The following is a 144,179-nucleotide window of genomic DNA, read 5'->3' as shown; positions in this document are numbered from 1 at the left end:
ATATTCTTAACTTCAAATAGAATCCAAATATAGATACAATCTTAATCGTTAAACAATGAACAGCATGGCTATCTCTATAAATTTGGTTTTGAAGAAAAAGGAACATTTTAAAGAATATTTGTAATCATAAAAATCTTAATTTGCACATCACTTATACTTAATTTAGAGGTACCATAAATTGCTTCCGATTACCAGAAAAGCACGAGATTCCAGCACAAGTTTAAAAAAGGCACTAAAACACAAAACAATGTATTCATATTCAGGTTGTATAGGATACAAGAACAGTGCTAAAATAAATAAGATGAGGCATTGTGAAAGCAGGGTAGAAAAAGGTACATACACTTGCCTTTCCATTCATTCCTTTAGCTAATATTTATTAAGGGCACCGTTTTTGTAAGTCGCTGTGGGACATGAGAGAGAAACTTAAACTGTAAAGGATGATATCATCCGTGTTTTAAAACATCAACTTGTGTGTGAGACTAAAAGAAGAGATATTTGTTTGGTGCAAAATTTATATTTGGGGTGGTGCATTTCCTAATTTAACTTGTATGGTCTGTTTAGTTAACACCATAGGTACATGGAATCTTGAATAGGGCATGAGATTTTGTTGGTTTGTACAGGTTAGTGTGTTGCCCCGATAAATCCCAGAGAGATTTGGACAGTGAGAAAAGAAGTGTTTGCAAAGTCCCCTGGGGGAATGGTGAAAAAGGGGACAATATTCAACTTTCCCATTTGGAGAATTTCTGATATTCTAGCAAGCAGTGGGGACAACCAAATGAATAGGCCAAGCCCTTGATCTTGGGGGTTGCCCCTATGAAACTTATTCCTGCAAAAGATAGGCAAAGTCTACTTAAAATTAGGCCTAAGAGTCACCCCCAGAGAACCTTTTTTGTTGCTCACATGTGGCCTCCCTCTCTAAGCTGACATGGCAAGTGAACTCACTGTCCTGCCCCCTCTACATGGGACATGACTCTCAGGGATATAGGAAACATGGGATAGAATCCCAGGATGAGTCAGGACCCCACATCAAGGATTGAGAAAGGCTTCTTGACCAAAAGGGAGAAGAGAGAAATGAGACAAAATAAAGTGTCAGTGACTGAGAGATTTCAAACAGAATTGAGAGGTTATTCTGGAGGTTATTCTTGTGCATTTATATAGATATTCCTTTTTAATTTATGGTGCATTGGAGTGGCTAGAGGGAAGTACCTGAAACTGTAGAGCTGTGTTCCAATAGTCTTGTTTCTTGAATATGATTATATAATGATATAGTTTTCACAATGTGACTGTGTGATTGTGAAAACCTTGTGTCTGATGCTCCTTTTAACCAGAGTATGGACAGGTGAGTAAAAAAACATGTATACAAAATAAATAAATAATAGGGGAAACAGATGAAAATAAATTGGGTAGATGGAAACACTAGTGGTCAATGAGAGGGAGGGGGTATGGTATGTATGAGTTTTTCTTTTTTACTTCTTTTTTTGGAGTGATGTAAATGTTCAAAAAAATGATCATTGTGATGAATACACAGCTATATGATGATATTGTGAGCCATAGATTGTACACCGTGTATGGAACGCTTGTATGTTAAGAATGTTCGTGTGTTTGTATGCTATTTTATTAATAAAAATATTTTTTAAAAAAAAGAGAGAGAGAGAAAACCTTAAACCCTACCAAGGAGACTGAGCTTTAAGGGAGATGAGGCATCTCAAGAAGGCATGGCATTTCCCCTTCTAGTCACCAGAACACAAGGCAGACCAAGGGTTTCAGAGAAGGAAAGATCAGGTGAATGGGAGTTTAAAGAAGGAAGTGAGATGACATCTGAGCTTGATTTTCCTTCTCTTCACTTTTGGCATCCACAGGAATCCAGATCTGTGAGGAGCTCAAGATAATTTTGACTTAGGCCAAAGAGTCTTAAATTCTGAGAAAAACAATGACCAAAGGAATCAGATATGGGGCACCTTTTCCTGTTTCTTCCAATAACTATCTGGGTGATCTTAGAGAAGTTACTTCCATTCTTCTCCAGGTCTCAGTTTTATTATCTATAAATTAGGAGAGGGGAGGGCAACAGCTTTTTTTTCCAGTTCTGACAATCTAACACTTCAGTATCTAACAGTGCTATGACACTAGGCTTTTTCATATAAAGAGGTACATTCCTAACCCCTAATTAGGAAGGCACACTCTTGAATGTGTTCCAATTTTTATTTTGTCATGTTTTTGTCCAGTGTCTGCCCTACTCCATAACACCCCCAGATGGCTGGATCACAAGTTCTCATAGCCCAGGACAGAGCCAAGGCACAGGTCCACATTTAGAAGAAGCCCATGCCCCAGGCCCTGGGAGCACAATATTGTCCCCATTGAGTACCAGTAGCCCCCAAACTGCAAGTGATAGAATCCTTCATGCATTTGGGAGTCAGACTCACTTCACAGAGATATGCTCTGCTGGTGAAGCATTCTTAAGACCAGAACAAATTTTTTAGACCAAATAAAATAGGTGGAAACATGATCTTTGGCATTTCTAGAATTGGACTACAAGCAAATTGGTTGAAGGTAATCTGGTAGCAGAGCAAATAGCTTGAGCTATCTATCATAAAAAAGCAGCTTACGCATGTGTTCTGCTGGGAGACTTTAAGATGGGGCATCAGTCTCTATGGCTCCCATGTTAATAGCCACCATGCTTGAGGCTATGAAATCCCAGTCACTAGGCCAACATGTAACATGCATTGTCTGATCTAATCCTCACATCAGGCTCATGATGGCGCTATGACTGCTCCATTCCCCTATGAAGAAGCAGGCTCAGGCAGGAGATGTGCTTGCCCAAGTTCATATGGTGAAGGAAAACATTGGGATATGAATACACCTCTAACCCCAGACCCCCTACACTATCCAGACTCCTGTCCCTGTCTATTCATACCGACTCTTTGAAGGAAGTTCAGACTCATCCAATAGAGTAAACCCAGACGTAGCTGGATGAAAACTAGACAATGTCATCATCCATCTGAATGTTTCCAAATACAGGATTGTTTGTGCCATTTTTGACATTGACCTTGGTCATGTTGAAGAAGTATGTTAAGATCTATTTTATGCATGTTGGACATGGACGAATGGGTACACTCAGTAATGTTTAGTGAAGAAATACTACAAGCCAGGGATGGTGCTAGGACCTGGAAATACAGACATGCAAATGATGTAAAACAGTGAGGCCACTGCTGCGCTTAGAGATATACGAAAATTTTAGAATGACCCACAAGACAAGAGTGCTTAATTTTTCTTGAGTTGACTGCTGACATCTTCCCAGAAAAGGCCTTATTTGAAATGAACCTCAAAGGTTGGGTAGGAAACTGCCAGTAGAGGGAGAGGAGAGGGAAAGACCTGAAATGTAGTTAAGGTAAAACCTTAGGACATAAAGGTGAGTATGAGTGAGCCAGAGTTTGCTTCCCCTTCTTAGGAGTCTCCAAAGCCACTGCCCCTCAGCTTGCTTTAGGAAATGCTCTAGCTCTCTTCAGTAAGCAAGACTGACACCCAGTCCACTCCTTGGCAATGCGATTTTAATTAGCAATACAGAGGTGAGACACCTGTGGCCTTTCTGGGCTTTAAAACAAATAAAGCATGAATAATAACAGCTTTTCTATCATCCTGCTGAAAGTCAAAGAATACTCAGTCCCAAGAACATGCAGACACTCATAATTTATTCTTTGGGAGATGAGAAAGAAGGGGTCAGTGAGCATTTAGCATCCGAACAGGAACGATAGCAGAGTCACTGAAAATTTGGAGCCTGCTCCAGTTATAGCTCCTCCAGAAAACAAAGGAGGATAAAGAAACTGTATTAATTAGGGTTCTTGAGAGAAACAGAATCAACAGGAAATATCCATAAATATAAAATTTATAAAGAGTCTCACATAACCATGGGAACATAGAGTCCAAAATTCACAGGGCAGGCTGTGAAACTGACAACTCTGATGGAGGGTCTGGACGAACTCCACAGGAGAGGCACACAGGCCAAAGCAGGAAGAGAAGACTGTCTCTTCTGAATCCTCCTTAAAAGCCTTTCATTGATTAGATCAAATATCATTCATTGCAGAAGACACCTCCCTTGGCTGATTACAAATGGAATCAGCTGTAGATGCAGCTGACATGATCATGATTTAATTCTATGAAGTATCCTCATAGCAACAGACAGGCCAGCACTTTCCCAACCAGACAAACAGGTACCGCCACATGACCAAGTTGACACATGAACCTGGCTATAACAGAAACTTAGACATGAACTGATAGAGAGTTGAAAAAGTCATTATTGGGGCCAAAGAATACAATTTGATCCCCTTTCACAGCCCAGATATACTGGCCTTTATATGACGCCTCATAGAAGGTGGCTTTGAAAATCTGAAATTTCACTTAAAGATAATAAATTATGGCTTTTAAAAGAATGTATGGAGGGTGCATGGGTGGTTCAGCAGTAGAATGCTCGCCTTCCGTGTAGGCAACCCAGGTTTCATGCTCAGACCATGGACCCCACAAAAAAGGAACATATGGAAAGAAAACTAAAATTACACCTCAAATTCAAAAGAACTGTCATGAGTTATAGTGTGGATCGTTAATTTTTTGCAAGTCTAACAAGCTAACAGAGCCTTCTCCACATTTCCCCTTTCTCTTCTTACATCTCTTTGTTTTCTGTGCTTATTCCAAATCATGTCCCCAAATTATTTACAAATTTTCCAAGTACTTTCCAGCTCTAGCCATCAAGTCACACCTGGGCCTTTTTTCAAGTTTTACTTACACCCTAAAATCCTTCCCTGTGTAAGAAAAAAGTATTGTTTAGTCTTGGTCAATAGAACCAGAAAACTTGAAAACTTGACATTCAACAGATTTTTAATTATGTTTTCTTTTACCTCACCTCTCAGATTGCCCAGTGCACCATTACCTCAATTATCATGCTTTTCTTGTTTTTTTAAATGAAATTTTACTGAGATATATTATATATTAACATACCATATGTTTTAGTTTTTTAAGCCTGCTGGAATGCAGTATAGCAGAAATGAAACGGCTTTTGAAAAGGAAATTTATTAAGTTGCGAGTTTACAGTTCTAAGGCTATAAAAATGTCCAAACTAAGGCATCCAGATAAAGATACCTTGGTTCAAGAAAGGCCAATGGGTCTGGAACACCTCTGTCAGCTGGGAAGGCACATGGCTGGCATCTGCTGGGGTCTCTGACTTCTCATTTCAAGCAGCTTCACCAGGGGTGTTTTCTTTCTTCATCTCCAAAGGTCTCTGACTGTGTGGGCTCTGATGTACTAAAGCTGTTTCAAAAATAGTTCTCTCTTAAAGGACTCCAAAATGCAGCCACACCTTGAATGGGTAGAGACACATCTCCATGGAAACTACCTAATCAAAAGTTACCACCCACAATTGGGTGGGTCATATCTCCATGGAAATAATCAAAAAGATCCCACCAAGCAATACTGAATAAGAATGAAAGAGGGCGGGCCACAGTGGCTCAGCAGGTAAGAGTGCTTGAGGACCCAGGTTCGATTCCCGGTGCCTGCCCACATAAAAAAAAAAAAAAGAATGAAAGAACATGGCTTTTCTGGGGTACACAAAAATTTCAAAATAGCACACCATATAATCATCCAAAGTGTACAATCAGTGTGTCACTGTGTCATCATTTAGCTGTGCATTCATCATCACAATAGATTTTGAACATTTTCATTATTCCAAAAAATAAAAAATAAAAAGTAAAAAAGAATACCCAAATCATCCCAACCCCCCCATACCCTCTATTACTTATTTATTGTTTTTTTTCTTTTTCTTACTCATCTGTCCATATACTGGGTAAAGGGAATGTCAGTCACAAGGTTTTCACAAATCACGTATAAGGTCACCCTATATAAGCTATATAGTTATACAATCATTTTCAAAAATCAAGGCTATTGGATAAAGTTCAACAATTTCAGGTATTTACCTCTAGCTACTCCAATACACCAAAAAACTGAAAAGGGATATCTACGTACTGTGTAAGAATAACCTCCAGAATGACCTCTCAACTCTATTTGAAATCTCTCAGCCACTGAAACTTTATTTTGTTTCATTTCTTTTCCCCCTTTTGTCAAGAAGGCATTCTCACTCCCATGATGCAAGGGCCAGGCTCATCCCCAGGAGTCATGCCCCATGTTGCCACAGAAATACAAACTCCTGGGAGTCATGTCCCACACGGGGGGGAAAGAAAGTGAGTTCAGCTTCAGAGTTGCTTAGAGAGAGAGGCCATGTCTGAGCAACAAAGGAAGTGCTCTTGAGGTGACTCTTAGCCATAATCATAAGTAGGCTTAGCTTCTCCTTTGCAGGAATAAGTTTCATAGGGGTGAGCCCCAAGATTGAGGTATTGGCCCATCAAATTGGCAGCCCCCAATACTTGTGAGACTATCAGGTCCTCCCCAGATGAGGAAGCTTAATATTTCCACTTTTTTCCCCAGTCTCTCAAGGGAATTTTGCAAATACTTTTTTATCTTCTGCCCAGATTACTCTGTGATGTATCAAGGCATCACACCAATTTGTACAAACCTACAAGATCTCACTACCTATTCAAGGGTCCTTGTAATTATGGTGTTCAAATGAGCTGACCATGCAAGTTAAACTAGACAGTGTGCTACCGAAAATACAAGTTTTGCACCAAATAAGCATCTCTCCCTCTGATCTCAGCAGAAGTTTAAGCTTTAAAATACAGTCAATATAATCCTTTACCCTTTAGTCTGATTTACCTTAGTCCTACCTAAATCAGCTTCATTAATATCTCTAATTGAAGTCTGATCACTTCTTCAGTGTTTTTAACATTGCTGTATGGATAATGCTGACTTTCATAGCTTCAGAACTCTACTTCTGAGTCTCAGGTGTCACAGATTCCCCAAGTTCCATGGAACAAGTAAATTATAAACAAAGAGCTCAGCATCTCAAAATTTAGAAATAGCAGTTACAAGTCTGGAACAGATGTGATTGCTGTAAGAGTTTATAGTCTAGGAACCTTTACTATAGGTCTTCACCTGATAACCTATGCTCTTGAAATCAATTCTCAGAGTTTGCACATTTAAGTTAGTCTATGTTAGTGAAGCATTATAATATTTGTCTTTGTGTTTCTGGCATACCTTACAACTTCATTCCTTCTTGCAGCCACTCAATAGTTCATTGTATGTATACACCACAGTTCACGATTCCATTCCTCAATGTACCTTTAGGCCACCTCCATTCAATGCAGAGCCCAAACACTGCTGCCACAAACACCAATGTGCAAATGTCCATTGGCATTCATTTTCTTCCATAAACTCCAGTGTTTCACAACACTTTTGTTCCAGAAATATTGTTATCTAAGTTTTCAAAATTAAATTAGAACTGTTTCAGTTTTTAAACTGCCAGAATGCAATATACCAGAAAAGGGCTGAGTTTTACAATGGGGATTTATTAGTTTACAAATTTACAATTCTAAGGCCATGAAAAATGTCCCAATTAAGGTATCAACAGGTGGATACCTTCTCTGAAGAAAGACTCCTGTGTTCCTCTGTCACAGGGGGAAGGCCCATGACTGGTTTCTGTCAATCCTTCTCTCTCTGATTTCGTTGCTTTCAGGTTCTGCCTAATTACATTTCTGTGGGTCCTAGCTTGTGTCTCCCAGGGCTTTTCTCTCCAAACTCTCTGGGCATTTCTCTCTGTCTGTGAGCTTGCTCTGCTTTTTCTTTATTGTCTTTTATTCTCACAAAGGATTCCAGTAAAGGTTTTAGACCCATCTTGAATTGGGTGGCTCACATGTCAATTGAAACAACCTAATCAAAAGATCCCATGCACAATAGGTCTTCCCCCATGGAATGGAGTAAAAGAACATGGCCTTTTCTGGGGTACATAACAGCTTCAAATCAGCACACTAATTTATAGATGGGGATTTTTCTACTTAAGCAAAGCCCTTGTTGAAATATTTAATAAGGTAAACAAAAGGTTCTATAAATATTTCAATGCTCACAAATCAACTTATAATTCATATTTTTCAATGTACAAAAATATCAGGATACTATATTTCTCTACATGCTTTAAGCCTTACATGGACACTTCATAGAAACCTATTGATGATGATTAACATTTATGTTAGAAAAAGCTTCATTCCATCACCATCATAGCTCCTGTAGAAACATGGAAAAATATCAGATTCTAAGATTTTCTGAAAACTGGGAAGTAAGTACAAGTAGAGATCTAGAATTCTGAGTTCCTTATTCACTGAAATGAATTGGTTATAGAATGATTTTTTAAGGCACTTTTAAAAATTAAGTCAGTTAAAATTATACCTGCCTTGGAGGGAATTTTATAAGTTTGCTCATTTTCAAATGAAGTTCAGTTTCTTTCCCAACATATGCTCACTAAAGAAGTCTACAGAAAAAAAAAGGTGAGCTCTTTCTCCCCCGGACCGCCGCGCGGCGCACGCGCCCCGCAGCAGCCGAGCCGCCCGACCTCCCTACCCCCTCTCTTTCTCCCCCGGACCGCCGCGCGGCGCACGCGCCCCGCAGCAGCCGAGCCGCCCGACCTCCCTACCCCCTCTCTTTCTCCCCCGGACCGCCGCGCGGCGCACGCGCCCCGCAGCAGCCGAGCCGCCCGACCTCCCTACCCCCTCTCTTTCTCTCCCGGACCGCCGCGCGGCGCACGCGCCCCGCAGCAGCCAAGCCGCCCGACCTCCCTACCCCCTCTCTTTCTCCCCCGGACCGCCGCGCGGCGCACGCGCCCCGCAGCAGCCGAGCCGCCCGACCTCCCTACCCCCTCTCTTTCTCCCCCGGACCGCCGCGCGGCGCACGCGCCCCGCAGCAGCCGAGCCGCCCGACCTCCCTACCCCCTCTCTTTCTCCCCCGGACCGCCGCGCGGCGCACGCGCCCCGCAGCAGCCGAGCCGCCCGACCTCCCTACCCCCTCTCTTTCTCCCCCGGACCGCCGCGCGGCGCACGCGCCCCGCAGCAGCCGAGCCGCCCGACCTCCCTACCCCCTCTCTTTCTCCCCCGGACCGCCGCGCGGCGCACGCGCCCCGCAGCAGCCGAGCCGCCCGACCTCCCTACCCCCTCTCTTTCTCCCCCGGACCCCCTCCTCCCCCTCCTGCTCCGGCTGCTCTCCAACCAACACGGTGCCCTCTTTCCCCGCCTTCACCGTGCTCCTCCGCCACCAGCCTCGACAGCCTTGCCGCCCTCACCTTTCCTCCTCCAGAACAACTACTGGGGGAGTGGAGATAATACAGAGCAGCTCCCGGAGCCACGAGGGAGATCAAAGGGACAGCGTACCCCATCCTGGAACGGCTGACTATCTGGGAGAACCAGCTCCGGTGAGATCACCAAGGGGCACGGGCTTTCCTGGGTGGGACAGCAAGCGACCGGAGTCCCTCCCTTCCACCTTCCCAGGCCAGCTGGTAGAATTGGACAGGCGGTCCCCTTAGGCCGCGGCGGCTGGTGCCCCCACCACACGAGGCCCCCCGGAACAACTGAGATAGTTGGGTCGGAAATCCCCAGACTGCGGAGAACAGTGACCGGGGGATCCCTTCCAAACACGTGACTCCCCCGTCGGCTGGGAGCAGTGCACTCTCCCGGGCTGCGACAGCTGGCGCCCTCCCGCCACGCTTGGTGCCCCGGGCCGACTAGCTAATTTGGCCGGACGCTCTCCTGTGCTGCGACAGCCGGCGACCCTCCCCGCGTTTGGAACCCCGGGCCGGCTGGCATTCTTCCAAGACGCTTCGGTTGCCGAACCTCCCCTACGGCGAGAGTTTTCCAGAGTTGAGGGACCCACAGCAACTTTCGCTGGTGGAACCCACAGACAGGCGTGTGCCACGTGCGCCACCTACTGGGCAGGATAGGAAGAACAGAACCCAGAGACTGCGCAGAAAAATCTTTCAACCTGTGGGGTCGAATACCCGGGGAAATCTGACTAAATGCCCAGACGCCAGCAGAAGATAACGGATCACGCTCAGAAAATTGAACATATGGCCCAGTCAAACGAAGAAACCAATAGTTCAAATGAGATACAGGAGCTGAAACAACTAATGCTGAATATACGAACAGAAATGGAAAACCTCTTCAAAAACGAAATCGATAAATTGAGGGAGGACATGAAGAAGACATGGGCTGAACATAAAGAAGAAATAGAAAAACTGAAAAAACAAATCACAGAACTTATGGAAGTGAAAGATAAAGTAGAAAAGATGGAAAAAACAATGGATACCTACAATGACAGATTTAAAGAAACAGAAGATAGAATTAGTGATTTGGAGGATGAAACATCTGAACTCCAAAAAGAAACAGAAACTATCCGGAAAAGAATGGAAAAATTTGAACAAGGTATCAGGGAACTCAAGGACAATGTGAACCGTACAAATATACGTGTAGTGGGTATCCCAGAAGGAGAAGAGAAGGGAAAAGGAGGAGAAAAACTAATGGAAGAAATTATCACTGAAAATTTCCCAACTCTTATGAAAGACCTAAAATTACAGATCCAAGAAGTGCAGCGCACCCCAAAGAGATTAGACACAAATAGGCGTTCCCCAAGACACTTACTAGTTAGAATGTCAGAGGTCAAAGAGAAAGAGAGGATCTTGAAGGCAGCGAGAGAAAAACAATCCGTCACATACAAGGGAAACCCAATAAGACTATGTGTAGATTTCTCAGCAGAAACCATGGAAGCTAGAAGACAGTGGGATGATATATTTAAGTTACTAAAAGAGAAAAACTGCCAGCCAAGACTCCTATATCCAGCAAAATTGTCCTTCAAAAATGAGGGAGAATTTAAAACATTCTCAGACAAAAAGTCACTAAGAGAATTTGTGACCAAGAGACCAGCTTTGCAAGAAATACTAAAGGAAGCACTAGAGTCAGATACAAAAAGACAGAAGAGAGAGACATGGAGAAAAGTGTAGAAAGAAGGAAAGACAGATATGATATATATAATACAAAAGGCAAAATGGTAGAGGAAAATATTATCCAAACAGTAATAACTCTAAATGTCAATGGACTGAATTCCCCAATTAAAAGACATAGACTGGCAGAATGGATTAAAAAACAGGATCCTTCTATATGCTGTCTACAGGAAACACATCTTAGACCCAAAGATAAATATAGGTTGAAAGTGAAAGGTTGGGAAAAGATATTTCATGCAAACAACAACCAGAAAAGAGCAGGAGTGGCTATACTAATATCCAACAAATTAGACTTCAAATGTAAAACAGTAAAAAGAGACAAAGAAGGACACTATATACTAATAAAAGGAACAATTAAACAAGAAGACATAACAATCATAAATATTTACGCACCGAACCAGAATGCCCCAAAATACGTGAGGAATACACTGCAAACACTGAAAAGGGAAATAGACACATATACCATAATAGTTGGAGACTTCAATTCACCACTCTCATCAATGGACAGAACATCTACACAGAGGATCAATAAAGAAATAGAGAACCTGAATATTACTATAAATGAACTTGACTTAACAGACATTTATAGGACATTACATCCCACAACAGCAGGATACACCTTTTTTTCAAGTGCTCATGGATCATTCTCAAAGATAGACCATATGCTGGGTCACAAAGCAAGTCTTAACAAATTTAAAAAGATTGAAATTATACACAACACTTTCTCGGATCATAAAGGAATGAAGTTGGAAATCAATAATAGGCGGAGTGCCAGAAAATTCATAAATACATGGAGGCTCAACAACACACTCTTAAACAACAAGTGGGTCAAAGAAGGAATTGCAAGAGAAATTAGTAAATACCTAGAGGCAAATGAAAATGAAGACACAACATATCAAAACTTATGGGACGCAGCAAAGGCAGTGCTAAGAGGGAAATTTATTGCCCTAAATGCCTTTATCAGAAAAGAAGAAAAGGCAAAAATGCAGGAATTAACTGTCCACTTGGAAGAACTGGAGAAAGAACAGCAAACTAATCCCAAAGCAAGCAAAAGGAAAGAAATAACAAAGATTAGAGCAGAAATAAATGAAATTGAAAACATGAAAACAATAGAGAAAATCAATAAGACCAGAAGTTGGTTCTATGAGAAAATCAACAAGATTGATGGGCCCTTAGCAAGATTGACAAAAAGAAGAAGAGAGAGGATGCAAATAAATAAGATTAGAAATGAAAGAGGAGACATAACTACTGACCTCACAGAAATAAAGGAGGTAATAACAGGATACTATGAACAACTTTACGCTAATAAATACAACAATTTAGAAGAAATGGACAGGTTCCTGGAAAGACAGGAACAACCAACTTTGACTCAAGAAGAAATAGACGACCTCAACAAACCAATCACAAGTAAAGAGATTGAATTAGTTATTCAAAACCTCCCTAAAAAGAAAAGTCCAGGACCAGACGGCTTCACATGTGAATTCTATCAAACATTCCAGAAAGAATTAGTACCTACTCTCCTCAAACTCTTCAACATAATCGAAGTGGAGGGAAAACTACCTAATTCATTCTATGAAGCCAACATCACCCTCATACCAAAACCAGGCAAAGATATTACAAAAAAAGAAAACTACAGACCAATCTCTCTAATGAATACAGATGCAAAAATCCTCAATAAAATTCTAGCAAATCGTATCCAACAACACATTAAAAGAATTATACATCATGACCAAGTAGGATTCATCCCAGGTATGCAAGGATGGTTCAACATAAGAAAATCAATTAATGTAATACACCATATCAACAAATCAAAGCAGAAAAATCACATGATCATCTCAATTGATGCAGAGAAGGCATTTGACAAGATTCAACATCCTTTCCTGCTGAAAACACTTCAAAAGATAGGAATACAAGGGAACTTCCTTAAAATGATAGAGGGAATATATGAAAAACCCACAGCTAATATCATCCTCAATGGGGAAAAATTGAAAACTTTCCCCCTAAGATCAGGAACAAGACAAGGATGTCCACTATCACCACTATTATTCAACATTGTGTTGGAAGTTCTAGCCAGAGCAATTAGGCAAGAAAAAGAAATACAAGGCATCAAAATTGGAAAGGAAGAAGTTAAACTATCACTGTTTGCAGACGATATGATACTATATGTAGAAAACCCAGAAAAATCCACAACAAAATTACTAGAGCTAATAAATGAGTACAGCAAAGTAGCAGGTTACAAGATCAACATTCAAAAATCTGTAGCTTTTCTATACACTAGTAATGAACAAGCTGAGGTAGAAATCAAGAAACGAATCCCATTTACAATCGCAACTAAAAGAATAAAATACCTAGGAATAAATTTAACCAAAGAGACAAAAAACCTATATAAAGAAAACTACAAAAAACTGTTAAAAGAAATCACAGAAGACCTAAATAGATGGAAGGGCGTACCGTGTTCATGGATTGGAAGACTAAATATAGTTAAGATGTCAATCCTACCTAAATTGATTTACAGATTCAATGCAATACCAATCAAAATCCCAACGACATATTTTTCAGAAATAGAAAAACCAATAAGCAAATTTATCTGGAAGGGCAGGGTACCCCGAATTGCTAAAAACATCTTGAGGAAAAAAAACGAAGCTGGAGGTCTCGCGCTGCCTGACTTTAAGGCATATTATGAAGCCACAGTGGTCAAAACAGCATGGTATTGGCATAAAGATAGATATGTCGACCAATGGAATCGAATAGAGTGCTCAGATATAGACCCTCTCATCTATGGACATTTGATCTTTGATAAGGCAGTCAAGCCAACTCACCTGGGACAGAACAGTCTCTTCAATAAATGGTGCCTAGAGAACTGGATATCCATATGCAAAAGAATGAAAGAAGACCCATCTCTCACACCCTATACAAAAGTTAACTCAAAATGGATCAAAGATCTAAACATTAGGTCTAAGACCATAAAACAGTTAGAGGAAAATGTTGGGAGATATCTTATGGATCTTACAACTGGAGGTGGTTTTATGGACCTTAAACCTAAAGCAAGAACACTGAAGAAGGAAATAAATAAATGGGAGCTTCTCAAAATTAAACACTTTTGTGCATCAGAGAACTTCATCAAGAAAGTAGAAAGACAGCCTACACAATGGGAGACAATATTTGGAAATGACATATCAGATAAGGGTCTAGTATCCAGAATTTATAAAGAGATTATTCAACTCAACAACAAAAAGACAGCCAACCCAATTACAAAATGGGAAAAAGACTTAAACAGACACCTACCAGAAGAAGAAATACGGATGGCCAAGAGGCACATGAAGAGATGCTCAATGTCCCTGGCCATTAGAGAAATGCAAATCAAAACCACAATGAGATATCATCTCACACCCACCAGAATGGCCATTATCAACAAAACAGAAAATGACAAGTGCTGGAGAGGATGCGGAGAAAGAGGCACACTTATTCACTGTTGGTGGGAATGTCAAAGGGTGCAACCACTGTGGAAGGCAGTTTGGCGGTTCCTCAAAAAGCTGAATATAGAATTGCCATACGACCCAGCAATACCATTGCTAGGCATCTACTCAAAGGACTTAAGGGCAAAGACACAAACGGACATTTGCACACCAATGTTTATAGCAGCGTTATTTACAATTGCAAAGAGATGGAAACAGCCAAAATCTCCATCAACAGAAGAGTGGCTAAACAAACTGTGGTATATACATACGATGGAATATTATGCAGCTTTAAGACAAGATAAACTTGTGAACCATGTAATAACATGGATGGACCTAGAGAATATTATGCTGAGTGAATCCAGCCAAAAACTAAAAGACAAATACTGTATGGTCCCACTGTTGTGAACGGACATTCGAGAATAAACTTGAAATATGTCATTGGTAACAGAGTTCAGCAGGAGTTAGAAACAGGGTAAGACAATGGGTAATTGAAGCTGAAGGGATACAGATTGTGCAACAGGACTAGATACAAAAACTCAAAAATGGACAGCACAATAATACCTAATTGTAAAGTAATCATGTTAAAATACTGAATGAAGCTGCATCTGAGCTATAGGGTTTTTTTTTGTTTTTGTTTGCTTGTTGGTTTGTTTGTTGTTGTTGTTTTTTACTATTACTACTACTTTTATTTCTTTTCTTTATATTAACATTTTATAGCTTTTTCTGTTGTGTTGCTAGTTCCTCTAAACTGATGCAAATGTACTAAGAAACAATGATCATGCATCTATGTGATGATGTTAAGAATTACTGAGTGCATATGTAGAATGATATGATTTCTAAATGTTGTGTTAATTTCTTTTTTTTCTTTCCATTAATAAAAAAAAAAAAAAAAAAAAAAAAAAAAAAAAAGGTGACACACTGATGAACTCAAATGAACTTGGACTAACTGAAAAGGTTTGTGCAGTGGTGAAAATACAGTATATGTAGCAATTGTTACTTTAAGAAAAAACTTTAAGAAGGAATCAGAAATTCTCTCTGTATAATATCATAGAGAGAAAAAACTGGGCTAAATTAAGAATTACAGAAATTTATCTATTTTGCTATTGTTTTTGGTTTTGGGAATTTTAGCTCATATCCATTTCTCCTTTTCCCAGCCTTTTGGGGCCCAGTGACTTGTGTCTCTTCCTAGAGTCCCCCAGAAATAGCCATCTTGGCAACACATTTGCAGTATCAAAATGTCTGGTGACACAAAATTACTTTGCCCTCCTTGTTTGGGTAGATTTGGGTTCCCCAGAAAGATATGTTGAAGTGCTGCAGGATGTGACCTTATTTGGAAATGGGGTCATTGCTGATGTAATTAGCCAAGTTAAAATGAGGTCATAGTGGAAGAGGGAGGCCCCTTAACCAACATGACTGACGTCTTCATAAGAAGGGAAAGGAGACAAAGCGAGAGAAGACAGCCATGTGACAAAAGAGGCAGAGACTGAGTTATGCCACAATCCAAGGAATGACAAGGATTGTCAGCCACCACCAGAAGCCAGGAGAGAGGCTTGGAACAGATTCTTCCCTTCAGATTTCAGAGGGAACAGAGCCCTATCGACACCTTGGTTTTGGACTTCTGGCTTCCTGAACTGGGAGAGAATGTATTTCTGCTGTGTAGAGCCATCTAGTCTGTAGTACTTGGCATGGCAGCACCAGGGCATGAGACCCTCCCGTTCCCACTTCTTTCTGGATCTTCTGAAACCACTCTCTCTAGGGCAGCCTTACTCCAGGTGTGGTCCTTGGACCAGTGGCAATGGCAGCTTGTTTGAAATGTAAATTCTCCAACCTATACCCAATGAATCTGAAACTCTGGGGCTGGGGCCAAGTTGTGTTTTAATGAGCTTTTCTTGTGGTCTTTTGAACATTAAAGTCTAGGAACCACAGATTTAAAGAAATGATCAGAGAAAGACCTCAAGCATTAGATGATATAACTTGGACCAGGTCTGAGACCCATTTCAATGAAGAAATTCTGAACTGAAGTATTTTCACTCACAAAATGTGAAACATTTTTTTAAGTATAAGATGCAAAATGAAAACTGGAAATGGTATAAAATATTATTTGACTGATTTCCCTGAACTTTGAGCATGAGGATTCAAAATTAACAACTCAAGTTTTTTGGAAACAAACAGTATGTCTCACTTAATTCTTTGGATCTCCAGAATGAGGCTAATTGGAGCCCATAAATTGGAAGAAATTATGTGTGAGTTAATTAATGGTCTGAGAAAAGGGGGCACAAGATGGATGTATTCTGCTGATTTCTAAAAAGATATTTAATTAAAATCAATTTCTTGACCCCGCTATAAACAAGTAGGATCAATCAATGCTTCAGGGAGTCATGGCAATGTGTGAAAAAAAGAAAAGTAGGCCACAGTCAGCATGATTTCAGAGAGAGTCAGTATTTACCAAAAGACTGTTTGTCACCTTCAGGAATGTTAAGAGCTAGAAAGGAAAAATCAAACATCAGTTTCAGCCAAGAATAGATTTTCATCTATGGGGAAAAGCGGGACACCCAGCCCCTACTCATCCAGAGTTAAGTAAATTATTCTCTTACATTAAACTGCTGTCAGCCTGGTCATAACCCAAACATTTTCTGTGCCTTTTCAACAATTTACATGAACCATGATGTAAGTCTTTGGAACAGATGGGTAGGCGGCTTTGTTGACATGGCAACAGCTCAGTGAAGTCCTAATTAGACACCAGAGGTGGAGATGGAAGGAGGAAGAGGAAAGAGAGAAAGGAGTCAATTCACCTCCCAGTCTATGGGGAGTCTTGACCAATGTCCAAACCACCTTCAAGATATGTCAGAGAAGGAGGCCCCACCCTGACCCTCCAAACCTGGCAGCCAAGGTGTGCACACAGGAGGAGAAGCTTAGCTGTTGCTTGCCAGTGCTTTTCTCTTTTTTAGCCATTTCCTCACCGAGCTTCTGAGACATGCAGATTCCAGCTCCATTGACTCACTTGGAACACAAAGTTCAACATGCCAGGATGCATAGAACCCATGACCAGAAAATATAAAGTGCATTTTTCCTAATCTAATGAGCATTGAGAAACAGTGAGTCTTCCTTTCTTTTTCTTTTTCTCTTTTTTCACATACTAGAGATTTTCACTTGATTTAGGTCCTGGGCAATCAGCCCAGGCGATGCTTTGGAATATGAACCCGTTAGAAAACTGCAACTTTCCAAATGGAACCTTCACTTTAGCAGGTGAAGGTATCTGCAAATGATACATACTGAGGTTTTATAACATAGTGTAGAGAGATATATAACATCTATCAGATGATGCATGTTTAAGTGCAAGTTAATTTTTGGAAACCTTTAGGATGGAGATGATGTGGAAATAAAGAAAGGCAGAAGAAGCATTTGATCATTTATCATACCATCAGTACAGCAGCTCAGTAAGTATATGTGATTGTGTGCTTGGAGGGAAGGGGATGTTAAGCTCTGCTCATTCCCATGTCTTAGACTCATAGTTCAGGTTAGAAAGTTCACCTAACCATCCAACCACAATCTTTCCAAAGGTAGAGGCTTTTGTCCCCAGAAAAGCTATTGTCAAGGTAATTTGATTGGTAGAACAGAAGCTATCCATATCTCACTGAGCCTGTGGCAGACTTTTGCTCCCTTTTAATAGATGCAAACATTTACTATCATTGATTTCTTGTCTTTTAATTTGACATTTAAAATAGCTCCTTGTCTCTGAGGCGTTGAAGACATGCATGCACTTCCTTTCCACTCTAAGTTAACATTATGCCTTCTTTCTGAGATCATGACTCTTAATCTTCTTTAAACACTTTCCTCAAAGTGAACAGCCATCCTTACTTAGCCTTTCTGCCTGAAGTCTATTTCTGATAATGATCCCAGGTTGCAGTGTGTTTGAACTTCGATCCTCTGCGGTGTCTGTCTTAGTGAAGCTTGCCGTCCTTGCGGCCAGGAACTTCCATCTTATTCATTCTGCAAAGTGACTTACGAACTTACAGCCTTCAACAAATAACATGCCACAGCAGTGATGGCCACTTTTCCTTCCCTCCCTTGAGACTGTGGTCATCTATATTTTATGGATCTCTCTTTTAACTAGGTACATTAATTTTGCAGTAAGCATGCTAAGTCTGCCATATTGTATGATTTGCCAACTGCCTTTTCTACTAAGATGCTAAAGGGACCCGATTTATAGCATCCTTAAGTAAGGACTGTGATTTGTTGTTGTTGTGTAAGAGCAGCCTCTGTCTGGTCTGTGCCAAGCGTAGATTCCTTTCAGCTTGAGTCTTATCATTCACTGGTCTGCTAGATAAAACTCAACCCAGATGAGTCCCTGAACAATAGGCTTCCTAGAGAAGGCCTTCTGGGGGCAGCATAGGCTGAGTCCACCCACATGAACACTTTTACCTCAACCAGGATTTGGCCCTGGACAGATACCATGTGTTTTAGTTTGCTAGCTGCTGTAATGCAATATACCAGAATCAGAATGGCTTTTAAAAAGGGGGATTTAATAAGTTGCTAGTTTACAGTTTTAAGGCCGAGAAAATGTCCCAATTAAAGCAAGTCTATAGAAATGTCCGATCTAAGGCATCCAGGGAAAGATAACTTGGTTCAAGAAGGCCAATGAAGTTCAGGGCTTCTTTCTCAAGTGGAAGGCACATGGCCAACACAGTTGTAGTTTCTCTCTTGGCTGGAAGGGCACACAGCGAACACGGCATCATCTGCTAACTTTCTTTCCTGGCTTCCTGTTTCATGAAGCTCCTTGGGAGGCGTTTTCCTTCTTCATCTCCAAAGGTCGCCGGCTTGTGAGTGTTCTGCTTCTCATGGCTACGTCATTCCTCTCTGCTCTCTCTGAATCTCCCATTCTCCAAAATGTTTCCTCTTTTATAAGACTCCAGTAAACCAATCAAGAGCCACCCAAATGGGTGGAGACATGTTGTCACCTAATCCAGTTTAACAACCACTCTTGACTAAATCACATCATCCAGGGAGATGATCTGATTACAGTTTCAAACATACAGTATTGAATAGGGATTATTCTACCTTTATGAAATGGGATTTTGATTAAAACATGGCTTTTCCAGGGGGCATGCTTCCTTTCAAACCAGCACACCATGGTAGATGGTCAGTGGTGGACAGAGAAGGCAGGGATCACATGGGACCCAGCAAAATGCCTTGGACCCAGAGTTTAATCCTCAGATATGGATGAATTGGTGTCATGTTTGAGGCCAGGTCCCTTCTGGCATTGGTTCACTTTTCCAGATTCTGAGCACTGAGTCATGGTGCATTCACATAAACCAAACTGACCATTGCCATTAAGATCTCAGACACCTTCTAGCCTCCTATATTCTGGAACAGCTAGAAGGAAAAATCTGAGAGGATAATATGGTAGCCCATGACAAACTCTGGAATCTGTCCTGTAACTACTTGAAGAGTGCTTTGAAAATTATTGCTTTTTTCTTTGCTTTGTATATATGTTATACTAGACAAAAAAAAAAGTTAAAAGAAAAAAAAAATCTCAGGTACCAAAGAAACGGTCCCTCTTCACTAGCCAGGAAGCCTCAGGACATATTTTGCTGCTCTTGAGACTCCACTGGCCATCCACTGTGCAAGGAGATTAGCACCAACCTCAGAGGGGGTTGTGAAGCTTTCCTAAGACAATATACATACGATGCACAGCCCAGTGCTTGGCACAAGTGCTCTCAACGTATATCAGTTATCTGCATTTTGTTGTAATTATCATTATTGCTTCTGAACTAGATTCTCCTTTTGCTGCAAGTCTTCAAAGGTGCACTTGAACTGGGTCAATCTTGAATGTCTGTAATCCTGCAAAGGATAAACAGTTGGGCACAGGCCATGAAACTCACAGATAGTTCTGGGATCTCAAATGTTACTTTCTCTTTAATGCCTTCTTCTGTGACAACAGGCTGTGTCACACCCTGTTGATCTAGGTTTTCCAGCCGCTAGAGACCACTTTTCAAAAACAACCAAGTAATGATCATTTGGCTTCCCTCTCATAATGCTACAAAAAGCCCCTTCCTTAGTGTCCCTGAGAATTTTCTGGAGATGTATCCATCCTAGATTGCTGTCCACACCTGGCTGCCTCTTGACAGTTTGCCATTCTACCCCAGTTCTGTTCCATCTTCCCTCATCATCAGCATAGTCCTCAGTCACAGAAAACACAGATTTTGCCAAAATTGAAGGATCACATAATAGAATTCAATTCGGAGGGTACAAATCAGATATCAACAGCCCCATAATGGGCCAAATACTTTCACTGGGTGTCCTCATTGGTCCCTTTCCCTAAGATTCCAGACAGCTGCCAACTTGCTGAGGTCCACTCTTAATTCACATGCAAGTCCCCACTGCTATGCCCCTGAAGCCAAATCTATTTGCACAATAAAATCTCTGCAGAGTCGCCCCTCCCTCCAAGGGTCAGTTGCCCCATCCTTAGGGAGAAGGTATCTCATTGCCCATTCCAGATTCAGACTTTACATAGCTGGATACATCAGAAAGTAAAAGCAAAAAATGTATCATACATCACAGCACATACAAAAATTAACATCAAATGAATCACAGACCTAAATATAAGCACCAAAACTATAAAATTCCTAGAAGAAAACATAGGGAACATCTTTAGGGCCTTATGGAAAGCAATGGCTTCTTAGACTTTACATCTAAAGCACAAGCAACAAAAGAAAAATTAGATAAATGGGACTTCATCAAAATTCAAAACTTTTTAATCAAAGGGCCCATCATGAGGGTAAAAAGAACCTACAGAATAGGAAAATATACTTGGAAACCACGTATAGGATAAGGATTTACTATCCTGAAAGAAATCCTACAACTCAACAACAAACAAACAAAGTAATTTAAAAATGAGCAAAAAACTTGAATAGGAATTTCTCCAAAGAAGATATAAAAGTGACCAAAAAAGCACATGAAAGGATATTCAACATCATTAGCCATTAGGGGAATGTAAATCAAAGCCACAATAAGATACCATTTCACACTCACTAGAATGATTGTAAAATGGAAAATGACAAGTATTAGAGAGGATGCAAACAAATAGGAGCACTCTTTCATTGATGATGGGAATGTAAAATTGTGCAGCCATTTTAGAAGAGAGTCTGGCAGTTTCACAGAAAATCAAACATAGCATTACCATATGACCTGTCAGTTCCACTTCTAGGTATACACTCAAAATAACTGAAAACAAGTATTTGAACAGATATTTACACAATACCAAAAGATGGATGCAACCCAAGTCTTCATCAATAGCTGAATGCATAAACAAAATGTGGTATGTCCACACAATGGAATATTATGAAGCTGTAGAAGGGAATGAAGTTCTGATAAATGGATGACCTTGAAGACATCAAGTTGAGTGAAATAAGCCAGACACAAAGGACAAATACAGTTTGATCTCACTGATAGGAAATAATTAGAATAAATAAAGTCATAGAGTCAAAAACTAGAATACAAGTTACTAGGGGCTAGGGTGGGGTGGGAATGAAGAATTAATGCTTAATTAGTACAGAGTTTCTGTTAGGGTAATGGGGAAGTTTTAATAATGGATGGTGACAGTAGCACAACATTGTGAGTATAATTAACACCTCTGAATCATATATTTGAATGTGGTTAAGAGGGGAAATTTTAAGTTGTATATTTATGTTACTAAAATAAAAATTAAAAAACACAACAACATAGGACTGTATACACAAAACAGTGACTCCTATTGTAAACTTTGGACTGTAGTTAGTAGTATAATTATAAGGATATTCTTTCTTCAATTTTGAAAAAAGTTACCACACTAATGCGAAGAGTTAACAATAAGGAAATCAATGGAGTGATTTATAGGGGAGATTGGTATTTTCTGCATGATTTTTTTCTCTAATAAAAAATAAAAACATTAATAAGTAACAAAATAAGCAATTTCCCCCAAAGCGGGGAGCCCTGAGCCCCAAAGACAATTCAAGTCACCATCTCTGGCAACACAAGGAGCATGGAAGCTTTGAATATTTTTTCTTTAAAGGCTTCAAGCATCTCAATTCCAATACGTAGTTAAATTACCCCCAGTAACGGGGTTGGTTCTTAACTTCCAACTGTGTTGCCAAAAGAGTTCACCAAAAGGTCCACTAAAACAAAGGAGATATCTCTTCCAAAGAGTGATTTGTTTCCAATATAGAATAAAAAAACCTTTGAGGTTTTGAAAATAGCCTTTTTCCTTGTCCCAACTGTACATGGGAACTATTATTGCCTTTAATCTATTATGATGTTCTCCTTCCTTCCTATGCCAGGATATCATCACATTTCATAATCCACAATTCCTACATCACTGGCCCATGGATCTCATCAACCAAAACTGTGTGGAATTTTCACTTTTTAAAATCTTATAAACCACATATTCCTTCCCCAGGAAATTAAATTGGCCCACCTGAAAGGTATCTGCTCCTTCTTCCATCCCAGAGACTAAGAATCACTTTACTAGACTTTGAGCTCCCTGCAGATAGGGGCCCTTCTCCACTCTTGTGGGTCCCATATTTAATCAGTCCCCAAGAGCAGGCTCTACTCCTAAGTGTCGTTCATGCCTGTAATCTTTCCATTCTCAATGTTCCCATCTTAGTCAAGTCCAGCATCACAGCTCAGCTGCTCACTGCAACAGTTACTCGGAGGTCTCCCTGAGCCCCCATCCTACCCAACCCCCACCACCATTCACGGTCCACTACTCTAAGCAGAGCAAGCTTTGTAGAAAGCAAATCCGATCACATCACTCCTCAGCTTAAATGCTGCGGCGGTTTCCCATGACTCTTAGGCCAAATTTCCCAGTAGCTTATACTTACTTTGCCAGGCTGCTATGATGAATACCACACAATGGGTTGACATTTACTGTCTCACAGTTTTGAGGCTAGATGAAGTACAAAATCAAGATACCAGCAAGGCTTGCTTTCTCCCAGAGTCTATAGCATTCTGGTGTTGGCGTCCAGCAATCCTTGCAGTTTCTCAGTTTATAGTTCTGCTTCCTGTTACATGACAAGTTCTCTCCTTTCTGACTTCTTTGACTTTGGGGTTCTTGTTATTAACTTTAGTTTGGTTGGCCATACTTTAACAAAAAATAACATTTTAAAGTCCCATTTACAATAGGTTCATATCCACAGGGTCGCAGATTAAGATTAACAACATGTGTTTGTTGGGGTACATAATTCAACCCACCACAGCTTACATGACCCTGTGTGGTCTGGCTGCTGCCTAGACCTCCTGTGCACCCACTCCTTGCCCCCTTCACACTCTAAGCTTAGTCATGTTGGGCCTCTCTCATGTCCCATCTTCTGAATATGCTAGTCCCAATGCCTGACCTGTGGCAACTCTTCAACACCTATGTGATAAATGAAGGAGTGAATGAATGGATGAATCATTCTATTACTGGGCAACTCACTGCCTATCAGAGGGCATACCTGACACATGATTAGCTCTTCAGTAAATGTTTGAAGTAGAGGAGGAGGAGAGATGAAATGAAGGAGGGAGGCAGGGGAAGGGAAAAGAAGATTAGGTAAGGCAGATAGCATGTTGGTTGAGGAGAGGTCACAGGCAGAGATCAACAAAAAAATCAGGAGGGCTGGGAGGGTGAAGCCCATAGGCTAGGGAAAGGGAAAAGCCAAAGAAACCATGGAAGTCACAGAAAGGGGTCTGGAGACCTTGGCCAGTCCCACTGGGTTGGGTTCTAAACACAGGCTCAGTACTTCTAATCCCGTTGGTCTAGGCTGGTCAGGAGTACTCTTGACCCCTCTGGTCAGTGGTTGGAGCCCACTTAACCATGCACTGTCCAGCCAGCAGAAGGGCTCTCCTAGAGGAGGTCATGGCCAGTAGCTGGATCTGGTAAAATCCCTTGTCACACTTATGAGCATGACTTTAACTCAGAACCACATCTCAGGTCTTACCAGCTGGACTCTATGGACATTCTGACCAGTTTGACCTCAGGAAGCGACAGGAAAATATCCAGGCAGAGAAACCAAAATCCAAATGGATATCTCAAGTCTAGCATTTCATACCAGCCATAAGAAAATTAAAAAGTCATGTTATTATTTTACAGAAAATCAGCATGCCACCTCCATGAGCAGCTATAAATTTTTGTCTTCCTCCTAGAAAATGGCTTTTAGAGATTCAGTCTGCATAAATGTGCACTTCATATGGAACTCATGGCCTACAAGGGGAGGCACCTACAAGGAGAGGCAGAAATGTAACAAAATAAATGCCATGTGTAATGACACCCCAGAGCCTAGCTAAGAGCAGATGCTTGAGAGATCATTGCTGCAAGTGAATAATGAGTAAATGAATGAATAGAAGGTACAAATAAGACAGAATGCAAGATCCTGTGGGGCACAAAGAAAGGGGATGGTCCATCCTGTAAAGGGAACTTGAATTGAATCATAGAAGACAAATAGGATGCACTTGATCATTATCATTTTGGGAATTTGGTGGAAGAGTTTCTAATTATTAAAGGGCTTATTGGAAAAAAATATCGGATGTTATGAAGAGGACAAAGTGTAAAACAACAATCACCAACAATTTACTATGACAAGTGAAATCTAAATAGATGGGGAGGAAGTGGCTGACTGAGCAGAGATGGGAAAGGAGCCAATACGGCAGTGACCTAATGGGCTGGTAGGCAAAGGGAGGAGAGGACAGGACCGTTTTTCCTAAAACATATGAGAAAACCAGTTGGCCATACCATGGAACCTCAAGTCAAAGAAATGTCAAGATTGAAAAATATTCAAGGAATTGATGCTGGGTCTTCAGGGAGAAATGTGGGGCAAAAGAGGAACTTAAGATTGGTGCTACTCCACCGTAGTCCTCAGAGGCTTGGGAGTTTGTGTTTGGCTCAGAGTGACTACACTATTGCCCGGGCTGTGGTCAAAGCCCCTGCCAATCCAACAAACCCATCTAGAAAGACATGAAATTCCTGCCATTTCCAGAAAGAAAAGAACCTCATCATACTCTTAGCCAGTCAAATCCAAGCACCCTTTTGGCATTTGGGGCTGGGCATGTATATCAGCAGAATGATGGCCCTCAAAGATGTGCACATACTAATCCCTAGAAGCTGTGACTATGCTACCTTATGTGGCAAAAAATGGATTTTGTAGATGTGAATAAAACGGGGATCTTGAGTTGGGGAGGTTATTCTAGATCATCTGGGGGCAGGGAGTAGACTGTCATTAAAAGGAATGGAATCATCCATTTCGATTCACTTATATGGAAAACAGTGAGGCAGGAGTGCCAGAAAAGGAGGCATGACAAGTGAAGTCAGGGAGAGACTTGAAGGTGCTAGGCTGCTGGCTTTCAAGATAGAGGACGTGTCCATGAGTCAAGGAGTGTAGGCAGCCTCTAGTAGCTGGAAAAGACAAGGAAATGGATTTTTCCCTAGAGCCTCCAGAAGGAAGGCAGCCCCGCCAACACTTGAACTTAACCCAGTGAGGCCCAAGTTGGATTTCTGACCTCTAGAACTGTAAGTCAATAAATTTGTGTTGTTTTAAGCTGGTAAATTTGTAGTAATTTGTTACAGCACCAATAGGAAACTAATATAGCATGTCTCCATTTTCTAAGACGGCTTCCATATTATAGAACATGCTGCATCCCTGGCTCCTGCACCCCAAGGGCTGGCAGTGCTCCAGTCACGTGACAATCAGGAAGCCCCACCCCCACCCCCGGCTTCCAAATGCTCTCTGCAGGGAGGGTCCAGCCCCTTTAAGTACAGGTGCTTTCAGAGGTTGATTCAAACATTTCTTTCCTGCCCCCACACTTCAGGCTTCCATCTCCCCTGCCATTTCCTCTCAGTTGGTGCCAGATTCATCATATTACAAGATTCCTAAAATATGCCAGGGGTAATGGGTGGGGGGGGGCACTGGAGAGCAAAGGTGGAGGCAGTGGGATGTGGAAAGAGGAAACAAAGAGGAACATTCATCCATTTCGATTCATTTGTACACATTCACCTCTGTGCCTATGTTGCATTCAGCAAAATGCAAACATGCCGCTTGAAGGAGGGTTTGCACCAGCTAGGGGAGGGACAGCTAAAAGGGGAGCAGCTTTAAGCCCATAGTTAATGGAGAAGGCGGTTAAGCCTCTTGATGGATAGCATGCAATCCCCGTCCGCTCTCCTCCAACGAGCATGGCTGCCTAACAGTCCCAGAATCCAGAAGGCAAAAGTATTGTCCTTCTGGGCATGGAGAAACCAGGAAACAGCAGAGCATGCTGAATTCGCACTTGTGTGGTCTGCTGAACAGAATGACACTTTGTCAGATTTCAGTTCCGTTTTCTCTCCAATCCGTGCACGGGAGACAAGCACGGCTTCAGGTGGATGGCTGATCTCCCCTGAATAAAGCCTGTCATTTGGACGCCCCTCATTTGAGAATGCTTCAGACACCAGAATAGGGATGCAAAGGGGTCCAGGCGGCTGAGCTGTATCTTACGCTTCCATGAAAAGGGCTTCACTGATCACACCATTATTTCCCATTAGCCTAAGAACGGTGCCCATTTTTCCCTGAGAGAGGATTTATCTAGACAGGTGGCTCTTTCCAAGGGCCCATTATATAGGAACAGGAAGATTTTTTTTTTCTATCTTCAGCTAACACTCACTGCACACTTTGAATTATTCATTTTTTAAATTATGTCACCAGCAAAACCAAGCCATCTCTGTTAAGGGACGTTTACCCACAGAAAGCTTTAGAAAGTAGAATATGGATTAGGGTCATTCACTAATTATTCGGTCCCTAAAATCCAAGCATTACCACAGTTAATGCTACAGAAAAGCAAAATCAGATTTAATATGTACAGTCACTAATATATATTTAAAAGCTTATGGGTCAAATTTTGTTATTAAATATTTTTTCTTGGCTTCAAGAGAATTTTCAGCTATGTTATATTTTTAATCTTCTCCTTTACGGAGAATGCCAACACCAATAACAGGTGGAAAGAAATTTTTAAATATCAGAAAACACTTATTCTCATGTTACCAGAGCCATTGCAAAGTTTTCACTAGGATCTTGAAGTCACTCTTGCTGGGAGTCTCAGCCATCTGACCGTTATGCTTTTCCCCACAGTGCATGTGCACTCATATGCACACTTACACACACAGAAGCACATACACACACATGCTCACATACATGCACACTCACAAAACACACATACACTTATATGCACACACACAAAAACACATGCACATGCATAAACTCACATGCACTTATATACTCACACACATGCACACTCACAAACACACGCACTTTCATGCATACACACTCACAAACACACACACATACTCACATGCATGCACACTCACAAACACACTTACATACATACTGATGCACATGCCCCCTCACAAAAACACGCACACTTACATAGTCACACACATGTACTCGCACAAACACAAATGCATTTAAATACACACATGCATACACAAACACATGCACTAACATTCACACATCTCACACAAACACACATGCACTTACATACTCACTCATGCACATTCAACAAACACATGCACTTATATACTCACATACATGTACACTCACACAAATACATATGCACTAACATACACATGTGCATACACACATACATATGCATACATGTACCTTGTTGAATTTATTTGAACCTTTTCCTTTTCTGTCTTTACCTTGGATTACAATCACAAGTTAAGGAAAATATCCAAAAGAGAAAAAGTATCCTAATCCACTTCTTCCCATGTTGCAAAGATCTGGACTTGGGTAAAAGACTATCTTTGTAAAAATGAGAGAATGAATGATGCTGAGGCATAGAAAATACCTCAAGATTATGCCAGCTCCACAACTCACTAGCTGTGTGACCTCAGGCAAATTACTTAGTCTCTCTGTGCCTCAGTGTTATGTTCTACATCCTTGCCAATACTCGATATGGTCAGTAATTTTAAAATTTTGGACATTCTGAAAGGTGTATAGTGGCATCTCAGTGTAGTTTTAACTTGCATTTCCCAAACTAATAATAATTTGGGCATCTTTGCATAGGCTTACTTGCCATCCACATATTTTCTTTGGTGAAATGTTCAAATCTTTTGCCAATTTTTACTGGGTTGATTGTTTATTTGTTATTGAATTTTGTGCTTTTAAAATATGAATCCTTTGTCAGACATTGATTTGAAGATATTTTCTTTGTCAGTGGCTTTTCACTCTCTTAACACTGCCTAGCATATTCTGTGTTGCCCTTAATATGTATTGTTGAATTCAAATTGCTGAAGTTTTGTTGGAATTTTTTGTTTTTAACCTCATGAGAGATATGAGGTTTTCTAGTTTTCTTTCTTGTAATAACTGTTAGGTATAGAATCAGAGAAATTCCAGATTCATAAAATGAGTGGGAAATTAATCTGACCTCTTCAGTTTTCTGGAAGTGTTTGTGTGGAAGTGATATTAAAAGGTGATTTTCATACTATTAGTTTTTAAATACAAGTAAAACCTATTAAATATTATTTTTACCTATTACATTTGCAGAGCTTTAAACTATTGATTATATTTGTTACAGGGGCACATGTACATCTACCAATAATGCTGTGTATATTGGTGCAATTTACTGGATGTATAATCTATTAAATTTGACATAATCCACTAAAAGTTTAAAAGTCTGCACCCTTCCATTCAACTTTTCTACTAGGACTTTTAAGAGTCATATTTAAAAACTGCCAATATATAAGACTGCAGCATTGCCCAAAGTCAAAAATTCAAAATAGTACAAATGATTATATTTGGGAGTTTTTAAAATTATGGGTTTATCCATTAAGGAAATATTTTCTAGTCAACAAAATAGACAAATATGTATGTTTGGTAGTTAGGTTCAGGTGTCAACTTGGCCAGGTGAAGGTGCCTAATTCTATTGCTGTGGGCATGAGCCAGAGGCATGTGAACCTCCTCTGTTGCTGGAGGCATGCCTGCTGAAATGAATGATGTTTGATTTACTTGGCTGGAAACTTAAATGAGAGAGCTCAATGTAGCACAGCCAAAGCAGCTCAGCATACCTCATCTCAGCACTCACAGCTCAGCCCAGGCCCTTGGAAATGCAGAAAGGAATTACCCGGGGAAAGTTGTAGGAACCCAGAGGCCTGGAAAGAAGGCCCGCAGAGATCACCCATGCCTTCCCATGTTAGAAAGAACCTCAGTTGAAAGTTAGCTGCCTTTCCTCTGAAGAACTATACACTTTTAACTAAATAAATCCCCTTTTATTAAAAGCCAATCCATCTCTGGTGTGTTGCATTCCGGCAGCTAGCAAACTAGAACAGTATGCATCAAAGTGGAAAGATGTATTAGTGCAGACTCTTTTGAGTATAAGTGGCAACCCCACCCCCACCCCCACACAACTCTAACCAAATTAGGGGAAAAAGTGGAAAGTTATTGGCTCCTAGAATCCAAGGAAGGGAAGCACGACTGAAGACTCAAACAGTAAGAATGGAACATCCAAATTCAGAAACTAGGACGCTGCCAGGACTCTCTCATTCTCTCCATCTCACCTTCTGTCTCTGCTTCTCTCTGAATGTTGACTTTATATGGACTTCTGCCCTTCCAAGAGCACCGAAATCAAATACCCCAAAAATCATCTTCACAGAGAAATTCATTCTCTTTCTCAATTTCAGCCTGAAAAATCCCAGGGAAAGGCATTAATTTTCTCAATTTGAACCAATCATCTATTTCCAGGGAGAGGTTCTGGGAAACTTCAGGAGTCTCATAGTGATAAGGATGTGTTATAAGTGTCTGCAGAAGGGGGAGTTTCTTGGAGAAGGGAGGGGGTCTCAGCTGACAAGCTATGTATATATCCTACGACAGTCATCCAAGAAATCATCACTTAAAAATATTGGTTATAAAACAAGATAGTCTGATTATCTCACTTAAAACATATCACATCCCTACCATAGAGATAGGGGAAAAACATGGAGTGCTCTGAACAAACTATATACAAAGACAATCTCTGAACTGTGCAAATGTGCAGAGCTGCCACTTTCCCTGTTATGCATTTCTCTAGCCTTTGCAAGGTAACAAAAATACGTGTGCTTCAAAATAAAGAAAATTACATGAAAATCAAAAATCTTTTCTCCCTCCACGTTCTGAGTATGAATATTTACAATGAAAATCTTCTGAAAATGTTCCATTTTTAATATTCCAGTCTGAAGAAAGCACGTGGAAATATTTTCTTTAAATTTCTCTGGCGTCCACTACTCTTAAATTTATAATTTTGACAACTCAAAGCACAGCCCTCCTTGGTACAAAATATTTAATAGCATAGCTGTTTGCCAAACAGCTCCTGACGAATTCAAACCAAAAGGTTCCTCCCTATTGCTCCAAAAGTCTCTGCATCACTTTCTGGTTGAGAGGGAATGAAATAGCCCACCCCACCCACCACCCCACACCCACCCACCCAGCCAGGACATTTCCAGCTGGACCCATGTGCAGCACGCTGACCATTCGTCTTAAGTTCCTAGCCCTTGGCCACTCTACCAAGACCACTAGAGAGAGCCAGCCCAATGCCAGGTGCCGGAGGGCACTGAGTAAAGAGCTGGGGGCCCAGCCTCCCTCCTGCACCTGCAGGTTTGTCTTTCTCTGCCCCTCTCTTTTTCCTTGTTTGGGAGGAAACGCAAATTCTCTGATTGCTGGGGTTGAGCTAAAGACTCAGTCCTGCCTAGCTCTGCCCCTTTGCTTTTCCCTGGCATCTGCCATGCAGCAGTAGAGGCTCTGCCGGTGCAGGGGGAGCTGCAGCTTTCCAGCTCAGCCTGGACCAGATGGTGAAGTCTGCCTGATTCTAGACCTCAGAACCAGAAGTCCAATCAATATTCCTGGGCACCTAAGTCACTTTTCCCAACTGCTCTCAGATTTGATAAGGTGACATTTCGCTCTTCATCTGCCTGATTTCTCTATTTCGGTTGACTCGACTTCAAGTGGGTAACTTTGTGCCCAGAAATCCCACTTCTAGGAATTTACCCTAAAAATCCACCCATGTAGACGTGCCCCAGACCGACCCAGCGGAGGCTGGAAGCCTGGTCCTGCGGCCCAGGCCCAGCCTTGACCCGTTCGGCCAGAATCCCTTTCCCTTCTGGGAGCTTCCCCCAGGGAGGCTTGACCAAGCACCTTCCGTTTTATCGAGACTTTCCACACTTTAGACCTGACACCTGCCGCGCGGAGTAGATGTTTACCTTGTTTAGGCAGGAAACCGGGGCTGCAGCCTATTAGGAGCCCTGCAGGGCCCTCATCTCCGGGGGTGCGTCTGCCCTTTGCAGAGGCCTTCAGTGCTCTCGGTATCCTCGGGTCACTTCTGAAGGGGTTGTCGGGAGTGTTTCCAGGGCTGCAGGAGTCCTGGCCTATGCGTGTGTATACGGCAGGCAGTGCCCTGAGCACCACGGGAATTAGCCCACTTGGTCCCCAAAACCACCCTGTGAAGTCGATGGTATTAGCACCCCGTTTTTACAGATGGGAGAGTGAGCCACAGAGAAATTAAACAGTTTGCCCCAAGGCAGGTTGAAGTCAGCAGTGAAGCCAGCATTTGAACCTGGTGGGTTCCTGAGCAGGAGTTAACTGGATTAGAGCCCAGAGCTTCCATGCAAGATTAATTGTAGTGAAGCATATAGAAAGAAAGAAAGTAGGAAGCTAAGTTTTAATGTCCTATATATAATTAGGATGGTGACAGAGGGAAATCACAAGGAGTGAATTTGAGACATTTCAGATGTAGATTGGGCAAGACCTGTATGGATGAAAAGGGAGCCAAAGAAGTAGGGTTGAAAGTGGGAGATAGAGGCTTAATTTTAGATATATTGAGTTTTACTAGTTCGTGGCATATCTTGTCAGAAGGGTCCAGCAAGAAATTTAATTCTGGAAATAATGCTTGAGAAAGATTGGGGCTAAAGGCACAGGTTTAGATTCTTCCACCCAGAAAATGTAGTTGAAACTTAAGGAATGGGTTTTAAGAGAGCAGACTAGAGAGTAAAGGAAAGGAAGAATGGAGGAGAAATTCAATGGAAAAGAACCATGATCTTGTGTTTTCATTGAAGAGACACTTTGAACAAAAAAATGATGGTCAGCAGTGCCCCATGTATAGTCCAATTGTTTTGGGGAAACCTCTGTGGGTTAAGAGCCAGTGAAGTGGGAGACACTGAAAATGAAAAGGATTGTGAAGAAATGGATTAAGGTCAAGGCGTCTGTGAATGGGAACAAAAACACAGAGAGAAAAATTTGAGACTAATGGGAAGAAAGAAAGACAAGAAAATACAAAGAACACAGATTTCTGGAGTGGATGACTTTAACTTCAGATTGATGGAAAAGCAAGTAGCAATTGGACAGGAGAAAAACGGCATTGAAACAGATTTCCAGCAACAAGTACTTTGGTGGGTTGCTGAAAGTGTTTGAACATGACAGTGTTTAGCTGAGCTGTAAAATGACATTTGCCGTGTACCTACTACCAAAGGCAGAAACTGGAAAACGCCCCACACTCTATTGGCTGGCTGGATAAGCCTCAATGGCAATTGGAAAACTTCATTTTAAAAGGACAGTTTCCTTAGTGAGATGCTGAAGAACAGATAGACCTTGGAAATTAAGGCTTGATTTTCTGAAAACAGGCTTAACTTGCACAGAACAAAATTGTATATTGAAATCCAGCTACCAGCAAGCCATCTCAGAACATGGTCTTGTCATCATTGCTTCAGATACCAGTTCTTGAGGCTGCAATGTCAAAGGAGAAGAGGTGAGCTGGGACTTTGGCTCTGATGCTGGGTTTTATGTGATGCCACTGAAGATCCTGGGAAAACTAGCCACAGAATGCCCTCATATAATGGAGGAGCTTCCCAAACTCATAAATGCCTGTTTCCCAGTGGACCCCCAAAGGATATCTATTTCTGGCCTTTCCATGGGAGGTCATGGAGCTCTCTGATTTGTGCTTTGAAGAATCTGGGAAAATACAAATCCGTGTCAGCATTTGCTCCAATTTGCAACCCAGTGCTCTGTCCCTGGGGGGAAAAAAAGCCTTTAGTGGATATTTGGAGTCCAATCAAAGTAAATGGAAGGCTTATGATACTACTCATCTTGTGAAGACATATCCATGGTCTCAGCTAGACATACTAATTGATCAAGAAAAAGATGACCAGTTCCTTTCAGATGTACAGTTGCTTCCTGAAAACTTCATAGCTGCCTGTACAGAAAAGAAAACTCCTGTTGTTTTTAGATTGCAAAAGAGTTACGATGACAGCTACTATTCATTGCAACCTTTATTATTGATCACATCGTATATCATGCAAAATATCTAATATGTGAAAAACTTCAGAAAGCAGAATTTCTTCAGAATCACGTAAATTGTAATAAAAAGAATTGCAGAAAAAAATCCACCCATGTAAGAAACAACATATGCATAATTTATTCATTGATGTGTTCTTTGAAAGGCAAAATATTGGAAACAACCCAAATGCCTATCCATAGAAGAAACTTATGGTAATGGCATAATATGCAGCTGTCAAAAAAATGTAATATGAAGGAGCTCCCAGGATGTATTGTTAAATGAAAAAAAAAAATCAAGTTTCAAAATAATGTGTTTCACAGTAAGAATGTATTTTTGGTGTAAGAATGAGGGAAAAAATTATGCACACATATGTATATATTTACTCCATTTTGCATAAACATAAGATGGATAAGCCAGAATCTAATAGAAAGTTAACCATGAGGAGGTTAGGAATTGAGGTAAAAAGAATAAAGATGGCAGGGAGACCTCTCTAAATACACCTTTTATATAGTTCAATTTTTGAACCATGCAGCTGTTTTTCATTATCAAAATCAATGCTAAATCAACAGAATGGAAAACAAAGAAATCCAAAAATTGAATACAAGCAGAAACAAATTAATATAACTGTGTATCAAGTTGATAATAAAGCTACACAGAAAAAAATAAAGAATGAATTCAAGTGTTTTTTTTTTTTAGCACAATCTTCTGACTGCACACCCATCATGGAATATATTCTAAGAGCAAAAAGAACTGTGAGAAAAAAAATCTTGAACTTGACTCAGAAGGTTTGTTATTCATAGTTATTAATGTAGCAATTCTGAAACTATTTTGAAAACATTTAAGGATAGAGTAGCGTAGTAAATATATTTTGGGGGGAGAACGAGAGTGGTAAAAAAGAAGGTAAGAAAGTAAGGAAGAACCTCTGATCTGTTTGAATTAGGGCATCAATATGCATTCCTGGGTCTCCAGCCCTGCTCCCTAAAAAGCCTGAAGACATTCTGGTAGCAGTAGCACACTTAATACCCAGATCATGCACTAAGTATCATTTTCCAATCAAAAGGAACCTGGGCTCCTTGGAGAAATAATTGATTCCAGGTCTGAGGCAAGAAAAATATGGACCTTGACCCTCCTATAGGACCAGAAAGCAAGGAAGTGCTCAAAGAATGAAGATGTTTGGAGTGTCATGTACCCCAGAAAAAACCATGTTCTTTTAATCCATCCCTGTGGGTGGGTGCAGACCTGTTGTAGCTAGGACCTTTTGATTAAGTTATTTCAGTTGAGAAGTGACCCACCCCATTCAAGGTGGATATTAAACCCCTTGCCGGAGTCCTTCATAAGATGATAAAAGTCAGAAGACAGGAAGCCACAGAAAGAGGAGCCAGAAGCTGAAGCAACAGAACCCAGGAGAGAAGAACCAGCAGACGCCAACCATGTGTTTTTCCATGTGACAGGGGTGTCCCAGATGCCAGCAGCCTATTTTCAGAGTCCAAGTACTGTCCTGCTGATGCCTGAAGCTGGACATGTTCATGGTCTAAGAACTGTAAATGGTAAGCTAATAAATCTCCATTGTTAAAAAAAAAAACAACTGTCCATTTCTGGTATATTGCCTTCTGGCAGCTTTATAACCAAAACAAGTCAACTTGAAAGGGTTCAACTGATCAAATTTGCAGTAAATCAAGCAGCAAAAAAGAATAATACTCCTTAAATTAAAAATAAACCCATTAATCCATTATTTAAAAATGTGTAAGGGAGCTCCACTTTATGGAGAAATGTCAGCTAATAAATGTAGAAGGAAGGATAGAATCAGAAAATCACTATTTTGCTACCATAGATGTAATAACTGATTTAGGCAAGGTTCATCAATGGATGCTAAAATTATTGGGTGAAAGTTTATTGAGGGCAGAATATTCACAGTCTCAAAGCCTCACCCCACAGATTATTAATTACACAGGGAAAACTGTATTTCTACAGTGGAGTTATCTGATGAACCACATCAGAACTCAGGGATCAAATTTTGCTTTACCTATAATGGGAAAAACTGACATGTGCCTTCTGGGGTTATGCAATAGACAATGCACCCCACCTGTGTGATATTTTTGAGAAAACTATCTAAAAACTTCATCTAATCCCGAGGAAACATGTGAACACATCCTGTGGAGCCTTCCACAAGATATCTTGCCAGAACTCTCCACGTATCAATACCATGGGAATCAGGGGAACCATTCTAGCATAAAGAAAACTATGGTGATGTAGTAAATAAATGCAATATGTGAAAAAATATCAGCTCTAAGGGACATTATTGAGATAACTAGGGAAATGAACATTAGATTATATTGTATTCATTTTTAATATCTTAGATGTGCTCATAGCATTATTCTCATACAGGAAAGTGTTCTAATTCTTAGGAAATACAGGTTGAAATATTTTTCAAAGTCAGCAGGGAAAAGGGATACTACTTGATTGTTTTCCTGAAACTCAACAGAGTGGTTCTCACCTGAATGAATATTGCCAATTTATGTGGAACTAGCTGAAAACTAGTGCCAACTTCTAGTCTGTTTAAATGTTCTTGTCAATATCCCCAATTAGTGTCATATCTCCTTCTAGTTATTTGATTTCTGTCTTATCTCCTCTTCTCTCAGGGGGCAGGGATCATGTTTTCTCTTTTGTAGCCCATGGTTTTAGCACCACACCCAAATAGCTAGAAAACACTCAAATTCTCACTGAAAGAACAGGTGGTTAGGAGAATTAGTATATTTTCTTAAGTTATTTTCAAGTTCTAATTATGCCACCTGGACAGGCAGATGAGACCATCATGAGTTCCCCTCTTTCACGAGGGCTAAGAGCAATGCTTAATTTATCCATTCAGAAATATTTACGAAACACCAGTTGTGCACCAAGTACCATGCTAGGGTCCTGGAGAAAGAATGGCAGACAAGACAGAATTCCTACTGTCATAGGGCTCAGTGCAATGAGAGAGATAAATAGACATTACGAAACAGAATGATCTGTGCCACAATAAGAATAGATACACATGCTAGGAGGCACCTGACTCGTATCTGAATGAGACTGCTTCAATTCTGAAGGATTTGTACTTACAATGGCCCATGAGTAATCAGTACCTTAGACCTGAAATACTGAGGCTCTGTATGGGTATACCGCTTCCTGTGGCTAGGCCACATCTGGCTAGATCTAAGACTTTACAAACAAGTGACGTGAAGCTTTGCTTAGTTTCCAGAACATCCAGATCCTTCTCATTCCTGACTTGCAAAGGAGTTTCAGTCAAGCATCTTCAGCACAGATGGGGAGTCCTTCAGTTTCCCCAAAGATGCCGCCTGTGATGGCTGTGATGAAAGGGCCCTCAGAGCACAGAACATGCACTGCCTATCATTGCTTCGCCTCTGTCAAAATAATTGCACAGTGCACAGGCTTGTAATTAAGAACTGGGCACTGCCGTGGAAAACATGTTTTTGGAAAGCACCTGCATTGGCAAGGCAAAGAGGAGCTGACCCAATTATTTCCTCCATCTCTAATTCTGGATGGGATATTAAGAATAACTGAAAAGAACACACTGGCAAGAAATTGAGATAATTCTGCTGGGGGTGAAAAAAAAAAGCTGCCCACAGAGCTCTACTGGGCAAAACTCTGAAGCATCATCTAATTATACTTTTACACACCCCTTTCCTCCCCCATGAAAAGCACCAGGGGTGAAAACATGTCATCCAGTGCCTTTCACCCACCAATAATTTCTCCCTCACAGCCTGTTTGAAATTTTTGAAGTTCCGACCTAAGCCCTTTGAAGGATAATGATGGAATGGGCACTCGCCAGACCTGCAGGATGGGATTCAGTGCACAATGACTGGAGCAGATGGCTCGGACGGGAGCCACCAATCCAACAGGACAACCCGAGATTAAACAGCTCCTTTTCAGTCTTCGCCAGTTTTGTAGCCCAGTCCCTCTTGGCTTCTCCAGAAACACCAAGCTGCTTGTGACTATGTGTTCTAGTTTGCTAGCTGCCAGAATGCAACACACCAGAGACGAATTGGCTTTTAATAAAAGGGGATTTATTTCGTTAGTTCTTCAGAGGAAAGGCAGCTAACTTTCATCTGAGGTTCTTACTTACATGGGAAGGCACAGGATGGTCTCTGCTGGCCTTCTTTCCAGGTCTCTGGGTTCCAACAACTTTCTTCAGGGTGATTTCTTTCTGTATCTCCAAGGGCCTGGGCTGAGCTTCGAATGCTGAGATGAGGCATGCTGAGCTGCTTGGGCTGTGCTATGTTGCGCTTTCTCGTTTAAGCACCAGCCAATTAAGTCAAATATCATTCATTGCAGCAGGCACACCTCCTAGCCAACTGCAGATGTAATCAGCAACAGATGAGGTTCAGGTACCATTTGCTCATGGCCACAACAACAGAACTAGGTGCCTTCACCTGGCCAAGTTGACAACTGAACCTAACTAACACACTGTGTAAGATCCATGAGGGTGCTTTTCAAGTAATTGTAGTCCATGTATTGGTCAGGATTCTGCAGAGATGCAGAACAAATAGGATACATTATATATATGATATTAATTATGAGGAATTGTTTCAGGTGACCATGGGAACTTGGCAAGTTCAAATTCTATAGGATAGGCTGCTAAAGGTGACACTGAAGTCCTTAGTCTGTACTCCCCAGGGAAAAGTGGCTGGGTGGAAATTCCAGCAAGAGCCAGTATGGAAGCTGCGGCAGAATTTATTACCACTGAGGCCCTCAGTTCTGGCTTTTCAGCCTCCACCTGATTAGTTGAGGAGATTACTCAAATCGCTGAAGGCAATGGCCTTTGTTCTTTGGAGGTGCAATCAACTGATTGAAGATGCAAATCCCACCTACTAAGTACCTTCACCATAACAAGTACCCCAGTGTATGATCAAACAATGGTACACTGTAACCTAGCCAAGTTAACCTCTGAAATTAACCATCACAGGCTTGAATGTTATAACTGGAGGGGGCCAAGTTAACTACTTTAATTGTTCCCAATCCCAAACCCCATAGTGCAAAAGAACCATTCTATAGCTTTTTTTTTTTGCATAGGCAGGCACCAAATCCAGGTCTCCAGCATGGCAGGCGAGAATTCTGCCACTGAGCCACCATCGCACCCCCAACTCTATAGCTTTTTATAACTGCCTTTTTTAAAAATATAATTCATATTTTTTCACAGGAAAAAAATGATGTTTTTATAGCAGAGGAATCTGGTGAACTACAACAAAATTAAGTGGTCAAATTTAACATTATCTATAATGGGACAAAATGTAATCATGAGATGCAGTGGGGAGGACACAACACACAACTCAACCATTGAAAGTGTACAATTCGACGACTTTTATGTATTCACAGAGTTGTGCATCCAACATCACGATCAACTTTAGAACATCTTTATTATCCCAAAAAGTAACCCATTAGCCATCATCCTCCAATCCCACTATTATGCCCAGCCCTAGGAAACCACCAATCTAATTTCTGTCTCTATAGATTTCCCCATTCTGGAAATTTCATATACATGGAATCAACAATGCCTGGCCTTTTGTGACTAGCCCCTTTCAATTAGCATAATTTTTCAAGGTTCATCCACATTGAAGCATGTATCTGTTCTTTAGTCCTTTTTATGCCTGAATAATATTCCATTGTATGAATAAACCACCTCCTGTTTATCTATCCATCAGCTGGATGTTAAGGCTATTGTGGCTATTATGAAAAATGATGCTATAAACATTTATGAACAAGCTTTTGAATGAATCAAGGTAGATGCTTAGGAGTGGACTTGTTGGGCCATATAGTACATTGATGTGTGCACATGTCATTTCCGATCCTTCTAAGAATTCTGCTAAACAGCAACTATTATTCCCATTTCACTGACGAGCAAACTGAAGCTGGAGTAGGCCTTGCCTATGAGATCCAGCTAGTAAGTGGCTGAACCCAAATCTTTCAGTTCCAGTGCTAGTATTCTTTCCACTGGGCCCAGGAGCCCAAGTGTGACTCTTTTTTTTTTTTTTGCCAATGTGCAAGTTTTGTGAGGTCATGTGTTTCTATTTCTCAGGGGTAAATACCTAGGAGTTGAAGTGCTGGGTCATATGGTGACTCTATGTTCACTCTAAAGCTTTTTAAACTATCCTTATGAGATATTTCAAACATACTTACGTGCAGTATATTAAAGCAGCTGTGGGCTCAGCACTGATAATTTGTGTGTGGCCATTTTTCCATATTTTCTTCAATTTTTTTTTTACATGAAAACGATTGTAGATACAATTCAAGTATGCCTTACATCACTCCTTGGTCTCATCCACTACTTTTCTCTTCAAAGACCACCATCCTCTTAAACACAGTAGGTTTCTTTCTCATATATGTTTTTACATTCTTAGAATATATATATCTATGTGTTCATGAACAATATATTGTGTTGTTTTCTGTGTTCTTTAAATATACATAGATGATATCATACTGTACGTATTCTATAACTGGTGCTTTTCACTCAGCAGTTTATTCTAGGTTTATCCATGTTGATAGATGAAGATAACATTGCATTCCTTTTCATTGCAGTGGTCGTTATGTTTTAGATGCATCTCTTTTAAGCTGCATCACTTATATTTAATTTTTAATGTCTTTGTCTTTTAGTAGAGAATTTTAGTCTATTTACATTTATGTGATTACTAATATAATTATTTCTACCATCTTATTTTTTGTTTTCTAGTTACCATGCTTTTTCTTTGCTACTTTTCTCTTCTTCTGTTTTACATTGCTTCAGTTGAGTTCTTCATTTTTTTTCCCATATACTGCTTTAGAAGTCATACTTTCTATTTTTATTCTTCTAGCAACTACTTTTAAATTTCCAATGTGCATGCTTCTAGTGTAATATATGTAAAGTTAATTAGTATCTGAATCATGCTCATAAATAATGTTAAAAAATAAGAATGTTCTAATTCCAAATTCCCAAGCCCCTTCTTCCATGACATATTTGTTAGTGTCAGTTTCGCCTTGTCTTGAAATCCCCACAAATTTGTCTTTTCTAAGCCAATCCATATTTAGATTTATGAAAATGACTTATTTCCCCCATCAAATGATTCTTGCATCTCCCTCCTTCTGTGCTTTGCTTCTCTTTCAGAGACTCCTTGGGCAGGGTCTATAAGTAACAAACTCAGTCTTTGCATGACTTTAGGGTGAAGAAGGGACAAATGCAGGCCTAGCAGGAGATTTGGGGAGCGGATGGGTCGGGGAAGGTGGGCATGCTGGCATGTATCCCAGTCCTTATATGGTATCTAAGAAAAAATAAAAGCTCAGTAAATGTTTGCAAAAGAATTAATAATCCATAAACAAACACAAAATTGACCTTGAGTACAAGGCCATGCAAGGCTGAGTTATTATCTTGGCTAGAGAAAAAAAAAATCAATGCTCAAAAATGAATAATACAAAAACATATTCATATACTCACTCAATAAATATTCATAAAGCCTCTGCTTTAGACAAGGCAGAAGGTTATCAGAATCTAGTCAATGGGGCTACAGAAATATTTTTCTGAAATCCGGTAATTTTTTCATTTTATTTCACTTTTATTTCCTCAGTTAAATTAAAATAAAATGAAATTTAATAGTTTTGTTAAATACTACAATCTCATTTTTTCTCAAACCATTTTTGTCCATCTGTCTTTCTTTTTGTGCAGAAGGAAAGTGATATGGAAACAAATCTGTTAAGCATTTATGAAAGTTGATTATTTCTGGGTGGTGAGATTTTTTTCTTAGTGATTTGCTAACTTTGATCTGAGCCTTTCTGTACTGTCTGAATTTTTAAATACACTTTGTTTGTATAATTTGTACAAACCCAATAAAAACATTATTTTTTTAAATGACTGAAGAAAAAAAGGACCTATTTTGATCAATTCTAATATAGCCATATAAATTTAAATCTCTGATCAAAATTAAGGAAGAAATTTTAATCCAGACAGGTTAAATGACCAATGCAAAATCCCAGAGTTAAACAGAATAGCTGAGATAGTCCAGTAAAGAATTTTACCCATTCCCAGACAGCAGAGATCTAAAAATCTGATACTGAAAGGCAGAACCTATGTGCCCTTCTCCTCCTCCTGGTAGTCTTCAATCCTCAATTAGAAAGGGGAGCACTTTCACAGGAATCCACTCACCCCTTAGCATTGCCCCATTCCAACACTATTTCTATTTAGGGAACATGATTCAGCACCTGCTAAATCTGAACCCACAACAATTAGTCATATCCTATATTTCAAAGGAGCACTACCACCCAAGTATGGGGATGAGGGTCAACCTCTGGCGAGTTTTCTATTGCATGTCTCTGCTTTACCAAAGAATTATTCTTCTTTGAAGAAGAGAAAGGGAGGAAGGAGCAAGGAACCCAATATAACAGGCCTCACACTTTCTCCCATGAATCCTGTCATGCTCCAAATAAAATACAATTCCCACATACAGAGCATTTCCTTCCACTTCTACTGTTGTCTCTCAAAAACAGGTGTCCTTGTCCTGTGACATCAGCAATGGAATGAGATTTATTCATTTATTCCTCAAACACCTGTTGAGGCTGAAATATTCTAGAAACTTTGTTGAGCATGGGGAAATCAAAGATAAAGGAGACATTGTCTCTCCTCTCAAAAAAGCTTATAGTCATGACAGGTTTCTACCATTAAAAATTCACTAGGCATCATTTAATACTGCACTATGGATTAAAGACTAGAAATTTCCAGAAAGCAATGGTATTGCAACTATCATCTTAAAGGTAATTTATGTGAGAAAAAAAAAAGACTCTAGATAGGAGGTTGAGCTAAGTAAAGGAGAAGCAGCTTGGTGTGAGGAAGCTTACAGAAAGAACTACAAAATTTTATCACTGATAGAAATCCAAGAAACCATTCTGAGACTATCTTCTCCAGCAAGTGCATTAGTCACTGGGCAGGAGGGGGGGGGGGGGTGTGCTCTGGGTTGAGATAGACTTTTTGGATCATTATTTAGGGTATGTGGAGAATGCATGTTCCAGTAGAAACTGTTCTTCATTGGTCTCTCTTTCTTATAGATTTAAGGGGACTCAAAGAACCACTCTGCTTCTGCCATAAGGTGAAATAATAATTGGCCTCAGTCTGCTGGTGATAAGACACTAGCTCACTGGAGTTCAAGAGGTATATCTCTGGTACTTATTCCTACCCATGTAGGAATAATTGTCAACTTCCCTAAAAGAGATAAAAGAAAAATCAATACAAAATAGATCATGAAGAACCTTTCAGACCAAATGTGTCTACCCAGGCCTAAATCACATGGCAGGAAATGGGGATGGCTAGGCACTCAGAATTCAGCCTTTTCTATACTGCATTGAGATTTTTGACGACTTATCTGTAAGGACCCATCAATACAAGTTGTGTGTCTCCTCGCTCTAAAAATTTCTCCAGCATGCTTTAGAAATCAACCAAAGTGTCTTGATATAGGAAAAGAAATCAATACCCATATGGCACTAGAGAGCTATAACAAGTTTTAAAGTTTGAGCTCCACAAAACTATTCTTTAGAACCTTCATGCAAAATTGATTCATTTATTTAAAATTGTTTTAAGCTGTTCTTTCTCATTATCCTCATTTTATTGGAAGAATTAGAACTTACTACCATGGTTAGAATAACCTGCTTTCTACAAATACTCCTTGGGGATTTGAGAGATAACCATTCTAACAATCCCATTAATATTTATTTATGGTAATTTTTTAAAGTGAAAATTCAATACAGTAAGAAAATATCCTTTACTATGTCAAAACTATAATCCCTAATGGTTTCATATACAAAAAAGAATCAAGTTCTCTTGATGAAAACTAGAACATAATGTAATTTCCCTTTCAGATGCAGTAAGTATCACAATAAGTAATCATTGTTCCATGTTCCTATTCCAACTCCTCCTTAAAAAAAATAAAATAATAATAAATCTCCCAGTTGAAACTACAATATTCCACTGACTTGGTTATATGGAGGTTATATGGAGGATCTTGATTATATGGAGGTTAACTAGGTTTTCCGACCAGACTTGTCAAGGGTCCACCTTGGTGTAGGGTCCCATACATCAGGAACTCTCCAAAGCTTTAAGAATCACAGAACACTGCTGGCTTTCCCGTGAACAGAGGTCAAGAAAGTAACTCCAGAAAGTACATGCTAAACACCAACAGGGTCATCTGTCCTTGTGGTTAACAATCCAGTCTCTTTTCCTTCTGAATCTCTGCTCTATAGCAGGTTCAATTGTCCTTCTCTCTGGGGCTCTGGCATTCTCAGTAAAGAGGAAGATTTTCAGACTTTTCTTGAATGACATAGTGAGAAAGCCCAATTCCATTACCCCACCCTCCCTCCAAAGACTCAAAGGAAATAGGAGAGCTTCAGGCCAATTTCTTAAAAGCACATTTAAGGGTCTGATTTTGACAATACTCAAGTGGAGAAGAAGGCATCTGATGTCATCCAAAATGGACCTTTAGAACTCCTCTTCCCAGTAGCAAGCCCAATGTCAGGAAAAAAGAGGACTAAGTCAGTTAGTACAAGAAAAGGAAAATGATATTTTTAAAGCACTTAGAGGAAAACATTAGGAACTCTGAACAGGTATCTAATTCCTCTGTAGGAAAAAATGACTTAAAGCTACTCATTCGTTCATTCGCTCATTCACCAAACACTTCTTAATTATCTACTTGATACCAGTCCATGTGCTGAGGTCCCAAAGACATGAGACAGGGAGCCATCAGAGAGCTCACAGTTGGAGCAGAGCTAGACTTGTAAAAAAGTTACAGTACAACATGATGTGTGTCCAAGAGTAGACAGCAGCAGCCCAAATGAGGCATGATTGTTGCAACCCAGGAAGGATGAAAATTGTGAGTTGGGATTTGAAAAAAGCTTACTAGGTAAAGAAGTGAGGGCATGGGATTTCCATGGAATGGAAGAAACAGGGCCTGCAAAGGCACCAGGGCCTGGGACAAGTAGCTCAGCAGGGAGAGTGTGTGTGTAGGGGTTAGGAAGGCAGGTTCTGGAGTCCACCTGCCACGATCCACCTCGGTGCAGCTGCCCATTTATCACCCGTGAGAACTTTGCACAAATTGCCTAACCTAGTGGTTTGCAACTTTACATGTACATCAGCATCATCCCAAAGGCTTAAAAAATAAAAGCCAATGTTTGAGTCCCACTCCAAACCAATTATATCAGAGTCACCAGGTGTGGGTATCATACATCAATATTTTTAAAAGTATCCCAAATGATTTGTGGTAGGAATCCCAGCACTCACGGTAAAGTGCTTTTAATAAAAGAACCTAGGTCTGTGTGTTGTCATAAGATTAAGTGAAATAAATGCACAATGCCTCTCAGATAGGGAATGTTAATAAAGATGATGGAGATGAGACTGGAAAACAGGCCAGAGCCAGATCATCATCACAGCTCAATCCTGGAGTGCCCTTGCTGTACACCAGATGTGGCACTGATCTAAGACCTTTAGGCGGTCTGGCTTGTAACCATCTCCTTATTACTCCCAGATGATGAAAGGCCATTGTTTCAGTTTGCTAAAGCTGCCAGAATGCAATATACTAGAAATAAGTGGGCTTTCATAATGGGGATTTATTAGCTTACAAATTTACAGTTCTAAGACCATGAAAATGTCCAAAATCATTAACAGGATGATGCCTTCTCTGAAGAAAGACTGCTGGCATCCCGGACATCTCCGTCACATGGGAAGGCACATGGCTGCCATCTGCTAGTCCTTCTCTCCCGGGTTTCCTTGCTTTCAGCTTCTGGCTTCAGTGGTTTCCTCTATCAGCTGCTGTGGGCATGTCCTTGTCTCTTAGCTTCTCTGAACTCTCTGGGCTCTTTATGTGTGTCCATTATCCTCTTATAAAGGAATCCAGTAAGGGGATTAAAACCCACGCAGGGGCAACTCCTCAATTGAAATCACTTAATGAAAAGGTTCCACCCACAATAGTTCTGCACCCACAGGAGTGGACTAAGAAAACATGGTCTTTTCTGGGGTACACAACAGCTTCGGACCACCACAGGCCTTGGTGTGAGTATTAAGGCTTTAATACTGGGGAGATGTTGGTGAGCCTCATCATAGGGAGTGGTTATCATCAGGGTTGTGTTTTATAGAGTCGTTCTGATTTTAGTGTGGACACGAGATTGGAATCAGAAGAGCCTGGAGGCAGGGAGATGGTTTTTTTAAAATTTATTTATTTATTAATTTTAAAAAATTAAGAACAAACAAACAAAAACTTTAACATATCATTCTATTCTACATATATAATCAGTAACTCTCAATATCATCACATAGTTGCATATTCATCATTTCTTAGAACATTTGCATCAATTCAGAAAAAGAAATAAAATGATAACAGAGAAAAAAAAAGATTATACATACCATACCCCTTACCCCTCGCTTTCATTGATCACTAGCATTTCAAACTAAATTTATTTTAACATTTGTTCCCCCTATTACTTATTTTTATTCCATATGTTCTCCTTGTCTGTTGACAAGGTAGATAAAAGAAGCATCAGACACAAGGTTTTCACAATCATACAGTCACATTTTGAAAGCTGTATCATTATTCAATCATCCTCAAGAAACATGGCTACTGGAACACAGCTCTACATTTTCAGGCAGTTCCCTCCAGCCTCTCCATTACATCTTGAATAACAAGGTGATATCTATTTAATGCATAAGAGTAACCTCCAGGATAACCTCTTGACTCTGTTTGGAATCTCTCAGCCATTGACACTTTGTCTCATTTTACTCTTCCCCCTTTTGGTCAAGAAGGTTTTCTCAATCCCTTGATGCTGAGTCTCAGCCCATTCTAGGGTTTTTCTCAATCCTTTGATGCTGAGTCTCAGCTCATTCCAGGATTTCTGTCCTACATTCCCAGGAAGGTCCACACCCCTGGGAGTCATGTTCCACATAGACAGGGGGAGGGTGGTGAGTTTGTTTGTTGTGCTGGCTGGAGAGAGAGGCCACATCTGAGCAACAAAAGAGGGTCTGTTGGGGGTGACTCTTTGGCCTAAATTTTAAGTAGACTTGACCCATCCTTTGCAGGGTTAAGTTTCATATGAACAAACCCCAAGACTGGAGGCTCAGCCTATAGCTTTGGTTGTCCACACTGCTTGTGAGAATATCAAGAGCAGGGAAATGTTTTTAATTCAAGGCCTAGATGATGCTATAGGAGGAGAAAACCAGCTCTTGGGAACCCAGTCTGAGATGTACACACACACTCACACACAATGGGCAGGGAGTTTTTCACATGCTACTTCCAAGATTTCGTGAGGACGTAAATGTGTTCTGATAGACAAACATGTTTCATTTTTGCTTCAATCACTTCTTACTGCTTGTGCAATTTCAGGCCTTGACATTAATATCATTTGAAACACTTTTAACCATATCGCTAGGAAAAGTCTGATTGTCATACTTGCATCATCTTTCAAGAATTTCATCTATTCAAAGAAGTTAAAGAAAAAAGATTAGAAGCACTCATTCTACCAACATTGGTTGAGGACATTTGATTTAAATCATTTTCTCTATAGCAAAGTTTCTTTAATTGATCATTTGGATTTAAAATGTATTTTTCCATTGGTATATTATAATGATATTACTAGAATAGAGACTATGCTAAGCCTTAGTGCTCAAGAAAAAGGTTAAATTTAACTTTATTTCTGGTGGTGGGGTAATGGGGCTAGCAGTGGTTGAGAAGTCCCTCTGTTCCAAGTAACTTTGGTTTTGCTACTTTCATTTACCTTGATCCTGACAATGGCCCTCTGAGATACTGCTTGTATTAGTTAGGGTTCTCTGGAGAAACAGAATCAACAGGGAACACTCGCAAATATAAAATTTATAAAAGTGTGTCACGTGACCTTGGGAACGCAGAGCCCAAAATCCACAGGGCAGGCTATGAAGCCGACGATTCCGATGGAGGGTCTGGATGAACTCCACAGGAGAGGCTCACCAGCCGAAACAGGAAGGGCCTGTCTCTTCTGAATCTTCCTTTAAAGGCTTCCAGTGATCAGGTTAAGCATCACTCATTGCAGAAGACACTCCCCTTTGGCTGATTACAAATGGAATCAGCTGTGGATGTAGCTGACATGCTCATGATTTAATTCTATGAAATGTCCTCATTGCAACAGACAGGCCAGCACTTGCCTGACCAGACAAACAGGCACCACCGCCTGGCCACGTTGACACATGAACCTGACCATGACTGCTATTCCGACCGCAGGATAGTCGGGAATGGGAAGAAAGACCTGAAGACAGGGCTGTTTCCTGCACAAGCTCAGACGCCCTAAAGTCAGGGCGACCCCAGAGGCAGGGCCTCCCCACCACCTTCACAACTTCTCCATCTGTCCCATGACACCTTCTAGGGGCACAGGGCCATTTTTCCAAGTTTTTTGGTTGAGTTGGTTGGATTTATTTTTCAAAGAACTCTTCTCCAAATATTTCTGTTTCTTTGGAGCTTTTAAAAGTACTCTACCTGGGTGTTTACCTCTGGCATTAATGTTCATGAAATAAGAATGACTCTCTAGTACCGACTCCACTGTTCTTCTCAGGAAAACTTATTCTCCAAGGGAAGTATCTTCGCTCCCATTTTACAGATGAGGCCTGAGAGGTTTACCCTTTAGAGAGGTCCTGCTTACAGGAAGAATAAACTACTCAAGTACCAGTCACTGGTATGAATCTCTAATACCTCAAAATTATTACTCTAACTCCAGAAAATAAAAGTGGCAATTCAATTTTTTCCATCCATTAAAGTTGGTCTCCTATTTATTAGATAAAATAGCTAATCTCCTTGTAGGGAAAGTGGCTTCCTAGTTTAAGTTGTTTTTTTGTATTTTGGAATACTATTATTTGAAACATATGATGTTTGGACAAATATTGGCAATTTCACAGGGTTCAATCCAACACATTGTTATGCTAGCATAATACCACTTAGAATTTTCAGTAATTTGCTCTCCCTCTTTGCTGCATGCGACAGGTACTGTGGGGTATGATAAGCTGGATATTAGTAACAGCTGCAAAGGCCCTGGTGGGGGGGAGGATGGCAGAAAGTATATGAGAGAGGCAGGAAAGCCTCAGTTTACCTAGTTTCGGTCTCATTAGTCATTAGACTCCCCAAGGAGGAGGACAAAGGGCAAATTGTCTCCTTCCTTGGCTCTTACCAACTCTGACCAGCCTCTGTTGCCCGCTGATGTGGCCTCTCACTCCTCATACTTCTCACTGCCTGCTCCACTGCTTCCCACACCCTGGGGTGGCAATTTTTCTTCCTCACATGAGGTACCCAGGTACACAATGTATGGGAAATAAAAAGCTCCCAATGGAACTATTAATAACATCCCCACCACATGGGTGGCAGACAAATGTTTAAAAATATATAAGAGGAATAATAATTCTGAAATAGAACTTTCATCCCTACACCAAGCTATTTTCCAACCAGTAAGACCAAGATTTTTAACCCCCAAGGCACAGTGCTGGTGGGGAATGACCAAGCAAGGAAAGCTATATGAACATGTTCAGTAAATACAAATGGTTAAATAGCTGCTGTGTCCATGACAACAGAACAGAAAACTTTTGAGCCTTGTTTTCCAAACAATACTCTATAGTCAGGACAAAAAAAAAGAATCTAGATTTGCATCAATAGAAATACATTGTAGTACACCAAGCCACCCTGTGGAATTCTGTAGAGCTTTTGGAAGGATTTAATTCACCAATACATAAAGATCACCAAGGCACAGTGCTAATATAAAAAGAAAATAAGACCACATATGTGTGTACATGTGTATACGTATATATAAGCACATAAAGCCTTAGACACTTTAACTTTACTTTACATTTTAACTTTTACTTTAACAGTAGATACTTGGGAGCAACTCCTTGGGAGAGGAGAAATTACAGATCAAAATAGATAAAAGACATAGGAATTTATTGAAATATGTGGACCTTAATGGACCTCGATTTGAACAAAGTTTAAGCATATTATGAAACATTGGGTAATCTGGGACTTTGCTGGTAAGGAAACATTGTTACTTTGAAGAGATATGATTATAGCACTGAGGTTTTGTTTAAAAAAAAAAAAAACATCATTTTAGTTCATCCTCCAGAGCAACTACTAAATAACCAGAAACAGTACAGAACAGCTCCCGGAGCCACGACAGAGACCAGACACACAGCGTACCCCAGTCTGGACTGGCTGGACCGGCTGTAAGTCTCCGGAACAGTGAGCTCCCCGAGTCACGCGCAGCTCCCCAAGCCATGGCGGCCGGCGGCTGGCACCCCTCCCTCACAGGCGGCTTCCCGGGCCGGCTGCGAGTCTCCAGAAAAGTGAGTTCCCCAAGCCATGGTGGCCGGCAGCCAGCACCCCTCCCCCACAGGTGGCTTCCCGGAGGGAAAGGAAAGAGTCTCCAACAGTAGCAGGGACTGAGTCCAACCAAACACCAATAGTGGCATTAATAAACAAATTCTGACTACTAAAAATAGGCCCCCAGCTCAGGCGAAACAGATCAAGGCCGAAGTTGCCTATTGGGCTAACTGAAAAAGAGGAAAGGGGACGAAACGGAGCCTTCTGAGGCTGTTTCTACAGAAGCTTGGTTGCCTCTGGTCTCAGCGCCGGGATTACACAGGCTGCAACTGCCACAAATGCAGAAACAGGCTGCTTTCAGGGCTGTCTCCCACCTGAACCTTCCCCACGGAAGGGGTGAAATGCAACTCAGGTGGAATCCCTCTCTCAAGGAATTCAGATCCCAGGGCTTTGCAATTTGAAGCCATTAAAACCAGCCTACAACCTTTCCTCTGTCTCCACCACACCCCCAGCAGGGAGAGCCTTCCAAAGTTAAAGGAGCCACAACGTCTTTTGCTGGTGGGACCCGCAGACAGACAAGCACCACATACTGGGTAGGATAAGAAAAACAGAGCCCAGAGACCTCACAGGAAAGTCTTTCAACCTGTTGGGTCTCACACTCAGGGAAAACTGACGCAGGTGATCCCTTCCCCCGAAAAGGAGGCCAGCTTAGTCCGGGAAAACCCAGCTGGAGTCTGTAATACCTAGGTAGACACTCCTTAGGGTAGGGAGGGAAAAGGCACCTTACAAGCAGGACAAGAAACAAAAAAAATAAGAACTGAAAATTTACCCTCTGTTAAACAAAACTTAAGCTAGAGGCCCAGAAAAAGCTGAACTGAAGGTCAATGAACAAATAGACAACAAACTCATCTAGCAAGAACACCCTAGGTAAGATAAGTGAAAGAAATCTCCAGAATGAACTAATTAAGGTAATTAAATGTCCAGACACCAGCAAAAAATAACAAATCACACCAGGAAAATTGAAGATATGGCCCAGTCAAAGGAACAAACCAATAGTTCAAATGAGATACAGGAGCTAAGAGAGCTAATTCTGAATATACGCACAGAAATGGAAAACCTCTTCAAAAACCAAATCAATAAATTGAGGGAGTACATGAAGAAGGCAAGGAATGAACAAAAAGAAGAAATGGAAAGTCTGAAAAAACAAATCACAGAACTTATGGGAATGAAAGATACAGTAGAAGAGATGAAAAAAACAATGGAAATCTACAATGGTAGATTTCCAGAGACAGAGGTTAGAATTAGTGAACTGGAGAATGGAATATCTGAAATCCAAAAAGAAACAGAAACTATAGGGAAAAGAATGGAAAAATTTGAGCAGGGGCTCAGGGAATTGAATGATAATATGAAGCGCACAAATATGTGTGTTGTGGGTGTCCCAGAAGGAGAAGAGAAGGGAAAAGGAGGAGAAAAACTAATGGAAGAAATTATCACTGAAAATTTCCCAACTCTTATGAAAGACCTAAAATTACAGATCCAAGAAGTGCAGCACACCCCAAAGAGAATAGATCCAAATAGGCGTTCTCCAAGACACTTACTAGTTAGAATGTCAGAGGTCAAAGAGAAAGACAGGATCTTGAAAGCAGCAAGAGAAAAACAATCCATCACATACAAGGGAAACCCAATAAGACTATGTGTAGATTTCTCAGCAGAAACCATGCAGACAAGAAGAGAGTGGGATGATATATTTAAATTACTAAAAGAGAAAAACTGCCAACCAAGAATTCTATATCCAGCAAAATTGTCCTTCAAAAATGAGGGAGAAATTAAAACATTTTCAGACAAAAAGTCACTGAGAGAATTCTTGACCAAGAGACAAGCTCTGCAAGAAATACTAAAGGAAGCACTAGAGACAGATACGAAAAGACAGAAGAGAGGTGTGGAGAAGAGTGTAGAGAGAAGGAAAATTAGATATGATATATAAAATACAAAAGGCAAAATGGTAGAGGAAAGTATTACCCAAACAGTAATAACACTAAATGTTAATGGACTGAATTCCCCAATCAAAAGACATAGACTGGCAGAATGGATTAAAAAACAGGATTCTCCTATATGCTGTCTACAGGAAACACATCTTAGACCCAAAGATAAACATAGGTTGAAAGTGAAAGGTTGGGAAAAGATATTTCATGCAAATAACAACGAGAAAAGAGCAGGAGTACCTATACCAATATCCAACAAATTAGACTTCAAATGTAAAACAGTTAAAAGAGACAAAGAAGGATACTATCTACCAATAAAAGGAACAATTAAACAAGAAGACATAACAATCATAAATATTTATGCACCGAACCAGAATACCCCAAAATACATGAGGAATACACTGCAAATACTGAAAAGGGAAATAGACACATCTACCATAATAGTTGGAGACTTCAATTCGCCACTCTCATCAATGGACAGAACATCTATACAGAGGATCAATAAAGAAACAGAGAATTTGAATATTACAATAAATGAGCTAGACTTAACAGACATTTATAGGACATTACATCCCACAACAGCAGGATACACCTTTTTCTCAAGTGCTCATGGATCATTCTCAAAGATAGACCATATGCTGGGTCACAAAGCAAGCCTCAACAAATTTAAAAAGATTGAAATCATACACAACACTTTCTCAGATCATAAAGGAATGAAGTTGGAAATCAATAATAGGCAGAGTGCCAGAAAATTCACAAATACGTGGAGGCTCAACAACACACTCTTAAACAACCAGTGGGTCAAGGAAGAAATTACAAGAGAAATTAGTAAATATCTCGAGGCGAATGAAAACGAAAACACAACATATCAAAACCTATGGGACACAGCAAAGGCAGTGCTAGAGGGAAATTTACTGCCCTAAATGCTATATCAAAAAGGAAGAAAGGGCAAAAATTCGGGAATTAACTATCCACTTGGAAGAACTTGAGAAAGAACAGCAAACTAACCCCAAAGCAAGCAAAAGGAAAGAAATAACAAAGATTAGAGCAGAAATAAATGAAATTGAGAACATGAAAACAATAGAGAAAATCAATAAGACCAGAAGTTGGTTCTATGAGAAAATCAATAAGATTGAAGGGCCCTTAGCAAGATTGACAAAAAGAAGAAGAGCGAGGACGCAAATAAGTAAGATCAGAAATGGAAGAGGAGACATAATCACTGACCTCACAGAAATAAAGGAGGTAATAACAGGATACTATGAACAACTTTATGCTAATAAATACAACAATGTAGATGAAATGGACAAGTTCCTAGAAAGGCATGAACAACCAACTTTGACTCAAGAAGAAATAGATGACCTCTACAAACCAATCACAAGTAAAGAAATTGAATTAATCATTCAAAAGCTTCCCAAAAAGAAAAGTCCAGGACCAGACGGCTTCACATTGAATTCTACCAAACATTCCAGAAAGAATTAGTACCAACCCTGCTCAAACTCTTCAAAGGAATTGAAGTGGAGGGAAAGCTACCTAATTCATTCTATGAAGCCAACATCACCCTCATACCAAAACCAGGCAAAGATATTACAAAAAAAGAAAACTACAGACCAATCTCTCTAATGAATATAGATGCAAAATACCTCAATAAAATTCTAGCAAATCGAATCCAGCAACACATTAAAAGAATTATACATCATGACCAAGTAGGATTCATCCCAGGTATGCAAGGATGGTTCAACATAAGAAAATCAATTAATGTAATACACCATATCAACAAATCAAAGCAGAAAAATCACATGATCATCTCAATTGATGCAGAGAAGGCATTTGACAAGATTCAACATCCTTTCCTGTTGAAAACACTTCAAAGGATAGGAATACAAGGGAACTTCCTTAAAATGATAGAGGGAATATATGAAAAACCCACAGCTAATATCATCCTCAATGGGGAAAAATTGAAAACTTTCCCCCTAAGATCAGGAACAAGACAAGGATGTCCACTATCACCACTGTTATTCAACATTGTGTTGGAAGTTCTAGACAGAGCAATTAGACAAGAAAAAGAAATACAAGGCATCAAAATTGGAAAGGAAGAAGTAAAACTCTCACTGTTTGCAGATGATATGATACTATACGTCAAAAACCCTGAAAAATCCACAGCAAAACTACTAGAGCTAATAAATGAGTACAGCAAAGTAGCAGGTTGCAAGATCAACATTCAAAAATCTGTAGTGTTTCTATACACTAGCAATGAACAACCTGAGGGGGAAATCAAGAAACGAATCCCATTTACAATTGCAACTAAAAGAATAAAATACTTAGGAATAAATTTAACTAAAGAGACAAAAGACCTATACAAAGAAAACTACAAGAAACTATTAAAAGAAATCACAGAAGACCTAAATAGATGGAAGGGCATACCATGTTCATGGATTGGAAGACTAAATATAGTTAAGATGTCAGTTCTACCTAAATTGATTTACAGATTCAACGCAATACCAATCAAAATCCCAACAACTTACTTTTCAGAAATAGAAAAACCAATAAGCAAATTTATCTGGAAGGGCAGGGTCCCCCGAATTGCTAAAAGTATCTTGAGGAAAAAAAACGAAGCTGGAGGTCTCACGCTGCCGGACTTTAGGCATATTATGAAGCCACAGTGGTCAAAACAGCATGGTACTGGCATAAAGATAGATATATTCACCAATGGAATCGAATAGAGTGCTCAGATATAGACCCTCTCATCTATGGACATTTGATCTTTGATAAGGCAGTCAAGCCAACTCACCTGGGACAGAACAGTCTCTTCAATAAATGGTGCCTAGAGAACTGGATATCCATATGCAAAAGAATGAAAGAAGACCCATATCTCACACCCTATACAAAAGTTAACTCAAAATGGATCTAAGATCTAAACATTAGGTCTAAGATCATAAAACAGTTAGAGGAAAATGTAGGGAGATATCTTATGAATCTTACAATTGAAGGTGGTTTTATGGACCTTAAACCTAAAGCAAGAGCACTGAAGAAATAAATAAATAAATGGGAGCTCCTCAAAATTAAACACTTTTGTCCATCAAAGAACTTCATCAAGAAAGTAGAAAGACAGTCTACACAATGAGAGACAATATTTGGAAACGACATATCAGATAAAGGTCTAGTATCCAGAATTTATAAAGAGATTGTTCAATTCAACAACAAAAAGAGAGCCAATCCAATTACAAAATGGGAAAAAGACTTGAACAGACACCTCTCAGAAGAGGAAATACAAATGGCCAAAAGGCACATGAAGAGATGCTCAATGTCCCTGGCCATTAGAGAAATGCAAATCAAAACCACAATGAGATATCATCTCACACCCACCAGAATGGCCATTATCAACAAAACAGAAAATGACAAGTGCTGGAGAGGATGCGGAGAAAGAGGCACATTTATCCACTGTTGGTGGGAATGTCAAATGGTGCAACCACTGTGGAAGGCAGTTTGGCAGTTCCTCAAAAAGCTGAATATAGAATTGCCACACGACCCAGCAATACCATTGCTAGGTATCTACTCAAAGGACTTAAGGGCAAAGACACAAACGGACATTTGCACACCAATGTTTATAGCAGCATTATTTACAATTGCAAAGAGATGGAAACAGCCAAAATATCCATCAACAGACGAGTGGTTAAACAAACTGTGGTATATACATACGATGGAATATTATGCAGCTCTAAGACAGAATAAACTTATGAAGTATGTAATAACATGGATGGACCTAGAGAACATTATGCTGAGTGAAACTAGCCAAAAACTAAAGGACAAATAGTGTATGGTCTCACTGATATGAACTGACATTAGTGAATAAACTTGGAATATGTCATTGGTAACAGAGACCATCAGGAGATAGAAATAGGGTAAGATAATGGGTAATTGGAGCTGAAGGGATACAGACTGTGCAACAGGACTGAATACAAAAACTCAGAAATGGACAGCACAATACTACCTAATTGCAATGTAATTATGTTAAAACATTGAATGAAGCTGCATGTGAGAATGATAGAGGGAGGAGGGCTGGGGACATAAATGTAATCAGAAAGAAAGATAGATGTTAAAGATCGATATGGTATAATCTAGGAATGCCTAGAGTGTATAATAATAGTGAAATGTACAATGTACGAATTTTAAAAATGTTTTTGTATGACGAAGAACAAAGGATTGTCATTATTGCAGGGTGCTGAAAATCGATGATATCTAATACTTTAAAATGTCACATTATGTGTGAGACTAAAGCAAAAAATGTTTATTTGTTACAAAATTTAGATTTTGACTAGAGCATTTCCTAATATAACTCATGTAGATAGTTTGATTGAATGTCATAAGTACTTGGAATCTCAGGTAGCACATGAGTTTTTGTTGGTTTGTCCAGAGTGATCCCCCGATGAATCCCAGAATGATTTGATCAGTGACTGGAAAAGTATTTGCAAGCCCCCTTCGGGGAATGGTGAGAGTGGGGAGAAATTCAGCCTCCCCAGGTTGAATTCTTGATATTCTCACAAGCAGGGTGGATAACCAAAGCTGTAGGCTGAGCCCCCAGTCTTGGGGTTTGTTCATGTGAAACTTAAACCCACAAAAGATAGGTCAAGTCTACTTAAAATTTAGGCCTAACAGTCACCCCCAAGAGAGCCTCTTTTGTTGCTCAGATGTGGCCTCTCTCTCCAGCCAACATGATGAGCAGTCTCACCACCCTCCTCCTCTCTGCATGGGACATGACTCCCAGGGATGTGGACCTTCCTGGCAACGTGGGACAAAGATCCTGGAATGAGCTGTGACTCAGCATCAAAGTACTAAGAAAAACCCTAGAATGAGCTGAGAATTAACATCAAGAGACTGAGAGAACCTTCTCAACCAAAAGGGGGAAGAGTAAAATGAGGCAAAGTGTCAATGGCTGAGAGATTCCAAACAGAGTTGAGAGGTTATCCTGGAGGTTATTCTTATTTATTAAGTAGATATCACCTTGTTGTTCAAGATGTAGTGGAGAGGCTGGAGGGAATTGCCTGAAAATGTAGTGCTATGTTCCAGTAGCCATGTTTCCTGATGATGATTGAACAATGATATAGCTTTCACAGTGAGACTCTGTGAATGTGAAAACCTTGTGTCTGATGCTCCTTTTAGCTACTATATCAACAGAAGAGTAGAACATATGGGATAAAAATAAATAACGGGGAACAGATGTTAAAATAAATTCAGTTTGAAATAGTGGTAGGTGAAGGCGAGGGGTAAGGGATATGGTAGGTATAGTTTTTTTTTTCTCTCTCTATTATCGTTTTATTTCTTTTTCTGTTGTCTTTTTATTTCTTTTTTTAAATCGATGCAAATGTACTAAGAAATGATGAATATGCAACTCTGTGTTGATATTAAGAATTACTGATTGTATATGTAGAATGGAATGATTTCTAAATGTTTTGTTAGTTAATTTTTTTAATTAATAAAAAAAAACTTATCTTGTAGAGATGGTTGAACATTTATAGATGAAATGATACCTGCTTGTAAATAATCCAGGGGCAGGTATAGAGGAAACGAGATAAAGCAATCATCACTGATGCTGAAAGATGCCACACACTAGGACTTGGTACACTAAATTCTCTCCTTTTGTATATATTTGAAACTTTCTATAATAAAAAGTTTTTTAGAAAGTTAAAAAATATATACCTGTTTTTGCCACCTTCCAATTCGTGTGATGTGAGGTAAGCCATTAAATCTTGGCCTCCTTTTCTAAGAAATGAGGATAAAGTGGCCTGGGCCAGAATAAACTCTCAAGAAGCTTCTGGCCCCACCGCTCCATTGGATCTGACTGTCCCAAGGAGTGGCAGCTATTTTTTCACTGCTGGCCCTTTCTCTTCGGATGTGCAGAGGACCTCAAAGCCAGCATGTCTCAACTGAATCCACCAATTCAGTTGAATGAACCAATCAATGAGTGAAAAGGATCCTTGTCATCATGCTGGTCTGTGCCTTAGTGGTCCATACCACTCATAACTGAACTTTTCCCTCATAGCTGAACTTCTCATGGCAACTGACTGGAAAGCTCTTATCTTTCTGACCTCAGTCCCTCCAAGTTTAGACTTTAAGTGCAAAGTCTTCATGCATTGTACTTTCTGTAACTTTGGCATGCCCACTTCAATTAGCAGCCACAGGATCTCTACCACTACTGATATTACTACTGCTAATGGAAGCTTTTCTCCTCACAGTCAGCTTCTTCTCATGGTCAGCTTCTCTTCGTGATCAGCTTCTTCTCACAGTCAGCTTCTCCCTGCCTGAGAAGCATTCTAATGTGAGAAATGAACTCCCAGACTATAACCAACCCCAACAGCAAAAAATTCATGTACTTCATAATGCCTCTAGTGTTATTTGATTAATTGCATCCAAGGGTGGAGTGATCTATTCTTTTACTCTTAACTATTTTATGCCCATTTCCATAAGATCCTAACTAGGGGTGTGATGACCATGCCAGAGACTTTCCTCAGGGAAAGTTAACCATTCAGGTGTCATATTTTGACACTCCCCAACACCCTCTCCAAATCAACAACAGTGACAATATCTCAAGAGGCTGTTCTCTATATATACAATATCTTTCATCTTCGCCATTTGCACAATTTCATGAGAGTCTTGCTGAGCACAGGGCCTCAAACATCTCCTAGTGGATTTCATAATAGCAATAATTCTTCCACCACTGTTCATTAATGGGCACTTTTCTATGTCCTCAGAAACAAATAATGGACTTCTCTTGCATACAGTTTTGAAAATATGTTTCAAATCCATTGGTTCCTTGATCAGTGAATGTATTTATCTAGACAGATAAAAATAGATGCTATAATTTTGCTAAACAATTAACTTATCAAGGAACGGTTGGGCTATATCTTTCCATATTGATCTTGTGGTCCCTTTCGGTGGTATTAATAAAATAGCTCATACTTTACATTTACTCAGCACTCACCTTTTCCTAGGTAAGATTTTTTATAGCTAAGTAAGGCATCAGAATTAGTCCATCACACCTAAAAAAGGACACTAGAAATCTAGTTCATCACTTCTATTTTGCATTGAGAAAAGTGGAGCACAGAGAGCTTGAAACTCTTCCCCAAAGAAATGCTGGAATCACACCTTAAGATTCCGAGTTTAGGGCTCTTTGCCCCACACAATGTGCATCTGATGCCCTTCACCCTGCTTAAAACAAGTTATTCCTTAGTGTTTAAGGCTTAGTGTTTAGTGTTTAAGGCTCCTATCCAGGAGCCTGATGATGGCTTTTAGAATATGTTAAGCTCTCGGACAATTTTGAAAAGCCCATAGCAAAACTCTATTTACATCCTGGGAATAGCTCACAGTCCCACAGGATCTATTCACTACAAAACTCCATTCATGCACTAAGTCCCAGATCAAACTTCAGTTCTAGTTTGCTTCTTGTGTCATGACCCAAATTACTTTGGTCTTAGTTGGGAATTGACTGGCTGCAAGGAAAAAAACATCTCAAACTTGCTTAGGAAAAGAGACACGTGATTACAGGGGACATCCAAGGACAGCAAGAAACAGACAGCCAAGCCACGTAAGAACCCAAACCATTAAATAAGGATCAAGGCTGCTGGCTCTCACAAGGCCACCTGAACTTCAAGTTCTGCCTTTCTCTCTCCCTCCCTCTCTTTCTCTCTCCCTGCCCCCACTCCCTCCATCTACTCCATTCACCCGCTTCTCCCCACAGATTCACATTCTCTACAGGGCTCTTATTGCCTGCCCCACCCCCACCCCAGCCTCCTAACTTCCTGTGATGCCCACCTCAGCTCCCCCTCTCTTGGAAGATCCATGCCCAATACCACCTCACCATTTCTCCATGACTTTTATTCAAATCCTCAAGAGCCTTTCCTCAACCCGCCAACATTGCTTCCTCTTAGGTCAGGTGCACCTTTGGTCCAATCAACAATGGTTACTGAGTGGTGTCCTAAGACAAGCCCAGCTGCCTAGGTCTACCCTTCCACTTGGCCATGGAGGCCATACCCATACCCCCTTGCACTCACCAGTCCAATGGTGTCCAACTGCCAGCACCTGAAGCTCTCCCCTCATAGGACAGCCCAGATGTTCTGGGAGTTGATGCTCCCCTGCCCCCACCAAAAGCCTTCAACCATTGACTGCTGGGATTGGTAAACCACCCAGCACTACTGTGTTGGGATACAGATGTGGGGTGTTCTTCACACTCTCCCAGAATCCCCATGGCATTCACCTGCTTAAGACCACAGTCTTTATCAGATGCCTGCCAGCTTTCTTCCTTCCCTCACAGGGATGCCACTGCCACCTTCCAAAATAAACTACTTGGACTTGCATCAGTATCAGAACATCTGTTTAGGGGGAAACCCAAACTGAAGAGGCAGGGCATATTCTCTTAGAAAGAGGAAGTGGCAGATTAGTAAACCTGGCATCTCTAGGACTCAATTATTACAGCGTTTTGTTTTACCTTGTATTACCTTTAGTTGCTTACACATCTGTCTCTCCAAATCGAATGTAAGGTCCTGAAGGGAAGGCATCGTTTCCTCTTCATCTAGACTTCTAGACTCCTGGGTTCCCAACACTGGGCTTTATATACAGAAGTCCCTCAGTTGTTTGATGAAAAGGAAATTGGGCTGAATCTGCCAGATGAGACCTTCCCCAAGAGCCATTCCCTTAACTGGGTTATACCATCATAAGTTTCTCCTGTGACTATGTTGCCTCTTCTAAACACTGATGACATACATTAGTTTTATTTGCAGGTAACATCTAGACACCATTTTGCAGTATGAGATATTGCAGAAAACTTCAACCTGTTAAATCTTGCAAACTTTTAATAGAAAACAAGCCTAAAGCATAATTCCACTTTAATTACATCAAGGAAAGTGTGACTTTTGCCTGATTCCTGCAATCTCCTCAGTGGCCTGGTTATTAAACAGGATCCACTGAAATATTTGCACTCATTGTCATAAACTCCATTAAATTTGTAATTATCTTGTCACTTCCCAGGTGAAAATACCATAAAACAAATTTTCCAAAAGGTGCAGAGGGCAGGTGAAGGCTTTCTTTCACTCATGTGCTGTTGAGCAATGGAACTGATATGATAATTAAATGTGTGTGCAGAAAACTGGATGGTGGCTGTAAAGGAAAATAGACTGATGATTGAAATGAAAAGTCCAGATGGGCTTACATCATAGTTTTAACTCTTCCTAAAACAAAAAATCTACATGCTGAATGAATTACTAAATTAAAATAAGCCTACCCTGAGTTCAAGTTCATCTTCATGTTGGCACATGTAAAGATTTTGGGAGAGCAGCATAAAAGGGGGAAACCCTCTGGTGTGCATACCTTGGATAATTTCAAGAAATTAGACTTATGGGCTGTTTTAATTTAGTATAGACAGAATGGTAGGCAATCTTCTATATGTAGCAGTTAAGAGCACGGATCACACAACCTGGGTTTGAATCCTGGCTCTTTCCTTTGCAGCCTAATCATTCACATCTGTAAAATGGACATTCAAAAATAGCCCCCAATTCATTGTTGTGCTAGGGATGTTATGTGGACCGAACAAGACAATGCACAGGAATCCCCTGGCACAGGGTGAATGTTCAAATCATTAGCAGAAGGGATGGAGAGCTCTGTGCAATAAGAAAAGAGGAGGAGAGAATCCAATTAGTTCTTCAAGTTTATTTTTCATCTTCAATTGCTTTCCATTTAAAGTGGCCTAGGAGTCACATTAATGCCCCTGGGAACTTTAGGCACAAGCATCAACTAAAGTTGATCACAGTCCTACCCTGTGGCAGCATGAACACTCCTAGACATATCCCTAACAGAAATGTGGCTGTATCCACCAAAAGACCTGCTAGAATGTCTACAGCAGCTCTTTTTCCATTATGCCAAATATTCAAAGAGTAGAATGGCTAGTACCTAGCTATCAATAATAGAATGGTAAAATGACTGCTGCTGGCTTTCCATTAGTGGTAGAATAGGTAAATAAATTGTGGTATATTCACCATTTTAATTTGCTAAAGCTGATGAAATGCAACATACCAGAAATGAATTGGCTTTGACAATGGGGATTTAATAACTTACAAGTTTACAGTTCTGAAGGTGTGAAAATGACAAGTCAAGGTATCAACAGATGATATCTGGATTCCGTCAGATGGCAAAGCACATGGCATCTGCTGGTGTCTCTCTTCTTTTCCAGGTTTCATTGATTCCAGCTTCTGGCTTCAGTGGGTTTCCTCTCTGCTATCTCTCTGTTAGCTTCCATGTTTTCTGTCTATTTCATGCTTTTCAAAAGGGCTCCAGTATGAGGATTAAGACCCATCTGGAGCACGCCTCAACTGAAATAACCTAATTAAAAGGATCCACCCTCAATAGGTCTACATACTCAGGAATGGAAGGAATGGATTAGCCTTAAGAACATGAACTTTTCTGTCTATGCATCTTCAAACCATCATATTCACCAATAGATTTCTTTACACACTTAATAATGAACAAACTACAGCTACACATACATGGATAAAATGCACAGACACAATCCTGAACAAGAGAAGTCAAGCACCAAAAAGTGCATGGTGTATGATTTCATTTATATAAAGTACAGAAACAGCTGTGCTGGTTTGAAACTGTTATGTAACACAGAAAAGCCACCCTCTTTTAATCCAATCTTGTGGGTGCAAACTTATTATGGGTAAGATCTTTTGATTAGGTTGTTTCCAAGAAGATGTGACCCACCTAATTGTGGATGGGATTGTTCTTGATTGGGTTGTTTCCATGGAGATGTGACCTCCCCCCCCATTCAAGGTGAGTCTTATTCCTTTTACTGCAATCTTCTATGAAGAGAATAAAAGGCAGAAAGCATAAAGAGAGCTCAGAGCCGACACAGAGAGCAGAGAAATGAAACCAAGATACAGATGTTTGGAGACGCTAAGCTAAAAGATGAAACCTAGAGTCTGCTCCCAGAGAAGCTAAATGAGGATGCACAGACACTCAGAGAGAAAGCCCCTGGAAGTGGGGGCTGAGAGAGCTGTTTGAAACCAGAAGCCAGGAGAGAAGGTGTTCTAGCTTGCTAGCTGCCAGAATGCAATATACCAGAAATGGAATGGCTTTTAAAAAGGGGAATTTAATGAGTTTCTAGTTTACAGTTCTAAGGTTGAGAAAATGTCCCAATTAAAACAAGGCTATAGAAATGTCCAATCAAAGGCATCCAGGGAAAGATACCTTGGTTCAGGAAGGCCGATGAAGTTCAGGGTTTCTCTCTCAAGTGAGAAGGCACATGGTGAAAACAGTTAGGGCTTCTCCCTCAGCTGGAAGGGCACATGGTGAACACAGCATCATCTACTAGCTTTCTCTCCTGGCTTCCAGTTTCATGAAGCTCCCCGGGAGGCATTTTCCTTCTTCATCTCCAAAGATGGTGGACTCTCTGCTTCATGATGCTGCAGCATTCTCTGCTCTCTCTGAATCTCCTCCATTCTCCAAAATGTTTCCTCTTTTATAGGACTCCAGGAAACTAATTAAGATCCACCCAAATGGGTGGAGACATGCCTTCACTTAATCCAGCTTAACAGCCCCTCTTGATTGAGTCACATCTCCAAGGAGATGATCTAATTATAGTCTCAAACATACCATACTGAATAGGGATTAGAAGAAGTGGCTGCCTTTACAAAATGAGATTAGGATTAAAACATGGCTTTTCTAGGGTACATACATCCTTCAAACCAGCACAGAAGGACAGCAGACTTTGCCATGTGCCTTCTCATGTAACAGAGAAACCCCAGACCCCAACAGCCTTTCTTCAGAGTCAAGGTATCTTTCTCTGGATGCCTTAATTCAGACTTTTCATGGCCTTGGAACTGTAGACTTGTAACTTAATAAATCTCCTTTGTAAAAAACAATCTATTTTAGGTATATTGCATTATGACAACTTTAGCAAACCAAAACGCAGACAAACCTGTTCTTACATACAGTGTTAGAAGTCAGGAGAGTGATCACCCTTGGGGTTGTTGACTCCTGGATGGGAAGGAAAGGGGGATCCAGGGTATTGGCAGTGTTCTCTTTCTTGAGCGGGGTACTCAAGGTAGAGTGAGTTCAACTAAGGAAAATTTGAGTTGCACATTTAGAATTTGTGAATTTACCCATATGCCTGTTATACTTCACTAAAAAGCCTATCAAATAAATGAGTTGGGCCCATAAGTATAAATTCAATGCCCCTTGGGCTCAAGACTTCTAACAATGCCTTCTCAAGACTTGGCTGACACTTGTACAGATTCAGTAATGCTGAGGTGACATGGGGTGGCATGGAAGCTAGAGACCCAGTGAATCTAGAAGGTTGTCAACCTGCCACTCACAGCTGGTCCTCACTGTTCCTGCCTCTGCAACTGACCTTCCAATCTATCCCAGATGAACCAACAGAATACATGTCCAGCAACATCAAGGACATTGGCATCTAGTCCCAGACCAGGGGCACTTAGAAGCTGCCTCTTAGCCAATATCCAAGACATCTCCCTCCTCACCCCCAACCACCACCCCCATCCCCACCTCCACTATGTGGGCCATCAGAACCAGATCCCAAATCACTGCTTGAAGGAACACAGTGACTCCTAAAGACAGGCATATGGTACATGAGCCATTCTATTGAAAGAGGAAAGGCAGTTGCATAGAAAGAGACAACAGTGCAGTCGTCAGTTCAAAAGACCTAAATTTGGGATGTGTATTAGTCAGGGTTCTATAGGGAAACAGAACCAACAGGAGATATCTGTAAATATTGTGAGATTTAAAAAAATTTGTCTCACACAACTGTGAAGATGCATGAATCCAAATTCCATAGCTCAGGCTGCAAGTTGGGAACTCCCACGAAGATTTTTTTTTTTTTTATTAATTAAAAAAAGAATTAACAAAACAATTAGAAATCATTCCAATCTACATGTACAATCAGTAATTCTTAATAACATCACATAGTTGCATATTCATCATTTCTTAGTACATTTGCATCGATTTAGAAAAAGAAATAAAAAGACAACAGAATAAGAATTAAAACAATAATAGAAAGAAAAAAAAACAAAAAAAACAAAAACAAAAAACCTATACCTCACATGCAGCTTCATTCAGTGTTTTAACATAATTGCATTACAATTGGGTAGTATTGTGCTGTCCATTTCTGAGTTTTTATATCAAGTCCCGTTGTACAGTCTGTATCCCTTCATCTCCAATTATCCCTTCTCTTTTTTTTTTTTTTTAATTAACGGAAAAAAAGAAATTAACCCAACATTTAGAGATCATACCATTCTACACATGCAATCATTAATTCTAACATCATCACATAGATGCATGATCATCATTTCTTAGTACATTTGCATTGGTTTAGAAGAACTAGCAACATAACCGAAAAAGATATAGAATGTTAATATAGAGAAAAAAATAAAAGTAATAATAGTAAAATCAAAACAAAACAAAACAAAACTAAACAAAAACCTATAGCTCAGATGCAGCTTCATTCAGTGTTTTAACATGATTACTTTACAATTAGGTATTATTGTGCTGTCCATTTTTGAGTTTTTGTATGTAGTCCTGTTGCACAGTCTGTATCCCTTCAGCTTCAATTACCCATTGTCTTACCCTGCTTCTAACTCCTGCTGAACTCTGTTACCAATGACATATTTCAAGTTTATTCTCGAATGTCCGTTCACATCAGTGGGACCATACAGTATTTGTCCTTTAGTTTTTGGCTGGATTCACTCAGCATAATATTCTCTAGGTCCATCCATGTTATTACATGGTTCATAAGTTTATCTTGTCTTAAAGCTGCATAATATTCCATCGTATGTATATACCACAGTTTGTTTAGCCACTCTTCTGTTGATGGAGATTTTGGCTGTTTCCATCTCTTTGCAATTGTAAATAATGCTGCTATAAACATTGGTGTGCAAATGTCCGTTTGTGTCTTTGCCCTTAAGTCCTTTGAGTAGATACCTAGCAATGGTATTGCTGGGTCGTATGGCAATTCTATATTCAGCTTTTTGAGGAACCGCCAAACTGCCTTCCACAGTGGTTGCACCCTTTGACATTCCCATCAACAGTGGATAAGTGTGCCTCTTTCTCCGCATCCTCTCCAGCACTTGTCATTTTCTGTTTTGTTGATAATGGCCATTCTGGTGGGTGTGAGATGATATCTCATTGTGGTTTTGATTTGCATTTCTCTAATGGCCAGGGACATTGAGCATCTCTTCATGTGCCTCTTGGCCATCCGTATTTCCTCTTCTGAGAGGTGTCTGTTCAAGTCTTTTTCCCATTTTGTAATTGGGTTGGCTGTCTTTTTGTTGTTGAGATGAACAATCTCTTTATAAATTCTGGATACTAGACCTTTATCTGATATATCATTTCCAAATATTGTCTCCCATTGTGAAGGCTGTCTTTCTACTTTCTTGATGAAGTGCTTTGATGCACAAAAGTGTTTAATTTTGAGGAGTTCCCATTTATTTATTTCCTTCTTCAGTGTTCTTGCTTTAGGTTTAAGGTCCATAAAACCGCCTCCAGTTGTAAGATCCATAAGATATCTCCCAACATTTTCCTCTAACTGTTTTATGGTCTTAGACCTAATGTTTAGATCTTTGATCCATTTTGAGTTAACTTTTGTATAGGGTGTGAGAGATGGGTCTTCTTTCATTCTTTTGCATATGGATATCCAGTTCTCTAGGCACCATTTATTGAAGAGACTGCTCTGTCCCAGGTGAGTTGGCTTGACTGCCTTATCAAAGATCAAATGTCCATAGATGAGAGGGTCTATATCTGAGCACTCTATTCGATTCCATTGGTCGATATATCTATCTTTATGCCAATACCATGCTGTTTTGACCACAGTGGCTTCATAATATGCCTTAAAGTCAGGCAGCGCGAGACCTCCAGCTTCGTTTTTTTTTCCTCAAGATGTTTTTAGCAATTCGGGGCACCCTGCCCTTCCAGATAAATTTGCTTATTGGTTTTTCTATTTCTGAAAAATAAGTTGTTGGGATTTTGATTGGTATTGCATTGAATCTGTAAATCAATTTAGGTAGGATTGACATCTTAACTATATTTAGTCTTCCAATCCATGAACACGGTATGCCCTTCCATCTATTTAGGTCTTCTGTGATTTCTTTTAGCAGTTTTTTGTAGTTTTCTTTATATAGGTTTTTTGTCTCTTTAGTTAAATTTATTCCTAGGTATTTTATTGTTTTAGTTGCAATTGTAAATGGGATTCGTTTCTTGATTTCCCCCTCAGCTTGTTCATTACTAGTGTATAGAAATGCTACAGATTTTTGAATGTTGATCTTGTAACCTGCTACTTTGCTGTACTCATTTATTAGCTCTAGTAGTTTTGTTGTGGATTTTTCTGGGTTTTCGACGTATAGTATCATAACCTCTGCAAACAGTGATAGTTTTACTTCTTCCTTTCCAATTTTGATGCCTTGTATTTCTTTTTCTTGTCTAATTGCTCTGGCTAGAACCTCCAACACAATGTTGAATAATAGTGGTGATAGTGGACATCCTTGTCTTGTTCCTGATCTTAGGGGGAAAGTTTTCAATTTTTCCCCATTGAGGATGATATTAGCTGTGGGTTTTTCATATATTCCCTCTATCATTTTAAGGAAGTTCCCTTGTATTCCTATCTTTTGAAGTGTTTTCAACAGGAAAGGATGTTGAATCTTGTCGAATGCCTTCTCTGCATCAATTGAGATGATCATGTGATTTTTCTGCTTTGATTTGTTGATATGGTGTATTACATTAATTGATTTTCTTATGTTGAACCATCCTTGCATACCTGGGATGAATCCTACTTGGTCATGATGTATAATTCTTTTAATGTGTTGTTGGATACGATTTGCTAGAATTTTATTGAGGATTTTTGCATCTGTATTCATTAGAGAGATTGGTCTGTAGTTTTCTTTTTTTGTAATATCTTTGCCTGGTTTTGGTATGAGGGTGATGTTGGCTTCATAGAATGAATTAGGTAGTTTTCCCTCCACTTCGATTTTTTTGAAGAGTTTGAAGAGAATTGGTACTAATTCTTTCTGGAACGTTTGGTAGAATTCACATGTGAAGCCATCTGGTCCTGGACTTTTCTTTTTAGGAAGCTTTTGAATGACTAATTCAATTTCTTTACTTGTGATTGGTTTGTTGAGGTCATCTATGTCTTCTTGAGTCAAAGTTGGTTGTTCATGTCTTTCCTGGAACCCGTCCATTTCCTCTAAATTGTTGTATTTATTAGCGTAAAGTTGTTCATAGTATCCTGTTATTGCCTCCTTTATTTCTGTGAGGTCAGTAGTTATGTCTCCTCTTCCATTTCTGATCTTATTTATTTGCATCCTCTCTCTTCTTCTTTTTGTCAATCTTGCTAAGGGCCCATCAATCTTATTGATTTTCTCATAGAACCAACACTGGCCTTATTGATTTTCTCTATTGTTTTCATGTTTTCAATTTCATTTATTTGTGCTCTAATCTTTGTTATTTCTTTCCTTTTGCTTGCTTTGGGGTTAGCTTGCTGTTCTTTCTCCAGTTCTTCCAAATGGATAGTTAATTCCTGAATTTTTGCCTTTTCTTCTTTTCTGATATAGGCATTTAGAGCAATAAATTTCCCTCTTAGCACTGCCTTTGCTGCGTCCCATAAGTTTTGATATGTTGTGTTTTCATTTTCATTCGCCTCGAGGTATTTGCTAATTTCTCTTGCAATTTCTTCTTTGACCCAGTCGTTGTTTAGGAGTGTGTTGTTGAGCCTCCACGTATTTGTGAATTTTCTGGCACTCTGCCTATTATTGATTTCCAACATCATTCCTTTATGGTCCGAGAAAGTGTTGTGTAAGATTTCAATCTTTTTAAATTTGTTGAGACTTGCTTTGTGACCCAGCATATGGTCTATCTTTGAGAATGATCCATGAGCACTTGAGAAAAAGGTGTATCCTGCTGTTGTGGGATGTAATGTCCTATAAATGTCTATTAAGTCTAGTTCATTTATAGTAATATTCAGATTCTCTATTTCTTTGTTGATCCTCTGTCTAGATGTTCTGTCCCTTGATGAGAGTGGTGAGTTGAAGTCTCCAACTATTATGGTATATGAGTCTATTTCCCTTTTCAGTGTTTGCAGTGTATTCCTCACGTATTTTGGGGCATTCTGATTCGGTGCGTAAATATTTATGATTGTTATGTCTTCTTGTTTAATTGTTCCTTTTATTAGTATATAGTGTCCTTCTTTGTCTCTTTTAACTGTTTTACATTTGAAGTCTACTTTGTTGGATATTAGTATAGCCACTCCTGCTCTTTTCTGGTTGTTATTTGCATGAAATATCTTTTCCCAACCTTTCACTTTCAACCTATGTTTATCTTTGGGTCTAAGATGTGTTTCCTGTAGACAGCATATCAAAGGATCCTGTTTTTTAATCCATTCTGCCAATCTATGTCTTTTGATTGGGGAATTCAGTCCATTGACATTTAGTGTTATTACTGTTTGGATAATATTTTCCTCTAACATTTTGCCTTTTGTATTATATATATCATATCTGATTTTCCTTCTTTCTACACTCTTTTCCATATCTCTCTCTTCTGTCTTTTTGTATCTGACTCTAGTGCTCCCTTTAGTATTTCTTGCAGAGCTGGTCTCTTGGTCACAAATTCTTTCAGTGACTTTTTGTCTGAGAATGTTTTAATTTCTCCCTCATTTTTGAAGGATAATTTTGCTGGATATAGGAGTCTTGGTTGGCAGTTTTTCTCTTTTAGTATTTTAAATATATCATCCCACTGTCTTCTAGCTTCCATGGTTTCTGCTGAGAAATCTACACAAAGTCTTATTGGGTTTCCCTTGTATGTAATGGATTGTTTTTCTCTTGCTGCTTTCAAGATCTTCTCTTTCTCTTTGACCTCTGACATTCTAACTAGTAAGTGTCTTGGAGAACGCCTATTTGGGTCTAATCTCTTTGGGGTGCGCTGCACTTCTTGGATCTGTAATTTTAGGTCTTTCATAAGAGTTGGGAAATTTTCAGTGATAATTTCTTCCATTAGTTTTTCTCCTCCTTTTCCCTTCTCTTCTCCTTCTGGGACACCCACAACACGTATATTTGTGCGGTTCATATTGTCCTTGAGTTCCCTGATACCCTGTTCAAATTTTTCCATTCTTTTCCCTATAGTTTCTGTTTCTTTTTGGAATTCAGATGTTCCATCCTCCAAATCACTAATTCTATCTTCTGTCTCTTTAAATCTATCATTGTAGCTATCCATTATTTTTTCTATGTTTGCTACTTTATCCTTCACTTCCATAAGTTCTGCGATTTGTTTTTTCAGTTTTTCTATTTCTTCTTTATGTTCAGCCCATGTCCTCTTCATGTCCTCCCTCAATTTATCGATTTCATTTTTGAAGAGGTTTTCCATTTCTGTTCGTATATTCAGCATTAGTTGTCTCAGCTCTTGGGTCTCATTTGAGCTATTGGTTTGTTCCTTTGACTGAGCCATATTCTCAATCTTTTGAGCGTGGACAGTTATCTTCTGCTGCTGGCGTCTGGGCATTTATTCAGATTTCTCTTGGTGTTGGACCCAGCAAGGTTGTAATATTTTTCTGTGAAATCTCTGGGTTCTGTTTTTCTTATCCTGCCCAGTAGGTGGCGCTCGTGGCACACGTTTGTCTGCGGGTCCCACCAGTAAAAGGTGCTGTGGGACCTTAAACTTTGGAAAACTCTCGCCGTCCTGGGGGTTCGCTAGCCGAAGTGGCTTGAGCCGGCCCGGGGTCCGAACGCAGGGAGGTCCCACGAAGATTTTTGATGAGGATGAAACTTCTCTCTTCTGCCTGCTGAAGTCATCACTTCTCCTTTTAAAACCTTCAACTGATTGGATTAAACATCTCTTATTGCTGAAGGCAATCTTCTCAGGTGATTGTAGATGTAATCACCTACAGATACAATCAACTTACTAATGCTTCAAGTCCAGGAAATGTCTTCACAGTAACAGGCCAGTGCTTGCTTGACGGAACAATTCGGTACCATAATCCGGCTAAATTGACACATGTGCCTAAACATTGCAAGATCTTCTAGAAAAACAACAAAATACACACACATATATCCATATAGTCTTATATATAGTTATATTTAGTTTTTACATATGTAGTTACATCTAATTTTTTGTGTCGTTATATATTGTTTTATGTATAGTTCTATATATGTAGTTATATATTGTTTTACATGTATAATTTTTGCATATACATACAGTTTTCTCTTTGAAAATGCTTGTGCTTCAGGAAAACAGTCTTAAAATTCTTCAGTGATGCTAGAAAATTCATGTTTGACAGTAGGCAAATTTTAGTACAGAAACACTTCTTAATATATGTAATACTTTTGTATCAGAGTCGTTTCTTCAGTAATTATATTTATTTGAGTGGTCACACAGACTTCGATGAGAAACATGTTGCTGAATGGCTGTCATTTTCCTCCTCCAAAATCCACAATAGCCACACAATTCTCCCAGGAGAGAGTGGAAATCTCAGTGTCTTCAAGTTGCCAGCATTGGGCCAGCACTCTGAGTGGATGAGAGGAGCTCACTGATGGACAAAAGTATCTTCAAATCATAGGACTTGGGGAGTGGAATGAACCTCAGAGGTATCTGCTCCCACCTCTGCTCCCCTGCTCAGAGTCCAGCCCATACCCCTAGACTCTGCCTTGTCTGGCCACGATAAAAAGGCCATGGAACCCAGGCCCTGCCACCCTTTGGCTCCAGCCAGGCTTCTGGAGGTCACACTCAGGAGCCATCAGCCCTCAGTAATTCCAGTCCTGGACCCCATCCTGCTGCCTTGTGGCTTCTTTTTCCACTCTAACATTCTGCAGTCCCATCTTTCTTTCCTTCATCATCCTGTTTACTATCCTCTGAGCAGGACCCAGTTTCTCCCATCTTCTGAGGATGCTGAATGCAGAAACAAGCATGAATTCAAGTCTAGCCAGAGAAGAGCAGAACTATCACCTCCATTCTTCTCATAGTATTCTTCTATTTATGCAACTTGTGTATGATTTGGTGCTAATAACGCCAAAGACATGTCCATGTCCCAGCCCAGGAACCTGCAAGTGTTAACTTATTTGGAAAAGAGGACTTTGCAGATGTAGATTTGAGGGCCTGGATTTACCCCAGGATTTATCTGTTTAGAAAGAATGACAAAGAATACTTTTAATTGGGAGGCATTCCCAGCCAGAAAGAACCCTGGAGTCTTCCCTTCCAGGGTACAGTATGTTGCTCAAGAAGCTAGATTTTGGAATTGCTTCTTTTTTTTAAAAAAAATATTTTTATTGAGAAATATCCACACATGTACAGTCCAATCATAATACACAATCAATGGCTCACAATATCATCACATGTGTATTCTTCACCACGATCTTTTAGAACATTTGTATCACTCCAGAAAAAGAAATAAAAAGAAAAAAATAAGAATGCATACTTCCCATACCCCTTATCCCTCCCTCCCTCTCATTGACCCACAGTATCTCAATCTACCCAATTTTTACCCTTTATCTTCCCCTATATTTATTTATTTTTATCTTTTTTTTTTAACTCATCTATCCACACCCTGAATAAAGGGAGCATCAGACACAAGGTTTTCACAATCACACAGTCACATTGTAAAAAACGATATAGCTATACAGGTATCTTCAAGAATCAGGGCTACTGGAACACAATTCAACAGCGTCAGGTACTTCCCTCCAGCCACTCCAATAAACCATAAACTAAAAATGGATATCTATATAATGCATAAGCCACTGAGACTTTATTCTGTCTTGGAATTGCTTCTGATCTTTATTTAAAAAGGATGATGTTCATATTTACAAATGGTAACTTTCTAGATGTAAAACTCATTTAAGTAGATGGACTATTTGATGTAAATATAAAACCCTCTAGGTGCAGTTTCCAAAGTATCTCACAATCCTGCTGCCACAAATCCCAAATACTTTGATAACCTTCATTTTAACTTCTCACTTTAAATATGTTCTCTGAAATTAGCAAATCCTCCTTTTTTGTTGTTGTTAAAATCTGTACCTACACTAATGACTCTCAAATTTTACCATTTAGAGCCCAGCTGTTCGGTGACTCAAATTGAAATGATTCTCTAATAAATCTAATGTTGGCTGTCTTCCTGATTTGCATGGAGAGAAAATGAAAATACATACAATTTTCCCAATTTTATATTTTCTTTTGTATATTCTTACTAAACCTTTCAGGAAGGGCAATTGCTTGAAGGATAACAGAAAAAAAATATTGGATTATTAATAAACAAATCCTGGGGAAAAGAGACTTTACTTCAATCTAATGGTCAAAATCTATGGGGTAATCTGAGAATCTACAAAGGTTCCACGTACTAAGATTACTTTCCAGAAACCTACAACTTTCAGATTGATTTCCGGTCCAGATAAGTCCTGTAACCAAGAGGGGCCAGCCTCTCCAGAACATCAACTACTTCCACCCCTCTATCCCATATTATGGACAGTCCCTACCAACATGATAAAGTTAGAATGGGCATAGCCCAAACACCCCTAAAGATTGGAAGAAAGATCAAAGGAGATGGTGGAGTTATAAAAGGGAAGATAGGATTTAATCAATGGGTATGACTGCTGGATCATCATATTGATATTTCTTTTAGTCTCCAGTGTCTTAGAGCAGCTGAAGGAAAAACCTAAAATTGTGGAATTGTAACCAATACCAAGCTCTGAAATCTATTCTACAACCAATTGTTGTGGTGTGCTTTGAAATTTATTGCTTTTTTGTTTTCACATTAAAACAAAATCTATATCTTGAAGAGTCTTTTACAACTTCATGTTATATAGATGACAAACGTTATCACTATTCTCCTTAAAATTGAGCAGTCAATTCCTATGGCCCAAATGATGAACCTATTATTATAAGTGATAGAATTAACCATGAGACTTGTTAAATGTATGATATTGGAGCTATCAGTCAGAAAATACATCATAAAATTTTCAGACAGTATAGCAAAAACAAAATGTTTTATTTGTATTCTAAAGAAAATGTAATTTTGCTGTTAATTCTGTATTTTTAACGGAAAAATTCGTATAACATGGCCTCTGAAATTTCTTATAAAAGCATTTGCAAATTAAATCCTTAATTTAATAAAATATTTTAGCCACAAAACAAACGAAAATCCATGGGCTATAGAACAAAATTTAATTTAACCTAATATTTATGGCACATCAAAAATGAGGGAGGCACTTTAGAAGAAAAACAGTTTATGTTGTCAAGGGTCTGCACTTTTTTACTGACTAGTTAATAAAACTTGTTGGGAAAATAGTATAGCTGTGTAAAAAAAAATCAGTAGACTCCCAGGGATGAGCCTGGCCCTGACACTGTGGGAATAACAATGCCATCCTGACCAAAAGGGGAAAAAGAAGTGTAACTAATAAAGTATCAGTGGCTGAGAGAGTTCAAATAGAGTCAAGAGGCTACTCTGGAGGTCACTCTTATGCAAGCTTCAGTTAGACATTACTACTTATCATAGCTGGCCAAATCCCAACCAAAACCATTCCTGCCAATCTTAAAGACAACCTAAGGCATAATATAAAATCCTACAAAGTTCATGCACTAGGGTAACTTTCCAGAAAACTACAACCTCCAGATTGGGTCCCTGGACCAGGTAAGTCCTGAAATGCAGAGGGGCCAGCCTCTCCAGAACATCAGCTAGTTCCATCCCCCTCTCATATTATGAGAAGCCCTTTCCATGGCCCAAATACCCCTAAAAGAGATCAAAGGTGATGGTGGAGTTGTAAAGAGAAGGTAGGGTTTAATAAATGAGTATGATGGCTGAGTCATTTTACTGATATTTCTTTTAGTCTTCAGTATCTTAGAGCAGCTACAAGTAAAAACGTAAAATTGTGGAACTGAAACCCATACACAACTCTGAAATCTATTCTACAACCAATGGTTGCACTGTGCTTTGAAATTTATTGCTTTTTTGTATATATGTTATTTTTCACACACACAAAAAAGTCGATTGTGGTGATAAAAAAAAATATTTATTCCTCCTAGCCTCCAAAGTTCTGGAGCAGCTAGAAGGAAAAATCTGAGATGATAATGTGGTAGTACACGAAAAATTCTGGAATCTGCCCTGTAATTACTTGTTGAAGAGTGCTTTGAAAACTATTGCTTTTTTCTTTCTTAGCTTTGTATATGTTATATTATACAATAAAAAAGGTTTTAAAAAAGTTATTAAGAATTAGCATTTTATTTGATCTCCCCACTGCCATGAGATTGGGGAATTGCCAAACATAGAAACATTTTTTCAAGTACATAGAATAAAAAATATTTAATTTCCTTTTGAAAAAGTATCAACGGAAAGCAACATATTGGATGAACAATCTTTCTGCTCTAGGTTGGTCTAGAGCGGTGGGCTGTGCTGGAATATGTCAGAATGGACAGGAATAGGCAGCTAGAAAGAGAAGTGGGGGGTGGGGGAGGACTTTCTAGCCAGTTTGGAGAAGGAGAAGAAGTAACAAGAAAAGAAAAAGAAAGCACAATATGTTTGTGGGAGAACAGAAAGCAGGCCTTTTATCTTCAAGGAGAGAACTTAAGTACACAATAATTAGATACACAAGTTAAAGCCAGAGAACAAAGGGCCTTGGATGCCAGGCTGAAAAGTTGGATGGTTTCCTTTAGGCAGCCAGGAGACGATGAGGTAACTGAGCAAGGGAAAGGCATGACTTAGAAAGATTAATGCCACTTTATTGTGCAGAATGCTCAGGTGAGGGGGGTGTAGGCATTAGGAGGGTAGGTTGATCTCTGCAAGAGATCAAGCACCAGCAGGTTGTCAATGGAGAGGAAGGAGAGAGGGAAAAGACACTGGAAAAAAGAATGCCTGGGTTGAAGCCTAACTTCTTGGAGGGAAAAGAGAAAGAAAGCAGAGAAGAAACTATAATTTCAGGCACAAATGACTGTTATCAGTAATCAAACACAATGAAAATTCAAAAGATGGCAAATATGACAATTGTAGATTTTAGAATCTGGAGCATAAGTAAAAATAAATTAAAACATCCAGCAATAAAGCAGTGGCATTTATTTGGAGCTCACCATGAGCCAAAGATTATCCTAAGCCCTCCATGCATATTGGCTCATGTTGGCATCAAGGAAACTCCATGAGACAGGTATATTGACCCCATTCTACAGATGGGAGATCTGAGGCCAATGTCACAGAGGAAGTGAGCGGTAATGTCAGGACTTGAACCCAGACTATAGCTCTGCATTCCATTTTCAGGGACATAAGAGGTGGGTGGTAACATGGGACTGAGGCCTAAGGGAATAATTAGAACTTGAGACAGAAATTTGAGAGTAATTCAGGTGGAGAGCTATAGCAGCCTGGGAGGGAAAGAGACCTCGTGAGCAGAAAGCTGAGGGCCAAGTCTTTGCTGACTCTTTTTGTTTGTTTTTTCTTTATTTGTCTTGCTTACTCTTTATTTTGGTTTCAATTGCAGACGTGAATTTAATAAAAGCAGCCAGCAGTATCCTGTGATAGATTACTGGAACTCAGAAACAGTGATTTTCTAAGGAAATAAAGATATTGGCTCTCTAGTTTCCTCTCATTCCATGTTCTTGTCATTTTTCCCTTCCCTTTCTGAATTCCCAAGAACCCATTTTACAACGAGCAAAGACCAACCAGAAGGATTTCTGTATCAGTGTGAATCCAACCAGGAGAATGGAACCACCCAATATGTTGAATAGTAAAGTGTTAATATAAGGAAGTATTAACTATAACAGGGAAAGGAGTTATGTGGGACCAACTAATAAGTGAAAAGAACTTTAAGCAGATATAAGGAGAAGCCAGTTTTTCTAGGACTGAGATAGACCCTTCCCCACCCTACCCCAGGGCTGAGATCTGACCTTGTTGGAAAGGGCACAGCTATGGCTCATTGGATGGCAAAGATGGCACTGATGGACCTTGCTGGAACTCCACCATCTAAGGGATCTGAGGAAAGCTGTGTATAGGGAGAGGTCTCTCTGGAGACATTCTGGACTCTGGTGAAGCTGTAAGCCAAGCAGAAGCAGAAGGACTGTGCTACAAAACCGCCCAAGGAGAGTGCCCCTGGGTGCTGATGGATGCAATGTACCACAGACTGAGCCCTGCAGAACCTGTGGGCCCTGCAGGAGCTGGGCGAGTGCTACAGAAGGCAGGAGCCTGCTGAGCCAGCACATCAGATCTGGGAGGTAAAATCCTTTGTCTTGCAGTGCCTCTCCAGCACCCTCTACTGACAAAGCTTCAGTGTCAGGCTGACTCAAGAAAAACACTTAAAGGGCCCAGATCCATTTTCACAGAGCAGACAAAAAGGTCCCATTTGGACCTGAGAGCCTATAAATCAATAACCATAAAATTTCCTGTTCAAGTAAGCAAATTTAGTCTGATGGCACTTTGAAAAACTATTCCATTTCAGTTGTTTCTAGTTGTTGGTTTTGTTGTTGGCAGGGGAGGGGATTTGCTGTTGCTGTGAAGGGAAAATCAGAAAAAACCCTGGAGCATCTCATTTTCTTCCAAACCTAAAGCCAAGCATAAGCAGCTGCCTGCCACGATGCTCTGAGCCCAGACCCTTTCAGACCAGACAGTACTGCATGGAAGGAGCCAGTTTGCCACCGGCACTCAATCTGCCCCTTAAGAATAAGTGTTCAAGTACTAAAATAGCTGATTTTCCAACCAGACCCACAATAATGTTCCCAGAGAAACATGTTGTAGTGTGTGTGTGTGTGTAGTGTGGAGAGGAGGTCTGTGGGGTGGGGGGATGGTATGTAGGCAGGAATGGGGCAATGCTGTGTGGTGAATACAGTCGAGGTGGGTGGGGGAGGCTCATGGGGATGGGGGAGGGGTATGTTAATAAAGAAGCTAAAACAGACCAGTGGTCACTCTTATTGGTGGAGGGAGAAGGGAAGTTTTAGCCAGTATATTCTGAGTTTGGGAAGAGTTCACTTTCTGGCCCATGTGATTTTGCTCCAATTTAAAGTCAAAGAATAGTTACCTCATTATTACTTTCAAGTGAGATGACTCCTTGATTTCGTATACTTTTAACTGATGCTCTGCCATTTTCAAAATGATTAAAATGTTGCCACATATATAAAGGGCATAACTCTTGAAAAGGAAAAAAAAAGTTATTTTTAGGAGTTGTGGTTGTCTCTTTAAAAAATCCCAAGAAGATACCTGGAAAACTACAGAAATAATATAAAAATTTTGGATATGACCAAATGTAAATGACACAAAATTTAATAGCTGTCTTATATAAGATATTAAATATTAATTCACCAACGTAAGAAAAAAAATGTGGAAGACCCCCCAAAAATCTGTAAAATGTTCGATTAGGAGGGATCAAGCTGGAGAAGTAAAATAGCCAAGCAAAATTTTCCTCACCAAATTCCTTATAAGTATAGAAATGATATTTTTCAAAGAATACGATGATAAAAGCATTGAAACAAGGAAGTTATCCACTGGAGAACCAGAAAGTGATGAATTCCTGAAACGGAGAAAGCAGGTGGGACCAAATTGACCAAGAGGCCTGAGAAAGGGAGCATATCCCAGAGAGAGACCAGGTGGACCTCCTGGGTAGGAGCAGATGCAGGGGAGGCCAGCTGCACAGGGCACAGGCTCAAGGGTCAGGAGATACACAGAGCTACCTCTGGGAAGAGAAGAAGTGAATTGGGGCCTCCCCAAACAGGCTGGTACACGGCAGTTGCAATGTTGGGTTTCAGGCTGGAAGCTGAGAATGCACTGGAGAATGGGAATTTCCTGGCTTAGTTTGGCTCCTGGGTACAGAAGCAGGGTCTCAGAGTAGAACTGGAATTAACACAGGATCAATGCAAAAGGCACTGAAAGTGCAAAGAGCAAAGGCAACTCTTCCAAGGAGGCACCAACACTCTTCACTCCAGAGGGGCCATGGTGGGGCCCCTTGCCTGCTACTCCTTCATAGCCTGGTACCCCAAAGTACAGCACTACAACATCAATGAGCTGACCTCACCAAAGTACACAGAATCCACAATCAATCCCTCCCACTCAGAGAGAGGCCTGGTGGGGAAAGAGAACAAGAAAACTGCAAAGAGAAAGCTCCGTCAGTCAGGAACCGACTCCAACAGGGACCTCCAGCAGTTTATGGAAAACCAACAGGTTGAGAGCAAAGGACCAAGAGAAGCAGAACAGCAAACAGATAATTCGAGGACAGGATGGTGCTTTAAAAGAGATTCTAATGTACATCACCAGAAAGATTGGAGAAGCTATTGCATTTATAAAATGAGACAAGGAGACTATGGGAAAGAAGCAGGAAGGGAATAAGAAACTCAAACAGATCAGAAATCATATGAGTGGGTTAAAGTCCTATGTGAAAAGACTGTCCAGTTTTGAAAAACAGAACAAAATGCAACAATAGACTGTTTATAAGAAACAAATTTTTAAATGACTCCCTCCACCCCACACACACATCTGGCAGAAACTAACAAAAACCAGGCATGGAAATATTAATATTATACAAAATAAAATTCAAAGCAGAAGTCAAAGAATGATATTTTGCATGGCTAAAGATAACATACATCCAAAATGTAATTATCAAGAATCTTCATGTCACTGGGGAAAATATTGCCAGTTGTCTACTCAATATCTATTCCCCCTGTCTACTTTAGTAATAAAATTCCAATTTTACTCAAGGAAGCCTATGTTCCCAGTGACTTAAATCCATTTCCTGATCTCTATGTGACCAGAGATGGTCATGTTCTAGACAATGACATTTAAGTGGAAGACACTAGGTGAAATTAGTATGCATCACTCTGTCCCTTACTCTTTCCTTTCTTTTTGCCTAAGAATTAGATGCAATGGGTGGAGCTCTGACAACCATCTTGTGTTCACGAGGATGAGGATCGCGTCCAGAAGCTGACAGAGTAGAAAGTAGAATGGGCCTATGTCCCTGGTGCCTTCGTGGAACTACTTTATCACTCTTGGGCCAGTTGGCTTCAGTCTTCCTTTATGTAAAAGAAAAATAAACTCTGATCCTACGTAAGACCCTACATTTTAGGTCTCTGTAATCTGGACGGAAATGAAGTTTCTAACTCATAACACACATAACTACTTAACTTTGGAATATGTCAAGCAAAATCCGTTCAAATAAAAGGTGAAACTAACAAATCAAAACTCATGCTGGGATTAATACATCTCTAAAATCAATGGATCTTATCTCAGTTACAAGGCAGAGATCATCAGACTGGATAAAAACACAAGACCCAACATCAAGCTGCTAGGGATGGAATTTAAATAAAACAACAGATAGAAAGTAGCAAGATGGAAAAAAGATACACCATGCAAATGCTAAGTATAAGAAACCTGGCACGGCTTTATCAATATCGGTTAAAGTAGACTATAAATCAAGGAGTATTACAGAGAAAATGAGAATCACTTCATAATGATAAAGTGGTCAATTCATCAAGAAGACATAACAATTTTAAATGTGACACACCTAATAACAGAGCTTCAAAATACATGCCGCAAAAGAAATGAAAGGGAAAAATAGACAAATCTACAATCACGGTTGGGGATTTTGCCATTCCTTTCAGTAATTGATAGAATACGTGGGCAGAAAATCAGAATGGCTCTAGAAGACCAGAGCAGCACTAGCAGACAACTGGCATTTATACAACATGCCACCGACAACTGTGGAATACCTACTCTTTTCACCTCTACATGAAACAGTCATCAAGAGAGTTTTATCCCAGGCAAAATCACTGATGAAGGAAGCAAAATTAAAAGCTGATTTGAGGACATTATGTAATAAACAAGTTTGATGTCTCAGATATACATCGAACATATCCCAACAAACAGAGATAAAACAGTTTTTCCAAACCATATGAAACAGTACCAAAACCTGACGGTGGTAGGCGCCCTCCAAGATGGCCCAGGGATCCCCACATACCAGTAACCACACCCTCATGCAATCCCCTCCCATTGAGTATGGGCTGGACTTAGCGATTCCCCTCCCATGAAGAGAATAAGGTGGAAGTGATGGTGTGCGACTCTGAGACCAAGTCATGCCGGGCTGCCTCTTGTCTCACCCCTTCTAGGGGAAGCCAGCTGGAAGCTCAAGCCTCCTACCGACAGCCATGGAGTGGGTCGAGCCATCCTGAAAGCAAATCCTCCAGCACGCAAGTTTCAGTTTCCTGGAGCCCTGCTAATAGCTGTTGAAACCTCATGTGAAATCCTGAGCCAGAACCATCTGGCCCTGCTGCTTCCAGACTCCTGACCCTTAAAAATTATGTGGAATTATAAATGTTTGCATATTATGCTACTAAGATTGGGGGTTGTTTGTTATACAAAAATAGTAACCAATACATAGACTGTTCAAATAAAATTCAATAATTTTTTTCAAATTGAAATTTATAGATCTATGTTGCCTGACTACAAAGTAATACAATTAGAAATTAATGACAAAAGAATAACAAAAATAAATCTATTTTCTTAGAATTCTTAAAACTTTTAAATAACTCTTGGCTGAAGAGGCAATCATAATTGAAATCACAAACTATTTAGAAATAAATAGAAATGAACAGAGTATATGTTAAAATCTAGAGGGTGTAGACAAGTACACCAAGGGAATTTTCTAGCTTAAATGTATTGATTAGAAACTAGGAAAGGTTGAGAGTAAGTGAACTAAGCACTCATCTCAAGAAGATAGAAAAATAAGATAAGCAAAATAAATCTCAAAAAGTAAAATGAAAGAATTGATAATAAAGATAAAAATATAATTAATAAAATATTGTGAATAATAAAACCAAAAGGTTATTCTTTGGGAAGACCAATAAAAGAGACCTTTTGACATTTCTATTTGCTAATTAGGCAAAAAGAGAGAAAGAAGATGCAAATAAACACATTAAAATTCATAAAGAGGTTCAAATTATTTTTTAAAATACTGTGTATAATTATTAGTTTAGTTTCCTAGCTGCTGAAACAAATGACTTATACTGTGTTGGCTAAACAGCAGGAGTTTATTGGTTCATGGCTTCAGAGCCCAGAAGGCTTGTTTCTTCCCCAACTGGTATCTTCTGTGTCCAATTTCCTTTGCTCATAAGGACTTCAGCCATATAGGATGAAGATGCACCCCTATTTGGTTTGGGCACACCCCAACTTCTATCATCTTCAGAGACCCTATTTACAAATGGGGTCACACCTACAGGACCAGGGGTTGGGACCTGAACAAGTCCTTTTGGGGGGGCACAATTCAATCCTCAATAGTTATATACCAGATATTTAGAATTGAATTGAAATGATAATTTTTTGATACTGTCCAAAAGAAATTTCTTCAAGGATAGAAATGTTCTGTATTTGCACAGAATGCAAATACAAATGTGGCAGTCACCAGCCACAGGTGTCATTGAGCAATTAAATTGTGCAACTGAATTTCTAATTTGATTAAATCTTATTTAAATTGAAATAACTTCATGTGGCTAGTGGCAATTGTAATATTCCACACAGTTCTAGAAAAAAATAACAAAATTTGAGTTAAGAATAGGTGGAAAATTTGGTTAGTCCAAAATCTATGAAAGAATTTGAAAGAGTCGATAATGATATACTCTAAAAAACAGTCCAGCCTTAGATGTTTATTAATAGGTCAATTCTACTAAAACTTCATAAACGATATCTATGTTATACAAACTTCCAGAGTATAGAAATAGATTTCTTAAAAAAAAAACTTTGAAATTAGCTCTGATGCAAAATTCAAACAGGAAAGCATGTGCACACATACAAACACACAGGAGACATACATATGCTACAGTAATAAACAATCCCAACATTCAGTGATTTATACCAGGAGTTGCAAACAAAAAAAAAATCTGGCCCACCATCTGTTTTAATTTGGCCCACAAGCTGGAAAATTAGTTTTCACCTTTTTAAATGGCTGGAAAAACTGTCCTCAACCACTATTTTTGAACACTGAATGACTTTGGAAATTAGCTTTTGCTATAGACTTGATAATGTTTCTTAATGAACTCAAAATTCCAAGGCAAAACCACTTATGAGAAAACTATATTGCAGTAAAATCACTTTGATGACAACAAATGTTAATTGAATCATAAGTAATGTCAAGCTGCTTTATACATTTCCTTGCTGCCAAAAGTTAAAACAAGAAGTGAGATCTCTATTCCCACACAAATTTTCAGTTGATATATTTTCCAAGCTCCAACTATATTTCCAGCAGCGTTTTTCAGACCTCTGTGTGATTGCAAAGGAAATTTCCATATTTCAAAATCCATTTAGCTGTGCAATTGAGGGGTTTCCACCTAACCTCAATTGTAAGTGATTAGTCTGTAATGTTATGATGTGCTAGAAAGCAAATATCAAGAGAAGGATCTAACAGAATTCTAAAAATGAATTCTCTCAATTAAAATTACTCACTCATGAACAGATATTAGTATTTGGCAGTAGCCATCTGTGAGAAAAGACATTTTAAAAGATGAAATCTCATTACAGATCCGCATTAGCAAGTAAACATTTGCAATCCTTTGATGATAAGAAAAACTAACTTTGAACTCCAATTAAGCAGAAGGTTATCCCCCCCAAAATAATTCCATTCTTCTCATTAGTAGACCGATATTAGAAAAATATATACTCAATTTGTTTTTAATTTCATCAGTGAAATACTTGCAGAAATTTGTTTTCTCTCATTATATAAGTATCTACATAATAGCTTTGACTTTGCCTCTTGGCCCACAAAGTCTAAAATATTTACTATCTTGTCCTTTACAGAAACAGTTTCCCAATCCCTCATTTGAACAATTATGGTTTATTTCTCACTTATGCAACATGTCCATTTCTGGTTGGCAGGTGGCTTTACTCATCTTAGTTGCTCAACACCTCAGGTTGACCTTGAATGTTGCTGGTCACTAAGTCAAAGGGGAAAAAAATAGCCCAGGACATCTTATAGTGGCAATAAAATAGTTGGCCCCAAAGTGCGATTCATTGGTCAGGGGTCCAAGAAATGCAATCCCAACATGTGCGCAGAAGCCAGAGAGCTGTGCTGATAAGATATGCTCACGTCTAAATGCTCAGAACTTGGGGGTGTTTCCTTATGCAGACAAAGAGTCTTCACAGGTATAATTAAGTTAAAAATCCCAAGATGAAGTCATTCCAAATTGTCCAAGTGGCCCCTGAATTCAATGACAAGTGTCCTTATAAGGGACACATAGAGGGGGCAGAGATGGGAGCTGTGCAGCTACGAGCCAAGGAATGCTGGACACCACCAGAAGGTTGTGAGAGCAGCTTTCACAACCCCTTGAGTTTGACTTCTGGCCTCCAGAACTGTAAGAGAATACATTTGTGTTGTTTAAGCCACGTAGTTTTTGCTCATTTGCTAAGTCCACTGTCAGCCTTGCTACTCATTATATACTGGGGGCCCTGGAGGAGGAGAAAAAAGAAGTAGAAGAAAAAGAGGAACAAATATTAGGAAAAGAGATAAAAGATATCCTTATTTCAAGATAATATGGCCATCCACTTAGAAAGTCTAACGGAATCGAGTCATAAGAACTAATCGGAATTTTGAGAAGCTAAAGAGACTTCATGAGGTGACCATTTGCTAGGCTGACAACTCCACTAGAAAGCTCATTTGAAAATATCATGAGAAAGGATTCTATTTCCAAGAGCAACCCAAACTGTCAGATACCTAGGAATAAATTCATCAGGAAATGTATAAGAAAGAAATGAAGACATTTTTCACTGGAGAAGAGAAACAGAGTGAATTATAATGATCCCGAGTGAGAAGATTTAATACTGTTAAGATTTTAGTTCTTCAAAAATTTATTTAGGGCAGTGCAACGGTGGCTCAGTGGCAGAGTTCTTGCCTGCCATGCTGGAGACCCGGGTTTGATTTCCAGTGCCTGTCCATGCAAAAAAATAAATAAATAAAAATAAATTATTTATAAATTAAATTCAATGTCAATAAAAATCCCAAGATTTTTTTTTATTAATTATATCATGCTAATACTAAGGTTCGTGTAGAACTTGCCCAAGAATTTCCAAGAAAAATAGTTTCAAAAGCAATAAGGGACAATTTCCATATCAATTGGGCTTATAAAGTTTTTTTATTAGTTATTGTATTTTTAGAGTAATTCTAACTTTAAAATCATATTAAAATATCTTTTCCCCACCTTGCCTGTGCCTGCCCCTGGCCAGTAGTTCTCCACGCCCCCAGTATCCAGCCAGACTCCCAGTGTGCACCGATGGAGCAGATGTAGGCAAAGCAGTGGTGGCCAGGCTTGGACTGGGGCTACTGCTTCTGGTGCTGCTCTTACAACACAGATTTATCCAAATCAAACAACCGCCATAACACTTTCAAGAAACTTCTCCCAGAATACCTTAGCTGCCCCCAGTCCAGCTAATGCCACCACCCCAGGAAGGAGCAGTGTCCTACAGTCTACAGCCAGCCTCCTCATGGTTTGACTCTCCCTTTTACATCTCTACTGTTTAAAAAGACTCACATCAAAAACATCTATATTTCCCTGTCATCTGAACCCAATCCAAATGGCACCTAAAGTCCACTGCGGAAGAACATTGAATCCACTGTTTCCATTCTTTATTGATGCAGAAAATGAAGAGAATCCCAAATTTGACTGGTTTGAAGAGCATGTGAAGGGTTTGACTGGATGATGAATGCCAACATTAAATCTGCTGGCGCTTCATGTAGAAGATGAAAAGAGACAACATCCAAAATGAAGAGATTATTTCCTCAAATGTGACTTAAGAAATATGAACACTTAAAACTCTACCTTGAAAAGCAAATAGGTTTTCTCCTATCTAAAGAGAAACAACGGGGTGTGGAATGGAGATTCAGTTTTCATTTGGCACAGTAAATATATAGGGCCATGAAATAATTAGGTCATATAAAACCTCCATGATCTATTTATATGTACCTTAGAAGGAACCTCCAGATGTTACTGTATATTCTCCATGTATTGTTTCACCAATACTAATTTAATGCTGATAAACTAAATAAAAGTTTTATATTGTTAAGCTATCACTGTTCTCTTGGGAACTCAACTCTTATCTCTGAGGCTTTAGATTTGATGTTGTATTGACCTTTTAAAGTAGTAATTGACATATACCAGGCAATGACGTATTGGAATCTACCCCCCAATGCAAACATAACAAATGAATCTTGCTTATCCACTTATAAAATCAAATGGTAGGCATTTCCTACCACATTCCCATCCAACACCAGCACCAGATCCATTTAGCTAAACTGATTCCAAAATGTGCAAATGCACTGACCACAACCAATTTCAAAATATTTCTGCATATGTCAAATACTTTTTACAATTTAATAAACGATCTGTTTTGAAAGTAAAATTGACAGGTCTTGAAATTTAAAAGATGATTGTGAAGGAGCCAAAAATAATATAAATCCAGTATTTGGGAGGTGAAGACTGAAACCTGTCCTGCATTAAATTCACAAAAACTTTTATATTCTTTCTGTAAATACTTGTTTTAACTTTAAATCAGAATAACCACATTTGGAACAGTTTCTGTACCAGTTAACATTTTTAGATAGTTAGAACTTCATCCTAGGCCTAAAGCTGGCTTGTTCTGGAAAGCAAATCTTTTAAAATGGCCTCAATGCACAGAAACCTTTTTAAAAACAAATACCCCATGGAGTTTTTATTCTCATGGTCACACGTCAATACTTAGATGTCCCTGTATGTAATATGGCCACAGTAGTCTTATGGAGAGTCATTTTCTTTCCATTTTTTTTTCTTTAGAAATTCACAGGGCAACAGCCAGATCCAACAGATCTCAAGCTATTGTGTGTGCGAAGGAACATTCCCTTTTGCTTCAAATTTGAATGCTATACATCTTGTTTTAGATTGTATATTGTGTTTGTGTATTTATGCTTTGATTCATCATAACTTCTCATGTTATGGAATTGATTTTCATTGAATACAAATCGTAAATAAAAAATGGCTAGAAGAGCCAAAAAAAGTACCTTTTAAATTAGAATAATGATTTATATAAAATAATTTTATTACAATGATGAACAATTGGACTGAAAATAATAAGATGGTTAACTAAAACAGGTGTTATAACATCTACCAAAATTTAAAGACATGTTCATAAGGTAGAGCAAAAAAAAAAAAAAGCACGATAAATTTTTAAACATCAGTGGTAGTAACAGCAGAAATAGTAACAAATGTTAACATTGTTAAGCCCTCACTATGCCTCACAGTCTGTTCCAACTTGCATCAACTTCTTTAACTGTCACAATTCCATTAAAGAAGTAAGTACTCCTTTAATGCCCATTTTAAAGACAAAAAACTGATGCACTAAATATTTGGTTGGATTTTTCTATTCTAGAGAAATACTCTGAGTAGCTAGGTGGTACTGGCACTGTAACTGCAGAGCTTTTATATGCTCTGAGGTCAGTTAATAAAGGTTTTCAAGCTGAAGTTGTAATGTTGTCACCTCACCCACCCATCAATTTTGATTCAAGGAAATCCACCACCTTCTCCAAAGCTTGGAAGCAGAGAAACCAACGGAGAAGGGCTAGCGGTCCTGCCCTAGAGGGTGATGAGGCCCCTTGCCTCCTGACCTAGGGAATAACAGGTGGAAATTCCACTGCTCAGCTTCAGCTCACCTGGACAGCTCTTAGGAATGGACAACCCTGTGTGAGAGGGGAATGAGGGACTAGAAAAGAAATCACAAGGCTAAAGCAGATGCTTGGACTTCCTGAGTGGGTCGACAAACATAGCTGTCTGAATCCTTACCTCCTAGAACTAACATATGATTCCATAACCAGATTGACCCAAGCTGGGCAAAGCTGTAAAATAGTCTCCTCCCCTTCTCCCCTGCCCCATCTCCAACCACAGCCTACGCTAACACACCACCAACTCACAGCTCAGCTCTGACCTGCCCAAATCACTCAAGAAGGAAGCATGGAATTTTGAAACACTTCAACGCTTAAAAAAATTTTGCAGGGGGCGAATAAAAAAAGAATGGCCCTGAAGCAGACAATACATAATGCCAGGAATTATTAACAGTAGCATTTCAGGCCCGACAGGAACGCATGAGAAGGAGGCCTGGCCGGCCACCAGCCCTCCAGCAGCTGGGTTGTTGGAGATACAGCTGGTCCTGACGCTGAACAGCTCAATTAGCAGGCAGTTCTGTCTTTTCACCCCTGAAAAGGTAACCTGATTATCCTCCAAGTATAATATGTTTGACAATTTAAAATTCTCCCCAAACCCCTATGGAATAATTAAAGAGTTATAAGAATAGAAATGTGAACATTTCCTGATGGATGGCGGCGTGCCAGCCCTATAAAACACAACTGCAGGAAAGACGTGGCTGCCTAATAAACAGATGGAGTTGATGAAAACTTCAGACATTTAAGAGTTTCCAGTTACCTAGGTCAAAGGCTGGCACCCTCTTCGGTCTTCTTGGGCAGCAATTTGAAGCTCAGATGAGCGTTCCCTTAAAGCACAGGGTGCCCTCCGGCTCCTATGCATCCATGGCATGGCCAGGTGGACATGACCTTTGAGACATCCCAGACTCAAGTACAGATCTAGGAGATGAACTTAACTAGCGCTACAAAGCAGCTTTAATTTAGAAAGTGAAAATGGCACTTGGTGTTAAAGCCTAAGACCCTCTAGCAGGAGAGCATTAATGAGGCTGGTGAAGAGACGGATTAGAATAATGATTAAGTGAAGCCGCTGGTTCCAAAGCAACAGACTTTGCTCAGTGCTGGAGGAAGGGTTTAATGCTAATCCGGGGAGGCAAGGACAGGGATCCCACATTCTTTAAACTGGACTGGCCATGCTGACTTAACAGACAATTCCACTTTTATTGTCTCCACTTGCTGTCTATGCACCTACCATATGCCAAGTAGTTTGCAGAAAATTGAACCTGCAGAGGTGAACAACCAGAGGTGGTCCCTGCCCTCTGAGTCTTACAATTGAGAGCAAGAATAAACATTTTCCTGCAAAAGGCCAGAGAGCAAATAATTTGGCTTTGTGGGCCATATGGTCACAACTGCTCAACTCTGCCATAGTGGCCAGCAAGTGATATAGACAATATGTAAATGAAAGGGCATGGGTGTGTTTCAATAAAACTTTATTTACAGAAACAGGTGGTGGGCTGGATTTGGCCCACAGGTGGTAGTTTACTGATCTCAGGTCTAGGATATTAAACACACACAGGGCAAATAGCATGCTCCAATAATTGTAACCACTTTGTGCCAAGTGGTGTTCTAATATTTATTCATTTAATCCTCACAACAACCCTCTGAGTTGTTTTATGATGCCCATTTTACAGATGAGAAAACTGAGGCACAGAAACATTAACAGCTCAGCCCAGGACACACAGGTAGGTAGTAGGATGAGCTAGGTGTGAACCCTGCAGCTCCAGAGCCTACACACGTGACACTGTGATGCCCCAGACCCCCTTGTACCCACTGCCTCTCAAATAAGTACAGAAGAACAAGTTGGAATTAACACTTAGAAGAGAAAGAATAAAATGACATGAAAGAAAATAACAGGTAGGCCTAACTTCCATGGGGTAATTGGGGAATGGTTAAGCCTGCCGATCAGAAGGGGCCACGCAGGAAAGTAGTAGAGGAAGAACATTCTATACCTTATTCATTTTCTATTACTGACATTCAAATTACCTCAAACTTAATGGCTCAAGACAACACCCGTTCATCATCTCACAGCTCTGGAAGTCATAGTCTGCGTACACCCTTCTGGTTTCTCTGTTCCAGTCTTACAAGGCCAAAATCAAGGTGTCAGTAGGACGGCGCTTACCTGAGGCCTCTGGGGAGAACCACTTCCAAAGCTCACTCAAGATGAATTTAGTTCCTTGTGGTTGCAGGGGTGAGGTTCCTGTTTTCTTTCCAGGAGGCTCCCTCAGCTCCTTATGTCACCTACTTCTCTCATCACCTTGCCCATCCTCAAACCTGCAACTGGTGCATTCGGCTTTTCTCACATTTCCAATCTCTTTGACATTCTTACCGGCTGCATCTCTTCTGCCTCCAGAAGGAGAGAGTTCTCTGCTTTTAAGGATTTCATATGATTAGATAGGGCCCACCTGGATAATCCAGGCTCCTCTCCCTAGCTTAAGGTCTGTAACATTAATTACATTTGCAATTACGTTTTCGATCCCATTTTAATCGGTTCTGGGAATTAGGGTGTGGCCATCTTTGGGGAGCCTTTTTGCTTACCTCACAGGCAGAGGGACGAGCATATGCCAAGGCCTTCACAAAGAAACTGAAATAAGGCCAGTATGGTCAGAGGGAAGCGAGCACAGGAGAGCAAGGAGAGAGCTCGGCAGGGCCAGGCTAAGCGGTGGGGAATGGCTGAGGCTGCGAGGCTATGCAGCACATGAAAAGAAGTTGATATTTCGTTCTAAGAGCTATGGGAAGTGATGAAAGACTTACAAACAGAGATGAAATAGGATCAGATACATATTTTTTAAAACGATTAGCTGCTGGATAGAAAATGAAATAGGGGCAAGAACAAAAGTGGGGAAATTAATTAGGGAGCTATTGCAGCGGTCTAGAGACAAAACGGTTGTGACCTGTGATAATGATGGCAGTGGAGCTAGAGGGAAGGAGAAAGATCTGAGATACGTTTTATAGGAAACGTGATGTTATATTGGATGCAGGGAGTGAAGAAGAGAGAGATGTTAAGACGAGGAAGGAAAGATATTTGGAAGAACAGGTTTGGGTTGAAGATCATGAGTTCTACCTCGGACATGCATTATTGAGTTGGCTATTGGATATCACAGAGGCTCTGTCGAGTAGGGAGAAATATGATTTTAGAGGCAAGACATGTCACAGGGTTTTTGAGTGGGTTGAAAAACCCACTCAAAAGGGTTTTTCAGTATACTTGAGAAATTCTTATCACTGGCCTCACGTCCTGGGGTTAAGGTTTGGAGTCGCCAGGAGGGGAATGTTAAAGGGCCTACAATGTATGGCACACTCACACAATAGTACAGCTCAGCTGACTGCATTGGCAGGCCCTCTCAGGAGGATGTCAGCCTGCAGGAGGGAATGGAACACAGGATGAGATGTTCCTGATGACAAGAGATAAGCCCAGGACAGGCCTTGGAGGTGGGCCTGGGCGGGAGGCATCTCAGGAGGAAATGTGGATTAGGACCTGCATGGAACCAAACCACCTTCCATTCAGCCCAAAACTCTGACTTCAAAAATAAGACAATAATCAAAGAGAGGCTTCGGAGATTTCCATGAGATGATTCTCACCCAGAGAAGGGGACCGGAATATCCATTTCCACTACCTGCCAGAAAGAAAAGTGCACAGACTACCCTGAGGATGCCTCAGGGCAGAACAAAGAAACTCAGCATGATGGAAAGTATGCAATCCAAAGAGCAGAGAGAAAAACAATGAAGAAATATGAATAGAGCCCCGAGGAAACATAGGGCACTGTTAAGTGTACCAACATACACACAAGGGGAGTACAGAAGGAGAGGGGAGCCAGAAAGTAGCAGAAAAAGTATTAGAAGATATAACAGCTGAGAACTTCCCAGATTCGAGGGAAATTCATAATTTACTCATCCAAGAAGCTAAACTAACTCTTCTATCATAGCAATAAAAACGACAGATAATAAAAAATGTTGGTGAGGCTGGGGATAAATTGGAACTCTCATACAGGGCTGATGCAGCCACTTTAGAAAACAGTTTGGCAGTTCTCAGAAGATTAAACACAGAGTTACCATATGACCCAGCAATTTTAGGAATGTACCCAAGAGAAATGAAAACATATGTCCACACAGAAACTTGTACACAATTGTTCATAGCAGCATAATTCATAATAGTCATAAACTATAAACAACCCAAATGTTTATCAGTCGATAAATGGATAAATAAAATGTGCTACTGCTACACAATGGAATATCATTTAGCAATAAAAAGAGGTGAAGTGCTGATGCATGCTACAACATAAATGAATCTAGAAAACATCCATCTAAGTGAAAGAAGCCACTCAAAGTGGCATACATGTTGTGTGATTTCATTTATATGAAATGTCAGAATAGGTAATTCCATAGAAAGAAGAGGTAGTTTAGTGGTTGCCTATGGCTAGGGAATTGGGCAAAATGGACAGTGACTGCTGATGATTATGGGATTTCTTTTTGAGGCCAGGAAAATGTTTAAAAATTGATTGTGATAATGGTTGCAAAACTGCAAATATACTAAAAAACATTGAATCATATACTTTAAATGGGTAGATTGTATAGTCTTTGAATTATATCTCAATAAAACTGTCATTTTTTTTTGAAGAACAGTAAGAGGATTACTATGAGGATTCAATTAGTTAAAATAGTAAAGCACTGACAACAGTGTCTGGTGCATAATAACCCCTACAGAAGTGTCATTATTTTTATGAATTCAGCCAGCATTTTATGTAACAACAGCCCCCACTGATGGAGCTCATACCAAGTGCTGGAACTATGTTGAATGATAAACATGCAAGTTTTCATTTAGCCCTTCTAACAATCTGGGAGGTAGATAATATTATCTTCATTCTATGGATAAGTCAAAATCCAGAGCTGTTTAGTAATTTGTGCAAAGCCACACTGCGAGATAAGTGGCAATCACTGGCGGTGACCTTGAGATCTGATGTTGTTTTCCCTGTGTTTTTACAGATGCTATAACAGCACAATTTGTACTCAAAGATGGTATTCTTAATGTTTTAAATTTGTAGAAATCTTGTTTGTGCATAAGTTAACTCAAACACAGAATTTCTGTTCTAGTTTCAAACTGAGCCCTTAAATGATTTTTTACATGCCATAATGCATGTAGTTCCCTTAATGGCTTCTTAGAAAATGTGGGTTTTTCTTAGAAAATGTGGACTGCCAGTGAGGGACCCAGAGGCTCTGATAGGGTAGTGATCAGGAGTGGGGTCCAGAGAATTGAGACCCAGTGTTAGAAAGAATGAAGCACTCCACAGTTTGGTTCAAATTAGGTCATGTATGCCAAAGCACTTTGCAAACTGTAAAGTATGCCGAGTATCATCATTGTTTAACAGGCCTAACAAAATAAGGTACTAGTTAAGAGCCCAAATTCTAGGGTGAGATAGCTGGGTTCAAGGCGCAAAGCTACCACTTCTTGACTCTGGTGGGTACCTAAATTCTCTGAGACTTGGTTACCTCACCTGGGAAATCTCTCATGTATTTCCCTGAGGAAATGCCGGTAAAGAGCCAACACTTTTCCTGGCACCCAGCCAATGACAGCCAGTGACAGTTGTGGCTTAAATATAAAATAGCAGTAATATCTAGCCAGGTCGCCACAGAAGCAGGATTTGCCAGAACCCCTCCACCCAAAAAATGTTTCTGAAAGTAGAAAATTGACACCAATTCATTAATTTGTCGGAAGTATATATGTAAACAAGAAAAGTTACGCCACTAAAAATATTTGATCATTGACCTGTTAGGTGTTCCTGGTACACCTCCATATTCCCAAGAAAGATTTCACTTGGTGAAGTTAGTTCTAGGGTGCATACCGTGATGTATATTGTAGAGGTTTTGATTGACATTAGAAAGACTTTCAACAGTTTTTCAAAGGCACTAAAAGATTCTCCTTTTGTCCTTCAGCGTCTCTTTAGTAGACATCATGTGAACATTATTTAGCTGGAGCCATGGAGCCTCTGGCAGAAACACTGGGTTCCCTGTGTTGGCGCCTGTTTGGCCACTTTGTTCTTAGATGAAAAGGTGACTCAATCTCCACCAAAGAAATAGATTGACAGTTTTGGCCAATTGAAGAGGAAAGCAACATGGCTTTGTTGCATTAATACTCTTTTATAAGTAAGTTGCCCAGGGGACTTTCTTTGATTGCAGCCTTCAAAATGGGTTTAATGTCTAAGCGTTGACCTTACTAGGTGTCTCGTAGTTAATAAATCATTTCCAAACAATCCTGTATTTACTGAGATATACTGCATACTGTGTATGCATTAATTCTTTAAGCCACAAACTCCCCTTACCTTTGTCTGCTGAAAATATCCCCAATAAAATATTGTTTCATATTTTTACAACTCTAGTTTCTGTAACACACACTGTACAAGCTGAGTTTTTTATGTGAGGTAATGAGGGAGAGGGGGAAAGGTGGATCTGAGTTTCTTCAGTTCTTGGATTTAAGAATCTTTTTCCAAGAAACGTGTTAAATTTATTAGAATGTAGAGTGTGAGTGAACATACCCTCATGATTTACATTTTCTAAACCTGCAGGTCACTGTCATGTGGTCTTCTACCAAGAGTTAGATCATTAGGTCATTGCCCTAGCTCAATTCCAGAGACTTCTCTCCATCCTCACCACTAGGATTCAATCCAGGCATCCATCATCTCTCACCTGAACTGATGCAGAAGCTTCCTCACTGGTCTCCCTGCCTCCAGCCTCAGGCCTCTCTAACCTGGAGGCCACATCAGAGGGTGGGATACAAAGGATTACCCCTGTACAAGGAATTCAAGAAAAATGAGGTGCCACAAACAACGAAGAACGGGTTAGTATACACATTTCAATCCTCCTTTCTTCCCTTGTGAAGTTCTATAAGTGAAAACACTTGTCAACAAGCAACTTTTCATTCTGATGAGATGGGCACTAGCAAGAGATTGTTTCCTCTTAAGTTCACACTTCGTGAAATACACCTAAGATTGAGGCAAATCAATGCTATCTTTCTTTACTGAGAACTTTATAGTAAACTGTACCTTTATGCCCCAAGGCTAATAATGCTTTAGTCTCACAAGTGAGCTCCACTGACAATGAACTGTCAAAAATAAATGGCTCCGTTCTTGCTGTTCCTCTAGTGCAGCAAGCTCATTTCAACCTCAGGTCCTTTGCACATGCTTGTCCTTCTGCCTAGAGCCCAAACCAAGCATGGTTGCTCCCTTCTCCGAATACAAGTGTCATCTCACATCACCTCCTCAAAGAGGCCCTTCTGATCATCCTACCTAAGACAGCCCCTCCACATCATTTCCTATTTCCAGATGTTTCAGCTTTCTTCCTAGCACTTGTCACTACCAGAAATGTGTTTCTCTTTACTTGTTTTTGTCTGTATCTCTCACCACAATGTAAGTTCCAAGAGGGCAGGGAGTTTGCCCATCTTATTGCCACATCATCAGCCACTAACGAATGCAGTGCCTATTAAAAGAGTAGATGCTTAATACATTTTTGTTGAATGAAAAAAAAAAAAAAAAGCAAAACCTAAAAAGCACATGGCTCCAGACCAGGGTATCTACAAGGACCCAGAGTACAAAGCTATTAATACCCATCGACCTGGACAAGCACCCTGATGTAGCAATCTTGAATAGAGTTTGGTAGAGTCCCCCTCAAAGTTGGGGGAAGGAAAATGGGAGGTAGGGTGAACACACCACTCTTTTCCTGACACCAATACTGCCCCCTTGAGTTCTGACTTGTGGTATACTAGATCCAGCTTGTACTAGCTTGAAAGAGAAGATTGTTAAATTTTCAGGAATTTTGCAAGCTGGTTGTAAAATGGTGCCATTATTTTAAAATGTGGACTTATAATTGAATGGATTATGGAAAAACAAAGGTAATAATGACTCAGAACTCATCACTCCTTAGTCATTGTACTATAATGAATGGTCTTGAGGTTATTTGTATCTATTGTATCTGTATGGAGGAATTACCATGTAATGGTCAAAACTCCATGTTCAGTGATAGTTGATAGCTTGAAATCAGCCATGGTGGGAATCACACCACAAAAAATTAGCAAAGGATGCAAGTCATTGTTTCCCATGTAGTTATGGACATTTATAACTGCTTCACTTGTTCTAGTGCACCCCTGTGGGCATGAGTCTGTAGAATTGGCAAGCAGAAGGCCTGTCTTCTCTAAATGTGGGTGTACCTCCCGGGAAGAGTGGGTCCAGGGAAGGTCATGCGATCCAAAAAGGGCCCATCAGAGATATCTGGAAAGGGGATTCAATTAGATACTGGCTGAGGGAGGGTCTTTCTCCCTTTGAGGTTGCAATCTGGAAGGGGCATATCAGCCTGGAGCCACTGGGACTCACTTTCTCCCATGTGGAGGAAGCTTGTCAGAAACCAACAAAGCGGAAGCCAAAGAACAGCATGAGAGAACGCACTTGCTGCATCATTTAAGCCCCTCGACCTAACTGCACATGAAACCAGACCCAGTTCCTGGGGTGTTCAGATGCATGAAAGAAAACAATCCTTTGGAGTGTGAGAAAAAAAATTTTTCTTGATGTTCAATTAAACCATCCATATAAGTTATATTAGGAAATGCACTAGTCAAAATATAAGTTTTGTATCAAATAAACATTTTTGCTTTAGTCTCACACATAAGTTAAAGTTTTAAAATATGAATTACCACCTATTTCCAACACAAATGTTAAGTTGGATTTCTTTCCCTTATAACTGAAAAAGTCCTGACCTATATATCCTTCTTAATAGGATGTAAGTAGACCATTGGGCTCTGGTCTCCATTTTGCTCTTATTAAAAATCAAAAATGTCAGCCACCTACCAGAAGGGAACGGGAAGGAACAGAGCATGGCAGCAAAGCTGGCCTCCCCCCAGCTGGGTGCATCTGGACAGCATGTCTACTAATGCAAAGGCTCCCAGGAGGAGCTGCAAAGAGTCACCCCGACTAGATGAGGAAAGGGGAATGGGAATGGGGAGAGGTGTTCAACATTCTTAAAGGAGCCTCCATTTTCTATAAAGGAACACAGAACACAAAAGTCGAGTCCACACTACACAATTTTCTCTGGATTCCAATTTTTTCATGTTGATGCTGCTCTACATCACTGGTTCTCAAATTTGAGCAGGAATCAAGATCTTGTTAAAACACAGACTGCTGGGCCCCACCCCCAGAGTTTCAAATTCAGTAGGTTTGGGATGGTGCTCATCAATTTATTTCTCTGTCAAGTTCCCAGAGGAGGGAGATGTAGCTTGTTCAGGAATCTCACTCTGAGAACTATTGTTATTATTATTATTTTAATTCAGTCAGACTCTCCAGATTAACAGGTTTTTATTCTCATATATTATAATTGTTTTTTAATTTGGAACACTTCATGAATTTGCGTGTCATCCTTGCACAGAGGCCATGCTAATCTTCTCTGCATCATTCCAATTTTAGTATATGTACTGCCGAAGCGAGCACACATATTAATTCTATTTTACTTTATTATTTTTTTAACTTTGTTTATTGTATAGTATAACATATAAACAAAGTAAAGAAATAAAACAGTAATAATTTCCAAAGCACTCTTCAAAAAGTGGTTATAGGATAGAGTTTGTCATGGGGTACCATACAATCCTCTCATATTTTTCTTTCTAGCTGCTCCAGAATATAGGAAGCTAGAGGGCTTAAATACTTTTTTATCATCACAATCAACTTTTTCTTTCCTTCTTTTTTTGGGAACAATAACATATATACAAAAAAGCTGTAAATTTCAAAGCACAGCACCACAAATTTTAGTTGTATTTAGTTTAGAACATATTTCGGATTTTGATATGGGTTACAATTTCACAATTTAAGGTTTTTACTTCTAGCTGCTCTAAAATACTGGAGACTAAAAGATACATCAATTTAATGATTCAGCATTCATATTCATTTGTTAAGTCTATCTTCTATGCATAATTCCACCATCACCTTTGATCTTTCCATCCCTCTCTTTGGGGTTGTTTGGGCTATGGCAATTCTAAATTTTTGTTCTTGGAAGGGTCTGTCACTAATATGGTAGGGAGATGGAACTATCTGATGTTTTGGAGAGGCTGGGCTAGGTTTCAGGACTTATCTGGACCAGGGACCCATCTGGAGGTTGTAGGTTTCTGGAAAGTTACTCTAGTGGCTGGAAGCCTTGTGGAATCTTATATATTGCCCTAGGTGTTCTTTAGGATTGGTTGGAATGGTCCTGGTTGGGGGTTGGCAGGTTATGACAGGTAGCAAGGTCTACCTGAAGCTTGCATAAGAGCAACCCCCAGAGTAGCCTCTCGACTCTATTTGAACTCTCTCTGCCACTGAACTTTTATTAATTATACTTCTTTTCCCCCTTTTGGTCAGGATGGAATTGTTGATCCCATGGTGCCAGGTCTGGATTCATCCCTGGGCGTCCTCTCCCACATCACCAGTAAGAATTCACCCTTGGATGTCATGTCCCACGTAGAGGGGAAGGCAATGATTTCACTTCAGTTGGGCTTAGAGAGACTGAAGCCACATCTCAGCCACAACAGAGGTCCTCTAGAAGTAACTCTTAGGCATGCCTACAGGAAGTTTAAGCTTCTCCACTACCTACACAAGCTTCACAAGAGTAAGTCTCATGACCGAGGGCATGGCCTATTGATTTGGGTATCCCTCAGATTTGACACAGTATCAGGGGATTCCCTGATGAGAAGGTTTAATAGTTCCATAGTCTTTCTCCCCTCCTTCAGGGGACTTTGCTAATACTTTTTGATTATCTGCTTAATATACTCTAGGATGTTTCCAGGCATTACAATAATCTATACTGGACTAAAGGACCTCTTTCTCATTCTGTGCTTCCTGTGTTTCAGTTGTTCAAATGAGCTATACAGATAGGTTGAATTAGATTACGCACTGCAGAAAATTTCAATTGCAGATCAAATAAAACTTTCTTCCATTGGTCTCAAAGAGTGTATGTGGTTCTAAAATATAGACACTGTCTTCCATACCCCTATATTCTGAATTACTTTAACCCCAACTTGTTCGACTTTGTTCTTATCTCTAAATATCAGGGTATATATATATATATAAAACAGACTCTCAAAATCCAGAAATAATAATCACTACTCCAGACTTAATGTGTCTGCTCTAAAACCTTACAATCTAGGCCCCTGTTTTTTTATGAACATTTTCTAAATGCCATTCTTGTTTTTTTGTTTCTGGCTTATTTTGTCTCACTAAATGTCCAACACGTTCCTTCTCATCATTGCCTGCCTCACGACATTGTTCTTTTTTGTACCGACACAACCTTCATTCATAAGTACACACCATCCTTCACCATTCTACTTCTCCGTCAGTGCATCATGTCGAGGGCCCAGAGTCCACAGTTCATCAACATTCTCAATTTTCAATAATTCTGTTGCTCCTAAGAGTCAGAAAACCAATAAATACACCCACACCAAATAGGAAATTGAAACCTCCTCTTAACTCTCGTCCCTCATCTCATTAGTTACCTCTGCTGTTGCTGTGGTAGTGCTGATGGTTTTCTTTTGAACATAGCTCATAGCATACAATAGCAGCTTTACCCCTGTACCCTGGACTTAAACACTCTGTATATAAGAATCATACCTTTGAAGTAATTCTTACAAGAACTCATTCATATTTCTATTGTGAGTCAGTGGGACACATAGGTCTATACAACCCCTTTCAATCTTGTTCATCTTCAATATGGTAATATTACTTCTAGACCCACTGGAGAATCACCTTCATTCCTATCTATTCCCTTACATTGGAGTTCAATCTCATTAGCTAATGGTTCAGCCATCTTTAGCTTCTGTGTATCTCTAAGTCCCCTATATTCTGTATTATAAGCCTCTGATTATAACTTTATGCTGGTCATAAAAGTGAAATCATACAGTATCTATCTTTTTGTGTCTGGCTAGTTCACTCAGCATTATGTCCTCAAGGCTCATCCATCTTGTCATGTACTTCAGGATGTCATTTTGTCTTGCTGCTGCATAATATTCCATCATATGTATATACCACATTTTGTTGATCCACTTGTCTATTGATGGGCATTTGGTTTGTTTCCATCTTTTGGCAATTGTAAATAATGCTGCTATGAACATTGGTATGCAAATGTCTTTTTCTATCATTGCTTTCAGCTCTTCTGAGTATATATCAAGTAGTGCTATTGCTGGGTCATAAGGTAATATGATATTTTGTTTCCTAAGGAACCACCAAACAGTCTTCCATAGTGGCTGCACCTTTATACATTCACACCAGCAGTGCATAAGTATCCCAGTTTCTCCACATCCTCTCCAACATTTATAGTTTCCTGTTTGTTTAAATGCAGCCATTCTTATAGGTGTGAGGTGGTATCTCATTATAGTCTTGATCTGCATATCCCTTATTGCCAGTGAAAATGAGCACCTCTTCATGTGCTTCTGGGCCATCTGTATTTGCTCTTCAGAAAAATGCCTATTCATGTCTTCAGCCAATTTTATAATTGGATTGTTTGTTCTTTTGTTGTTGAGTTGTATGATTTCTTTGTACATACAGGAAATCAAACCTTTGTCTGATATGTGATTTCCAAATATTTTCTCCCATTGAGTTGGCTGCCTCTCCACCTTTTTGACAAAGTATTTTAAAGTGCAGAAGCATTTGATTTTGAGGTATTCCCATTTATCTATTTTTCTTTTATTGCTTGTGCTTTGGATATAAAATTTAGAAAGCTACCTCCTATCACTAGGTCTTGAATATGTTTCCTTACATTTTCTTCTAGAAGATTTATGGTGCTAGTTCTTATATTTAGCTGTTTGATCCACTTTGAGTTAATATTTGTGTAGAGTGTAAGATAGGGGTCCTCTTTCATTCTCTTGGCTATTGATATCCAGTTATTCCATGCCCAATTATTGAAAAAACTATTTTGCCCCAGTTCAGTTGACCATAGATTTGGTGGTCTATTTCTGCACTCTCGATTCAAGGTGCCAGTACCACGTTGTATTGATCACTGTGGCTTTATAATAGATTTTAAATTCATGGAGTGTTAATCCTTCCACTTCGTTCTTCTTTTTTAGGATGTTTTTAGCTATTCGGGGTCTCTTTCCCTTCCAGATGAATTTGGTAGTTAGCTTTTCCGAATCTTCAAAACAGGGTGCTGGAATTTTGATTGGTACTGTGTTGAATCTGTAGGTCAAATTGGGGAAAATTGACATCTTCATTATATTTAGCCTTCCTATCCATGAGCAAGGAATGTCTTTCCACCTATTTAGATCTCCTTTGATTTCTTTTAGCAGTGTTATGCAATTTTCTGTGTACAAGTCCTTTATATCCCCAGTTAAGTTCATTCCTAAGTATTTGATTCTTTTAGTTGCTATTTTGAATGGATTTTTTTCCTTAACTGACTCCTCAGCTAGGTCATCACGTGTATAGAAATGTTACTGATTTTTGCACATTAATTTTATGTCCTGCCACCTTGCTGAATTTGTTTATTAGCTCAAATAACTTTGCTGTAGATTTCTCAGGATTTTCCAAGTATAGTATCACATTATCTGCAAATAATGAGAGTTTTACTTCTTCCTTTCCAATTTGGATGCCTTTTATTTCTTTATCCTGTCTGATTGCTCTAGCTAGAACTTCTAGCACAATGTTGAATAGTAGGGGTGACAGTGGGCATCCTTGTCTTGTATGTGATCTTAGGGGGAAGGCTTTCAATCTCTCTCCATTGAGTACGATGCTGGCTATTGGTTTTTCATATACTCCCTTTATCATATTGAGGTGGTTACCTTTGATTGCTATCTTTTGGAGTGTTTTTAACAGAAAAGGATGCTGAATTTTGTTGACTGCTTTTTCAGCATCAATCAAGATGATCACGCGATTTTTCCCTTTTAATTTGTTAATGTGCTGTATTACATTAATTGATTTTCTTGTGTTGAACCATCCTTTCATACCTGGTCTAAACCCCACTTGGTCATGGTGTATAATTCTTTTAATGTGCTGTTGGATTCGATTTGCTAATGTTTTATGGAGAATTTTTGCATCTATGTCCATTAGGGAGATTGGCCTGAAGTTTTCCTTTCTTATAGCATCTTTATCTGGTTTTGGTGTTAAATGCTATTAGCTTCATAAAACGAGTTAGGTAGAGTTCCTTTTTCTTCAATTTCTTGGAAAAGTTTGAGCAGGATTGGTGTTAGTTCTTTCTGGAATATTTGATAAAATTCCCCTGTGAAGCCATCTGGTGCTGGGGTTTTCTTTATAGGAAGATTTTTGATGACTGATTGAATCTCTTTACTTGTGATTGATTTGTTGAGATCTTCTATTTCTTCCTGAGTCAGGGTAGCTTGTTTGCATGTCTCCAGGAATTTGTCCATTTCATCTAAGTTGTCTAGTTTGTTGGCGTATAGTTGTTCATAGTATCCTCTTATGATTTCTTTAATTTCTTCAGGGTCTATGGTAACGCACCCCTTCTCATTTCTCATTTTGTTTGTTTGCATCCTCTCTCTTTTTTTCTTTGTTAGTCATGCTAGTGGCCCATCAATTTTACTGAGTTTCTCATAGAGCCAACTTTTGGTTTTATTGATTCTTTCTATTGTTCTTTTGTTCTCCCATTCATTTATCTTTGCTTCAATTTTGTTATTTCTCTTCTCCTGTTTGATTTGAGGTTAGTTTGCTGTTCTTTCTCAAGTTCCTCCAGGTTTGCTGTTAAGTCCTCGATTTTTGTTATTTCTTGTTTTTTAATATAGGCATATAAGGCAATAAACTTCCCTCTCAGCACAGCTGTTCTAGTTTGCTAGCTGCCAGAATGCAATATATCAGGAATGGAGCAGCTTTTTAAAGGGGGAATTTAGTAAGTTGCTACTTTACAGTCCTAAGACTGAGAAAATGTCCCAATTAAAACAAGTCTATAGAAATATCCAATCTAAGGCATCCAGGGAAAGATACCTTGGTTCAAGAAAGCCAATGAAGTTCAAGGTTTCTCTCTCAAGTGGAATGGCATATGACAAACATGGTCAGGGTTTCTCTCTCACCTGAAAGGGCACGTGGTGAATACAGAGTCATCTGCTAGCTTCTTATCCTGGCTTCCTGTTTCAGGAAGTTCCCTGGGAGGAATTTTCCTTCTTCATCTCCAAAGGTCACTGGCTGGTGGACTCTCATGGCTATGTCATTCTTCTCTGCTCTCTCTGAATCTCTCATTCTCCAAAATGTTTCTTGTTTTATAGGACTTCAGAAACTAATCAAGACCTACCCAAATGGGTGGAGATACCCCTCTACCTAATCCAATTTAACAACCACTCTCGATTAAATCACATCTCCAGGGAGATGATCTAATTACAGTTTCAAACATACAATACTGAATAGGGATTAGAAGAAATGGCTGCCTTTACAAAATGGGATTAGGATTAAAACATGGTTTTTCTAGGGTACATACATCATTTCAGACCAGCACAACAGCTTTTGTTGCATCCCATAAATTCTGATAAATTGTATTCTCATTATCATTCATCTCCAGATAGCTACTGATTTCTCTAGCAATTTCTTCTTTGACCCACTTGTTTAAGAGTGTGTTATTTAATCTCCATATACATGCATATGTTCTTGTTCTTTGGTAGTTATTGAGATCCAGCTTCATCCCATTGTGATCTGAGAAAGTGCTTTGAATAATTTCGATATTTTTAAATTTATAAAGACCTGTTTTGTGCCCCACCATATGATCTATCCTGGAGAATGTTCCATGAGCACTAGAGAAGAATATATAACCTTGTGCTTTGGGGTGGAATGACCTATATATGTCTCTTAGGTCTAATTCATTTATCAAGTTATTTGACTTCTCTATTTCCTTGTTTATCTTCTGTCTGTTTGTTCTATCTATAGAGAAGAATGGTGTATTGAAGTGTCCTGCAGTTATTGTTGAGACATCTATCCCTCCCTTCAGTTCTTCTAATGTCTGTCTCATATACTTTGAAGCTCCTTGATTGGGAGCACAAACATTTATGATTGTTATATCTTCCTGGTAAGTTGGCCCTTTAATTAGTATATAGTGTCCTTCTTTGTTTCTTATGATGTCTTTACATTTAAAGTCTATTTTGTCTGATATTAGTATAGCTACTCCTGCTTTCTTTTGGTTACAACTTGTGTGGTAAACTTTTTCCATCCTTTCACCTTCAATATATTTGTACCCTTGTGTCTAAGATGAGTCCCTTGTAAGCAGCATATAGCTGGATTATGTTTCTCCATCCATTCTGCCAATCTGCATCTTTTAATTGGTAAGTTTAGTCAGTTAACATTCAAAGTTATACTTAAAAGGTGTTTCTTGATTCCACCATCTTATCCTTTTTATTTTATTTGTCAGAGCTATATGTTCTTTTCCCTGTTTCTCTTTGTATTATTTAAATTACCCTTGGTTGTACTCTTCAACTCTGTGCCCTCCTCCAGACTTCCCTCTCCTGTCTTTTTTTTTTCAGTTGGCAGAACTCCTTTGATTATTTCTTGTAGGGCCGGTCTCTTGTTGACAAATTCTTTCAGGACTTCTTTGTCTGTGAAAACTGTAATCTCTCCCGGAATTTTGAAGGACAATTTGGCTGGGTACAGAATTCTTGGCTGGAAGACTTTCTTTTTCAGGATTTTGAATATTTCATACCAATGCCTTCTTGCCTCCAGGGTGCTAGTTGAGTAGTCTGAAGTCAGTCTTATTTGATTTCCCTTGTATGTAGTAGATTGTTTTTTCCCTTGCTGCTTTCAGGATTTTCTGCTTCTTTTTAACATTTGACAGACTCATTAGTATGTGCCTTGAGGAAGGCCTATTTGGATTTATTTTATTTGGAGTTCTTTGGGCTTTTCTCTGACTTGTATATTGATGTACTTTATGAGGGTTGGGAAGTTTTCCCCCATTATATCCTCAACTACTCTTCCTAGCCCTTTACTCCGTTCTTCTCTTTCTGGACACCAATGTTTCCTATATTTGTGTGCTTTGTTTTGTCTATCATTTCCCTGAGTTCCCATTTAAATTTTTCCATCGTTTGTGCTATTTGCTTTTTTGAGTCTTCAAAGTCAATTTTCCTGTCCCTTGCATCACTTATTCTTTCTTCTGTCTCTTCAAATCTGGTGTTGTGTGCCTCAGACACATAATAAAAAAAAATATGTTTTTAATTTGGTGAACAGAATCTTTAATCTCTGTGATTTCTTCTATTTTTCTATTTATTCTTTCAAATTCCTCTTTGTGCTCTTCTACTGTCTTCTTGATCTCCTTTATGTCATTTGCTATCCCACTTTTTTATTAAGTAAAGTAGTATGAACAACATCTTTGATTAGTTGTTCCAACGTTTGTGTCTCCTTTGGTGTTTTAATTTGGTCATTAGGCACAGCTATATCTGTCTTCATTGTGATATGCTTAGTGATCTTCTGCTGTCTTCATTGCATGTAAATATCTTGATTGATTTACCTTGGGAATTGATTCCTTTCAGTAGTCTAAGGCCTTGTGTTTGTGAGATGGTTGTACAGCAGGGAGCAGGGCATGGCATGGAGCAGTCAGTACAGTGACTTCCAGGGCATGTATGGGCACAGGTTGGGGATGTTATGCTGGTGCTTGTGAACGTGGACACCCAGTGGCCAAGGAGGATGTACCTGTGAGGGTGTACCAGTCTGGGGGGCTTAACCCTGGGGTGCGCTGGTCTAAGGCATGGGGCCCTTTGTGCACATGTGTAGAGTTGTGGCACCAGGTCAGCATTATGCCTTCATGGATTGGGGGTAGATGTGACCCAGCTGCACAGGTCAGCACTTTCTCTGAGAACTATTATTTTTACATTAGAAGTGGAATACACCAGCTTTGGGAGGTGTACACCCTGATCACATTCCACCTTCTCTAGGAATGGCCCCAAAACTCAGGGTGGGTCCCCAGGGGGCCATGTTAATGCCACTTGACCCTACCTCTTGTTCAGAGTTGGGCCAATTTCCTGATTTTTTCCCAAAAGCTTGAAACTTCGAAGTAAGAGAAACAGAGAGGGAGGTCATTGTAGCTGAATCTCAAAGGCAGCTGCCTAGAAGGTTGATCCAGAAGCCCAACTGCTGAGGTATCACCAGGTGTTAAGAGCATTGGCTCTGGAATCAGCCTGCCTGGTTCCTAAACTCTGTGCCCCAAGCAGCAGAATGGTAAAATGGAGTTGATGGAAGTAATGTAATATCATCGTGGAGTTGCTGTGGAAATTAAACAAGATGAAGGTGTTGGCCCAAGGCCTGGCATGTAGCAAGTGCTCAGCAAACATCAGCTACAGTTGCCCTGACTGTGTCTTCATTCTGCCCAGGATCTTCCAGGCTTCTACTCCTCACTCAATCCTGTGAACTTTCCAAGTGGTCTTCTAACATACTCATGTCTTAATTTATCCAAAGTGAGTGTCTGTGGCTTTCAATAAAAGGAACTTTAACTAAAATACAATTACGTAGAAAGCGTTTTGAACTGTAAATGCTGCTATGGCATCCTGGGCCACCAGGTCCATGCCAGTGCAGGAAATCACTCAATCTGGAATAACAGAGCCTGCTCTCCACTTAACAAGCACTTATCAAGTAGCTCTTAGGTGACAGCATTGAACAAGATTTCAGTCTTGGAAAGAATCAAGGTAAGTACACAAACAACTGAGATGCAAGGCAGGAAGCAGATTTGGCCATTGTAAAGTAACTACTAAAGGCACATTGTCACAGCTACTCCTGGGAGCAAGTAGAGCTTCATCCTGCAGGGGAAGCATGGGGAGCCAGAGTACAACTCACATATCAGAGCCATCCCACCCAAAAGGCAAAGGAGCGGGGTTACTTGTACACCAACATCCATCAGTCTTGTTTGAGGACTGTTTCCAAGGGGCATTAATTCCCCAGCACTTTCCACTGGTTGTGTGGGTGGCAAAGCAGGCTCTAGGGCCACAGGAAAGCCCTCAGGCTGGAAGTTAGATGGCAGGCCACCTGCAGGCAAGTGGCAAGCCAGGGCATATGGGAGAGCAACAGCGGTGCCTGCTGCAGTATAGTGTTCAGGAAAAAAAATTACAGTGCAGTTTTTATGAACAAGCAGGTGAAACTGCAAAAAGAACTCAAAGTAACTATCTCTTGGGAGTCTCTGGGTGGGGAACTGCTCCTTTTTCTCTAAGCCTTGCTGTGCCACTGGACTTTAAAAAATTATGTGCATATATCACATTGATTAAAAGTTAATTTACAAAGAAAAAAGGAACCCACTGCTCCTCTCAGTCTCCTTTATTGGGTGACTGCACGCTTTTGAAGTGCCAGATACAGGATTAAAGGATGAATATTTATTACTTATAGTTAAGTATTTATTTTAATGTGTCAGGAAAACACATAATTGGCACATAAAATCCATGATTTCACACTTGAGGCTAATTTCTTTTAAGTGAGTCAATTTAAAGAAAAATATTAAGTAAATAATAGTGTAGGTGGGATGGAAATAATGACAAAATTTATTATTTTGTTCAGATGACTGGTGGTGTTCAGATGACTACAGGCTGGGAAAGCTCTGCCTTGGATAGTGTCAGAGTTTCCTGTGGCTGCCATAACAACCTGCCACTGGGAGGCTTAAAACAACAGACATTTATTCTGCCACAGTCTAGGGGTTGGAATTCTGAAATTCAGGTGTGGCGGCAGTCAACAGGCTCTCTCTGAAAGCTCTAAGGAAGACACTGATCCTTGCCTCTTCCAGCTTCTGGTGTTTGTTGGAAATCCTGGGAGTTCCTTGGCTTGTAGATATATCACTCCAGCCTCTGCCTCTGTTTTTACATGGTGTTCCCCTCTCTGTGTCTGTTTGTCTATGTCTCTGGGTCCAGATTTCCCTCTCTTTACAAGGACACCCATCATATTGGATTGGGCCCCACCTTAATCCAGTATGAATCATCTTGACTAATTGCATCTGCAAAGAACCTATTTCCAAATATGACCACATCTACAGGTATTGAGGGTTAAGACTGGTACATTTCCTTTGGGGGAACACAAGTCAACCCACAAAAGCTAATAATAAATCTTCAGAACTATTATACTTAACTGGGACTAATTAAATAGAAACGTGAGAGAAATAGGCATTTTCATCTCAAACCCAATTTAAGCATCGTGGGCATTCAATGAGAACAGAGTGGACGGCTAGCTTTCTTCGTTGGCTTTAACAGCTCATCCTATCTTCTGACATACCTCTCCACCCTCCACCTCCCCTACTAAACTCCAAAGACCTGCTCCAACAAGATGGATGCGCAAAGAGCATGGCTCAGGAAGAGGCGGCTATTTGAGGAAGGTGACGACACTTCTCTCACCTGGAAGCACCTCCAAATGATGTAATAGAGTGAAGGGAGCTTGGACCCAGGGACCAGGCAGAGGCAGGTTCAAATGGGCGCCTGACTCCCTTGGGGAGGTTTGGGCAGATCACTGCACATGGGTCATAAGTAACACTGGGGTACCCTTGACATGATGTGATGGGAGTGGCACTTTCCCTCTGTGGCCTTTCTCCCAAAACACACATAGCCCCCTATTGAGCAAAACAGCAGACAAAGCCTGGTGGAGGGACATTCTACAAATACCTGACCAGTAAGTACTCTTCAAAACTGTCAAGGTCATCAAAAACAAGGAAAGTCTGAGAAACTGTGACAGCCTAGAGGAGCCTAAGGAGACACGAAGGCTAAATATAATGTTATACCTGGCTGGAATCCTAGAAAGAAAAAGGACATAAGGTTAAGAAAAAGAAAATCCATTGGGACAAAGGTAGCAGACTAATGTAAGACATTAATAGTAGGGAAAACTGGGCGTGGGGTACACGGGAACTCTGTTCTCTCGCTTCCATTTTTATGTAACTCTAAAACTGTTCCAAAATAAAACAGGTTATTTAAAAATGGGGTCTATACATCCCTCAGAGGGCTGCTAGAGAACTCAGAGTGCTGTTGTGCAGGGAGCAAGTGGCGTACAGAAGACTGTCAACAAATAAACGCTAGTTTCCTTTTACTGTGGAAAGCAAAATCAAATTGCAGGGTGTCACCATGTCCATCAACCCATAACCCGTCCCCCCAAAACCCGCTGGCAAGCCCATTTGGTAACACTGCAGGGCAGCTCTCAGACCAGAACAGAGAGAGCCACATAGATTCCCAAGGTCAGGGAGACAGCAGACCAATCTGTAGCATCATTTACAAGGAGGGATGAGCTGTGAGTAGTCTCTAATATAATGGGGGGCTTGATTAGAGGCAAGTCGGAGATCTCAGAAGGCCTGGCAAGCTTCCACACCTTTCCGGAGCTGATGTGGGACCTGTCAGGACAAGCCAGCTGATAAGAAATGAAGTCTGTGTCTTCGCACGCTTCTACCGCCAAGCAGGGGGAGGAGAGAGTCCCCCTCCAATATCAAGGCTGTATGAATGCTTCTGAGTGACAGAGAGATTGTCCGGGGTCCCCCCGTACAAAACATTAATTTGAGGCTATAGAAATCTCTATTGAATGTGCAGCCTGAATTGAGCTCAGAATCAGTTAGGAGAAAAAGAGAATTCATCAACTGATTACATAAATGGATTTCTTAGGACTGCTTTGGAAATTCATATTGTCGGTATAGATTCTTGGCTTTTTTTTTTCAAAGGCTTTCTCCCAAGAATGTTCAGATATTTCTTCCTTATTGCTTTTAAAAATAAAGTTTGTCTTGTCTTTTATTGGTTGAGGCCTTTGGGGCCCCCAAAAGGCAAGTTTTAGCTCCCAATCCCTGCCAGCCCCTGTCCTGAGCAGGTTGGACTTGAAACATGCAGCCTCTGGATCGGCCAGCCATGGGTCTGAGCCTCTGGATCCGACAGCCGTGGGGCTGAGCCTCTGGATCGGCCAGCCATGGGTCTGAATCCCAGCTCTGACTCTCAGGATATGACCTGGGGGATCTGGGGAAGGGGCAGCAGGCCTGGGATGGAGAAAGTGGGCAGCTTGGGAGCCTGAGAGCAGGCCGTTCATCTGAGCTTCCTAGGGCTGCCAAGCATAACAAAGTACCACCAACTGGGGGACTTAAATCAACAGAAAGTTATCCTCTCACAGCTCTGGAGTCCAAAAGTCTAAAATCAAGGTGTGGTCCTTCAGTGCTCCTTCTGAAGGGAAGTATCTGTTGCTTGGTTTCTGGCGGCCACAGGCACCCCTTGGCTTGTGGCAGCATCACGCCGATCTCAGCCTCTGCCTTCTCCCTGTGTGTCTGTTTCTCTTTTCCTCTTCTGGTAAGGACACCAGTCCTACTGGATATGGGACCCTCCCTACTCCAGTATGACCTCATCTTAACTACTTCCATCTGCAATGATCCTATTTCCAAAAAAGGTCCTATCTTGAGGCACTGGTGGTGAGGACTACATCACATCGCAATGAACCCATAACATGCCTCACCAAGAGGGCTCTGGGCTGTGGTTAGAGAGCGTACAGGCTGCCGGCTCTGAGTATCTGGGCTTCCCATCTTTGCCCCACCACGGCCTGCTGGAGCAGCATCCTCAGCAGCTGCACTGGCTGCGAGGTGAGTGGGTCAACGCACCCATAAGGTGCTTGGGCTGCACCCCCGTGGCAACACTCAGAGCCTGGCATGTGAGTGACCATCTCCCAGCGGGGCCAGACCACTGGCCTCCCAGAAAAAAGGAACAGAGGCAACGGGCCATCAAGGGAAAGACTGACACAGCTTGCTACTTTCGGATTTCTTTATTAAAACAAAGGATACTACAAATAAAGTTAGGAAACAAGCCACCACCGAAGATATTACAACTCAATTAAGAGTTGGCCAAGGGTCTTCACATTATCACATATCAGGACAAAGTGTCTTTATCCTTACAAATCAATAAGAAGAAAGACAACACAAAAGAAGAGGGAGGCTGAATTGCCAATATACACCTATATATATGAAATGATACTCAAGCCCCCTAATGAAGAATGTTCTGCACATGTCAAGAGATAAAGGGCAGAGGTTAAGAGGTAAGGGTGAGATAGAGGTAAGGATGAGATAGGGGTCATCAGCAGACTGATCCAGAGAAAGACCCCTTACCTGGTTACAAATAATCCCAGGGAATGGAAGGAATGTTGGAGTGGAGGAGGGAAGTCTTGCCCTGCTCCTCTCCAGATTCCCTTCTGGGGATACAATGAGGTTTCCTTTCTTTAAAAGAAAATCTGTAGAAGCATGGTAAGATATAAAATTTGAGAAAGTTATGTGGTCAGTGCATGTGTGTTATTTTCTAACCTTTTCTGCGTCCTTGAAATATTTCATAATTTCTACATAACTTTATAAAATTTATTCACCATTACTTCATAAATATTTATAAAAATTATTCATATAAATGGTTAAAAAATGAATGAAACTGTGACATCAAAAACAAAGGCAGAGTCAGATTGGGACTCCAAGATGCAGAGGCAGCCCCTTGGGGCACAGACCTGGAGGGAAGCAGGGCAGGGCTCCCCTCCCAACACCCCAACACTCCAGCACCCCTCAGTCCATTCCCTGGGTCTGTTCATGATTCTGAGAAGGGGCCTTTCTCCTGTCCACCAAGCCTGGGGCCCAGACAGCCCATGTCCACCGTACCGGCCCGGACAACAGACAATAAAAACAGAAATTTAAATTTTGGGTATTAAAAATGTGTAACTTTCAAATACCAAGTCCTGATGTTAATAAAAATATTCATTACTTATTATAAATGTGGATCCTGGGAAAGGGCATGACCTAAGGTCTTATCATCTATTACAGACTGACTTTTGGTAGCAGGGCTCTTATTTAAATTTCCCAAATTTTGGCTTTGTCCTCATTTCTGATATTTTAAAAACTTCATTGTGAAAGAAAACCAGTTCAGGTTGGGGCAAAGATAAGCACGTTACTTCCCACAAAGTCAAGAAGGACCAGTACTTTTGTACTGCATGAGATATGATTTCAACCCCTTGTGTTTCTTTGTGATAGCAATTAAGTCAAAGTAGCAAGAACCTATCATTTTAAGCTTGACATTGACTCACATGGGTGAAAATATTTATTTTTCCTTTGTTCTTTCTATGGGCTCACATAATGAATTAAATGTAGGCTCTCTTTCCTGATTATTGCTTTAGGAAGAAATTGTCATGCCTCATTACTCATTTTAAAAAAAGAGATGATAGCACACTTTATTATAGGATTTTTATGTATTGCCAATGTCTAGAAAACTCAGCAGATTAATTCTCTCTATACAAGGGGAAATTCATTCAGTGAGTTGGACATCCATAAAAATCCATCAGTTATGACCTGAAAACTTTATAGGAAAAGGACAGGGACCCAACAGGAAAAATAGAAAGCTATCATCAGAGATATATAACTTACCTTAAAGGTGTATTTAAATGAGATTGATCGAAGAACCATAGCATTCAATGGGTAATTTTTTAATACTGAGTAGCATAATGTATAGGAGGTAAAAGAGGTGTGAAAAATAACTAAAAATGATACACTCTGAGACTTATAAGTAATGTCCAAATTAAACAAGTGATATTATTTCTAGGCACTTAAAATGTAGGCAAAAGTGAAGTTTCAGGTGTAAATTTGGAAGTCTCTGACAAGATGTACCATCAGTAGTCAGAGGATGGCAAGTTCTGAACCTGAATAAATAGTGTCTTGGAAAAACACTGGACCCCATATCAAGAGACCTTGGTTCCAGTAGCTTCTCAAGAAAGAGAATAAAGGTAGCTATAGGTTTTGACTACCCAGGACACTATTCTGACCCCAACTCCTTGAGGAGACTGTTCCTTGGGGGTGAGGTGAGGGGAACACGTCAATGCTAGGTATCTGCACCCTTCCCTGCCAGTTCTGGGCCTTGGACAACCTGTGTTAACAGAAACTCTGGTGGAGTTTGCCTGATGGGAGTCACCAGTAGGTGAACCAAAGGCAGAAAGAAAGTGAGGCTGAGTTCTGAACTCCTTTCTCCATCCGATGCTGCTAGCAAAGACCCCAGCTCCTGTCAGGAGGCATTCCCAGATCCTAGTAACTGCCCCTTCCTAACCCTCGGGCCTAGGGACGGTAACAGTAGACAAGGTTGGCGTGTTCTCCCTTGCTGGTTTCCCTAAACCCTCCCCTTTACCTTTCAAATAATCCATTTATTAAGCTCTTCCCCCAGTTACCCAATTTGAATGTGCCACCCACTCCCTGCTAGGACCCTAACTGACTGTAGTGGGTGAGATAGTGTCCAAAACTCATGACCACCCAGAACCTCAGAATGTGACCTGATTTGAAAATAGGGTTTTTACAGATGTAATTAGTTAAGGATCTCAGGATGAAATTATCCTGGATTTAAAGTGGCCCCTAAATCCAGTGGTTGGTGTCCTCTAAAAGAAGAGGAGAGGACACAGAAAGGCACAGAGAGAAGAAGATGATATGAAGATGAAGGCAGAGATTGGAGTGGTGTGTCTACAAGTCAAGGAATGCCAAGGGTTGCTGGGAACCATCAGAAGCTAGGAGAAAGGCATGGAAGATTCTCCCTCAGGGCCTTCAGAAAGAACCAACCTCCCAATATAGTGAACTTAGAAAACTAAAACAGCCATGGCCCTTCCTCAACCCTCCACTCCGTGCCCCACCAATGGTCTGGCCCTGACCTTCCTGGACTCAGAGTATCTGAACAGCTGGTGCTCCCAGTGAAAAGAGAGGGTCTTTGTCTTGATTGCTGCAAGCAAGCAGGAGACAGGTTTAGATCCACATTTGAAAATATAACTCTAAGAATAGAGTGAAGGAAAATTAGGAAGAAGTCAAAACTGGAGGCAGGGACATCATTCTTTCCCATACCTACTAAACGCCATGTGCTGGGAACACACCATGAAAAGAAACATGTCGAGTCCACAGTCTGGAGAACTCCTAGAATCTAAAGTATTATTAACATCTTGAACTGAACTGCACCTCGCTTGGGACATTGACACCATTTACAAAGTCACTCCAGATTTAAATGTCCAATGCAGAAGTTTCTGGGGGTTTTTTTTCCTAAAGCCCTATTTATGTATGCTGGAATAATTCAGTGAGATTTCAGTTCATCTAGTTGTTTCAGTCTTTATAGGAATGATGCATTCTGTAATTTAATCCTCACAACAGCCCTAGGAGAAAAGGTCTATTATAATCCCTATTTTACAGAAGAGAAAACCAAGGTCCAAGGAAACTCCATGCCCAATATCACACAACCCCAAAGTTTAGGGCTGTGCAAACCATGCTAATGCTGACTCCTATGGCCCTGATGTTTACCTCTACCCTACACTGCTCCTCTAATCTTTTTTTAGAAAAATCCCTACAAAAATTAACTCTACCAAGGTGTTCTAGTTTGCTAGCTGCTTGAAAGCAATATACCAGAAACAGAATGGCTTTTTAAAAGGGGAATTTAATAATATGCAAGTTTACAGTTCTAAGGCCAAGAAAATGTCCCAATTAAAGCAAGTCTATAAAAATGTCCAAATTAAGGACCAACAAGAAGTCACCTTCACTCAAGAAAGGTCAATGACATTTAGGGTTTCTCTCTCAGCTGGAAGGGCACATGGCAAAGTCTGCTAGCTTTCTCTTCTGGTTTTTTGTATCATGAAGCTCTCCTAGGGTCGTTTTCCTTCATCATCTCCAAAGCTGGCTGACGGATTCTCTGCTTCTTGGGGCTATCTTATTCTGAAACTTTCTCAAAAATACTTCTTCTTTTATAGGACTCCAGTAAACTAATCAAGACCCACCTGGAATCAGTGGAGACACATCTCCACCTAATCAAGTTTAATACCCACATTTGTTTGAGTCACATCTCCGTGGAGATAATCTAATTAAAGTTTCCAACGTAGAGTACTGAATAGGGATTAGAAGAAACCGTTGGTCCCACAAGTTTGATTAGGATTAAAACATGGCTTTTCTAGGGTACATAAATCCCTGCAAACCAGCACACAAGGAATGGTCAGTAGGAAAATGTTTAAAACCCAAAGCATTCAAACCTCAGAAAACATAAAAATCATCATATGCATGTGCCACATTAACATATCATCAAGTCAGGATGTGTTTCCTACTAATCTAAGGATATATATTTATCACATAGTTCTCGACAAAGGGTTTTAGGATGGAGCCCTCCCATGGTCTGGTAAGAATCAAATCAATTTTCAATCATATTCAGAATATCACAGAGATACCTGGAGACTCTGGCTTATTCATATATTAGCACTTAATGTTCATTCAGCACTTCATTATCATTAGTTATGAGTGAGCTACAACACACTTTAATGAAGTGCACATAATGTTCTCTTTATGTTTGCATATACCATCAAAGTGCAGTATTATAAAACACAGCCCACTCAAGCATTAATAAGATATGGATCTAGCATTGATAGGAATGCCTGACTCTGCAGCTGCTTCTCTTCAGATGGGACGAACTTCTCTCCAGAAACCAAGGGGTGACATTGGCTATGTTAAAGCTCACACTTCGCTGGGAGGGTCACAACTCCCTTAGATTACTAGTACAAATGTAAGTCCTTGTGGATACAGAAAGAAATAGGGCCAATTAGGAGAGGGTAGAAAGATGTTTGAGATACTTGTCTTGCACGGAGTGGAAGTATCTTGAAAGGACTTGGGCACAAACAGGTGCCATGGCCTCACACAACTGCCTGTCATTTCCCTTGTTAGCACTGGAATTGTGGAGTGTATGGGAAGCACAAAAATGAGGAATCAGAAAATAGGGGGAAAAATGTGTGTTTGGACTAAGCTGGTAAGTCAACAAGCAGACAGATGGTAAGTGGCTCCAGTAGACACACACACACTATAAGCAAAGATCTTCCTGGAGGAGTGAGTTGGAATTCAAGCAAGAAAGATGGAGGTGGGCACATATCTGGGGCAGTAGGTCGGAAATAGAAAAGGCAGATGAGATAAGCATGAATAGGAAGGTGTGGTCATAATGCCCCACCAGGGTAGGAAGGTGTGATTAAAATGCCCCACCAGCTGCAGGAACAGGGGAGCAAGGCAAGGTGTTCAGAGAAACAACATGAGGTACCAGCTGAGGTGACATGACTCTTCTAAGGAATCCATTCCCCTCAAAAAGCTCCTCTTTGTTCTCAGGGCTTGAATGACCCAGATTTGCTGGCAAACAAACCTGCCCGAGCAAGAAGTATGGGCAACCAAATGTGACCTTACACAGAGGTTACTTTGCAGTTGCCACCTTATTTCTTTGCTGCTATGATTCCGAGGACCCTTCAACTCTTTCCTCTCCCTCCCTCAGCACCATATAGTACCTATAACAACCTGATTAACTGGATATTATCTGTGCTTTACTTCTCTGCCTGCACACAGCCTAGAATCAATTTTTGACTGAGTTGAAGGTTTTCATTAGGGTCAATCTGAGATAATTAGCAAGGGTTTGCCAATTACTATATAAAAGCTATTTAACATGAACAGAGACTGTGTGTTACAAAATACAACTTTCTTTTAAAAATAAAGAAATGAAATTAAAACACTGACTTAGGCTATTTAAAAGATGTACAAATTTTGCCTGAGTCTTTATATTTTTTCACTCAGGTTATTGCCAAAGCTAAGTCTATTGCCATATTCTAGGGGTTTTCTATTGGAATATCATTATTTTAAAGGAAGATACATAACTGTAATAAAAATGGATTTTTTTTTTGGAAGAAAATGAAAATTTGTTGGAATAAAAATGAAAGCAAGGAGCCTGGCATATAGCAGCTCCAGCCTATTTCAATGTCCTAAATTTCAGTATGTACATTCTAGTGTGGCTGCCAGAAGCACAGTTCCTTGTCAACTCCAAATCAGACACCACACCTGAGAGCCTTCAAGCAAGACACACAGAGGCAAATTGTCAGCAGCCAGGTAAATTGAACAAATTAGGAAAATTACAAATTGTATAAATGCAAGTATTAGGGAACTTTCAAAGCCTCAAGCAGGAGGGGAAAACTTTAAACATTCGCACTTAGCTTTATTATAGAATGTAGGGAAAATATGATCAGTGTATAGTGAAATCAATAGATAATTCCAATATACATTAAGCCATAGATTGAATTGAGATTATTTTTCAAATAAAATTTCCACCGCAACAATATCTGCTAAGAGATGCCTTAAGGGTTTCTATTTTAAAAATTCAACTGCAGAGTGACAATTATTCTCTGAGCAAAGATGTAATTCCAAGCTTAACACAGTAATGAAATCTTAAATAGCATGAAGCAGAACGACTGCCTAGTTTCCATGCACCTTTCTCTGCACATGTTTGTCTCCAACTCTCCTTTCTGTCCACCTGACTCCTTGGCCATCTGCCCCCAGCATCTGTGATAACCTATGGGAAATTTGGGGGACTGGAGCCAGCCAAACTCATAACATTGCTAAAACCTAGTGAAGTAAGTCCTACCTAAGGAATGAGCAGGGCTCCAAGGGTCTTTGCTGGGCATGGAAAAAATAAGGATGGAGAGAGACCTTGGTAAAATTTAGCTCTGAGATCCAAACCAGAAACCTACCCCAAACTTAGTTCTAAACCTCTCTTCCTATAACAAGGAAAACTTACTGTCTTTAGGCATCTCAGGGACCTCAAGATGAGAGCTCTTCAGATGTCAAGTAGAATATAAATCTCCTTAAGCTTGCAGCAGTTGCTCCTTAAGTTATCATAAATAATCTGTGAAAATCCTGCTTTGCATGTTCAAATGCCATTTACTCATGATTTGCGTGTCTTTGCCAATGTGCTTCAAGGAGATGCTCAATGTGATCATACAAAAGAAAGAAAATTGACTCTGGCGGTTCTCCAAGGCCAAAAGAAAAGCAAAACAGAGCATGCATTTAGTGATGTGTCAGTATGCTCCTCGAGTCATTGTAAAGTCCAGTTAGAAATCTCTCCAAATTCTGGATGGGGACTTGTGGTAAGGAGCTTAGAGAGGAGTTCCCACATCTTAGTGCACTTTTAAGAAAATATTACTGGTCCTCTTAATATATACTGCTGCTGCTTCTCTTTAAAATTTGGCTTATGTGAGCACCCCAAGTGTTTGTTTTCTCTTCCTTCCATATTATAACATGTTCAAATCACCACTGATTAGTATGTGCTCCTACTAAATATTTTTAAATGCCAGTTGGCTGTCTAACGAGGAGGCCCCATCATGTCTGTTCTCTGTGCTAAAAGAAATTTTGTTTGTATATCTTAAGGGTGACAATGTTATGTTAAATTTGGTTGGTTTAAATAGATATAATATTTTTGTATGCTGTATGGTGGGGTCACATTTCATTAGTTTTCCATGTGAAAATCCTATTATTGCAGCACTGTTCGTTGAATTTTTGTTTGTTTATTTGTTTTCCTTGTTTGTTTGTTTTTTGGGAAGTGCATGGACCAGGAATGGAACCTGGGTCTCCCACATGGCAGGCAGAATTCTACCCTTTGCACCCCCAGTATAAATATATTTTTAACTGATGCAGCTCCAAGTTTGAGCCTGTCATTTGCCTAGCCTGACACTTTGTCAGCTCTTCTTCCAAATCTAACTGATCAGAGCTTCTCACTTTAAGGCATCTATAAGTTGATTGGGATATACCTCAGTAGTTTTAAGCACCTGCCTCACCTCCTGGTGTAGGGAAACTCATAAACTTCTCAAGAGCTCTAAATAGTCCTGCATTTGCTGTGCTGTCACCTTCATTGTGAGGGTAAACAGCCTCTCTCCACTCATTTAATTCAAATCAGTGACATATCTCAAGATTTCCCACTCCAGGTACTCTTACCTCCACTTCACATGCACAGCCTGCTTAATGGCAGGCTGAGCCATCAGTTTAAAGGTTTTGAGTGACTTGTTTACCTTCACCCTTTTGGGAAAATAGTGTAATATTTTGCTTTGAAGCCAACTGCATTCCAGGAAACTAATTTATTTTTCTTCAAGTGTGGGGTAAATATCTCCTTTGGTTTCTTACTGAATTATAACTACCTGCCTTAACAAAATTTGGGGCAGAATGTATAAACGACATATGGGGAGCTTCCAGAAGAAAGCAATTAAAATAAATAAAAAGGATGCAAAACAAAACTCATAAAAGAATAAATGAACTGAGACAAAATGGCTGAGAAGGGAGTCCCTGAGCTACCTGTCTCACCAATGTGAAAATGTCAAGTGCTTATAAATATTCATTTACATAAGTCATCTAGTGCCTCTCCAGAAATTCTTCAGTTCCAGCCTGTAACGCTATCATAATCAACATCACAGATGTATCAAGTTCCCTGGATTATAGCAGTCTACTAATGTGTTAGCACTTTTAAGGCAATACAATTTTTACCCTCAAACAGTCCAAAATTTGGAGTTTATCTCAAAATACAAATAAGTAAAAAATAAGGCCTTAATATCAACTATAAATGGTGAATGAGGACCCCAAGAACACTTGGCTAAGGACTACAGAGAAAAGATGTCATTCTTTGTGTCCTAAAATCAATCATTAAAATATATACACTACCCAATCAATGGGTGTTGAGTGTTGTGAAAAAATTAAGTTTGGCTTTCAAACAAGATGGCGCATAAAAGGGCTGCAAAATAACTCAAACTGGTCTTGCAGGCAGGGAAGGAGAGCACCTCTGATGTATGCCTAGAATTGGCACCAATCAGGTGGAAACAAGTTCAAATAAGTAACAGCCAGGGTCATTGAAAAATAAAGTGTAATCAAAACTGGGAAACTTCCACTCAAATTTGAATTGTTAAACTATCCGGAAAGGCTATAACCTCTGGAGTATCCAATCAGCAGAGAAACAGGGGAGGGTCTGCGAGTAGGCACAGGTATAACCATTTTGGTGTTCTATTGTTTGGTGCACCAGCCACCATTTTGTGTTCAGCTAGGTGCCCATTCTTGCAACATCATGAATAAATTATTTTCTTCTCAACAATCAGATGAGTGTTTATTCACTTTCAAGTATGGCGTTCTTTCTAACAATTTGGGGGCTCATCTGGAATCTGAGGCTTTGGAGGAGGGTTCCTGGGGAGGACAAAGGGAAGGCACACCCTGCTAATTAAGCGGTCTCAGACTCTGACGTTGGGGGCCCACCTCCGGCAGCCAGAAAGACCCAAGACTGGATGCTGGGATCTTCCAATTGTGAAAAAGAAAAGGGGAAGGGAAAATCTGCCTCCAAGAGACCAGGCAACTCTGTGCACAGACCAAAGAAAGAAATGACTATTAAGAATTGCCTTGGTGGGTGATGTGACTGTGGCTCAGTGGCACAATTTTTTGCCTGCCCTGCCATTTGGTTCCCAGTGCCTGCCCATGCAAAAAAAAAAAAAAAAAAAGAATTGCCTTGGGGGTCAGGATGAATTCTGATGAGACTTGCAATCCGTGGTGCCCTTCTCTTGCAAGGGAGGGGGCCAGAGTCGGATGAAGTGAAAGGGTGTTGAGATAAAGGAACCAGGCAAAACTCAGAATGGGTGGAGGCAGTCTGCTGGCCAGGGAAAAAGGGAGGGGGTACCTATAAGTCACCAGGAACATTCCCCTGGATAGTCCATAGGGAGAATGTTGGAAAGGAAAGAAAAATGTACATTTGAACAAAAGAAAGCATTGTGCTGCCTGATGTATTCTGGTCAAAATACAGGGCAGATGAAGATTGGCTTTGTGTGAGATCTTTAAGGCCACACTATACAGGGGATAAAATTGCTTGTGCCCAAATCTCAGAACTTAAATAAAGCCTTTGAGGTGGCTCAAGGAAAAGATAGCTTAAACTATTCAGCTTTTAGTCCTTAAAAGGGACTTGAAGAAGCTACCCAGAGTTGCTGGCATTCTGGTAATTTTCTAGTTTTTGTCTCTGGTTCAACAGAACTATTTCAAAGTGGTATATGAACATTTGATGCGGAGTTGGGGTTTCTCTATAATAAATCCCTTTGTCAAATGCAGGAATTGCAGACTTGCTACTAGTAAGAGTAGAGCAGATGGGTAAATAATACTATCTTGATGTGGGAGCATTTTCCTGTAGGAGTTCAGTCTTGATGAAAGTGTCAATGCAGGAATTGAACTCCTAGGAGGTTGTGGTGTCTTCTAACAGGACCTGCCAACTACTTCTGAGCAATAATGTTGGCATTATTTGAGGTAGCAGAAAAGATGCCTGCTTTCTGATTTATTTAGGCAAGTAGCTGAGCCAAGAAGAGGTTGGATGATTAAAGAGACATAAGGGGTTCTTGGCTAAATTAAAGATTCATCTTTTCCAGCAAAATCTTGTTGGGTATAAATTTTTAAGGAATGAACTTAAAAAGCCCTCTGCTTACCTGCAAAAGTTGAGGGACCAAGTAAGGAAATATTCAGGGACAGACCCTGATAGTCCTGTGGCCCAAGGATATAAAGGGATCTTGGGCTGACATTCAGAAAAAGATCTAGAAAATAGATAGGTGGAAAGATGAACCACTAGGAGAGTTATTAAGAAAGTTTCAAAGTGTATTTTAGTTGTGATGTTTTGCTGTATTCACCTTTACTGGTGAACCCAATAGGGCTCCTTTCTTTGCTGCCACATTTTATTTTAGATGCAGGATCACCTGTTCCTTCTTTGGCATAGGTGTGGGCTTTTGTTTGCTATTTGTCTGCTCCAAGGTGTTGTATGAGAAGGAGGTGGGGAGCAGGTGGGAGGGAGCTGTTCGGAACTACTCCATGTCAGGGCTGTGAAAGGACACACTGGAACTCTCAGCTTCAAATCTGCTCTGGAGATGCAGCCGAGGGAATCAGATAGTCACTGGGCATCTCCTAAGGGGTCTTATTTAATCAAGAGTGAAGCAGAAAAGAGATGCTGAGAACTGGCCCTGCTTGCAGTGGCCATGGGGCACATGCAGGTGCCAGCAGCTCTATAGCCATTAGCTGCATGCTGGTCACTTCTGCGTGGAGGGACCACTGGCCTCTACTGAGCCCAGGAACAGAGGCAGAACAGGTATGGGGAAGGTGGAAGAGGCACCGGAACTGAGAGCATGGGCTCAGCACCTGTCCGGCTCCTTCCTCTAAGACCCAAACCCATCCATCATGCGTGGCTCACCCCCAGGCTCCCAGGACTGCACAGCTGCTGGCCCCTCTGGGAGTGGGGACCAGTGCCAGGGATGGGCCAGTAAGGATGGGCCAGGGATGGACTTGGCTGAGGGGCCAGAAAAAATGCTGGCTGGGTGTTCCCAGGGTGCCTGCCAAGTGCAGAAACCAAGTCATTTGGATGGACAACTTTTCCTGCCTTGACATTTAGTTATAGTGGGTTGTGAAAAGGGAAGAGGAAAGCAGAAGCAACAAGCTAAAGTCATGTTACGCATGGTTGTTCACATGGTCAGGAAGGGATGAGGGATAAAGCAGGGAGAAGATAGGCAGAGGTGAGATAGAGAAACAGTCTGGACCAAAGGGGATAAAGAAGTGAGGAGGGCACAAGACTCAGCAGGGGATTATCACTGTGGGAAACCCATCATTTAAAAAGGGACTGCCCAAATTTAAAGAAAGAAGGTAGGGGGATACCCCTTATGAATTTTGAAAATTAGAGAGGTCAAAGCCTTCTGGTCTCAAGAGCCCACCAGGAGCCTTCAATAAATCTAAAGGTGGACCCATATCAGGGAGAAATTGCATTTTTGGGGGATCCTGGGGCAATCTTCTGTGACCCATTTTGCAAAGGGGATCAAATTCTCAGTAGCTCCCTCACAGTTTCAGGGGTAAAAGAGGAAAGATTTAAAGTCCTCATTTTCAAACCTACTGTTATCTATTGGGAAGATAACCAAATTATAAGCCCCCTGCTATACATTCCAGAAGCTGGGAGTAGCTCATTGGGAAGAGACCTAATAATACCCAAGGGACTGACTAATGGGCACAACCTGAAACTACTACATCAAAGACCAGTGAGTGTTGTAGCATCTGTATAAAAAAAGCCACTGTCAGTTGGGACTTTGAGGGATGGGGAAGGGATGGAAGGGCAGGGAAGGGACACTGTGGAGGAAAATGGCTTCAGAATCAGAACCATGGAAGCTGGGGTCTGAAGTCAGAAGGCCTTGGACCAGGAGAGCAGACTCACCCAAACACTTGGAGAGGGTGAATTACCCCAAAGGCAGAGGATGGGCCTTCCACCTTATGGTGGAGGAGTGATGCCCCACCAGGCCTTGGAGAGATGGTGGAGCACATTCCTTGGAGATTGGGGAGAACCTGGTTGCCACCACATTGGCGGGGGGGGGGGGGTTGAGCATGTTCCCCAGAAATGGTAGAGAGCCCAGGTGTGCTTGAAGAGGGTGGAGCCGAGATGGGTGTGGTCTCCCCAGTATTTCCCAGGGTTGCATTTGGAGAGAGGCAGGCAGCTGTGCAGGCCCTTGGAAAGGGTGGGACTGCCACTTTCTAAAGCTCCAGGGATAAAAAACTCTTAGACTTTGAAATCTAAAGGAGTTCGCCCTGCAGTTTTTCGAGACTGCTTGGATCTAGTGACTGCCGTGTTCCTTCCAATTTCTCCTTATGTAAATGGGAATATATATCCTATGACTGTCTCTCCTTTGTGTGTCAGCAGCAAATAACTTATTCTGAGTTTTACAGGTCCAGAGCCAGAGGAGAATTTTGCCTTAGGACAGACCATGCCAATAGCTGACTTTGCAAAGGACCTGTTCCTTAAGAATTATATACTGGCTTTGTCCTCTGCTCTATCATCCCTCAAGCACCTTGGCTTGCTGGCCCAGACCCCACCTCTTGAATTTGCCACCCATCAACATCAAACCGGCAGTTGGGTCCTCATCAAACTGTGGAAAGAGTCCAAACTCCGACCAGCCTGGGAAGGATATTGACAACTGAAATGGCCATCTGGATGTCCGCAAAAGGCTGAACTCACTATATCCAAGTGAAAGGACAAATACTTAAGCTGAAATATAAGTACCCAACAACACAGTCCAATTCCTAGGAAATAACTCCAACTTTAGACCCTTGAAAAGCACGTTAAAGAGACAATAGTTGGGAGGGTAAAAGGAGTTTTTGAATTTGGAGGTTGGATTCTGTACTTTAGTCTAACAGTTTCATAGTGACCCTGGCCAAGGAAAAGTCTTTCCAAAGGAAGATAGATGAGGGATCTGGGGCCCAATTTAAAAATGAGAATACTTATACTAGTCATAATGTTCCAAATTGGGAACACAACAAGACCTGTCAAATTGATAATGAATGTAACTGGAGGTTTAGAGTCCCAAACTGTACAGTTCAGCAAAGTCACCAAGAAGGAGGTGGAACAAAAGAGTTTAGGCAAAGGCTTTATTTCAGGGAAAAACAGAACCACTGGGGCAGCATTTTAAGAGAAAGAGAAAAATGGTTGCCCCAAGGTGGTGGCAGGGGTGTGTGTGTGTGTGTTGGGGTGGGGGGGTGGTAGGGTTTTTAAGGCTTAGGGTTAAGGAGTTGGGAGACAAGGTTTAGGCAAGTCCTTATTGACTAGTTTTCAGAAATAGGAGGCTAAGTTTGGAGTTGGCAGCTTTCCATCAGTAAAGTTTAAAATTTCAATGCTGCCTTAGGTATGCAGGGTTATAAATGCTGGACTTAACAAATCAATGGCAACTGAGTGGAAAAAGCAAATACTTATGTCTAGAGTCAGTAGAGGGGCATTACAATTGAGCCTCTCATTGTCCCTCCTGGGGTGACGTATAATGGACTACCCAGTTTCAAGGGTGGACTATGGTAGTGTAACCTGGTGGTGATAACCATCAAGAAAACAGACAGACATCCAACAGGGGGTGGCAGCAAAAATGCAACCATAGTTGATAGAATATATGGGATGAGGGCAGATCTCACTGGAAAAGACCCTCTAGGAAGGTACAGGATACAAGTCCTGTCCCCAATACCAATATTGCCCTCTCCAGTTAACTCTTCAATAGCCCCAGTACAGAATAATCCCAAAGTTGTCAGGGTGGACAGAACAGGAAATGTAGAGCAAAACATAAGGCTAGGGACAGGGTGCAGAGATACAAATGCCTGGGTGGAATGGATCAAATGTACAGTCCAGAGTCTAAACAAAAGCAACTGTCATGCTTGCACAGCAGGCTGACCTACTGTTCTTGTCGTGCCCTTTCCGATGGGTATGGAGGAACATGAAAAGGAGTTCAAGTGTATGGTACTCCTTTTTCAGATACTACTTGTGAAAATTGTAGTACATTGTCTGCTCTTCCCTCCAGTCATGGGTGGAAAAATCAAGGCCATATCGGCTTCTTGCCTCAGTTCGGGAAGCCACTCCGCCTGTCTCTCTAGATGGGAAGAAGGACTCCAGGACCTTGGCACCATGGTCTTATGTACCCAAGCATGGGATGTGACTGAGGACAGTACTGGCAATTTCTCCAGTTTAGCCCCACCACAAGCAGGGCTTTGGTGGCATCCTCTGACCAGTTTTACCCAAGAAGTGGAAAGGGACCTGTGCTCTGGCCCAGTTGGCCATCCATTCACCCTTGCATTTGAAAAGGAGGCTTGAGTTGATTTAGATAGCATAGAGGTGCCAAAGGAAATCCCAAATTAGTTTAAGATGAAAAATTAAAATAGCTGCAGGATTCAGTCATCCTAATTCTGGTGGATCACCATCAACAAAAATGTGGATTGGATTAATCAAATCAATTACACCAAGGATGAAGTTGAAGGAAGAGCAGAAGAATTGTATGTTACTATCCAAATGACATGGGAGAATAGGATGGCCCTAGACACAATGTGAGCTGAAGAGGGAGGTATTAGCATTATGGTTGGGGATAAGTGTATAACAACTAGCCCCAAATGGAACTATCACCAAAGCTTTACAAGGTCTGCAGGCTTTATCTGAAGAATTGGCAAAAAATTCAGGCATTGATGATGTCCGTCACAAGATGGTTAGAAAACTGGTTTGGGGGATGGAAAGGCATGGCACTGTCCATGCTAACTTCTTTAACCATCATAGCTGAGGTTCTCACAGCAATTAGATGCTACATTATCCTATGTGCCCGAGGGTTAAATGTGAAAAGATTCCTATTAAGTTTGAAGAAAGACTAAAATGTGAAAACTAAAAGAGTTCAAAAAGAAAGAGGGGGGATTTGTGAGAAAATTAAGTTTTAGCTAGTTTGCTAGCTGCTGGAATGCAATATACCAGGAACAGAATGGCTTTTTAAAAGGGGAATGTAATAAGTTGCTAGTTTACAGTTCTAAGGCCGAGAAAATGTCCCAATCAGAACAAGTCAATAGAAATATCCAATCAAAGGCATCCATCCAGGGAAAGATACCTTGGTTCAAGAAGACCAATGAAATTCAGGGTTTCTCTCTCAAGTGAAAAGGCACATGGTGAACACAGTCAGGGCTTCTCTCTCCGTTGGAAGGGCACATGGCAAGCAAGGTGTCACCTGCTAGCTTCCTCTCCCAGCTTCGTGGTTCATGAAGCTCCCTGGGAGGCGTTTTCCTTTTTCATGTCCAAAGGTCACTGACTTGTGGGCTCTCTACTTCTTGTGGCTATCTTGTGCTTGTCGTTCTTCTCTGCTCTCTCTGAAACTCCTTCATTCTCCAAAACATTTCCTCTTTTATAGGACTCCAGAAACTTATCAGGATCTGCCCAAAAGGGTAGAGACATGTCATCACCTAATCCAGCTTAACAACCACTCTTGATTAAATCACATCTCCAGGGAGATGACCTGATCACAGTTTCAAACACACAGTATTGAATAGGGATTATTCTGCCTTTATGAAATGGGATTTTGATTAAAACATGGCTTTTCTAGGGGACATACATCCTTTCAAACCAGCACACTTTCACACAAGATGGTGCAGGAAAAGGCTGCAGAATGACTCCAACCAGTTTTGCAGGCAGGGAAGGAGAGCACCTCTGACATAAGCCTAGAATTGGTGCCAAATAGGTAGAAATAAGTTTAAATAAGTAATGGCCAGGGTCATTGAAAAATAAAACTTAATCAAAATCAGGAAACTTCTGCCAGAAATTTGAATTAGTTAAACTATCTGGAAAGGCTACAACCTCTGGAGTATCCAATCAGCGGAGAAACAGGGAGGATCTGTGAGCTAGGCACAGGTATAACCATTTTGGTGTTCTATTGTTTGGCACACCAGCCACTATTTTGTGTTTGGCCAGGCACCCATTCTTGCAAGATCATGAATAAATTATTTTCTTCTCCACAATCAGGTGAGCATTTATTCACTTTCAAGTATCGTTCTATCTAACATGTGTCAACTCTATGCAGGTACTACAGATAGTCCCCTTGAGTTGTTATTTTCATTTATAAAGATAATCTAAACATTCCCCATACTGGCGCTCCCTTTTGAGGCAGTGACTAGCTTCAACCACATCTGAATGTATAGTTAGTACTCAATTAGTATTTTTTGAATAAATGAATAAGATGGAGTGTGAGTGACACACCATCTTACCAGCGACTGTTTATGGTTAGAAATAGCACAATACAGATTTTAGAAAATTTTGACCAAATAAAATTACATAGAAACAAATGCTTTTTTTTCAGAAGCTTCTAGCAGCATTTCCTCCTTTTCTTAATGGTTTAGTTTTCAAAGTTATCTGCAGCAACTAATTAGACCAAAGCCACTTGAAATCCAACGTGGAGGCTACTAGTTAGATGTGGCATAGGGAAGGCATTTTACACTTTACTCTTTACTTTGAGACTTAAGAAAAATGAATGTTTAGAAAAAGAATGACAAACACAAAAAAATACTCCATTGTCAATGAAAAAGGTAATAGCCATAAACCAAAAACACACAGAAGAACAGCTACCAAATATTATAAAATATTGGCCAAGTTGAAGGAGGACTCTGAAAGTTAATTCATAACACCTCACATCTACAGCAGGTCACAGGGATCCCCAAAACTGCCAGCAAAAGAATTACCAATTAAACACAAGATGGGAGGGGCCTGACATCCTTGTGGGATGAAAGGAATGCTGTGCCTGTAGGTTTTCAGTACGGGAGTGCACAACAGCAGAGGGGACCAAGCTGAAGGAGGAACTGTGATGACATTTAGGACCCAGCCTTCTGGCCAGGGGTCCTGCTTCTGGGTGGGGGTGGGGGGGATGGTGAGAGGGAGAGCAGAAGTCTCCATCCACATCATGACTTAGATGCTGAGATGAGGGGTCCACCATGAGTACCCTGCTCCCTCAGTGTGAAAAACAGAAGAGAAACAAGTCCTCAGGGCAGAAAACAACAGACAGATGAGTGTCTATCTGAGAAAACAGTCCTAAAAGGAGGTTTTGAATAGCACCACCCATCTACAATGTGTTAGTACAGACATGGCAAAAAAAGAAGATAAGTAATTACCAGAAAGAAACCAACATAGATGCGACAAAAAGTAAGGAGGGGGAAGAGTAGCAGGATGAAAGGGGGAGATGCTGGAAAAGCAGATGAAAAACACACATAAGTAGAAGACTGAGCCTGGAAAACGATGAAACATTTAGACAAATTGTCCAACATTCATTGAAAAAAAAATTACAGACAACCTAATCTCTCTGAAAAGAACTCAAATAAGACATGCAAAAGAACCAAAAAGAGAGAAAAAGATAACAAGAGAAAATGAAAAGCACTCTGACAAAGCTCAGAAAAGAAAATTTTCACAGACACATTTTTAAAGCTATATGAGGAGCCACAAAAGGAAAATAAATGTGACTGAAAACAGAGAGACATGAGAGCACTTTGGAATTTCACATTTAAAAAAAGAACAAAGATAAAAAAGTTTTTAGTGAAAAGAGGATGGAAAAGACAAAGATTTAAAAATATAACATAACAAGATGGTGGTAGAGTGAGGTGTGGAATTTAGTTTGTGCTCCAGAGCAGCAAGCAAATAGCCAGGAACAGTAGAGAACAGCTGCTGGGGGGACATCAGTGACCCGACACACAGCGTACACCAGTCTGGACCAGGTAGAAGACTTGAGATCCCACATAGAACTGTAAGTCCCCAAAATGTGGGCCCCTTCCCCATGGGAACAACAAGCTGGTTCTCTGAGGGGAAAGGAAACAGACTTTACTAGCAGCAAGGGCTTAGCTCAACCAAGCTCCAATTGCAAAACTAATTACAAATTCTGACCACTAAAAACAGGCCTCCAGCACAGATAAACCTGGAATAAGCACTAAAGGAACTAGGAGTTTTTGCCCCAGCAGAGAAGGGGTGGGGATGACAGGGGAAAAAAAAAACAGAAGCTTTTTTAGTTGAACAGCACAAAATACTAGAAAAGGGCTGAATACCAAGAAAGGGAGGCACATAATGCCTGCAGAGACATAGAGACATGTACCAACTTAAGCTCTTGATTGACAAACCTGAGGAACAGGAGTCTGGCTCTGAAAAGGCTTTTTTTTTTTGCTTTTTTTTTTAATACTCCTTAACAGCTCACTAGATAGAACTGGAATCACTCTCAGGCTCCAGCACTGCCCCAGGCAAGGGTGAAATTAAGCTTGTCTGAGAGACACTAGTCAGGTGAAAGGAGTTCATTTCCTAAAGGGTGTATCTTCCCCCAAGAAAAAGGGGACAGGAAGCTTAAGTAGAATCCCTCCTTCAAAGAATTCAGGTCCCAGGGACTTGAAAACTGAAGAAATTAAAGCCATCATACTACATCACCTCTGTCTCAACCACACCCCTGGCAGGGGGAGTCTGCTGAAATTAAAAGCACTGGATCACTTTAAGGTGGTGGGAAGCCACAGGCACACAGTGCCACATGCTAGGAAGGTTAGGAAAAGCACAGAATCTAGAGGCCTCATAGGAAAGTCTGACAACCTGCTGTGTCGTACCCTGTGTTAGTTAGATTCAGTTGTCAACTTGGCCAGGTGAGCATACCTAGTCTTGTTGCTGCGGACATAAGCCAATGGTACATGAACCTCATCTGTTGCTAATTACATCTGCAGTCTGCTAGGAGGCATGTCTGCTGCAATGAGTGACGTTTGACTTAATTCGCTGGTGCTTAAATGAGAGATCACAACGTAGCACAGCTAAGCAGCTCGGCATTCCTCATCTCAGCACTTGCAGCTCAGCCCAGGCCTTTGGAGATGCAGACAGAAGTCACCCCAGGGAAAGTTGTTGGAACCCAGGGGCCTGGAAAGAAGACCAGCAGAGACCATCCTGTGCCTTCCATGTAAGAAAGAACCTCAGTGGAAAGTTAGCTGCCTTTCCTCTGAAGAACTAACAAAATAAATCCCTTTTATTAAAAGTCAATTAGTCTCTGGTGTGTTGCATTCTGGCAGCTAGCAAACTAGAACACACCCTCAGGGAGAACTGATGCTGGGTACTCTTCCTCCTGAGATGTGGGCCTGTCTGGTCTGGGAAATCTGACTAGGGTCTATAATATCTGAGAAGACCCCTATTAAAAAAAAAGGCTCCACATAAAGAGGGCAAGAAACAGAAAAACAAGAACTGAAAAATTCTTATCAGTTAAACAGAACCTACACTAGAGCTCTAGAATAAGTTGAATTAGATGTCAAAGAATAGAGAACAAAGCCATCCAGCAAGAAAATCCTAGGTAAAAGAGTGAAACTACCTCCAGAATAAACTAATTAAGGAAATCAAATGCCTAGACACCAGCAAAAAATAATGAGTCATACTAGGAAAATTGAAGATATGGCCCAGTCAAAGGAACAAATCAACACTTCAAATGAGACACAGGAGTTGAAATAACCAATTCAGGGTGTTGGAACAGACATGGAAAATCTCCTCAAAAATCAAATCAATGAGTTGGGGGAGAATATAAAGAAGAGATTAGGAGAACAAAAGGAACTCAAAAGTTTGAAAAAAATCACAGAACTTATGGGAATGAAAAGCACACTAGCAGAGATGAAAAAACAATGAAAACCTACAACAATAGATTTAAAGAGGCAGAAGAAAGGTTTAGTGAACTAGAGGACTGGACATCTGAAATCTGACACACAAAAGAAAATAAATGGAAAAGAATCGAAAAAAATGAGGACGGTGTCAGGGAATTGAATGACAACATGAAATGCATGAATAGACAACTTGTGGGTGTTCCAGAAGGAGAAGAAAAATGAAAAGGAAGAGAAAAAGGAGGAAATAATCACTGAAAATTTTCCATCTCTTATGAAAGACATAAAATTACAGATCCAAGAAGTACAGTGTACCCCAAACAGAATAGATCCAAATAGACGTACTCCAAGACACTTGCTATCAGATTGTCAAATGTTAAAGTCAAAGAGAGAATTTTGAAAGCAGCAAGAGAAAAGCAAAACATCACATACAAAGGAAGCCCAATAAGACTGTTCTCATTTACTGTCAGAAAGTGTTACACCAGAAACAGAATGGCTTTTAAAAAGGGGAATTTATTAAGTTGCTAGTTTACAGTTTGTCCATTCTAAGGCATCAGGGAAAGATACATTGATTCAAGAAGGCTGATGACATTAAGGGTTTCTCTCTCAACTTGAAAGGCACATGGTGACATCTGCTAGTTTTATCTCCAGGCTTCTTGTTCCATGAAGCTCCCCTGGGGGCGTTTTCCTTCTTCGTCTCCAAATGTTTCTGGCTGCATGGGCTCTGTGGTTTTGTGGCTCTCTCATGGGTCTCAAGCTTTTTTCAAAATCTTTTAAAGGATTCCAGTAAACTAATCAAGATCCACCTGGAATGGGTGGAGTCACATCTCCCTGTAATCAAATGTTAATACCCACAATTGGGCGAGTCACATCTCTGTGAAGATACTCTAATCAAGCTTCCAACCTACAGTCCTGAAATGGCTGCCTCCAAACATGGATGAGGATTAAAACATGGCTTTTCTAAGGTACATAATCTTTTCAAATCAACACGAAGACTATGTGTGGATTTCTCAGCAGAAACCATGGAGGTAAGAAGGCAGTGGTATGATATATTTAAGATTCTAAAAGAGAAAAACTGCCAACCAAGAATTCTATACCAAGAAAAATTTCCTTCAAAAATGAGGGGGAGATTAATCACTGAGAGAATTTGTGACTAATGATTGGCTCTACAAGAAATACTAAAGGGTGGACTACAGGCAGATAGGAAAAGGCAGGAGAGAGAGAACTGGAAAGAATATAGAAATGAAGACTACCAATAAAGGTATAAAAAGAAACAAAAATAGATATAACATATAAAATCCAAAAAGACAAAATGGTAGAAGAAAGTACTGCCTTTACAGTAATAACTCTAAATGTTAATGGACTAAACTCCCCAATCAAAAGACATAGACTGGCAGAATGCATTAAAAAACAGGACCCTTCTTTATACTATCTACAGGAGACTCATTTGGACCCAAGAACAAAAATAGGTTGAAACCGAAAGGCTTGGAAAAGATATTTCATGCAAACAACAACCAGAAAAACGTAGGAGTACCTATTATAACATCCAACAAATTAGACTTGCAATGTAAAACAATAAAAAGAGACAAAGAAGGATACTATGTCTTAAAAAGGACACTATGTCTTCAACAAGAAGACATAACACTCATAAATATTTATGCACTGAGCCAGAGTGCTTCAAAATACACGAGGCAAACAACAACAACACTAAACAGAGAAATAGACCCCCCTACTATAATAGCTGGAGACTTCAATCCCTCACTCTCATCAATGAACAGAACATCTAGAGAAAGGATCAATAAAGAATCAGAGAATTTGAATAATACAATAAATGAACTAGATTTAACAGACACTTACAGAACATTACACTCCACAACAGCAGGATACACATTTTTCTCAAGTGTTCTTGGATCTTTCTTAAAGATAGAACATATGCTGGATCTCAAAGCAAGTCTCAATAAATTAAAAAAGATTGAAATCATATAAAACACTTTCTCGGATCATAATGGGAGGGAATTGGAAATCTATCAGGCAGAGGGCCACAAAATTCACAAATATATGAAGACTAAACAACACACTTTTTGGGGGGGGGGGGGCGGTGCACGGTCCGGTCATCAAACCTGAGTCTCCTGCATGGAAGGTGACCATTCTACTACTGAACCACCCTAAACAACACACTCTTAAATAACCAGTGGGTCAAGAAAGAAATTGCAAGAGAAATCAGTAAATATCTGAAGGCAAAGCAAAGTAAAATACAGCATATTAAAACTTATGGGATGATGCAAAGGCAGTGCGTAGAGGGAAATTATTACCTTAAATGTCTACATTAAAAAGGAAGAAAGAGCAAAAATCGAGGAATTAACGGTTCAGTTGGAAGAAGTAGAGAACTCCAAAGCAAACGAAAGGAAAGAAATAATGAAGATTAGAGCAGAAATAAATGAAATTGAGAACATGAAAACAACTGAGGAAATCAACAAAACCAGAAGTTGGTTCTTTGAGAAAATCAATAAAATTGATGGACCCTAAGCTAGGTTGAGAAAAATAAAAGAGAGATAGAGAGAGGGGGGGATGCAAATAAATTAAAAGCAGAAATGGAAGAGGAGACATAACCACTGACCCCACAGAAATAAAGGACGTAATGAGAGGATACTACGAGCAACTATATGCTAAAAAACTAGACAACATACATGGAATGGGCAACTTCCTAGAAAGGTATGAAAAACCAACATTGACTAGAGAAGAAACAGACGACCTCAACAAACCAATCACAATTAAAGAGATTGAGTCAGTCATCAAGAAGCTTCCAAAAAAGAAAACTCCAGGACCAGATGGCTTCTCATGTGAATTCTACCAAACATTCAAGAAAGAATTAGTACAAATCCTCCTCAAACTCTTCAAAAAAATTGCAGAGGAGGGAAAGCTACCTTACTCATTCTATGAAACCAACATCACCCTCATACCAAAGCCAGACAAAGATACTACCAGAAAAGAAAATTACAGACCAATCTCTTTAATGAATATAGATGAAAAAATCCTCAACAAAATACTTGCAAATCAAATCCAGCAGAATATTAAAAGAATTATACACCATGACCAAGTGGGGTTTATTCCAGGTATGCAAGGTTGGTTCAACATAAGAAAATCGATTAATGTAATACACCATATCAAGAAATCAAAGTAGAAAAACTACACAATCATCTTGATTGATGCAGAAAAGGTATTTGACAAAATTCAACATCCTTTCTTGATGAAAATACTTCAAAGGATAGGAATAGAAGGGAACTTCCTCAACATGATAAAGGGAATAAATGAAAAACCCATAGCTATCATCCTAAATGGGGAAGGACTGAAAGCTTTCCCTCTAAGATCAGGGAACAAGATAAGGATGCCCACCATCACCATTGTTATTCAACGTATTTAGGAATAAACTTAACTAAGGAGACAAAAAACCTATGCACAGAAAACTATAAGAAATAGCCATAAGAAATCATGGAAGACCTAAATAAATGGAAGGGCATATTGTATTCATGGGAAGACTAAATATAGTTAACATATCAATTCTACCCAAAGTAATTTATAGATTCAATGCAATACAAATTAAAATCCCAACAGCTTACTTTGCAGAAATAGAAAAATCAATAATCAAATTTATTTGGAAGGGCAGGGTGTAGCTAAAATACCTTGTAAAAAAAATGAAGTGGGAGGTCTCACACCACCTGACTTTAAAATGTATTATGAAACTACAGTGGTCAAAATAGTATGATACTGGCATAAAGATAGATAAACTGACAAATGGAAACTAGTTGAGTGTTCAGAAATAGACCGTCTCACCTATGAAGGACTGATCTTTGATAAGGTGGACAAGCCAGCCCACCTGGGACAGAACAGCCTCTTCAATAAATGGTGCTTGGAAAACTGGATATTCATAAGGAAAAGAATAAAAGAGGATTCAAATCTCACACCCTAACAAAAATTAATCTCAAAATGGATCAAAGACTTAAACATTAGCTAAGACCATAAACTTTCAGCAGAAAATATAGGGAAATATAAATCTTGTAAGACGAGGCAGTTTCCTAGACCTTACACCCAAAGCATGAGCTTTGAAAAAGGAAATAGAGAAATGGTAACGCCTCAAAATTATACACTTTCTTGCATCAAAGAATTTTGTCAGGAAAATAAAAATAATGGGAGACAAAATTTAGAAACCACATATCAGATAAGGGTTTAGTATCTAGTATATATAAAGAGATTCTTCAACTCAACAACAAAAAGGCAAACAACCCAATTAAAACATGGGTGAAAGACATGAAAAGACACTTCTCAGGAGAGGAAATACAAATGGATAAAATGCACATGAAAAGATGTTCAACATCACTGGCTATTAGAGAAATGCAAGTCAAAACCACAGTGACTGCCCATGTCAAAAAAAAAAATACAATGAGATATCATCTGATACCCACTAGAATAGGCACTATCGAAAAAAAAGAAAAGGACAAGTTCTGGAGAGGATATGGAGAAAGAGGCACAATTATCCACTGTTAGTGTGAATGTAAAATGGTACAATCACTCTGGAAGGCAGCTTAGCAGTTCCTCGAAAAGCTAAGTTTATTATTGCCATATGATCCAGCAATCCCATATATTTGGAAGAATTGAAGACAAGGACACAAATGGATATTTGCACACCAATGTTTACAGCAGGACTATTTACAATTGCCAAGAGATGGAAACAGCCCAAATGTCCATCAATGGATGAGTGACTAAACTAGCTGTAGTATATACAAATGATGGAATATTACACAGCTAGAAGACAAAATAGAGTCAAGAAGCATGGAAAAATATGGATGAACCTTGAGGACATTATGCTGAGTGAAATTAGCCAGAAATAAAAGGTAAATACTGTTTGGTCTCACAAACATGGACTAACATTGATGAGTGAGCTTTGGGAGTTAAAGTTAAGAACACAGGTTATCAGGAGATGGAAATAAGGTAGAGATTGGGCATTTCATGCTGAAGGAATACAGATTGTGCAACAGCACTGATTATAAAAATTCAGAAATGGATAGCACAATACTATCTGATTGTAGCACAATAATATAAGTACCCTGAATGAAGATGAATGTGAGTATGATTGAGAGACAAGGGCTGGGGGCACGTATGAAACCACAAGGAAAGATGAAGGATAAAGACTAAGAGAGTATAACTCAGGAATGCCTGGAACAGACAACAATGGTGATTTAATGTAGAGATAAAAAATGCTTTTGGTTGAGGGAGAACAAATGAATGTCACATTGCAAGGTGTTGAAAATGGCTCATATACAAGAAAAAGTACAATCAATGCAAGCTAGGGCCTATAGTCAACAATAACATTGGAATATGCTTCCACTGAACGTAACAAAGGCATTAAGCCAAAACTAAATTTCAATGGTGGAGGCAAGGGGAAGGGGTATGGATGCTTTGTAAAAGGAAATGTCTTCATATAGATTATGGTGGTGAAGGCATGTCTATATACTTAGGTTGGATTGTATGATGTGCAAATAAAACTGTTTAAAAATGAACAGAGAAACAAGTGTGAGAAAAAATGAGAAGAAAGAGATGTATGTTTTCAGTGTCGGTAGAGAAACTGAGAGGTGCAGCCCCTTGGAGGGCAGTGTGGTGGTTCCACAGGAGGCTTATGGGGGGGGGGGGGGGAGGCGGTTACCATATGATCCTGAAACCCCATTGCTCAGTATATACTTGGAGGAACAGAGTGTGGAGACAAGAATGGACATTTGCACACTGGTATTTATGGTGGCAGTGTTTGCAGTTCACAATGGATGGAGGTGGCCTAAGGGTACAATGGAAGGGGAACTATATACAACAGACTACTTAGCAGCCACAAGACGGAATGAAGTTGAGGCATGCACTAGGTGAATGAACCTTAAGGATTGAATGTTGAATGAAATGTCAGGAACAAAAAGACAAATATTATCATGCCTCACTCATATGGACTAACTACAATATCAAAACTTACTGAACTGAAGTTGAGAGCATGGGTCATCAGGTTGGGGCCTATTTTCGTAAAGGGTTCTAGATTGTAAGCTTTTACAACAACCACATATATTCAGGAGGTGTAACTATTATTTCTAAATTAATACTGAGATACTGAGCTGTTTCTATATAACCTGATCATTCCCAGAAACTTCAAGTATTCGTGTGACACCTTAGACTAGAGCTAGAGCTCTGAAGCTGTAAACATCAGCAGTACCCAACAGAGGAACTGTTTAAAAAGTTGAAAAAGTGATCAAACTTCCACTAGAGATAGGAAGAAAGATGAGCTGGATAGGACTAAGGTAAATCAGAATAAAGAGTAAAGGATGATATTGTCCATATTTTAGAACTTCAATTTCTGTACAAGACCAAAGGGAGAGATGTTTATTTGGTATAAATTTATATTTTGGGTAGTGCATTACTTAATTTAACTTGTTTATCAAGGTTTACAATACCTAATTTAACTTGTATAGTCATCTGAGTTGAACACAGTATGTGCATGGAATTTTGAACAGGGCATGAGATTTTGTTGGTTTGTCCAGGTTTGTGTGACACCCTGATATATCCCAGAGTAATTTGGACAGTGAATAAAGAAGTATTTGCAAAGCCTCCTCACAGGACTGGGGAGAAAGGAGGAAATATTCAACTTCCCCATTTGAAGAATTTCTGATATTCTCGCAATCAAATCAACAGGACAAGCCCTCAATCTTGGGATTTGTCCCTATTAAACATTCCTGCAAAGAATAGGCTAAGCCTACTTAAAAATTAGGCCTAAGAGTCACCCCCAGAGAACCACTTTTCTTGCTCATATATGGCCTCTCTCTCTAAGCCAACTCAGCAGATGAACTCACTGCCTTCCCCCCTATGTGGAACATGACTCCAGGCAACGTGGGACAGAACTCCCAGGATGAGCCAGGACCTGACATCATGGGATTGAGAAAGCTGTCTTGACCAAAGGGGGAAGAGAGAAATGAGACAAAATAAAGTTTCAGTGGCTAAGAGATTTCACACAGGTTTGAGAGGTTTTCCTGGAGGTTATACTTATGCATTATATAGATATCCCTTTTTAGTTTATGGTTTATTGGCCTGGCTGGAGGGAAGCACCTGAAACTGTTGAGCTGTGTTCCAGTAGCCTTGATTCTTGAAGATACTTGTATAAAGATATAACTTTTACAATGTGACTGTGTGATTGTGAAAGCCTTGTGTCTGATGCTCCTTTTATCCAGGGTATGGACAGATGAGTAAAAAAATATGGATAAAAACAAATAAATAAATAATAGGGGAGATAATGGGTAAAATAAATTGGGTAGATGAAAATACCAGTGGTCAATGAGAGGGAGGGGAAAGGAGCATGGGATGTATAGGTTTTTTCTTTTTTCTTTTTATTTCTTTTTCTGGAGTGATGCAAATGTTCTAAAAACTGATAATGGTGATGAATACACAATTATGTAATGATATTGTGAGCCATTGATTATATACCATGTATGGACTATGTGTGAAGATTTGTCAATTAAAATATTTATATATATATAAATGCATAAAGTAAATAGATAAATAAATAAATAATTGCATAGAAAAACTATCAAAGATATGATAGATTATAAGCAATGCTAAAATTTTAAATCCTGAAATTAAAAAATTTAATTTGAAAATCAAAAGAGCAACATACACAAGAAGCTCAGTGATGCCCAAGTAGAATAAATCTAAAGAAAACCACAATTAGGCACATCATGATCAAACTGTAAAAATAAAAAATAAATAGAAAATCTTGAATATAACCAGAAAAAAATACAGTATAGCAAACCAATAATACAAATAACATCTGGCTTCCATCAGAAATAATGGAAGCTCCAAAACAAAGGAATGGTACCTTTAAAGTGCTGAAAGAAAAAAGTGTCATCTTATAATGCTGTACACACTTGTCATGGTCAAGGACATGTGTTAACTTGGCCAAGTTGTGGTACCAGTTTATCTTGGTTGGGCAAATGCTGGCCTGTCTGTTGCAATGAGGACATTTCATAGAATTAGATCATGATCACGTCAGCTGCATCCACAGCTGATTTCATTTGTAATCAGCCAAAGGGGAGTGTCTCCTACAATGAGTAATGCTTAATCTAATCACCCGAAGCCTTTTAAGGAGGATTCAGAGGAGACAGGCCCCATTCCTGCTTCGGCTGGTGAGCCTCTCCTGTGGAGTTCATCCAGACCCTCCATCGGAGTTGTCGGCTTCACAGCCTGCCCTGTGGATTTTGGACTCTACGTTCCTGCGGTCACGTGAGACACTTTTATAGATTTTATATTTTCAAGTATTCCCTGTTGATTCTGTTTCTCTATCTAATACAACACTGAAAATAACTTTGAAAAATTAGAGTAAAATGAAGGCATCTTGATGAAAAATAAAGGCCAGAGAATTTGTCAACTGCAGATCTGCATTATAAGAAATGCTAAAGAGTGAATTCTGGGCTGAAGGAAATGAAATTTGGCAATTTAGATAAAATAGACAAATTCCTTGAATGAAACAAATTACCAAACTGTTTCAAGAAGAGAGAATCAAAAACCTCAATATCTACTAAAGATATTTTGTAGATAATCTTCTACAAAACCTTCCCATAAAGAAACCAAACCTTCTCCTAAAGGAAACTCCGTGCCCAGGTGGTATGGAGGGAGAGGCAGTCTGCCAGAGGCCCTGAGCAAGACTGCACATCTGGCTGAGAATGCCCAATTGCAAAGCCAACCACTCCTAGCACCTGACAGTTTCTTTAGCTTGTCACAGGAGCAGGTAAGTAAGCCAAGGCTACCAGAGTGACTACCATGTGACTGTCTACTCCCCAGGGGAGGGGGCTAGCTCCTTTGCTGCTGTTTATAAAGGGTCCAGAGCCCTTGGCTGGCCCTGGGTTTCTCATCTACTGTACAACCCACATTGTGTGCAAAACCACCATCTGATTCTATCACATGACGCTATGGGTTTTGGGGCAGGGGATGTTCCTGCTGTGCTGAGTGATAAACTCATCTTGCTCTGACTCATCAACTCTCACTGCCTACTTTCAACACCTATGGCATTTTGTCAGGTGTATTCCTTGCCATGAGGTAAAAGTTTCTCCCTGACACTAACAAACTTTAAGCAAGCATAGTCAATCTTTAACAAACTCTTTCTATATAGAGGTGAAACAACGCTTCCCAGCTCATTTTATGAGGCCAGTATAAACCTAATACCCAAACCTGACAAATAAATTACCAAAGGGAAAAAAAAGTCATACCAATCCCTTATAAACACAGACACAAAGGCCATCAGCAAAATACTTTTTAAAAAAACTTAGTAATAAATGAAAACAGATCATGACAAGGACCATAATATTGGTTCAAGATTTGACAATCAGTGGGCTACGGTGGTTCAGCAGGCAAGAATGCTTGCCTGCCATGCTAGAGGACCCGGGTTCGTTTCCCAGTGCCTGCCCATGTAAAAAAAAAACAAAAAACAAAGATTTGGCAATCAAAGTATCTTACCATATTTATGGTATATATAATATATATGGTATATATATTATATAAAATATGGCTTTCTCCGCCGGCCCACCCGCCCTCCTTCTCCCCTCTCTTTCTCCGCCGGCCCGCCGCGCGGCGCCCACACCCCGCAGCAGCCGACCCGCCCGCCCTCCTCCCCCTCCTGCTCCGGCCGCTCTCCAACCACCACGGTGCCCTCTTCCCCCGCCTTCACCAGCTCCTCCACCACCAGCCTCTACAGCCTTGCCGCCCTCACCTTTCCTCCTCCAGAACAGCTACTGGGGGAGTGGAGATAATACAGAGCAGCTCCCGGAGCCACGAGGGAGAGCAGAGGGACGGCGTACCCCATCCTGGAATGGCTGACTATCTGGGAGAACCAGCTCCAGTGAGATCACCAAGGGGCACGGGCTTTCCTGGGTGGGACGGCAAGCGACCGGAGTCCCTCCCTTCCACCTTCCCTGGCCAGCTGGTAGAATTGGACAGGCGGTCCCCTTAGGCCACGGCGGCTGGTGCCCCCACCACACGAGGCCCCCCGGAACAACTGAGATACTTGGGTCGGAAATCCCCAGACTGCGGGGAACAGTGACCGGGGGATCCCTTCCAAACACGTGACTCCCCCGTCGGCTGGGAATAGTGCACTCTCCCGGGCTGCAACAGCTGGCGCCCTCCCGCCACACTTGGTGCCCCGGGCCGACTAGCTAATTCGGCCGGACGCTCTCCCGTGCTGCGGCGGCCGGCGACCCTCCCCGCATTCGGAACCCCAGGCCGGCTGGCATTCTTCCAAGACGCTTCGGCTGCCGAACCTCCCCTACGGCGAGAATTTTCCAGAGTTAAAGGACCCACAGCAACTTTCACTGGTGGAACCCGTAAACAAACGTGTGCCACGAGCGCCACCTACTGGGCAGGATAAGAAAAACAGAACCCAGAGATTGCCCAGAAAAATCTTTCAACCTGTGGGGTCGAACACCCAGGGAAATCTGACTAAATGCCCAGACGCCAGCAGAAGATAATGGATCACGCTCAGAAAATTGAACATATGGCCCAGTCAAACGAAGAAACCAATAGTTCAAATGAGATACAGGAGCTGAAACAACTAATGCTGAATATACGAACAGAAATGGAAAACCTCTTCAAAAAAGAAATCAATAAATTGAGGGAGGACATGAAGACGACATGGGCTGAACATAAAGAAGAAATAGAAAAACTGAAAAAACAAATCACAGAACTTATGGAAGTGAAAGATAAAGTAGAAAAGATGGAAAAAACAATGGATACCTACAACGACAGATTTAAAGAAACAGAAGATAGAATTAGTGATTTGGAGGATGAAACATCTGAATTCCAAAAAGAAACAGAAACTATCCGGAAAAGAATGGAAAAATTTGAACAAGGTATCAGGGAACTCAAGGACAATGTGAACCGTACAAATATACGTGTAGTGGGTATCCCAGAAGGAGAAGAGAAGGGAAAAGGAGGAGAAAAACTAATGGAAGAAATTATCACTGAAAATTTCCCAACTCTTATGAAAGACCTAAAATTACAGATCCAAGAAGTGCAGCGCACCCCAAAGAGATTAGACCCAAATAGGCGTTCTCCAAGACACTTACTAGTTAGAATGTCAGAGGTCAAAGAGAAAGAGAGGATCTTGAAAGCAGCGAGAGAAAAACAATCCGTCACATACAAGGGAAACCCAATAAGACTATGTGTAGATTTCTCAGCAGAAACCATGGAAGCTAGAAGACAGTGGGATGATATATTTAAGTTACTAAAAGAGAAAAACTGCCAGCCAAGACTCCTATATCCAGCAAAATTGTCCTTCAAAAATGAGGGAGAAATTAAAACATTCTCAGACAAAAAGTCACTAAGAGAATTTGTGACCAAGAGACCAGCTCTGCAAGAAATATTAAAGGAAGCACTAGAGTCAGAACCGAAAAGACAGAAGAGAGAGACATGGAGAAAAGTGTAGAAAGAAGGAAAGTCAGATATGATATATATAATACAAAAGGCAAAATGGTAGAGGAAAATATTATCCAAACAGTAATAACTCTAAATGTCAATGGACTGAATTCCCCAATTAAAAGACATAGACTGGCAGAATGGATTAAAAAACAGGATCCTTCTATATGCTGTCTACAGGAAACACATCTTAGACCCAAAGATAAATATAGGTTGAAAGTGAAAGGTTGGGAAAAGATATTTCATGCAAATAACAACCAGAAAAGAGCAGGAGTGGCTATACTAATATCCAACAAGTTAGACTTCAAATGTAAAACAGTTAAAAGAGACAAAGAAGGACACTATATACTATTAAAAGGAACAATTAAGCAAGAAGACATAACAATCATAAATATTTACGCACCGAACCAGAATGCCCCAAAATACGTGAGGAATACACTGCAAACACTGAAAAGGGAAATAGACACATATACCATAATAGTTGGAGACTTCAATTCACCACTCTCATCAATGGACAGAACATCTACACAGAGGATCAATAAAGAAATAGAGAACCTGAATATTACTATAAATGAGCTTGACTTAACAGACATTTATAGGACATTACATCCCACAACAGCAGGATACACCTTTTTTTCAAGTGCTCATGGATCATTCTCAAAGATAGACCATATGCTGGGTCACAAAGCAAGTCTTAACAAATTTAAAAATATTGAAATCATACACAACACTTTCTCGGATCATAAAGGAATGAAGTTGGAAATCAATAATAGGCGGAGTGCCAGAAAATTCATAAACATGGAGGCTCAACAACACACTCTTAAACAACAAGTGGGTCAAAGAAGAAATTGCAAGAGAAATTAGTAAATACCTAGAGGCAAATGAAAATGAAGACACAACATATCAAAACTTATGGGACGCAGCAAAGGCAGTGCTAAGAGGGAAATTTATTGCCCTAAATGCCTTTATCAGAAAAGAAGAAAAGGCAAAAATTCAGGAATTAACTGTCCACTTGGAAGAACTGGAGAAAGAACAGCAAACTAATCCCAAAGCAAGCAAAAGGAAAGAAATAACAAAGATTAGAGCAGAAATAAATGAAATTGAAAACATGAAAACAGTAGAGAAAATCAATAAGACCAGAAGTTGGTTCTATGAGAAAATCAACAAGATTGATGGGCCCTTAGCAAGATTGACAAAAAGAAGAAGAGAGAGGATGCAAATAAATAAGATTAGAAATGAAAGAGGAGACATAACTACTGACCTCACAGAAATAAAGGAGGTAATAACAGGATACTATGAACAACTTTACGCTAATAAATACAACAATTTAGAAGAAATGGACAGGTTCCTGGAAAGACATGAACAACCAACTTTGACTCAAGAAGAAATAGATGACCTCAACAAACCAATCACAAGTAAAGAGATTGAATTAGTTATTCAAAAGCTCCCTAAAAATAAAAGTCCAGGACCAGACGGCTTCACATGTGAATTCTATCAAACATTTCAGAAAGAATTAGTACCTACTCTCCTCAAACTGTTCAACATAATCGAAGTAGAGGGAAAACTACCTAATTCATTCTATGAAGCCAACATCACCCTCATACCAAAACCAGGCAAAGATATTACAAAAAAAGAAAACTACAGACCAATCTCTCTAATGAATACAGATGCAAAAATTCTCAATAAAATTCTAGCAAATCGTATCCAACAACACATTAAAAGAATTATACATCATGACCAAGTAGGATTCATCCCAGGTATGCAAGGATGGTTCAACATAAGAAAATCAATTAATGTAATACACCATATCAACAAATCAAAGCAGAAAAATCACATGATCATCTCAATTGATGCAGAGAAGGCATTTGACAAGATTCAACATCCTTTCCTGCTGAAAACACTTCAAAAGATAGGAATACAAGGGAACTTCCTTAAAATGATAGAGGGAATATATGAAAAACCCACAGCTAATATCATCCTCAATGGGGAAAAATTGAAAACTTTCCCCCTAAGATCAGGAACAAGACAAGGATGTCCACTATCACCACTATTATTCAACATTGTGTTGGAAGTTCTAGCCAGAGCAATTAGGCAAGAAAAAGAAATACAAGGCATCAAAATTGGAAAGGAAGAAGTAAAACTATCACTGTTTGCAGACGATATGATACTATATGTAGAAAACCCAGAAAAATCCACAACAAAATTACTAGAGCTAATAAATGAGTACAGCAAAGTAGCAGGTTACAAGATCAACATTCAAAAATCTGTAGCTTTTCTATACACTAGTGATGAACAAGCTGACGCGGAAATCAAGAAACGAATCCCATTTACAATCGCAACTAAAAGAATAAAATACCTAGGAATAAATTTAACTAAAGAGACAAAAAACCTATATAAAGAAAACTACAAAAAACTGTTAAAAGAAATCACAGAAGACCTAA

The 144,179-nt window shown here is 40.1% G+C and overlaps 1 non-coding gene and 1 pseudogene across 1 annotated transcript; one reads left to right on the top strand and one right to left on the bottom strand.

Annotated features, from left to right (window-relative positions):
• The first annotated feature begins 30,834 nt into the window (after nt 1–30,834).
• Nucleotides 30,835–77,209, top strand: LOC143653432 (S-formylglutathione hydrolase-like; annotated as a pseudogene).
• Nucleotides 77,210–96,990: 19,781 nt separating this feature from the next.
• Nucleotides 96,991–97,097, bottom strand: LOC143654630 (U6 spliceosomal RNA). Its single transcript, XR_013161836.1, has one exon. It is a non-coding gene; the product is annotated as a U6 spliceosomal RNA (small nuclear RNA).
• Between the last annotated feature and the right edge of the window lie 47,082 nt (nt 97,098–144,179).

Source organism: Tamandua tetradactyla, chromosome 13 (genome assembly GCF_023851605.1).
Source record: "Tamandua tetradactyla isolate mTamTet1 chromosome 13, mTamTet1.pri, whole genome shotgun sequence".
Classification (NCBI taxonomy): Eukaryota; Metazoa; Chordata; class Mammalia; order Pilosa; family Myrmecophagidae; genus Tamandua; species Tamandua tetradactyla.
This window is presented reverse-complemented; position numbering and strand designations above follow the sequence as displayed.